This window comes from Haliotis cracherodii, unplaced genomic scaffold, assembly GCF_022045235.1.
Source record: "Haliotis cracherodii isolate W230 unplaced genomic scaffold, xgHalCrac1.p SCAF_4, whole genome shotgun sequence".
NCBI lineage: Eukaryota > Metazoa > Mollusca > Gastropoda > Lepetellida > Haliotidae > Haliotis > Haliotis cracherodii.
The window spans coordinates 45,829,440-45,973,618 of record NW_027266297.1 but is presented as its reverse complement, the minus strand read 5'-3'; the positions used below and the strand labels follow the sequence as shown (position 1 = coordinate 45,973,618).

The window sequence follows — 144,179 nt, the reverse complement described above, 5'->3', positions numbered from 1 at the left end:
AGAACATGCAAGAGCGGAACCGTAAAATATTGTAAAGTAAATTTCAGCATACACATTTGTCATGTATCCAATATGAAAATGACACATTTATGCGGAAAAAAGATGTTGCAGCTTATTGTCAATTCTGGAATTGTTGAATGATTTACTTTCTATATTTCCAGAACGTTCCTTTGATGGTCAGTGCTAGGAGCACAATGACCAGATACAAATTGGCTGTTACCTGTACCTTATTACACCTGACAGGTTGCTTGCACCATTGGGTTTAAGAAGAATGTGAGTCAGGCCACCAGGCCACCAGGCCACCAGGCCACCAGTAAGTATATATTTGTACTGTAGAATAGATAAGTACAGCCATCCTACCATCCTGACACAATGGCATTCAATCATAACGACAGCACCGTCCTGTTTCTACCAACATGTCATCCATGCTTTCATGTCTTACCATCTCGTCACCTTTTGTCCTCGAGCCAAGACGTCATTCTGTCATGACACCTTATGTTTGCCTTTCCGGTATCCTGCCATGATGTAATCCAACTTGAGTAACCCTACGTGTGTTGTCATGGGCTTAACCTGCCATGATGTAATCCAACTTGAGTAATCTAACGTGTGTTGTCATGGGCTTAACCTGCTATGATGTAATCCAACTTGAGTAATCTAACGTGTGTTGTCATGGGCTTAACCTGCCATGATGTAATCCAACTTGTGTAATTCAACTTGAGTAATCTAACGTGTGTTGTCATGGGTTTAACCTGCCATGATGTAATCCAACTTGAGTAATCCAACATGAGTAACCCAACGTGTGTTGTCATGGGCTTAACCTGCCATGATGTAATCCAACTTGAGTAATCCAACATGAGTAACCCAACGTGTGTTGTCATGGGTTTAACCTGCCATGATGTAATCCAACTTGTGTAATCCAACTTGAGTAATCTAACGTGTGTTGTCATGGGTTTAACCTGCCATGTTGTAATCCAACTCGAGTAATCCAACTTGAGTAACCCAACGTGTGTTGTCATGGGCTTAACCTGCTATGATGTAATCCAACTTGAGTAATCTAACGTGTGTTGTCATGGGCTTAACCTGCCATGATGTAATCCAACTTGTGTAATCCAACTTGAATAACCCAACGTGTGTTGTCATGGGTTTAACCTGCCATGATGTAATCCAACTTGAGTAATCCAACATGAGTAAACCCAACGTGTGTTGTCATGGGTTTAACCTGCCAGGAGGTAATCCTGTCGTGTCATCCTGCCACATCGACTTGGATGTTTGAGAACGTGTGAACAGGAGAGAGTAAACCCACAGCCAAAAATGTTGTACTACAATTGCTTGTAAATAATCGCATGTGGACTAGGCAAATCTTAGGACTGGCGCATGAGCAAGCGCCTACATATACGCCATAATGGCAACTGACTACATGCTGAGTGAGAAGACCCGACCCCCTCTAGCCGTCTCGTTCGACAAGCCTTGGACACTGTGGTATTCACCAGACCCGACCCCCACTAGCCGTCTCGTTCGACAAGCCTTGGACACAGTGTATTCACCAGACCCGACCCCCACTAGCCGTCTCGTTCGACAAGCCTTGGACACAGTGGTATTCACCAGACCCGACCCCTCTAGCCGTCTCGTTCGACAAGCCTTGGATACTGTGGGATTCACCAGACCCGACCCCTCTAGCCGTCTCGTTCGACAAGCCTTGGATACTGTGGGATTCACCAGACCCGACCCCTCTAGCCGTCTCGTTCGACAAGCCTTGGATACTGTGGGATTCACCAGGAATCCCTTTCGATTGTTTGAGAATGAAGTTGATATAATGGAGTTACACGGAGTAGATATTTGAACGTGTCTTTGTAATGGCTAGTGCGTTTTACAAAAGGTTTAATTTATGTGATCACTGTGCGTACAATGATTCGCCTTGTACCTGTTTAACAAGGAATATTGGGATCGCGTAACTGCTTGAAGTTCTCACATTTGTGAAAATATATCACTGTGGTCAATAAAAGAATAAGATTTGACAAAACCGCCACTATAAATACATACAGTATCAATATAGTCTACTTATACTTGAAACGCAGCATAAACAGATTCTAATTAAGGGCATTACCACCCATGTTACCATGAAATTAAGACTATCCGCCGATCTCAATTAAAGAACTTAACTCTTTTCTGAGACATGTCGCTTTAAAAACACGATAGTTTAATTTTACTTATCAAATATATAAAATTAAATAGATATTTGTGATATCAACTTCACCTATCGAGCCAAGTACATACTTACTGCAGAGGCATGCAGTAAAACATGCTAATGCACGTGCATCGATCCCATGGTTCTGAAAGCGGTGATACTTTCAAGGGGTATGGTGTTCCTGTATTGAGTTCGCTTTATCTAGCTGAATAGAAATGGCTGTCGGAAGGGCCCAGATTTTAGAAAGTCAGTAGTTGTAGTATGTTCATATGCACGTCCTCTTAGGATGGTTGAGTATGGTTGATCATTTACTAAATTGTGTGCCCACCTTTTGCATGTTATATATAGTGATCGAAAAAACCCACGTGGGCCCACATATATAGATAGCGAATTTTCTATTAACATGCCATTATAATAACCATTTTCTAAAATGTGGGCCACTCATGGTGATAAAAAAAGGTGGGCATCCATTTGTAAATCATGAAGCTTTATTAGGATGGCATAGTGCTTTGAATATTTTTTTGAAATATGAACCGCCTTTTTGTCCGACATGTTAGGCCAGCATATTTTTTATTTTATATGGATATCAAGCAACATTTACTATTTTGGGTATGTTCTATTGATGGGAACTGTCAATGAACAATGTCACCAGCTGGTCATGCCATTAGATAACATGGTTTTGAAAATATTTTCACAAAGCACGTAACCTGTTTTGAGAGGCAATAGCGCTGCGGTTTCCAATATGACACGTTACCGTAAACTTTAAAATGGCCGGACATGTGAACAGGGACGTCATACCTCAACTTGGATGGAACTCGGAGTTGAGGCAAACCAATGACCGATGACATCAAACATCTTAGGGAACTTGTTCGATAAGAGGAATAACTCATAAATGATATCTGTTGGGGTTTCTCCACATAGATACAACCAGTTCCAATTAAATTACAAGTCAGTCAATAGGACGTAATACATATTATGTACAAGTGCGTTTCGTTTCGAAAGTGGAACCACCTTGCACTTTCGATTAGGCAAGCAGAGTTAGCTCCCTTCTCGAACCAGCGACAGCGCGGTTGCTGTCTCTTTAGTATACAACACTCGTGTACATCGCAGACATGTATGTGTATGTTCACTATATCACATTTGTAAAACACCCAGGCATATTTGTTTACAATGTTGGTTACTTCAGTACAAGCCAATGAAACACGCTGTCAATAAAGAGGAGGTCTGCCAGAAGCGTGGTGGTACGCACTAGCCAGTCACAAGTCTCGATGTTTCTGACAATGCAGAAACCGTTAATCGAATTGTCCAATGAGAAAGTGGGGAACTGTAGGTGTGCCAGTGTGTGGACGACATCTCACAGTCGATGTTTACGTCTTGGCAAGCTGTCGGGCGTGTTTCGATCGTCTAAGGACAAGAGGGAAGGAACAATATGAGCGTGCATGTTATGCGCACAAGATCTGTCGTTAGATCAATGATATTAAGTGAAGAAACTCCTTGCATATATCGCAGTTCAAGAACGCACGCACGCGTCCCATCACAGTGAATCATAGCACCGACCATTGCTCATTGAGACTATAAGCTCATACGTTCTAGATTTCCAGAATAGGATATTCTAACTGTTGACATTTCATTTCGTTCGTGACATGAGGACAGTATTTAAGAAATAAACGACGAGCTGGGATTGCTTATCGTACAATATGGAGAATAAACAGATTTCGGAATGATATGTTAAATCACCTGTAGTGGAAATGTCGTCTTGTTGTGTTTTGAGGGGCAAAACTAAAGAATACACGACATTCAGTGAAATGTATCTCTCCTGTAACCTACTAGACCTGTGTTTCAGCTGAAGTTTTCAATCACGTTGCATCGGATGGGTCTCAGTCGTGCACAGCACACGGCGCCTCCGCCACTCATGCGATCGGTGGCACAGACGACAGCTGCACGTGCACGGTGGCTAATGGTGTGAGCAGCTCATCATGCACGAGCATGTAGACACGACATCACGTGACACTGCTCCATTGTAGCGCGTAACACGTAAACAGTCGTAATAAAATTGAAGACATAATCGGCCCTTGTTTGTAATCAATGCACAAAGAGAGAGTTAATCAAGATTGCTCACAATAGTTGGTGATGTTCAGTCACCTAAGTACAGAGGGCGATGTTGGGTCACCTCAGTACAGTGGGCGATGTTGAGTCACCTCAGTACAGAGGGCGATGTTCAGTCACCTCAGTACAGTGGGCGATGTTGAGTCACCTCAGTACAGAGGGCGATGTTCAGTCACCTCAGTACAGTGGGCGATGTTGAGTCACCTCAGTACAGAGGGCGATGTTCAGTCACCTCAGCACAGTGGGCGATGTTGAGTCACCTCAGTACAGAGAGCAATGTTCAGTTACCTCAGTACAGCGGCCAATGTTCCGTCACCTCAGTACAGCGGCCAATGTTCAGTCACCTCAGTACAGTGGGCAATGTTCAGTCACCTCAGTACAGAGAGCAATGTTCAGTCACCTCAGTACAGCGGCCAATGTTCAGTCACCTCAGTACAGCGGCCAATGTTCAGTCACCTCAGTACAGAGAGCGATGTTCAGTCACCTCAGTACAGTGGGCGATGTTCAGTTACCTCAGTACAGAGGGCAATGTTCCGTCACCTCAGTACAGCGGCCAGTGTTCAGTCACCTCAGTACAGAGAGCGATGTTGAGTCACCTCAGTACAGTGGGCGATGTTCCGTCACCTCAGTACAGCGGCCAATGTTCAGTCACCTCATGATCAGTACAGCGGCCAATGTTCAGTCACCTCAGTACAGTGGGCAATGTTCAGTCACCTCAGTACAGCGGCCAATGTTGAGTCACCTCATGATCAGTACAGCGGGCAATGTTCAGTCACCTCAGTACAGAGAGCGATGTTCAGTCACCTCAGTACAGAGAGCATTGTTCAGTCACCTCAGTACAGTGGGCGATGTTCAGTCATCTCAGTACATCCCAATAGACTCGAAGGCGTATTCTAAAGTGCATTTTAATCAACCAGAAAGCCGTTATTCTGTCACATTAGTTGTCACTTTGGCCGTGACCTGGTCATATACTAGTATTGGACATCCAGTTTATTAGCCATCACGCGGCACGTTTGATTGGCACGTACTCTCGTACTGTATTGTACCAGTGACAGACGCACACAACATGATTAGTACTCTGACCTTCTCACCACAGACACAGTATCGACAGTTCGTGCGACAAAGATGTCCATAACAATTAAGATCCATATCCCAGGTAAATGTCGCCACACCTGTAGTCGATTAGACGGTTCATTGCATGAGAATAGTGTTTACTAGTATTTACTTACCTTAATGACACCATCAAACGAAATATATGAAACTATTACAATCGTGTAGATTTGACTTATTTTGATGGCGTGGAATTTTACATCAGAGATAATATACTAATGTCATTAGTGTGGCTTTTCATAACAATCATCTCACACGATCCCCACGTTTATGATATATGCAGTTATTACTGCAATCAAGTTCAAGGGACCGGAATTAGTTATTGTGTCTGTGTAGCTATTGATATGTTATTGTGTATTTATAACGTTACAACTTTGAATATCCGTTTTGTTCAACGCATAGAACCTTTCAAAATTCTTTTTAAATGAACTGTAATTAGAACGGACGACTTGTCAAATGCTTCTGATGTGTTCTTATCAACCGAAATGTTACAGAACTTGTATGTATGCTTACTGTTGGTATCTACAGAGCTTATGTTTATATACTGTTATTCAAAGAACTTATGTATACTTGATGCTGGTATCTACAGAGCTTAAGTTTATATACTGTTATTCAAAGAACTTATGTATACTTGATCCTGGTATCTACAGAGCTTATGTTTATATACTGATATTCAAAGAACTTATGTATACTTCATGCTGTTATCTACAGAGCTTTATTTACTGTTATTCAAAGAACTTATGTATACTTGATGCTGGTATCTACAGAGTTTATGATTATATACTGTTATTCAAAGAACTTATGTATACTTGATGCTGGTATCTACAGAGCTTATGTTTATATACTGTTATTAAAAAAACGTATGTATACTTGATGCTGGTTCCTACCGAGCTTATGTTAATATACTGTTATTCAAAGATCGTATATATACTTGATGCTGGTATCTACAGAGCTTATGTTTATATACTGTTATTCAAAGAACTTATGTATACTTGATCCTGGTATCTACAGAGCTCATGCTTATATACTGTTATTCAAAGAACTTATGTATACTTGATGCTGGTATCTACAGAGTTTATGTTTATATACTTTTATTCAAAGATCGTATATATACTTGATGCTGGTATCTACAGAGTTTATGTTTATATACTGTTATTCAAAGAACTTATGTATACTTGATGCTGGTATCTACAGAGCTTATGTTTATATACTGTTATTAAAAAAACGTATGTATACTTGATGCTGGTTCCTACCGAGCTTATGTTAATATACTGTTATTCAAAGATCGTATATATACTTGATGCTGGTATCTACAGAGCTTATGTTTATATACTGTTATTCAAAGAACTTATGTAAACTTGATGCTGGTATCTACAGAGCTCATGCTTATATACTGTTATTCAAAGAACTTATGTATACTTGATGCTGGTATCTACAGAGTTTATGTTTATATACTTTTATTCAAAGATCGTATATATACTTGATGCTGGTATCTACAGAGCTTATGTTTATATACTGTTATTAAAAAAACGTATGTATACTTGATGCTGGTATCCTCAGAGCTTATGTTTATATACTGTTATTCAAAGATCGTATATATACTTGATGCTGGTGGGGCCACGGGTGGCCCAGTCGTCTTAGGCGCCGCGATTCGCTGTGCAGAGTCGCGTCCCTTGGGCACGCCAGAAACCTATGATTGTGGGTTCGAATCCCGGTACGCCCCGATTATGTTTCTAGGTTAGTCAGCACCATACCCGTGCTCGTGGGTTTCACCGAAGTGGTAAACGTCTGAGACCTGCATCACTTCGGGCTGTCCTCCCACATTAAGCTGACATGCCGTGATATAACTGGAATACTGCTAAAAGCGGCGTTAAACCCAACTCACTCACTCACTCACTTGATGCTGGTATCTACAGAGTTTATGTTTATATACTGTTATTCAAAGAACTTATGTATACTTGATGCTGGTATCTACATAGCTTATGTTTATATACTGTTATTCAAAGAACTTATGTATACTTGCTGTTGGTATCTACAGAGCTTATGTTTACTAACTGTTGGTATCTACAGAACTTATATACTGTTATTAACAGAACTTATCTTTCAGGAGCAATGATCTCAAGTATAAAGACAGAGCTCAAGGAGTCCTTCTTACTTCCATTATTACATAAAAGCAGTTCTAATCCATGTCATCTCCGCCTTCACACTTGTAATGATTGGTCCTGACCCAGACTTTGGCTTAACTATGTCCTCATAGGTGCTACAGTTCACATATGACGGGACGGTAGGGTATCCGAGTGCTGATTGTGTTCGCTCGCCACGCCGAAGTCTCGGGTTCGATTCTCCATATGGGCTAAATGTGTGAAGCCCATTTCTGGTGTCCTCCGACGTGATATTGCTTGCTTATTGCTAAAAGCGTCTTGAAGCCATACTCACACACGGGAGTTTCCCCTCGTGTTCCTGGTAACTACGACAGTCAACCGGAGACGTTGAACGTATATCACCCCACTCCACACACACACATACAAACACACACGAGCGCGCGCACGCACACACTCTGCAGTCTTTTGGAATGGACCAACACAGTCGTGTGTAGGGGTGACTTATATTATCTGGACAACACACACACATAGAACACTAGGATGACGTCACAAGAAATATATTTGTTAAACTAAACACGCTTACTGAGACGTGTCTCCAGTAGTCTGTTATGTGATTATAAACTGAAGGTGGTTGGTTCTACCACATGTCAGGTATTCCCTTGACTACTTTTAATTACCAGAACGGGATATGTATGAACATGGTATCGATGGATCAAGTAAAACTGTAAGCAATGAAATGTGTCACATTGAAATAATCAATATATAGTGGCAGGCAGTAAACTGATCAAGGCAGCCAGAATACCAGACTAACGCTTGGTCTCTGAAAATGCATAATGGAAACAAATAATTTCATTTCATTTGATAAGGGCTGCTTCAAGAGACACAGTAAGTCATCCAGTATGTCCCCTCAGTCTCTCAAGTATGTCCACGTGTGTCTCCAGTATGCCCCCTGTGTGTCCCCAGAATGTCTCCAGCATGTCCCCCCAATCTCTCCAGTATGTCCACGTGTGTCTCCAGTATGTCCCCTGTGTGTCCCCGGAATGTCTTCAGCATGTCCCCTCAATCTCTCAAGTATGTCCCCTTGTGTCTCTAGTATGTCCCCTGAATATGTCCCCTGAATGTTCCCCGATTGTACCCAGTATGCCCCCCGTGTGCCTCCAGTATGTCCCCCGTATATCCCCAGCATGTCTCATGTGTGTCTCCAGTATGTCCCCTGTATGTCTTCATGATGTCCCATGTATGTCTCCAGTATGTCCCCTGTATGTCTCCAGTATGTCCCTGTATGTCTACAGGATGTCCCCTGTGTGTCTCCAGTATGTCCCCTGTATGTCTCCAGTATGTCCCCTGTATGTCTCCAGTATGTCCCTGTATGTCTACAGGATGTCCCTGTATGTCTCCAGGATGTCCCCTGTATGTCTCCAGTATGTCCCCTGTATGTCTCCAGTATGTCCCCTGTATGTCTCCAGTATGTCCCATGTGTGTCTCCAGGATGTCCCCTATATGTCTTCGGGATGACCCATGTATGTCTCCAGTATGTCTACTGTATGTCTCCAGTATGTCCCATACATGTCCCCAGTATGTCCCCTGTATGTCTTCAGTATGTCCCCTGTATGTCTCCAGGATGCCCCCTGTATGTCTCCAGTATGTCCCATGTATGTCTCCAGTATGTCCCCTGTATGTCTCCAGTATGTCCCCTGTGTGTCTTCAGTATGTCCCCTGTATGTCTCCAGTATGTCCCCTGTATGTCTCCAGTATGTCCCCTGTGTGTCTCCGGTATATCCCCTGTGTGTCTCCAGTATGTCCCCGTAGGGCTCTAGTTTGTCCCTTTTTGTCTTCCCAGAGCCCTTCGTATGTCTCCGATGTCCCCACCGAATACCCACTGCCACCACCTATGCAAGATGTCATCTGAAGGTCAGTAGCCCTAATAAACAGTCCTTAGATTTTAACACAAAGTCTGACGGCTGATAAATTACTGCTATTCAGTTTCATATTTAATATTCCCGTCACCTGTTACCTATTCCTGATATATATTGTGACCCGTCCGTGCTGTGGTCACTTTTGCGTCAAGAACCGTTTCAGTAAGTATTTTAATTTGTTTGTTTGCGTATTTTTTCCTTTTTCTTACAATCAAATGTTGAAATGCTTATGTAGTTAACAGTCATACTAGCAAAAACGCATCAGTCAAATCAGAGGATCGTCTTGATTTCTTTCAAAATAATCAGGGAAAACAATGCGCGAAAACAAACTACATAAATGAACTCATGGATGTCTGTGTGAATGTTTAAAAAACTGTTTATTTATTGCAGACATTCACCATGGTTCGAGTATTGCTGGCGGGCTGCGTTATCGCCGTATGTCTTGCATATTGTGTCTCTCATGTGGTCAAGAGAGGTAACAATCCACATGATCCACATATTCCACACTACCTGCTCTATTCTCTCTCCCATTCTGCCTCTCATGTCGCCATTTAGTCTGGTATATGCTGTCTCCCAAGTACATATACTCGCCAGTGATCTGCTTTATTTGTCCCTCATGTCCATATACTCTCTACTGAGCTGAAATATTCTGTCTCTCATGTCCATAGACTCTCCACTGAGCTGGTATATTCTGTCTCTCATGTCCATATACTCTCTACTGAGCTGGTATATTCTGTCTCTCATGTCCATATACTCTCTACTGAGCTGGTATATTCTGTCTCTCATGTCCATATACTCTCCACTGAGCTGGTATATTCTGTCGCTCATGTCCATATACTCTCCACTGAGCTGGTATATTCTGTCTCTCATGTCCATATACTCTCTACTGAGCTGGTATATTCTGTCTCTCATGTCCATATACTCTCTACTGAGCTGCTATATTCTGTCTCTCATGTCCATATACTCTCCACTGAGCTGGTATATTCTGTCTCTCATGTCCATATACTCTCTACTGAGCTGGTATATTCTGTCTCTCATGTCCATATACTCTCTACTGAGCTGGTATATTCTGTCTCTCATGTCCATATACTCTCCACTGAGCTGGTATATTCTGTCTCTCATGTCCATATACTCTCTACTGAGCTGGTATATTCTGTCTCTCATGTCCATATACTCTCCAGTGTTCAGGGTTTTACTTCACGCGATTGTATGTCTACCCATTAACAAGTGCTTCATGACGATCACATCCACCTATTTCCATGTTGACAGATATGGGCATGGGAACAGCTGACGATGGGGATGCTCCCAGTGGAGGTGATGAAGGTGGTGCAAGCGGCGATGTCAACTGCCTCGACAGTGGCTGTGAGTACAAAATGACGAGTCGGTAAAGCAAAACGATGAAATACCTACACACTGGAGTATTCTTCACTGTCAGGGGAATCACTTTTGAAGTCAAACCTACTTTTTAATAAACATTTTAAATAGATTACCCGATAATACGTTGACAAATGTGTGGACTTAGTATTCATTCTTCATACCGTGTTTCAGCGTGTCCTGGTGTTGGCGGGGTCGGGTGTGTGGCCCTTGGCGACAGTGTCGACCTGAATGCATGTACACAGATGACGTGTACAGTCGTCAATAACGTCTACGGGCTCCGAGCTGATACAATCCGTATGTTACTCCATTTTCCTTTCGGATTTATATTTTTCAGTTATGTCATGGCATGTCAACATAACCTACTGTGATGCATGTCGTGCGCGTTTACCACTGTAATGAAACCCATGTACACGGATATGGTGCTGACAGACTCACAGTGCACGTTTACCACTGTAGTGAAACCCATGTGCACGGGTATGGTGCTGACAGACACATAGTGCACGTTTACCACTGTAGTTAAACCCATGTGCACGGGTATGGTGCTGACAGACACATAGTGCACGTTTACCACTGTAGTTAAACCCATGTGCACGGGTATGGTGCTGACAGACTCACAGTGCACGTTTACCACTGTAGTTAAACCCATGTGCACGGGTATGGTGCTGACAGACACATAGTGCACGTTTACCACTGTAGTGAAACCCATGTACACGGGTATGGTGCTGACTGACACACAGTGCACGTTTACCACTGTAGTGAAACCCATTGCCCGGGTATGGTGCTGACAGACACATAGTGCACGTTTACCACTGTAGTGAAACCCATCTTCACGGGTATGGTGCTGACTGACACACAGTGCACGTTTACCACTGTAGTGAAACCCATTGCCCGGGTATGGTGCTGACAGACACATAGTGCACGTTTACCACTGTAGTGAAATCCATGTACACGGGAATGGTGCTGACAGACACATAGTGAACGTTTACCACTGTAGTGAAACCCATATGCCCGGGTATGGTGCTGACTGACACACAGTGCACGTTTACCACTGTAGTGAATCCCATTGCCCGGGTATGGTGCTGACAGACACACATTGCACGTTTACCACTGTAGTGAATCCCATTGCCCGGGTATGGTGCTGACTGACACACAGTGCACGTTTACCACTGTAGTGAATCCCATTGCCCGGGTATGGTGCTGACAGACACACATTGCACGTTTACCACTGTAGTGAATCCCATTGCCCGGGTATGGTGCTGACAGACACATAGTGCACGTTTACCACTGTAGTGAATCCCATATGCCCGGGTATGGTGCTGACAGACACACAGTGCACGTTTACCACTGTAGTGAATCCCATTGCCCGGGTATGGTGCTGACAGACACATATTGCACGTTTACCACTGTAGTGAATCCCATTGCCCGGGTATGGTGCTGACAGACACACATTGCACGTTTACCACTGTAGTGAAACCCATATGCCCGGGTATGGAGCTGACAGACACATCTCGCATGTTTACCACTGTAGTGACACCCATTGTCCGGGTATGGTGCTGACAGACACATAGTGCACGTTTATCACTGTAGTGAAACCCATTGTCCGGGTATGTTGCTGACAGACTAACAGTGCACGTTTACCGCTGTTGTGAAACCCATTGCCCGGGTATGGTGCTGACAGACACACATTGCACGTTTCTCACTGTAGTGAAACCCATTGCCCGGGTATGGTGCTGACAGACACATAGTGCACGTTTACCACTGTAGTGAAACCCATTGCCCGGGTAGGGTGCTGACAGACACACAGTGCACGTTTACCACTGTAGTGAAACCCATTGCCCGGGTATGGTGCTGACAGACACATAGTGCACGTTTACCACTTTTGTGAAACACATATGTCTGTCTGAAACCTTTTATAATCTGTTGGTTATCTTCAATATAATTACTTTGGTTCAATAAAGAGGGACTCCATTGCACAAACCTAACATGCGGCTACGTACTTGCAGAATGTGCATATGGTGGCAAGTGTTATGAAGGAGGTGCCCCTTTAACACTGGGTAGCTGTGACTACACCTGTTCCATCAGCGGTGTGATCGGCTTCACGCCAAATGACCCTGGTAAGTTCACCTGTTCCATAAGCGGTGTGATTCGGCTTCACGCCAAATGACCCTGGTAAGTTCACCTGTTCCATCAGCGGTGTGATCGGCTTCACACCAAATGACCCTGGTAAGTTCTCCTGTTCCATCAGCGGTGTGATCGGCTTCACGCCAAATGACCCAGGTAAGTTCACATGTTCCATCAACGGTGTGATCGGCTTCACGCCAAATGACCCAGGTAAGTTCTCCTGTTCCATCAGCGGTGTGATCGGCTTCACGCCAAATGACCCAGGTAAGTTCACCTGTTCCATCAGCGGTGTGATCGGCTTCACGCCAAATGACCCAGGTAAGTTCTCCTGTTCCATCAGCGGTGTGATCGGCTTCACGCCAAATGACCCAGGTAAGTTCACCTGTTCCATCAACGGTGTGATCGGCTTCACGCCAAATGACCCTGGTAAGTTCTCCTGTTCCATCAGCGGTGTGATCGACTTCACGCCAAATGACCCTGGTAAGTTCTCCTGTTCCATCAGTGGTGTGATCGACTTCACGCCAAATGACCCAGGTAAGTTCACCTGTTCCATCAGCGGTGTGATCGGCTTCACGCCAAATGACCCAGGTAAGTTGACCTGTTCCATCAGCGGTGTGATCGACTTCACGCCAAATGACCCTGGTAAGTTCACCTGTTCCATCAGCGGTGTGATCGACTTCACGCCAAATGACCCAGGTAAGTTCACCTGTTCCATCAGTGGTGTGATCGGCTTCACGCCAAAAGACCCTGGCAAGTTCACCTGTTCCATCAGCGGTGTGATCGGCTTCACGCCAAATGACCCAGGTAATTTCACCTGTTCCATCAGCGGTGTGATCGGCTTCACGCCAAATGACCCAGGTAAGTTGACCTGTTCCATCAGCGGTGTGATCGGCTTCACGCCAAATGACCCAGGTAAGTTCACCTGTTCCATCAGCGGTGTGATTCGGCTTCATGCCAAATGACCCAGGTCAGTTGACCTGTTCCATCAGCGGTGTGATCGGCTTCACGCCAAATGACCCAGGTCAGTTGACCTGTTCACCTCAACGTGAATGCTAGATACCGACTTAATACGTGCATGAGCGTTGACGATGGCACACATGCAATATAAATATCCATCTATGTATTTGCCCATACCTCACAAACACTTATATTTTCAATGATACCATCAGCGTGATCGGTCCAACCGGAAATAGCCGTAATGACGAAGGCCTGGGTCACTACCCACTGGCCTCGGAACAATTGGAAGACCGCTCAAGTAGATGAAACATTTCTGTCCGTCAATGATGTACTATTTAACACACTGGACGTTTACCTTTACTTGTAGACTCAATAGTGACATGATGCAAGAACTTTGAATAGCTTTTGAAAAAATACCAAATCAAAAACAATCATCCGTAAATCTGTTTGAAACAAATTAATTTTGCTCATTTGAGAGACTGATGTTAGCTATAAGACCTCGCAAGCAACTTCATAAATACACATATAGTGCATCTCTAATGAAACGAAACTTCTTGTTAATACATTTTTGTCGCCCTTCCCATCGTCCATCACGGATCAACAATTATTATCTTATTTTGTGCAAAGGATCTTTCCGTGGATCTTACCCTGAACACCATTGGTGGGGGAGATGGCCCTGAAAAGAAATGAGCCACAATTGTGCAGTGTCCTGAAGTCAGACCTATGATCTTGGTTTGGAATCCCATATTCTACCTGATTATATTGTAGTTTGACAGAACCGCACCAAAGTGGTAAACGTCTAAGACCTGCATCTCTACGAAAGGCCCTCATATAATTGAAATACCTATCAAAGCGACGTAAAACCATACCGTTCTCTCTAAAAACAACTAAACCTGTTTATTATGTAAAGTAATGTTGTCAATGTTTTACTGAAGTCCAGTCGCCATGATGAAGGAAGGAATGTTCTATTACCTTTGTTCTACTACTCCTGATGTCGGTGTGCTTGAAAGCAATGTCTATTTAAATTACTTGTTCATTCATTTATCTGCTGAATGTATATTTTTTGTATATGTTTTAGATTGCTAGACACGCCGCTTCGCTCCAGCTCGGTAACGAAGAATTCATACCAGAGATTAAAGCAATTAAATATGCAATCTGTTTTTAAAGAGTTTTGTTTTCATTTGTAGAAAATGTAACACTGATCTAGCAATGGCTTAACGGAGGCTACTACATCCAGTAGGTTAATACACACGTGTGGGGTGACCTATCGGGATCAGGTCGTACAATACGCGACGTGCCTCAATGTGTGTCATCGTGCAACGACGACGTGCATCGTTCGTTCTACGACTTATAACCCACTGCGTCTCTTGGTCGTGCTTGTTCAGCGGGTTGAATCCCATATTTACCCTGATTGTGATCTATCGGTACCATAAAATGATTCATAAGTAAATATCTACGGCCAGCGTCACTTTTGTCTGACCTCTACATCAAACGTACACATGAAATACTGTCCAAGCACCGGGATACAAAACCAACAACTGTCGTCATACATATCATTCTCTCCAGGTGAAGAATTTGCACAGTGAAATCTATTATACTATCAGATACAGAATATTTTAAGAATTTATTCATTTAGGATAATCTATATATTTATATTAGGTTGACATGAGTAAGTGAATGTTAATTAACGCCGCAGCCTACAATAGTCCAGCTATGTCACGCCGGTCTGTAATACTGGAGTGTAGATGGCACACAGGTCTTGCTGACACACCATCAGCTATGTAACAGAAACCTGACCAACTAATTCTCTTCAGTCGACACCTGCCACATAACATGACTTGCATGGACAACTTAGTCTTCTCCGGCATCCCCGGATTTGAGTTACTGTGGTATAATCTCTAAAATCTCTTTATTTTGCTTCAGCTTTATTTTCATGAGTGAGACAATATGTGAGACAATGAGTGAGGCAATATGTGAGACAATAAGTGAGGCAATATGTGAGACATTAAGTGAGGCAGTAAGTGAGACAATGAGTGAGGCAGTAAGTGAGACAATAAGTGAGGCAATATATGAGACAATGAGTGAGGCAGTAAGTGAGACAATATGTGAGACAATGAGTGAGGCAGGAAGTGAGACAATAAGTGAGGCAATGAGTGAGACAAAGTGAGGCAGTAAGTGAGACAATAAGTGAGACAGTGAGTGAGGAAGTAAGTGAGACAATGAGTGAGGCAATATGTGAGACAATGAGTGAGGCAGTAAGTGAGACAATAAGTGAGAGAATGAGTGAGGCAGTAAGTGAGACAATAAGTGAGGCAATGAGTGAGGCAGTAAGTGAGACAATAAGTGAGGCAATGAGTGAGACAAAGTGAGGCAGTAAGTGAGACAATAAGTGAGACAATGAGTGAGGAAGTAAGTGAGACAATGAGTGAGGCAATGAGTGACGCAGTAAGTGAGACAATGAGTGAGGAAGTAAGTGAGACAATGAGTGAGACAATGAGTGAGGAAGTAAGTGAGACAATGAGTGAGGCAATATGTGAGACAATGAGTGAGGCAGTAAGTGAGACAATAAGTGAGGCAATATGTGAGACAATGAGTGAGGCAGTAAGTGAGACAATAAGTGAGTACAATGAGTGAGGCAATATGTGAGACAATGCGTGAGGCAGTAAGTGAGACGATAAGTGAGGCAATATGTGAGACAATGGGTGAGGCAATATGTGAGACAATGAGTGAGGCAGTAAGTGAGACAATATGTGAGACTATATGTGAGCCAATGCTTACTACCGCCGCCCTATAGCAACAACAATCCCAACTACTCAATCTCTAATTGTTGAGTGGAGGGAGTGTAGAACCTCTTTAAAACAATCAGCCTTATCCGTTGCTCAGATGCATATTCGATATATTATCTGCACTGATGAAATTGTTATAATCTGAGTTTGTACATACAAAGTCCCACAGCATTACCCATTATAGCATCCATAGAGTGTGTAATATTACGTTTGAAGATCAAAGACTGGGTGTAGAATTATTCATTGTCAATGTACACACAGTAGTTAGTGTTATTCCTTAGAAAATACATAAAAGGCGTTTTTGCCGATGAAGTAATCATTACAAAGGCAATCTTGAGGCGGTCTATTGATTGTGAAAGTACATGGAACGTGTAATACTCAAAGGGGGAACAGATGAATGGTGAGTGAGTGAGTCGGGTTTAAACACCACTTCGAAAAGAAGGTCAATAATGCCGTGTCAGCTGAAAGTGTGAAGACAGCACGTAGTAGTCGAGTCTCAGACGTACACCACTTTTGTGAAACTACGAACACATGTATTGTGTGGAGAGGAGTCCGCAATGTGACTGCTGTTTACTAACAAATCTGGTGCTGACAAACCAACTATCATAACCAGGGTGAATGTGTTTCTGGAACCTATAATTGTCAGCATCTGCCGACACCTCAGGGACGCAATTCTGCGCAGTGAATTGCGGCCTTGGTTGACTGGGCCACTCGTGCCCGACTGAACGTGTTTCACTAATGCAAGGGTGTATTCATGAGTATAAACCTACTGATCCTCTTTTCAATTGTCTCTCCTTATGAATCAATCAGCCAAAGATAATAACCTCAAATTCCAATCGGGACCTAGAGCTATCACAGATGTGTGTCCTGCCTATCTGTTCAGGTATTACCACGTAGGTGACGACACCTGTTACAATTTATGGGCCTTCAACGACGTGAAATATGCATTGTATTGTATTGTAATGTATTGTATTGTAATGTGTCATGGTATAGTGCCCTATGCGTGTTACACGCGTGCCTCTTCTCATCTTTCGAAATTTCACCAGGAATTCACAATTGACACACTTTCGTAAGTATTGTTTATATGTTTTGTCATAATTTTTTTGAATAATCCATTGTGAAATAATCCAACGATGACAGTCGTAGTTTTCATAAGTTGAAATGCCCACGCGTTGAATAATCAATAAGACGTACACAGTTGAAGACTCTTTAGTGATGGTTGTAGACATTTCGGAAGCGCTCTCCATCTAAACATAGGTCACAATGTGGACGTACCTCGCATGTGACGCTAGCTGGCAGTGGATGAGGTCATTGTGTTCCATTCGAATTACTGGGAAATAGTGAAACATTCGTCAATATGAAACATTTCAAATATCATACATCGTCTATGATACCGAATAATGAAAAAACTGATGAATTAACATAAATATGGGGTGAATACAAGCCTAGAATGTGTCCATTTTGAATCCATCGAACTGCCTCACAAACGCCTGTGTGTTTTCCCGTTTTCCCAACAGTGTGCAGAGCCATGTGATCTAGATCTTACCTTGGCCACGTTGAATAGTCATGTGTAATACACGTGGTGCTTTTGTGTTGAAGAAAATATAATAATGTACAGTCCGTCTGGCTCCAAATAAGAACGATGAATTGCAAAATATCTCAAAATCGGGAATGGTGTATTAAATATCAATATCAATCAGTTGTTTAAGAAACTATTATGCTGTAATGTGTTCAAGTTGACATCTTGAAAGGGGCGGTCGGGTAGCCAAGTAGTTAAAACGTTTGCTCGTCACGCCGAAGGCCCGGGTTCGATTCCCGACATGGGAACTATATGTGAAGCCCATTTCTGGTGTCCCCCGCCGTGAAATTGCTGGAATATTACAAAAAGCGGCGTAAAACCATACGCACTCACTCACTGACATCTTGCACGAAAGGTGGCACAACAGTTGGAGGAACAGCGCAAATACGTACCGCACGTGCTACATAACTATACAGTGAATGACAGCATAAGGGGTGTCGTCTCGTGATAATTTCTTCACGCAATCTGACTGCGTGTCAGCTTAATGTGGGAGGAAAACCCGAAGTGATGCAGATCTCCAACGTTTACCACTTTGGGTGAATCGACGAGTCGGGTATGGTGCTGACAAACCTAGAAACATGATCAGGGCGAATCGGGATTCGAACCCACAATCACAGGTTTCTGGCATGCCCAGGGGACGCAACTCTGCATAGCGAATTGAGCCACATGGCGCCCCCTATTTACTACCAGAATTCAATTAGCAACACGCGGACGTGTCATTGGGATTATGTATACTCGCACGCAAAAGAAACGCAAGTGGTTTTAAGCTAATAGGTAACAAACACGGAACCATAAATTGATACGAGTTTTAGCATGTTGTGAAGCCTGATGGTGTTATCAATATTTTTGGTCGTATTTGGGAAGCCCCGAGTAAATACGCAACATAAGAAACGAATCGCCAAAACGCACCATGTCAATGAATATGTGGGTATCATGCACCCATTTCTCGCGAAATCGAAAATGCACGAACTGTCACGAACTGTAGTGGGTATAAAACTGTGGCCGATTCTTGGACCTACCACTCCTTGGTCAACAATGCCACGCCTAACTCAAATTCAGAGAAACCAGGCCATCGGACGTTTGGAAGTTGGAGAGCCTGTCCAAGATGTTGCCCCTCATTTCAACGTTAACATAACCACAATTTACCGTCTCCTGCATCGATACAATGCTACATAGACCACAGATGACCTTCCTCGAAGCGGTCGTCATAGGGTCACCACACCTAGACAAGATCGGCAGATCACCCGTCAACACCAGCGACATCCGATCCTAACTGCAAGTGAAAGTGCTCGACAGACCATAGGAACACATTAGCCGGGACGCTGTGATCCGACGTCTCCGTTCCTACAACCTCAGATGTCGCTGACCAGCACGTCGTCCTGTTCTCCAACCACGGCATCGACAAGCACGACTTCAGTGGGCACATGGTCATCGCAATTGGCGTCATCGTGAGTGGAGGCGTGTCATCTTCTCTGATGAAAGTCGCTTTTGTGTCTCCCATGCAGACGAAAGAGTCAGAATTTGGCGGCGTCGAGGTGATCGTTTCGCTGACAGAAACGTTGTGGAAAGGGATCCATGGGGTGGACCTAGCGTCATGATATGGGCAGGGATTGGACTTAATGCGAGACTTGGACCTATGTGCTTTCTGAATGTTGGTCAAGGTCGGGGACACGGCGTCACTGCTCAGCGGTATATCGACGAAGTGATCAGACCCCACGTCGTTCCATTTTTTGCACAACATCAACAAATCATTTTCCAGCAGGACAAAGCTCGTCCCCATGTTGTCAGAGCTACCATGGCTTTTCTGCAACAACACAACATCCGTGTTCTACTGTGGCCAGCCCTCAGCCCTGATCTGAACCCCATCGAACACTTGTGGGATGAGGTTCAAATGCGTCTGTGCCCAGTCCCTACAACTGCCGATGAACTACGCACAGCTGCTCTGGATGTGTGTAGGAGGATCCGTAGGGCCTTCACAAATCGTCTGATCCACTCAATGTACAGGAGATGTGTGGCAGTGATCAATGCTAATGGTGGTCACACCAGGTATTGACTGACATTTTGGGTATTGACCCGAAACTGTGTAAGCCCTTAACATTTGAAAAAAAAACAATTATGTCATCTGCCTTTTAATCTATTAAACTGTCTTCAGTATTTTTTTTTGTTAATCTTGCCCTATTAGTATTTCTTGTCTTTAATGTTGAAAATAAATAACATGTATACTGCCCACTCGACTTGCGTTTCTTTTGCGTGTGAGTATACATGTCACAGTCTTTATTGCACAAACACTGACCGCCTCCGTGATCAAGAGGTAGAGCGCTGGTCGGAGAGCGGAAGGTCCGGGGCTCGATCCATGGCTGCGTCATACAAAAACACGTTACAAGAGGCTATTTGCTGTTACCCTGTCTGGTGCTCGGCAAGGGGCATGCACGTCGCTATATAAGTGCAATAATCTTGAACTCGACGTTAAACCCCATATCACCTCACCTCACTATTATTACTGTATTACTTCTTGGGTAGAAGTTGTAACCTGAGTACTGTAACTTGTCTTGACAGGACCATGTTAATGCATGTTTTCTTCATTTGAAACAGAAACCATTTATGGCTACGAGCCTCCAGGCAGTGTGCGCGCTCGCCTTGAGTCTCGCTTTCGTCGGCACGAGTGTGATCAAGAGAGGTGCGTGTCAACCCACTTTTTCACTCACTATCCTTTCGCCGAAACAAATATTCAATACTTACTCTTTTATTTCTACAATTCAAAGCATCATAGGCAGTGTAACTTCAACCATCGTTCATCTTCACTATTAAACACAGTTAACGTCAATCAGTTCATCGCAGTCGTAGAATACTTAACACTGGACGTTAGCAGTTATCTCATATCAGAGAGTCACATGTTCTAAACCTTTCTATTTATACAGACACTGCATGTGCAGCCAGTCACTGTAAGTATACGTATGTGGCGGTAAATAACTGTAAGTGCAGTAATAAGAATATGCAAGTACAGATCGTGTGCAGTAGGTGAAATTAATTACACGAACCATTAGTAAACATATGGACAGAAGTAGGGCAGCGAGTGACAGCAAGTAAAGGGCCAAGGCTGAGAGTAAATGTAAGTACAGGACTTAGGCAATAGGTAAAGGTAAGTAAACGAACCAAGAGTTCATACTCGTATGTACAAAAGAAGTTTGGCGTGTGACTGTAAGTACAGGACTCGGACAGAGAGTGACTGTAAGTACAGGACTCGGACAGAGAGTGACTGTAAGTACAGGACTCGGGCAGCGAGTGACTGTAAGTACAGGACTTGGACAGCGAGTGACTGTAAGTACAGGACTTGGACAGCGAGTGACTGAAAGTACAGGACTCGGTCAGCGAGTGACTGAAAGTACAGGACTCGGGTAGCGAGTGACTGAAAGTACAGGACTCGGGCAGCGAGTGTCTGTAAGTACAGGACTCGGGTAGCGAGTGACTGAAAGTACAGGACTTGGACAGCGAGTGTCTGTAAGTACAGGACTCGGGCATCGAGTGACTGAAAGTACAGGACTCGGGTAGCGAGTGACTGAAAGTACAGGACTCGGGCAGCGAGTGACTGTAAGTACAGGACTTGGACAGCGAGTTACTGTAAGTACAGGACTCGGGTAGCGAGTGACTGTAAGTACAGGACTCGGGTAGCGAGTTACTGTAAGTACAGGACTCGGGCAGCGAGTGACTGAAAGTACAGGACTCGGGTAGCGAGTGACTGAAAGTACAGGACTCGGGCAGCGAGTGTCTGTAAGTACAGGATTCGGGCAGCGAGTGACTGAAAGTACAGGACTCGGGCAGCGAGTGTCTGTAAGTACAGGACTCGGGCAGCGAGTGACTGAAAGTACAGGACTCGGGCAGCGAGTGTCTGTAAGTATAGCACTCGGGCATCGAGTGGCTGTAACTACAGGATTCGGGCAGCGAGTTACTGCAAGTACAGGACTTGGACAGCGAGTGATTGTAAGTACAGGACTCGGGCAGCGAGTTACTGTAAGTACAGGACTCGGACAGCGAGTGACTGCAAGTACAGGACTCGTGCAGCGAGTGACTGTAAGTACAGGACCAAGGCAGTGAATAAATGTAAGTAATATTTCCTGCAGCGATGAATAATTGCAGATCAGTATGGATGAAAACATCTGTATGTAAATGACTTGGGCAATGAGTTCATGTAAGTACAGGATATGGAGACAAATTTAAAGGTTAGTACTTGACTACAGTGTTATAGTAACCGTAGGTAAAGGACAAGGAGTAAATGTAATACATGCCTGTGGAAGTGAGTAGCTGTAAATATTAGAGTCAGAACTATTTCTACATCACAAGAAATCTCTCTTAAAAGCAGAGTCCATTGTATGATTCTAAATGTGAGAGTATAAACAGATTATTGGAATAACTGATTTTTAAATAGAATAATTGCAATTATTTTATGGCAATTAAAGCGTATTCCTAATCGCCTTATTCGAGGGCTGGTCAAAAAGTTCTAAGCCTAACAAACAAAACTAACAATCGTGAAAGTGGTTTTAATTTTATTTTTCAAACTAATCTCCCTGCTTTTCAATACACTTCTCATATCGATAGTGAAGTTTTTCGATTCCAGTCAGGAGGAAGTATTCTGAAGCCACCCGAAAAACCCATTCACGGCAGCTTTGAGGTTATCCACGAAGGTGTTCTTTCAGGTTAGGAAACAGGTGGAAATAACTTGGTGCCCGGTCTGGCGAGTATGAAGGGTGAGGAACCTCTTCGAACCCACATTGTCGTACAGCAGCCTTTGCAAGTTGAGAGGCATTGTCATAAAATAGTAGAACTCCAGCAGTCAGCATTCCTCGACACTTTTCTTTGATAGAAACTCTCAGGCGAAGAAGCAAATCGGCATAGTAGGCACCGGCAATCGTCTTTTGACTTTCTAAGTGATTAACAAGGATCACAGCGTTTGAATCCCAGAATACAGTGGCCATAACCTTATTCACTGATCTTGAAGTATTGAATTTCCTTGGTGCCAGGGGAGTGGAATGGTGCCATTCCATGGATTGACGTTTTGACTCGGGATCACCCGTTCCTAATCTCTCTTTTAATTGACGAAATCGTCCTCAATTAGCTCAAAACTTCTCTGGCAATGTCAGTTCTTTTTTCCTTAAGATCAAAACTTTGGCACCCAACGAGCGTATATCTTATTCATCAGTAAATGTTCATGAACAATAGTTCCAATGGCTCAACGGCTTAGACCTGTGTCTTCCTCAAGTTCAGCAATGGTAATACGTCTCTCTGACATTGTAAGTTTTTTCTATCTCCTTGGTCATCATCAAGGCTTGTTCTCCCAGACCTAAACATAGCTGCCCAACGTTTAACAGTGGAAAAGCTGGGACACTTGTCCACATACACTTGTGATATGCGGTCATGAATTTCTTTGGGAGTACTTTTCTCTACATTCAGAAACTTGATGACTGCTCGGTACCCGTTCCAGTCCATTTCTGTATCCATTTGGACCCCTATCACGTTCAACTGGCTCTCACCAATATACGAACGGCCTCAACAGACCAACCTGCACCTGCATTAAAATTACTCAAACAATGTACTACTTTGACTAGTTCACTTTGTTATGGCCAAGAGTGAAAAGTTAGACAGACTTTGAACTTTTTGACCAGCCCTCGTATTAATAGATCACTGTAAAATGCGTTGACTGTTTTGTACATGTAGTGTTTTGACCACTTTACTCCACAGCCTGCCCTAAGCCCGGGGGTGGATGTGTGCCTCTGAATGAGACCTACGAACTAAGCCACTGCTCCAAGCTGACTTGCACTGTGGAGTCAAGCGTCTATTGGCTGCGCGGCACCATGGGTATGTTACATAGAAATGTATAGCTTGTTTCAATTTCTGTATTTGTACATATTATCACATGTCGAAATATGACAATTATTCTGTGATATACAGCTTCTTGTCTCTTTTCAATGCAAATACAAAACTGTACCTGTAAAATCACTGAAGCCTTATGTAATATTGATTCACTTTGAGCTTACATGCAGTATACAATTCATCCATGTTGTTTATTTGAACTAAGTTGCTGACATTTTACATTGTACATCTCTGTTGAAGGATGTGCCATCTCCAATGGAAACTGCGTGAACGTGGGCCAGGTATATTCATTCAACGCCTGTACAAATGTGACCTGCACGTTCTCCAACTCATCTCTCATATTCAAAGGCACTTATAGTACGTTCTTATGCCCGTCATATCAAACATGTCAGAAGTAATATTGTCATTTCCGAATAATAAGATCAATGGTCTTGTATGCCAGTTAACATTTCTTCTATCAAAATCGACCCTATTTTCAGACTGTGCCCATGGTGACCCACTCTCGTGCTATGGAGAAGGTACCAATATGACCATTGAAGGCTGTAAGCACAGATGTGTATTCAGTGGAAACACCATCGGCTTCATGAAAGTAAATTCCAGTAAGTCGTCGTGGTAATTCTCTGTAGATCTGAAATGTCACAAATGTCTTTCATTTCTCGCTTTCCTACTTTGTAGATTGTATTGAATGTGTAAAATCAGTCAATGTTTCAAACGACTGAAATTTCCCTTTGATAATTTACAAAACGCCAAAATATTTAAGTCATTTTACACTTATTTTCCCGTCCGATTGACTAAAAGTTATTTAGAAGTTCAAAAGGGCTTAAAAACATCACAGCGGACTAATCATGCTATGGTAAGAAGCCAAACAAATCATAACGTATACATTGACCCGTTTTCCTAAAATCCTATCATTTTCAATCACTGGATGATGAAATATTGCATTAAAATGTTTGGAATGTGTTATCATGATATAACAAATGAAAAAATAATTGTAAAATGAGAGAAATGTTTTGGCGTTTTGTAAATAGCCCAAGTGAAAAGTCATTTTCCACATTGACTGTAACATGTACACGCCTGGAAAAAAGGTGAAGCTCAAACCTTTCCTTATTTCTTGAAAATATTAACAAATGACCTCATTACGATAAATGTCTAAGGTGCCACCAATGTCTGATGAAAAGGAACAGTGTGTGTTCCCCCAAATGCTGCTGGGGGCGTCATACGATGTCTGACAGAGGAAGCAGTTGAATTGGTTGTCAAATAACTATTACAAATTAGCTGTAAAACGTATAGAGTTATAGATAATGGATATCGGTTTCTGTATTTCACTGTGTATATGTTACATTGTGTGCTGTCATATATGTTATATGGACTTTGATAGTAAGTGGTGCCTTTTGAGTGAATGTACCACTTGTGGCTTCCCTACACAAGGGGTATATCGTGTTGTGTTATATTTCCAGATTGTGAGTAAGCCACACACAGACTGCAGGTGCAGTCAGTAACCAAGGCAGTTTGTTGGAAGAACAGCAATAAACTTATGTACTGGAACTCTCAATATATTTTTGTTCTTTATGAATCTCCCCCGTGGTCTAATGGTTGAGCGTCCGCCCAGAGAGCGAAAAGTCGGGGATTCGAACCCCTTAAAAGATGGTACTTATTGTTGCCCGGCATTAAGGGAATAGACTAAGGATTGATCGGCTCGTACGTCGCTTTATAAGTGCAATCTTGAACCCGACGCTAAGCCTCATTTCACCTCACCTCCTCTTTTCTTTATGTGGTGTGGTGTTTTTTTTTTGTCTGCGTGGCCTTGGTCTTGCACAGACTCGAGTGTTCATCTAACCCGAGCCTCTCCGTCACTGTTAGTAGCTATTTCCTCCTCTGGCAAAGAAAAAAATCAATTTCAAGTTTCATCTATTTGATATTGTCCGAATTGTTGTCAAATCACCAAGATTTTTAATCAAATATTCTCAACTGGTTCCTTCCCATCTTCATAGGGTAAGAGTATAATCTGTCCATTACATAAATCTGGTGATAAATCAAATACAGACAACTGCAAAGGAATATCTCTTATAGTTACTTTATGCAAGGATTTTACATCTATCCTAAACAGCAGATTACAGCAATGGTGTAACACCAATAACATCCTCAGTGAAGCTCAGGCTGGTTTTAGACCTGACTATTCTACTATTGACCCCATGTTTACATTACAAGCTATTACAAGAAAATATTCTGGCAAAAAGAAGGGAAGATTCTACTGCCTCTTTATTGATTTTTCGAAAGCTTTCGACACTGTAAAACATGATGTTCTGTTAGATTCAATAAAGAAAGTAGGTATATCGGGTCCCATTTATAATGTCCTATTTTCCATGTACAGTGGTTTATCAGCCTGTGTAAGATCAGCCAAAGGTTTATCTCAAGTGTTTCCATGTAATGTAGGTACTCGCCAAGGTTGTGTCTTAAGCCCACAAATGTTCTTAATTTTTATTAATAAGTTGTCCACAGTATTTGAAGAATTAGGTGGTAAAGGTATTCATATTTCTCCTGATATAGATAATTTATGTGCTCTTTTTTTGCTGATGATGTTTCTGCTCTCTCAGATAGTGGTGCCCAGCTTCAAAAGAAAATTAATGCTTTGGAAATATTTTGTTATAAAACAGGCATGCAAATTAACTTTAAAAAAACAAAAGTAATTGTATTTAGGCAAGGTGGCCATCTTCGCAGTTATGAAAAGTGGTTTTATCATGGTGAACCTATTGAAACTGTTTCAAGCTATAGATATCTTGGCTTAATGTTTACACCTAAGCTTGTATGGAGTAAGGCACAAACTACTCTAGCATCCCAAGCCACCAGAGCAATTTTAGCCATTAACTCTTTTCAAAGGAAATTTGGTAATTTCACTTGTACAGATCTGTCCAAGGTTTTTGACTCTATGGTCAACCCCATCTTAACCTATGGCTCTGAAATTGGGGATATTTGCTATTGTAAAAAAATCGAATCTGTCCAAATCGCCTATTGTAAGCATTATTTAAAAGTAAACAAATCAACCTGCTCACATATGGTTTAAGGGGAATGTGGGAGGTTTCCTTTACAACTCACTTACATGACTAAAGTAATTAAATATTGGTGCAGGCTCTTACATCTACAACCCCACAGATTACCTTCCCAATGCTTTTTAATGCTTAAATCTTTAGATGATGTTAGACGGGTAACTTGGGCGACTTAAGTTAGAAATATTTTATTCCGATTTGGGTTTGGTTTTGTATGGCTCAATCAAGAGGTGGGTGACTCTAAAGCTTTTATTCTCCATTTAAAGCAAAGGCTCAAAGATAATTTACAGCAATTCTGGAGTGCTTCTGTAAACTCTTCTCCAAGATGTGATCTTTATAAGCATTTTAAATCCATGTTAAATGTTGAAAGGTACTTGTCATGTCCACTCCCTACCCATTTAAGAATTGCTTTTACTAAATTCAGATGTTCAAATTTTAAAATAGCTTTAGAAACTGGCAGATATAGTAAAACAGACCGTTCACTCAGATTCTGTAACTATTGTAGTAGTAAGGGAGTTAATGTCATTGAGGATGAATTCCATGTACTCTTTAATTGTAATTTATATTCTGCCCTAAGACAAAAATACCTTGTTAATCTTCCTATGCCTACTCATTACAGTAATTCTCATGTAATGAATATTCTTAGCAATAATAATGAGCAAACATTATTTCTAGTTTGTAAATTCTTATATTATGCTCACAAAATAATGTCTGTATTTTGGGCCATTGGCCTTTTACTGAATAAACATGTCTGTCTGTCTGTCTGTCTGTCTGAATTGTCATCAATACAGTAAACTACGTTTATAACGAACATGCTTATAACGAACTGATGTATATAACGAACTATTTCTTGGCCCAGTCCATTTGCTGTATATATGTTGTACATATGCTTATAACGAACAACGTATATAATGAATTACAATTAGTGAATAAAATTCAACAAAAATTGAATGGGTTGTCACGGAAAGTCACAAGACATGAAGTACAACAAGCATTGCGTTACGCTATTTCAAAAATATTACACCTACACCACATCTGCATACAAGAAAATTCTGATCAGAAAGTGTCGTCGGGTTACCTGGGTCACGTGTTTGCATCACCCCACCCTCCTGGTAGTCTGCCCTTTGCTGTATGTCTCGTTTTGGGTTGAAAACGTAATTTCACGAGCTCGAGGTTTTATATTTTCAACGGAAACCGAGGAGGCATGTATTATCCAACTAATGAACCGTCAAAATGCAAGAAATACAAAAGAAATCGACATACCTAATAGTGAAACAATACAGTGTATCGCGGTATAAAAGGAACTCGCTAAAAGCGTGCGAGAGAAAATACACGTGCAGTATGTACCAGCTGGAGTCATGACTTGATAATTTGAACAACTTCCTCGATAGTTCTGTGAACAGTGGGTAACAAAACTTAACACGATATGGTGAGGTTGCTGCGATTCACGTCATGGAATTTTCATGGAAAACATGTGACTTTTAACCAATCATCGAACACAAATGTGTTCACACCAAGAGGCAAGTTTATGTAACGCAAATTGTAAAACCTAGGTATTACAATTGAAAAGTTAAAACTCAAAATCGGTTTGTAGGTGACCCATTTCAAAACCTCGGTTTGAAACAGAACCTTGAAGAAAAACTTGGATTTGGAAGATGAACTGGTTACTAGGTTTTCCCGAGGTTGTCAGGAACCCAATGCTTTATAGGGTAATACATTCATAGGTTTATAAATGTTTATAGTGTCTGTTTTGCTTTTGAGTGAGTGAATATTGCCGCATTTAGCAACTTTCCAGCAATATCACGACGAGGAACACCACGATCGCTTTAACCACAAGACAACGGTGAAGTCCTGGGAGCCTAACTGTGCGCTACAAACAAGGTCCCAGTGACAAATGAATGTCAATATTCCTACTACACCACGGTATCCTTCAGTACGATTCTTGGTGGGGAATAATAGTGGTGGATATCATGAGCAACGTTAACGGCCCAAACAGTCGGTGAGGTCACACACTGTGATCACTAAATCCTCATTAGTCTTACGACACACCTGTGTTACTGGACACTTGCTCACACGTTGATCAAATCATGAAATAAAATAAAATACTGACCCACATATTGATAAAATTTCAATATATCAGTATATTAAACACAGACCCACACATGGATGAATACAGACTTTATAATTTTATTCTTTGAAGTTCTTCCTTCTCAGTACCTCCCCAGTATGAATTTCCTTCTGATATACTCCTTTTGAAGTTCAATCCTATGCAAATTTACGGTTTTTTATGAAACCCACATGTCAGCTTTTGCCCCAATGCCATTCGTAATGAGTCCAGATAGTAAAACTGGAAGAGTTTTGCAAATCATCGTCACATACAAGTAAATTAACCGAAAGACACTGATACTATAACACCTGTTACGCGTTGATTGCATTTGGGAGTCGGACACATGTAGGCTCCATTAATTTGTAGGTTTCTCATTCGATACCCTCTCATCTGCTACCAGCGTGCCTGTATATAATCCGGCGTACCACCTCTCCCGTCATTTCGCTTACATTCGGCATCGAAGCACTTCTGTAAGTATAAGATTCTCTTGTGTATTTATGATTTCTAATTTCAATTTTTACAGGTTTAGCTTGTTACCTACCACACCATTGGAAGTTACTGTGTTTATTCCTTTGAAACAGAACGTCGCCATGGCTATGGTACTTTGTTCAGTCGGCCTCCTCGTCCTGTTCTTGACGTGTATATCCACTCAAGTGGTTCAGAAAGGTGCGTGTGCATACTTCCCTCCACATTCTTTTCTCGCCAGTGACACCTCGATTAACATTAAAAAACTGGTATTGCACATATTAACTGATCAGAGAAACATTGCGTGTAAAAGGTCATGGATAACGAACTGTCATGCGTTGGAAACCTGTCCAGACTCTCCCTCCTGCCCAGATGTGATCATTTCTATAACGACGAGACATTATGCTTATGTTCTGAAGTGGAGCATTGATTCATCACAGTTCAAGGAAGTTGTATATCTGTTATCTATTCTATTTTACAGTGGAGGACTGTGCAGCAAGTAGTTGTAAGTACAGCACTAGTGTTGCACTCGATGCTTCTGAAGTTCCAAAGTAATCGTCACTACTAGGGGTGGTTAATTGCTATGTGTCGAGAACAATTCACATTCTAAACCACACCAGGCACCAAGATATGAAACGATATCCAATTCCCAAATACATGGAGCCAAGGTTGCAAAATAAATTCTTTATTTCCCTAATAAATTAGCTGAACTGAAGAACATAAACCAAAGTATGAAGAATATTTTGTTCGTAACTCGTCGTGATACAGATACAAGCTATCACAGCATTCTTCTGATGACATTTGACCTTTGTATCTATTGTGTCAAATGTCCGGCAGCCGAGTCTTTTGTTGCATGGATACTTGTGATGTTAGATCGATTAATAAATCTAAAAACACTGGCATCAACATTTTATATTATTTGAAACGGACCAAACAATCTAGAAATTCTTTTATTATTCTGCTATTAAAGTGTTTACTCACTGAACAAAACATAACACGTATACATCACCACTGAAGCCAACAGAATGGCATTGAAATATTTGTTTTGAATAAAATTGGAAATTTGAATATAGTGGATAAGGTCGGCCTTTTTCAAATCTAAAATGGACGACCAAGGACTGTGATCAATGGATTTCATTAACGTTGTTGTACAGAGTTGGATGAACAAATAAAACTTCTGTTAAAAAACCCAGCAAAAGTACAAACTGCCTATTACAATCATGACGGTATTTTAACTTGACTTGAGATTACTCAAACGCTTTTTTAATATATCTTGTATGTTCGAACACCGTTTACTTGTCATACACGAACGTCTTCGACATTTATATACAACTTAACAGTGAAACATATTCCGGACGTTTCGCCGTGCCGGTGATTCGTATATCAATACATTCGTTAATCCGTCCAAATCTGCTGCACGGATTATCGAGGTTTCACTGTGAGGGTGTATATGGATCTACCCGTAATTGCCTTATATTGTCTGCAGCCTGTCCTGCACCGGGTGGTGGATGTGTTGCCCTTGGTGATACCTTCATCCTGAACTCCTGTACCACCCTCACCTGCACAGTGGAGAACAATATCTATGGTCTCCGGGGTACAATGAGTAAGTGTACTTGGTAGATTGAGCTGTGTTTAAGTCCTTAATATCAAAGTCTGCTGAGGACTAATAGTAGGACTCAGGTGCAAGTATTACCTCTCTGAAAACGAGTGCAATACACTCATTCTATTTCCTTCTATTTTTGAGAAACATAATTTACATTAAATGAACATAATATCTTCTCTTATAACATGTTAACATCACTTGTGCCAAATTATTGAATTTATTTCACGAATCGTCGGCCCTCGTATCGATTAAGTTTGATACAGATTAAGTGTCACGGGAAGAGGTCCTGTCTGCCTCTCTGTGTTGTATAACGTGTGACTGGAAGTGGTCCTCTCTGTCTCCCTGTATTGTATAACGTGTGACGGGAAGTGATCCTCTCTGTCTCTCTGTGTTGTATAACGTGTGACTGGAAGTGGTGCTCTCTGTCTCTCTGTGTTGTATAACGTGTGACTGGAAGTGGTGCTCTCTGTCTCCCTGTATTGTATAACGTGTGACGGGAAGTGATCCTCTCTGTCTCTCTGTGTTGTATAACGTGTGACTTGAAGTGGTGCTCTCTGTCTCTCTGTGTTGTATAACGTGTGACTTGAAGTGGTGCTCTCTGTCTCTCTGTGTTGTATAACGTGTGACGGGAAGTGGTGCTCTCTGTCTCTCTGTGTTGTATAACGTGTGACTGGAAGTGGTCCTCTGTGTCTCCCTGTGTTGTATAACGTGTGACTTGAAGTGGTGCTCTCTGTCTTTCTGTGTTGTATAACGTGTGACCTGAAGTGGTCCTCTCTGTCTCTCTGTGTTGTATAACGTGTGACGGGAAGTGGTGCTCTCTGTCTCTCTGTGTTGTATAACGTGTGACTGGAAGTGGTCCTCTGTGTCTCCCTGTGTTGTATAACGTGTGACTTGAAGTGGTGCTCTCTGTCTTTCTGTGTTGTATAACGTGTGACCTGAAGTGGTCCTCTCTGTCTCCCTGTGTTGTATAACGTGTGACGGGAAGTGGTGCTCTCTGTCTCTCTGTGTTGTATAACGTGTGACTGGAAGTGGTGCTCTCTGTCTCTCTGTATTGTATAACGTGTGACTGGAAGTGGTGCTCTCTGTCTCTCTGTGTTGTATAACGTGTGACCTGAAGTGGTCCTCTCTGTCTCTCTGTGTTGTATAACGTGTGACTGGAAGTGATCCTCTCTGTCTCTCTGTGTTGTATAACGTGTGACGGGAAGTGGCCCTCTCTGTCTCTCTGTGTTGTATAACGTGTGACGGGAAGTGGTGCTCTCTGTCTCTCTGTGTTGTATAACGTGTGACTTGAAGTGGTACTCTCCGTCTCCCTGTGTTGTATAACGTGTGACTGGAAGTGGTGCTCTCTGTCTCTCTGTGTTGTATAACGTGTGACTACAAGTCCTATCTTCCCCTCTATACAATAAGATGTCATTTATGTCTCTCTGTGCTGTAGGACGTCTACCTGCAAGTGGTCTCATCTGTCCCTCTATACTATAAGATGTGTAATTACAAGTGGTTCTGTATGTCTCTTTGTGCTGTAGGATGTGTAATTAATTACAAGTGGTCCTGTATGTCTCTCTATACTATAAGATGTGTAATTAAAAATGGTCCTGTATGTCCCTCTATACAATAAGATGTGTAATTACAAGTTGTTCTGTATGTCCCTCTATACAATAAGATATGTAATTACAAGTGGTTCTATATGTCCCTCTATACTATAAGATGTGTAATTACAAGTTGTTCTGTATGTCCCTCTATACTATAAGATGTGTAATTACAAGTGGTTCTGTATGTCCCTCTATACTATAAGATGTGTAATTACAAGTTGTTCTGTATGTCCCTCTATACAATAAGATATGTAATTACAAGTGGTTCTATATGTCCCTCTATACTATAAGATGTGTAATTACAAGTTGTTCTGTATGTCCCTCTATACAATAAGATGTGTAATTACAAGTGGTTCTGTATGTCCCTCTATACAATAAGATGTGTAATTACAAGTTGTTCTGTATGTCCCTCTATACTATAAGATGTGTAATTACAAGTGGTTCTGTATGTCCCTCTATACTATAAGATGTGTAATTACAAGTTGTTCTGTATGTCCCTCTATACAATAAGATATGTAATTACAAGTGGTTCTATATGTCCCTCTATACTATAAGATGTGTAATTACAAGTTGTTCTGTATGTCCCTCTATACAATAAGATGTGTAATTACAAGTGGTTCTGTATGTCCCTCTATACAATAAGATGTGTAATTACAAGTTGTTCTGTATGTCCCTCTATACTATAAGATGTGTAATTACAAGTGGTTCTGTATGTCCCTCTATACTATAAGATGTGTAATTACAAGTTGTTCTGTATGTCCCTCTATACTATAAGATATGTAATTACAAGTTGTTCTGTATGTCTCTCTATACAATAAGATGTGTAATTACAAGTTGTTCTGTATGTCCCTCTATACAATAAGATGTGTAATTACAAGTGGTCCTGTATGTCCCTCTATACTATAAGATGTGTAATTACAAGTTGTTCTGTATGTCCCTCTATACAATAAGATATGTAATTACAAGTGGTTCTATATGTCCCTCTATACTATAAGATGTGTAATTACAAGTTGTTCTGTATGTCCCTCTATACAATAAGATGTGTAATTACAAGTGGTCCTGTATGTCCCTCTATACTATAAGATGTGTAATTACAAGTTGTTCTGTATGTCCCTCTATACTATAAGATGTGTAATTACAAGTGGTTCTATATGTCCCTCTATACTATAAGATGTGTAATTACAAGTGGTCCTGTATGTCTCTCTATACTATAAGATATGTAATTACAAGTGGTTCTGTATGTCCCTCTATACTATAAGATGTGTAATTACAAGTGGTCCTGTATGTCCCTCCATACTATAAGATGTGTAATTACAAATGGTCCTGTATGTCCCTCTATACAATAAGATGTGTAATGGCAAGTGGTCCTGTATGTCTCTTTGTGCTGTAGGATGTGTAATTAATTACAAGTGGTCCTGTATGTCCCTCTATACTACAAGATGTGTAATTACAAATGGTCCCGTATGTCCCTCTATACTATAAGATGTGTAATTACAAGTGGTCCTGTATGTCTCTCTGTTGCTGTAGGATGTGTGACTGGAAGTGGAGACTGTAAAGAAGTGGGTGAAACATACGACTTCAATACATGTACAACTCTCACCTGCACATTTTCGAAAAATTACCTCAGGTTCACGGGCGATTACAGTAAGTATTTTAAAATCATACTCGTTCGTCTGAATGCAAGTTGTTGATCACAGATATGTTGATAATTCACGTCGAAGCATTGAAAATGCTTAACTTCATTTTGTATAGATATATGCCAATGACGCCAAATGTCTTTTCAATTGAATGTCGTCAAAGAAAAATGTCGTCTATCGTCTCAGCATGTATGTCTTCACACTGTCTCCATGGCGTCCAGTAGGTAAGATTATATCATGTTTTCTAAAACTTCTGGCCATGGTCTTTTCCCATCCAGTTTACCAGTTTTAACCTTCAAGAAAAGATCATTATCGTATATCTTATTTTCAGAATGTGCCCATGGTGCCGACTGTTACGAGGGGGGCTCCAAGAAGCTCTTTGGGAACTGTCAGTATTCATGTTCTGTCACTGGCCCCATCGGCTTCGTCAAGGATGACGCAGGTAAGTGTTTACTATATGAACCCTTACCTATCATCGACAATGTATAAATAAATGTATAACCGAATCAGATATTTCAGCTGTAGATATCCCCTACCTCAGTCCACCCTGAATGTATAACTGAATCAGATATTTCAGCTGTAGATATCCCTTACCTCAGTCTATCCTGAATGAATAACTTAATCAGATATTTCAGCTGTAGATATCCCCTACCACAGTCTATCCTGAATGTATAACTGAATCAGATATTTCAGCTTTAGATATCCCCTACCACAGTCTATCCTGAAAGTATAACTGAATCAGATATTTCAGCTTTAGATATCCCCTACCACAGTCTATCCTGAAAGTATAACTGAATCAGATATTTCAGCTTTAGATATCCCCTACCACAGACTATCCTGAATGTATAACCGAATCAGATATTTCAGCTGTAGATATCCCTTACCTCAGTCTATCCTGAATGTATAACTTAATCAGATATTTCAGCTGTAGATATCCCCTACCACAGTCTATCCTGAATGTATAACTGAATCAGATATTTCAGCTTTAGATATCCCCTACCACAGTCTATCCTGAATGTATAACTTAATCAGATATTTCAGCTGTAGATATCCCCTACCACAGTCTATCCTGAAAGTATAACTGAATCAGATATTTCAGCTTTAGATATCCCCTACCACAGTCTATCCTGAAAGTATAACTGAATCAGATATTTCAGCTGTAGATATCCCCTACCACAGACTATCCTGAATGTATAACTGAATCAGATATTTCAGCTTTAGATATCCCCTACCACAGTCTATCCTGAAAGTATAACTGAATCAGATATTTCAGCTGTAGATATCCCCTACCACAGACTATCCTGAAAGTATAACTGAATCAGAAGTTGTAGCTGTAGATATCCCCTACCCCAGTCTATCCTGAATGTATAACTGAATCAGATATTTCAGCTGTAGATATCCCCTACCACAGTCTATCCTGAATGTATAACTGAATCAGATATTTCAGCTGTAGATATCCCCTACCACAGTCTATCCTGAATGTATAACTGAATCAGATATTTCAGCTGTGGAGATCCCTAACCGCAGTCCACCTTGAATGTATTATAAGAAATATAACAGCCCTGTGAAAATCTAATACAATTCCTGTAAAATATCCAGCACCAGGAAACAACATTGTGTTTTGCCAATCTTGCGATAAAATCTGTATCTTTTAACCACGATAGGTTCCTGTGGAGGATTTCGTTTTGCGAATGTACATGTGATTGTAGACGTATACTGGCTGTCGGGAGGCGATATTGGGGGTGCAATTCTAAAGAGTCATCTACATCATCCACAGGAAATGCTAACCATCTTACACCAGATACATAAATTAAGTATTGACATTTCATGACAAAGACTTTAGTGCTGACACACACAATATCACTTTCAGTAGCAGCTGGTTGATCCTTGGTCCGTAGATGTATGGCTAAATCAAGAGTTTATGGTTCAAATATTCTTTCGATGCTCCATAGATATTTTTCTATTTTGATTCCAAAACTGCCAATTACTTAATACAGCGTATTTTACAGATTTCATCAAAAACCATATAATTATATTTCACCCCGTTACAAGTATATGTCATTTTCTGACGACAGTATGATGATCACAATATGTTTTATATCAAAACCTGAAGGAACTTAATGTTACCACATTTCTTGCAAACGGTTGAGTAGAGGCAAAATGACTGAGGCTGAGATGAGCAGTGTTAATCACGAAGAACGTTAGACAGAACCTGACACAGAACATCTATATGCAACCTAGCCAATAACGTCAAATTGCTGTCAGGAAGCGACACAGAATAGCCTTATGAATTAATATAAACACGAAAGTAAGAGGGATTAACAAGTGTTAAATTGTTGGACAATGTTCACGATTACATTTACCCTGTAATTTCTCTATGTTATTTATGTTTGAGGGGACCTGATGTTTCTAGCAGTTTGAATTATGTCACATGTGTTGTTACACAGTAAATACTCTTTTGAGAGCTCTTCCGACAAACAGGAGCCTTCTTTCAGTCCCTTGTCCGAGAATTGACCAAATGGGAAAGACTTACCAACAACACGTATCATGGTCAAAAATGTGTTGAGGTACACAAACTATGACGTTTCTCTGGTGTATAGGTATGTCAGAATATTGTTCAATACAGTCTATGGAAAGTATTGATATACTAAACAGTGAGTTATGGTTTAGTTCAGCTTCAGCAATATTTCAGCCATAAGGCACAAGACAGTTGTTGAAACCCAAATAGATGTAAACTCAACATCAAAATTATCTGACACACGTCACAATACACATTTAACGTATTTTGTTTAATTGATCAAAAGCTATACTCAATCACGCAAATATTCTTATCCATGATTGAATCTATTAAAACATATTAGCTTTAACGTAACTTGGAGGCTGCTGGAGGTTCAGTTGGTATCAGTTGACATGTGTAAACATTGGTCAACCAAAGGAAATGTCATACGTTGGTCACCAGGAAACCGTCTTGAGTGTTCGAATTACTCACTAACGCTGACTTATGTCTGTCCTACCGTTATACATCCTCTCACTCACTGTGACGGTTTTTGTGCTGCTTTTATGTATTAATGTGGTTTTTTTCAGACTGCGAATAGAACGTGAGACCAGTCAGCTTCAAGTCATTTTCACTTAACTAATGTAATAAACTGTCAGATGTTTCTCGTAATCTGTTCGTTTTCTTCTGTGTTTTCTTCTGTTTTCTTGTTCTCGGTTTAGTGGTGGTCACACATTGACGTACTTACCATTGTGTCTCCCCGTGCCATACACAAGCGCCCCATATCAAACATATTCTACAATTGCTATTCTACAACACCATGACGCTATGGACAACCAGGTGTTTTTGTCGCCCACACAATCATCATTCATCCAAATGAATATCGCTGCTGATCAACCAACAATCTGACATCTTGGGACTTTCAGGAGTGCACAGGAACATAACATGCCTTGGCTTAAAGAGTGAAGATATTGTTCAGTAAAGCACCATAACTTGACTTAACCTTCCATAGGACAGATGTATAAGAGTGCTATTATGTATCTGTAAAGCACCATGGCATGTCTTGGCCTGCATGCAGAGATTAAATACTGACTTCTATAGGTTCTTGGGGGAATGAAAGTAAAAAACAGTGTAGTCACTGTGCAACCCAGAGTAGCAATACAGTATTGTACTCCTTACAAAATAGCAGGCAACAAACTAGAAATTATTACACATATAATATTATTTTCAAGCTAGGTGTGTTTGAGCGCTCCCCGCCATATATTTGTACAGTGAAAGCTTCAGTCACTTTTGGGATGTTAAGGTGTATGCATTTCAGTTTGTTTTGAGAGGTGTAATTTCGTTGATAAATTGTCCACAAACTTTTTTCAGTTGTTTCTGTTTCTGTGAGAAGTATATCTATTATCACATTTATCAATATATATATATGGTGTAAGTGAAGCACTCATTTCAAATCACACTGATTACATATTTTTGTCAGTAGGGCAGGTGTAAGATAGTGGCGATTGTCAGATACAAATACATACAAAATTCACCGGCAAGAATAACATATTGCCATGTGCAGATTGTCAGGGACATGTTAGGGACATGTAATGTCAAACGTATTTTCAGGGGCAGATATTACATAGGACATTTAGACATATGCCGTGAAAACGTTTCGCAATCGTTGACAGATTAAAATGTCTCTTTCAGTTTAATATTTAAGTTTTTACTTCAAACGGATAGTTTCCACAATGCACACCCAGCTGTAACGTATTCCGCCACCAACATTGTCGGGGTCTGTGTGATGACGCAGTGTCTATTAGGCAGTAGGAATTGGTGGGAAGGTGGAAGGTCGGCAAACGAGTATTCAAATAATAAGACGGTATTTCTATCGTATTTCTATAAGGGCCCATTAAGATCCATATACCCCCTATCCCTGGTATATTTCAGAATATACGCAACATAAATCAATTGATTTTGAGAATCTGTTGATCTACTGATCTACATTCTTGCGTAACAGTTTCCACGTATAGGCCTCAGCACTCAGTCGGTCATCCTTTTCCATGTCGTTTGATAAAGACTGTCTTCAGGTGGATTGACATTACGTATACGTACGCGCAGGTAAAAAAAATGCCACGGATACGGTATGCCCTGTTTGCCTCTAAAGTTCACTGTTTTCTGTTCAGGTAGCCTCGAGAAGTGATCACCTGATTAACGTTGATTGATGGCACACTTTGGTATAAGTGTGAAGCTAACACTGTGTGACACAACGTAATATGGCTGAATGCTGCTAACAAGCGGGCTTAAGCATCTCGCAATCGTCCACAAATCAAAATGTATTTTGAAGTTTAATGTTTAAGAAACTTTACTCACAAGGATGGTTACCACAAACTACACCATATCGTAACGTATTCCGCGACCACATGTACCCACAATGTCGGGGTCTGTATGATGACACAGTGTCTGTGAGACAGAAGCGATCCAGGAATTGGTTGGAAGGTGGAAGGTCGGCACTTGGCAATACACACGAGTATTTAATAACAAGAAGGTATTTCTATAGTATTTTCATAAGCACCCATAAGCATCCCTGGAATATAACGATGATAATAATAATAACTCCATTTAACTCCACTGTGTGGTAGGTCAAAGCGCATTATCCGTCAATCTCATACTAAAACTAGACACAGCCAAAATTGTGGTAAACGATTATATTATGGAGGCATTTCAAGATAATTTCTGTTCCGCAGCCATATCCAAAATTATGATCGATCACTAAATTGTCATTACAGATGTGACTTAGCAATGTCAATGCTTTATTAGCGTCCGATAAAGAGGCGATACAAGGTGAAAAGCCAGCCGCTTTGAGGGCCAACTCAAGTTTTAATGATCACCTCACCTGTTACCGACTACATGTATATAAGGACGCCCCTCAATGTGTACCTGCACTTGGCTGTAAGACTCGAACTTAGACGCACATTTGTAAGTACGGTATGTCTCGTATTTTATATGTACACAGTGTATATTTTACATTGTGTGTGTGTGTGTGTGTGTGTGTGTGTGTGTGTGTGTGTGTGTGTGTGTGTGTGTGTGTGTGTGTGTGTGTGTGTGTGTGTGTGTGTGTGTGTGTGTGTGTGTGTGTGTGTGTGTGTGTTTCAGAAAGGGCAATGTCAGATATGGGCCTGATTTGGCACACATGATCTGTATGATATATTAAATGAGCAGGACTTTTAGCAATTCTCACATGAGAATAGACTTTGATCATTTCACCAACTGCATGTTATGGACTAATAACAAATAATATAGATAGATAGATAGATGTTTGGATTTTCTCATGACGTTAAAAACGATACGCCTTTTCCCTCATTTTAGCCATTCCTGTGTACTTGAAGATGTCAGAGGTCAAATGCTTGCACGTGTAAGAAAGAAAAAGACCAGTTTTCAACCATTTTAACATGTCTGATAATTTTCATAACACTTTTTTTAATAATTTGACATGTCTATTTGGACAGAAAGGGACCTAATCCTACCTGGTCCATTCTGAGAATCGACTTTTAAACATAGCTATTTCTTAAACATTGATACTGAATTTCAGCTTCTTCAGTTTGATACCGTATTCGAATAAAGAATTATTTTGCTCTCGTTCGTTTCATATGGAAGTTTAGACAGTGTGTAAGTCACATCATGATAAGGCGTAACTTGTCACGTGAAAACGGGATCATGACGATTTATTTATTTATCTGTTCATTTATTTGCCCAAGTTACTCAATCTATTCAAATGGATGTTTATGAAGATTTCGTTTAAATGTTGGCGCAAAACTTTCTTATATTAATATCAATATTATTACTATAACCTTATATTTTCAAGAAGTTATATTTTAGTGAGGTTTTAACATTCGTGAATTATTGAACAGTTTACTGTAATTAGCAATGACACATTTTGTTTCGTAGTTTCACCTCTGACATGATGGTCAGTTCCTGGAAGTCATCGATCAAGAAGAAACCGTCTTTGCTGACTTTGTGTTTATTGTTTCTAGAAGGTCGATATGGCTCGATTCCTCCTCGCAACCTGTGTTCTCGCCGTGTGCCTGGCATACACCATCGCTATGGGACATGGAGGTGAGATCTATTAGCTACTTAACATTGCACTTCCCTCTATTTCGTGTCAACTTTGACTCCACCATTGACGTCTGTGATATCATTCCCCGTCCCATGAAGCATGAGCCGACCTGTCTGTGATATCATTCCCCCTCACATGAAGTATCAGCCTACCTGTGTCATATCACTCCCCGTCACATGAAGCATCAGCCTACCTGTGTCATATCATTCCCCGTCACATGAAGAATCAGCCTACCTGTCTATTCTACCATGACTTTGATGAATGCTTGATTCTGATTGGTTAAAAAGAGGTTTCCTTTTTGCTACGGAAACCCCTTTCAAATATATTAAGCCTTTTCATAAACAAGAAGCCTACATATCGATTCATAGAAAATGGCTACCGATGGATTACCCCATATGAACTGTAAAACATATCTTTATTTCCTCTTATACACGCTGGGTCTCTAATACCAGCCAGGTCCCTAATACACGCCGAGTCAAGGGCTCTCGCGAAATTAACAGACGGCGTAGCGTCAAATAGAGGAAATACGGTAGTTTGATATCGGATGTTTGTGGCGTTCTAGGCCGCAACACTGACTGCTTCGATGATGACATTAATAGATTTAACGAAGGCATATCTTTTGAATACAAATGTAATGTTTATGAAACTGTTAGAGAAATTTCTATGGTGACCAGAATCGTAACAATTTCAGCTATTTCCTCAAACAACCGACAATGAAAGTAAAATATAACATTATAAAAATTGTTTGAAAAACTTTATTCATGACAACATGTTGTTTACAAACCTTTTTCTGACCGATATTCGTTGCCATCTCCGTCAACCACCACCGTTAGAATTTGGCAGGAGGGGATTTCAAAGTCCATCAGAAAACACTTTCTTTCGAAAGTCCACGAAAACAATGTCCCAACTGAAGTGACAGCTTATCAAACTTGTTGGAATTCATTTTAGAACACGCACAATTAAGAAAATCATACACGATCCACTATTTCTGGGACACAAATGTCTAAGTTCTGTCACTATTTGGCTTTGGATCCGTGAAATCTTGAAATTAATAGGTCACACCATGCAGATTCCTCGTTTCAAAATATCAAATCTCATTAAATCAGATCTTAGTTCTCGCTACCGCTAAACAAAGTTCTGAGGATATCCCATTACGGGTCACGTCAGACCGACTTTGCGCGAACTTTGACTGACCAATGGAATGACCAATGAGAAGGCAGCTTTCTTTTGCTTTACGGCACAATTTTCAAATTGGCGACTACGCTTCGAAAAATATTTTGACAAATTCCCGATTACAAATTTGAAACCTGAAAAAAACACATTCTGGAATGACTAATAGATGGTCTAGATTGAAAGGATTCAGTCGTTAAACCCGTAACTATCGTTCGGAATACACCATGTTAAAGTTTTCGAGATTGCATGATTAGAAATCACATTCCGACTGTCACTTTCATAATCTGGTAAGCAACGCATTGGTTGGTCGGATGAAAGGTCGTTCTGACGTGACCCCTAATGGGATGTCTTCAGATCTTTGTTTAGCTGTAGTGAGAACTAAGGTCTGATTTTAATGAGATTGCAAAATATCAGGCTCGTCTGCAGCCTAAAAAGCGGCAGTTCAGTCATACTCAGTCACCTTGGTAATCATATGGATGTACCAGCAGGCTCGATCAATCCCAGATAATCTACCTGTTAATGTTGAACCACATCATAGATTGAGGTTGTCATCTTGCTTCATTCTATAACACGTTACGGAGAATGTAACCACAGATTGTCAGCCATTGACAGCTGTGAGGTGTGAGTAACTGAGATGTAGGTCAAGTTCTGCCACATCCAAGTTCGGGGTGGAGAGGCATTTATTTTAATTATATTATTGTTCACTGGGGGTAATTGCCAACTAACTAATAACACTTACACATGTTAAATGTATACTAGAATATAATTTCTTAAAGTTTGCTGTAGAAATATATTCGTTCAGCATTTTGAAACCTTTTTTCTATTACCCTTCATCCCTGCAATAGAAATGATGGCATGTTCGATTTCCAAGAAATGACCTCTCGCACAAATTTCCGAGAAATGACAGTCCACAGTGTACATTAGTGTACAACAGTTTGGTAGAAATTAAAACATCTCTCTTTGGACTAAGTTTGGAGTGTTATTTGTCAACATCTTTTGAAAAACTATGTGTTTTAAATACTTATTATGAACTACTCACGACTATGGTGTTTTTAATCTTGAACTTTAGTAATAATTGTTACATATATACTTACCTGTGACCTCTTTTCGGAATGTTCTAAGATTGTGGACCTGTGCACCTGTGTTATTACGCGTTGCAAGAGAGCGCCGTTTTCATAGCGTTGTTGCCGTCATGGGAGAATGGAGATAAACCTACTGTGCTTTGAAATTGGATGTAGTCTACATCAAAATTCAAAACACAGGTTTATCTCCTAATTATATCATATGTTTGTCAGTGCGGATCTGCAGACTGTATCTATGTAGCGGGTGAGGGTCATTTGTAATCAGTGCAACATGGACTTTGTTCACAGGTGATGCCGCGCCTGCTGCTGGTGGTGATGGTGACTGCGCATCCAGTCAATGTGAGTACAATTCTCAACACGTTGAGGGAGTGTCCCTCGGAGATGAGTTTGCTGTTAAAGAATAAAGTCATTATATTCTCCCCTAAAACAAAAACATATCTCAAAGTTTGTGAACTTTACCAAAGATCCTCTCTTTTCTGACCTTCGTAATAAGAAAATGATGATAAACCACACACTCGCAAAATCACAGTTCCAATATAGATATTCTACTGAGTGTCGAGATTTAGCCTTGATGGGTGACCTCACTCACCACAACTCGCGTGTGATCACTTGGCTCATTTTCCCACTCTCCTTTGACCTATGCTTGTGTAGAGGGCCGACTTAGGAGGTTGGCGCTGTATGCCCTACAGATAGCTGAATGAATGTCACCGTACCCCTGATGTTGCTCATGCTGTCAACCACTGGATCATAAGCAGACCGTCGTGATGTAGATTAAACGTTCTGCAGGAATAATTGTTCAACGTCTCGTTGCTTCCCTCATGCGATGTAAATGTTTACCCCATGGACAGCTCCAGCACCAATGGGGCAGGCCACGCTCAGCTGGAAGTGAGATTTATGGTTACTGTAATATTAATCGTGATATTCCATGACGTAGTTCAGATCGCCGTTGCAACTTTAAGAGATATGTAATCTATGGTTTCAGCATGCCCCAAACCTGGGGGTGGATGTGTAGCACTTGGAGGAACCTTTGAACTCAACGCCTGCACCACACTGACATGCTCCGTGGAGGGTAACGTCTACGGGCTCCGTGGACCGACCAGTAAGTTCATCAGTCCAAGATATGCAGGCCCGGTGTTACTCGGAAACGGGGATAAGAACATGGAATGTAGACCTGTTAGAAGAGGTGTTGTTTTGGTGTAACACCATTTATCCTTACTGACAGAGAGTATAAAGTATCACCCTCTGAATAGTATCACTCTCTTTACATTATGTAAATCATGGAATCTAAAAGCGAATTTATTGTACATAGAAATATATTATGTGGACTACGGTACACGATATAGTAAATATGCTGTCATTTAAGGAGCGAGCTGATGACACCAGATAATATGCGCTGATTATTTCTATGTATACATTTATACTGTCAAAGAATAAATGAATTTAACATGCACTTTATGTGATACAACTGTAATAACAAGTACTAGTCGGACCTACTGTCTGAGGATTTCTCTTCACTCAACAAACATCTCAATTGCATGTCCGTTATAGAATCTAATTAGCTGCTTGAACAAAATATACAAGTAACGTCATTACCTCATAATGGAAGATGACACGTGCTTGTCACGTCACAACTGGCCCTGGCCAGCGTCAAGTTAAGATCCTGAAATCCGATAGCGATGTAAATACCCAAAATAGGTAAAAATAACCTGCTAACTTAATGACAAATGCTTTAGAAATTCCGTCTCGTGGTATACAAGCTATTCCAGATCCTAAAACCCCGACAACCCGCTAGTGACACATGTAATGCGTCATTTATTCGGTCGATTTATAAACAAGCCAAACACATGTAAGACTCGATAAATATAGATCAATATCTGAAGATATTATGTTGATTGTATGTATGTGGTTATTTATAATTCAGCTCCCCAATGGTTCATGGAGTGAATATAAACCAATATTTTCAGAATGTGCCCATGGAGAGGAATGTTTCGAAGGAGGTGCCAAGAAAACCTTTGGGAACTGTGGGTATACGTGCTCAGTGTCTGGCACCATTGGTTTCACCAAAGATGACTCAGGTAAGTTTTAGAGTCTATAACTTTAAACAAAATACCATCATAAAATGTTTTCTCTTCAACACAGCCTAAAACCACGTGGTCCTCTCCCTCACAGTCCTAGCGAGTACCCTGAATGTGTTATACAACATGTTCCTCTCCCACACAGCTCTAGAGTGTACCCTGAATGTGTAATACAACGTGTTTCTCTCACACACAGCTCTAAAGTGTACCTGAATGTTTAATACCACGTGTTCCTCTACCACACAGCCGTTCAGTGTACCTAAATGTGTAATGCCACGTGTTCCTCTCCTTCAAAGCCCCAGAGTGTACCCTGAGTGTGTAATACCACGTGTTTCTCTCCCACACAGCTCTAAAGTGTACCTGAATGTGTAATACCACGTGTTCCTCTCCTTCAAAGCCCCAGAGTGTACCCTGAATGTGTAATACCACGTGTTTCGCTCCCACACAGCTCTAAAGTGTACCTGAATGTGTAATACCACGTGTTCCTCTCCTTCAAAGCGCCAGAGTGTACCCTGAATGTGTAATACCACTTGTTTCTCTCCCACACTGTCCCCGAGTGTACCTGGATGTGTAATTCAACGTATTTCTCTCCCACACAGTCCTTGAGTGTACCTGAATGTGTAATACCACGTGTTCCTCTCCCACACAGTCCTTGAGTGTACCTGAATGTGTAATACCACGTGTTCCTCTCCCACACAGCCCTTGCGTGTACCTGAATGTGTAATACCACGTGTTCCTCTCCCACGCAGTCCTTGAGTGTACCTGAATGTGTAATACCACGTGTTCCTCTCCCACGCAGTCCTTGAGTGTACCTGAATGTGTAATACCACGTGTTCCTCTCCCACAGAGCCCTTGCGTGTACCTGAATGTGTAATACCACGTGTTCCTCTCCCATGCAGTCCTTGAGTGTACCTGAATGTGTAATACCACGTGTTCCTCTCCCACACAGCCCTTGAGTGTACCTGAATGTGTAATACCACGTGTTCCTCTCCCACGCAGTCCTTGAGTGTACCTGAATGTGTAATACCACGTGTTCCTCTCCCACACAGTCCTTGAGTGTACCTGAATGTGTAAAACCACGTGTTCCTCTCCCACACAGCCCTTGAGTGTACCTGAATGTGTAATACCACGTGTTCCTCTCCCATGCAGTCCTTGAGTGTACCTGAATGTGTAATACCACGTGTTCCTCTCCCACACAGCCCTTGAGTGTACCTGAATGTGTAATACCACGTGTTCCTCTCCCCCGTAATCCTTGAGTGTACCTGAATGTGTAATACCACGTGTTCCTCTCCTACACAGCCCTTGAGTGTACCTGAATGTGTAATACCTCGGGTTCCTCTCCCACACAGTCCTTGAGTGTACCTGAATGTGTAATACCACGTGTTCCTCTCCCACACAGTCCTTGAGTGTACCTGAATGTGTAATACCACGTGTTCCTCTCCCACACAGCCCTTGAGTGTACCTGAATGTGTAATACCACGTGTTCCTCTCCCACGCAGTCCTTGAGTGTACCTGAATGTGTAATACCACGTGTTCCTCTCCCACACAGCCCTTGAGTGTACCTGAATGTGTAATACCACGTGTTCCTCTCCCACACCGCCCTTCAGTGTACCTGAATGTGTAATACCACGTGTTCCTCTCCCACACCGCCCTTCAGTGTACCTGAATGTTTTAAACCGCTTGTTCCTCTCCCACAAAGCCCTTGAGTGTACCCGAATGTTTATACCACGTGTTCCTCTCCTACACAGCCCTTGAGTGTACCTGAATGTGTAATACAACGTGTTCCTCTCCCACACCGCCCTTCAGTGTACCTGAATGTGTAATACCACGTGTTCCTCTCCCACGCAGTCCTTGAGTGTACCTGAATGTGTAATACCACGTGTTCCTCTCCCACAGAGCCCTTGAGTGTACCTGAATGTGTAATACCACGTGTTCCTCTCCCACACCGCCCTTCAGTGTACCTGAATGTGTAATACCACGTGTTCCTCTCCCACGCAGTCCTTGAGTGTACCTGAATGTGTAATACCACGTGTTCCTCTCCCACACAGCCCTTGAGTGTACCTGAATGTGTAATACCACGTGTTCCTCTCCCACGCAGTCCTTGAGTGTACCTGAATGTGTAATACCACGTGTTCCTCTCCCACACAGCCCTTCAGTGTACCCGAATGTGTAATACCACGTGTTCCTCTCCTACACAGCCCTTGAGTGTACCTGAATGTGTAATACCACGTGTTCCTCTCCCACACAGCCCTTCAGTGTACCTGAATGTGTAATACCACGTGTTCCTCTCCCACGCAGTCCTTGAGTGTACCTGAATGTGTAATACCACGTGTTTCTCTCCCACACAGTCCTTGAGTGTACCTGAATGTGTAAAACCACGTGTTCCTCTCCCACGCAGTCCTTGAGTGTACCTGAATGTGTAATACCACGTGTTCCTCTCCCACACAGCCCTTCAGTGTACCTGAATGTGTAATACCACGTGTTCCTCTCCCACGCAGTCCTTGAGTGTACCTGAATGTGCAATACCACGTGTTCCTCTCCCACGCAGTCCTAAAGTGTACCTGAATGTTTTAAACCGCTTGTTCCTCTCCCACACAGCCCTTGAGTGTACCCGAATGTTTATACCACGTGTTCCTCTCCTACACAGCCCTTGAGTGTACCTGAATGTGTAATACCACGTGTTCCTCTTTCACACAGCCCTTGAGTGTACCTGAATGTGTAATACCATGTGTTCCTCTCCCACACAGCCCTTGAGTGTACCTGAATGTGTAATACCACGTGTTCCTCTCCCACGCAGTCCTAAAGTGTACCTGAATGTGTAATACCACGTGTTCCTCTCCCACACTGTCTTTGAGTGTACCTCCCAATGCCCGGCCCCTTATTAGTTTAAAATGCAAAGCCACTTCCACTTCTACCTCCATCTGGACATTATTTTATAGTTATATGTGTATCAACATCCAATTGTAAATTTCTTCTTTTTTTTCCAGCTTGTGAATAGACCATATGCACGTGTTGCACGACCAGACAGCGACGAAGTCATTGTGAGGTTACTCCGATAGATCGTGGAACTCAGCAATAAATCTAAAACACATATCCTGAATCTTTCTTGTTTTGTTTTATGCTGAGAGCGACAACTCTAGTATGAAAGTGGGGAATACTCGATTCTGATTGGTCAATCAGAAGTTTCAAATCACAATAATTCTCTGACTGAAACAGCTGATTTGACGGCCTCATAACCGAGAAGAACAATTTTCTCAATCATTTTCGGTATCAATCACTTCGTAATGTACAATAAATAGGTTACAGAAAGCACAGTTTCGCTTGCTACAGTATAAAATTGTGTGTGAGTTAGTTTAGATTGATCTGGACTTGCCTAGGCTTTTAGAATATATGGACTTTATTAACCGAGTGTATATATATATATTCCACAGTCACGGCGCAGGAGTGACAACAAAGATACTAATAAACTTCCCACATACCTGAACACGGATCCATTCGCTAACATTACAGCTGTTACTCCTCGTGAACGTTGAGGAATTGGGAACATGTTTCCATTGTCAATTTGTTTGGTTTCAAATTTGAGAGTCTTGTCACCTGTTGCCAGTTTACTCCTATATAAGCCCTCGTGACACTCCTCGTGGCATTTGGTGGATTAGAAGCAGTTACGTAAGTATTAGACTTATGTTTCCATTCTAATGTGTAGACTACAGTCATTTCATCATTACCCAGCGCAACACTTTCACTACGTTCAAACTGGTATAATCAGATGAATGTATATATGAATCAGTCATCAGTTTTCAATAACTTCACTTTATTATACATCTACAGAGAACAAAAATAGATATCTGCTTCGTTCAAGTACGATTTTTAAATTAAAAAAATTAGCACGCTGACTTGAAAACAATTTGGATTTGTTTAGTTTAAGGGCGGGAGCTTTCGCGTTGCTGTGTCTGTGGAAGCGTGACTCGCGAAAATGATGCACTTCAGAATATACGCGTAACAGTTTCCACGTATAGGCCTCAGCACTCAGTCGGTCATCCTTTTCCATGTCGTTTGATAAAGACTGTCTTCAGGGGGATTGACGTTACGTACGTGCAGGTGAAAAAAATGCCACGGATACAGTATGACCTTTTTGCCTCACAAGTTCACTGATTTCTGTTCAGGTAGCCTCGAGATCGAAGTGGTCACCTGCCTAACGTTGATTGATGGCACACTTTGGTATAAGTGTGAAGCTAACACTGTGTGACACAACGTAATGTGGCTGAATGCTGCTAACAGTCTTTTGCAGTTTAATGTTTAAAATTTTACTTAAAAAGGATAGTAACCACAATGCACACCATGTCGTAACTTATTCCGCCGCCACATGTACCCACAATGTCGGGGTCTGTGTGATGCCACAATGTCAATTGGACAGAAGCGGTTGGAGGTGGAAGGTCGGTACTTGACAAAACGCACGAGAATTTAATAACTTGAATGTATTTTTATTCTTTATTATAAGGACCCATACAGATCCATACACCTCCCATCCCTGGATGAGAATAATAGTAAGTCCATTTCTTAGGCGCTGTTTTCTATTTACAATGCGGTTGCACAATTCGTCAGTCCCACTTAGAAATCACTGATATTTAACCCGAACGTGGCCACAATTGGCAATTATTAGAAACCTTCATTTGCTCAAGTATAGATTACATGTATGGAGGCATTTCAAGATCATTTCTAAATTTCGCAGCCATATTAAAGTTATGCATTTCGTCGATCTCTTAATTCTCACTTTGGCTTCATTGACGTCTGATAAAGAAGTGACACAAGTTCATGTTAGGCCTAGACGCTTTTGGAGCCACTTTAAGACTTACTGATCACATCACCTGTTACCGACTACATCTATATAAGGACGGCCCTCAATGTGCACCTGCACTTGGCTGTAAGACGCACATTTGTAAGTTCGGTATGTCTCGTATGTTATATGTATATAGTGTCTGTTTTAAATGTGTGTGTGTTTCAGAAAGGACAATGTATGATAAGTGCCTACCCAAATTTGGAACACATGATCTCTATAATTTAAAAAATGAGCTCAACTTATAGAAATTGTCATGTAAAATATCAAATATGTTCATATGCATGAGAGCAGACATAAATCATTTCACCAACTGCATGTTATGGACTAATAACAACTAACAAATGTATAGATTAAACTCAACTGTGTCAACAATACTTTTATCAGGAAACATTTTTTCTACATTTGAACATCAGCAAGTCTTTGACCCAAGCTGATGTAGATGCAGACACACGAACTTCATCATGTTTGGATTTTCTCATGACGTTAAAAACAATCCGCCTTTACCCTCAATTTAGCCATTCCCATGTACTTGAATATGTCAGAGGTCAAAAGCCTGCAAGTGTAAGAAAGAAAAAAAGGCCACTAGTCAACGATTTAAACATGTCTGATAATTTTCCTAACATTTTATTCATAATTTGACATGTCTATTTGGACAGAAAGGGACCTAATCCCACCTGGTCCATTCTGAGAATCGATATAACCTTTTAAACATATAGCTATTTCTTAAACATTGATACTGAATTTCAGCTTCTTCAATTTGATACCGTACTTGAATAAAGAGTTGAGAAGCGTGCGTTTTATGTGGAGGTCAGAGAAGTGTGCAAGTCACCGCACAATAAGGCGTGACTTGTCACGTGAAAAGGGCATCATGATAATTTATTTATTTATTCGTTTATTTGCCCAAGTTACTTGAGAAATAATAACCCATAAAGTCAATCTGTGCAAATGGGTGTTCGAGATGATTTCGTTCAAATGTTAGGGCAAAACTTACAACTTCATCTAATATTTTCAAGAAGCTAAATTATAGTGAACTGTAATATAGCAATTACACATTTTGTGTCGTAGTTTCACCTCTGACATGATGGTCAGTTCCTGGAAGTCATCGATCAAGAAGAAACCATCTTTGCTGACTTTGTGTTTATTTTTTCTAGAAGGTCGATATGGCTCGATTCCTCCTCGCAACCTGTGTTCTCGCCGTGTGCCTGGCATACACCATCGCTATGGGACATGGAGGTGAGATCAGAAGACAACATAACAGTGCACTTCCCTCGACTTCGTGTCAACATTGACTCCACCACTGACTCAAGTGCAGGCCTACGATATCATTCGCCGTCAAATGAAGTATCAGGCTACATGTTTTTGATATCATTCCCCGTCACATGAAGTATTAGCTTACCTGTCTGTTAAAACATTACCAGTCACAAGAAGTATCATACTATACATATCTGTCTGGAGGACCATTCCCCGTCACATAAAGTATCAGTCGCCCTCTCTGGGATATCATCCCCCGTAGCTTGAAATACTACATTACCTGTCTGTGATATCATTCCCCGTCACATGAAGTACCAGTCTACAGGTCTGTGATATCATCATCCCCCGTAACTTGAAATACTACCTTACCTGTCTGTGATATCATTCCCCGTCACATATAGTATCATACTATACATATCTGTCTGTAACATCATTCCCGGTCACATGAGGTACCAGTCAACCTGTCTGTGATATCATCCCCGTAGCTTAAAATACTACCTTACTTGTCTGTTATATCATTCCCCGTCACATGAAGTATTAGCTTACCTGTCTGTGATATCATTCCCCGTCACATGAAGTATAAGCCTATCTGTCTGTAATATCATTCCCCGTCGCAAAAAAGTATCAGCCTACCTGTCTGTGATATTCCTCGTCACATAAAGTATTTTCCTACATATACCTGTCCGTGATATCATTCCCCGTCACATGAAATATTTGTCTACCTGTCTGTGATATCATTCCCCGTCACATGAAGTATAAGTCTACATAACCCCTCCTGATATCATTCCTCGTCACATGATGTATTAGCCTACCTGTCAGTAATATCATTCCCCGTCACATGAAGTATTAGTCTACATACCTTGTCTGTGATATCATTCCCCGTCACATGAAGTATTAGTCTACATAACCCTGTATGTGTATCTTTCCCCGTCACATGAAGTATTAGTCTACCTGTCTGTAATATCATTCCCAGTCACATGAAGTATCAGCCTACGTGTCTGTGATATTCTTCATCACGTAAAGTATTAGCCTACAAATACCTGTCTGTGATATCATTGCCCGTCACATGAAGTATTAGTCTACATAACCCCGCCTGATATCATTCCCCGTCACATCAAGTATAAGTCTACATACCCTGTCTGTGATATCATTCCCCGTCACATGAAGTATTAGTCTACATAACCCCGCCTGATATCATTCCCCGTCACATCAAGTATTAGTTTACATACCCTGTCTGTGATATCATTCCCCGTCACATGAAGTATTAGTCTACATAACCCCGCCTGATATCATTCCCCGTCACATGAAGCATCAGTCAATCTGTCTATTATATCATATGTTTGTCAGTGCGGGTCTGCAGACTGTATCTAAATAGCGGGTGAGGATCATTTGTAATCAGTGCAACATGGACTTTGTTCACAGGTGATGCCGCGCCTGCTGCTGGTGGTGATGGTAACTGCGCATCCAGTCAATGTGAGTACAATTCTCAACACGTTGAGGGAGTGTCCCTCGGAGATGAGTTTGCTGTTAAAGAATGATGTCATTATATTCTCCCCTAAAACAAAAAAATATCTCAAAGTTTGTGAACTTTACCAAAGATCCTCTCTTTTCTGACCTTCGTAATAAGAAAATGATGATAAACCACACACTCGCAAAATCACAGTTCCAATATAGATATTCTATTGAGTGTCGAGATTTAGCCTTGATGGGTGACCTCACTCACCACAACTCGCGTGTGATCACTTGGCTCATTTTCCCACTCTCCTTTGACCTATGCTTGTGTAGAGGGCCGACTTAGGAGGTTGGCGCTGTATGCCCTACAGATAGCTGAATGAATGTCACCGTACCCCTGATGTTGCTCATGCTGTCAACCACTCGATCATAAGCAGACCGTCGTGATGTAGATTAAACATTCTGCAGGAATAATTGTTCAACGTCTCGTTGCTTCCTAACTAAAACTCCCTCATGCGATGTAAATGTTTACCCCATGGACAGCTCCAGCACCAATGGGGCAGGCCACGCTCAGCTGGAAGTGAGATTTATGGTTACTGTAATATTAATCGTGATATTCCATGACGTAGTTCAGATCGCCGCTGCTACTTTAAGAGATATGTAATCTATGGTTTCAGCATGCCCCAAACCTGGGGGTGGATGTGTAGCACTTGGAGAAACCTTTGAACTCAACCCCTGCACCACACTGACATGCTCCGTGGAGGGTAACGTCTACGGGCTCCGTGGACCGACCAGTAAGTTCATCAGTCCAAGATATGCAGGCCCGGTGTTACTCGGAAACGGGGATAAGAACATGGAATGTAGACCTGTTAGAAGATTTATTTATGGAACACCATTTATCCTTACTGATAGAAAGTATATTGAATCGCAAAAGAAAGTAACATTGCATTAAAAGTTGTCATTTAAATATCTGGGTAATTTTTGTCAAAGTTTCTAAAATTTAACATTACCATGTCCGGAAAAATGAAATTTGATGATAAAAAACAAAGCAGATGACAATAAAACCCGATCGCCCAAACGCATCACGGCAACGGTCATGGTAATCCGATGCACATGCAAATTGAAATGCACATGCGTTCTCCCATTTCTTGCCCTATAAAAATCCACCCAGATCGGATAACATTCATTCGTTATTGAACTGCTACCACAAGCCAAGATTGACAAGAAATTAGCGACCCCAAGCCCTTGGACGATTGCAAGCTGGACAAACCGCCCGGCAAGTAGCCAATGCATTTCAAGTCCACGTAAGGACCATATACAGACTCCAGCAACGGTACCAGACCACCAACACTACAGATGACCGACCACGTAGTGGAAGACAAAGGGTTACTACCCGACGTCAGGATCGTCAGATCGTGCGATAGCATCTTCATGATAGCTTTGTTACTGCAGCGGAAACTGCTCGACAGACCATGGGGACACATTAGCGACACATTAGTGCGGACACCGTGCGTCAACGATTGACGAGCAGACACCTCCACTGTCACAGTCCACACCGAGGACCCCTTCTGACACCACCATCGCCGGGGCCGTCTTCAGTGGGCAACACAGCACCAGCATTAGCGCCACCAGCAGTGGAGAAGAGTTCTCTTCTCAGACGAGATCCATTACTGTATCTGAACAGCAGATGGCAAAGAGAGAGAGAGAGAGAGAGAGAGAGAGAGAGAGAGAGAGAGAGAGTCTGGCGATGCCGTTGGGAACGTTATTCGGATGTTTGTGTTGTTGAGAGAGACTCGTAGGGTGGTCCGAGCATCATGGTGTGGAATGGAATTGGTCTTGCACAGAGGGTCGGCCCTGTGGTCTTTCAGAACATCGGTCCAGGGTGAGGCAATGGTGTCACAGCAGCTCGGTACATTGATCAAGTCTTGAGACCACACGTCAAACCTCATTTGACACGTCGCCGCCACCACGAATTTCAGCATTACAACGCCCGTGCCCACACTGGGAGAGCAACAAGAGACTGCAGAATAGCATCAGAACCATGCAGTGGCCTGCCCTCAGTCCCGATTTAAGTCCCATTGATCACCTGTGGGACGAGATTCAAAGACGGCTGAATGACGTCCGACCAAGGCCGACAACTGCAGCTGAACTGCGTCAGGCGTTCCTCGGAGTGTGGGCTCAAGTGCCTATGGCCTTCATCAACCGCCTCATCCATTCCATGTATCGACGTTGCACGGCAGTCATCAATGCACATGGCGACACACGAGATCCTGACTTGTGATGCCATTTTCTCAGAGACTAGTGTTGTGTTTCCCTTTAAGAGCATTTGGCACTTTAATTTCAACCCTGGTGATTTGCCAAGTTTCATCTTTTTAATATGTCTCAAAGTATGTTTACAGTGTTTGGACACGAAAGGTTTCTCATATATCTATCCATGGTGACGTTTCTTTTGCGGTTCAGGATATAAAGTATCACCCTCTGGATAGTATCACTCTCTTTAGAAGTTTAGAAACATTATGTAAATCATGGAAATCTAAGAGAGAATTTATTGTACATAGAAATATATTATGTGGACTACGATACACGATATAGTAAATATGTTGTCATTTAAGGAGCGAGCTGATGACACCAGATAATATGCGCTGATTATTTCTATGTATACATTTATACTGTCAAAGAATACATGAATTTAACATGCACTTTATGTGATACAACTGTAATAACAAGCACTAGTCGGACCTACTGTCTGAGGATTTCTCTTCACTCAACAAACATCTCAATTACATGTTCGTTAAAGAAGCTAATTAGCTGCTTGGACAGTCAACGTCTTGCACAAAACATACAAGTTTGGCGGCTGGCCCATATACCAAAACGTCATAATGGAAGATGGCACGTGCTTGTCACGTCACAACTGGCCCTGTCCAGCGTCAAGTTAAGATCGATTTATTAACAAGCCAAACACATGTAAGACTCGATAAATATAGATCAATATCTGAAGATATTATGTTGATTGTATTTATATGGTTATTTATAATTCAGCTCCTCAATGGTTCATGGAGTGAATATAAACCAATATTTTCAGAATGTTCCTTTGGAGAGGAATGTTTCGAAGGAGGTGCCAAGAAAACCTTTGGGAAGTGTGGGTATACGTGCTCAGTGTCTGGCACCATTGGTTTCATCAAAGATGACCCAGGTAAGTTTCAAAGTCTATAACTTTAAACGAAATACCATCATAAAATAGTTTTCTCTTCCACACAGCCTAAGAGCGTATCTGAATGTGTAATACCACGTGTTCCTCTCCCACACAGCCAAGGAGTGTATCTGAATGTGTAATACCACGTGTTCCTCTACAACAGAGCTCTAGGGTGTATCTGAATGTGTAATACCACGTGTTCCTCTCCCACACAGCCAAGGAGTGTATCTGAATGTGTAATACCACGTGTTCCTCTACAACAGAGCTATAGGGTGTATCTGAATGTGTAATACCACGTGTTCCTCTACAACAGAGCTATAGGGTGTATCTGAATGTGTAATACCACGTGTTCCTCTACAACAGAGCTATAGGGTGTATCTGAATGTGTAATACCACGTGTTCCTCTACAACAGAGCTCTAGGGTGTACCTGAATGTGTAAAATCGCATGTTCCTCTCCCACACAGTCCTTGAGTGTACCTGGATGTGTAAGACCACTGGTCCCTCACCTCGCTCGCCCTCATCCCAATCCCCGGTTCCGTATTAGTTTAAAATGCAAAGCGACTTTTACTTCTATCTCCATTTGGACATTATTCTATTGTTATATGGACATCACATCCAATTGTAAACTTCTTCTCTTTTCTTCCAGCCTGTTAATAGACCATATGCACGTGTTGCACGACCAGATAGCGACGAAGTCATTGTGACGTCACTTTGATGGATCCTGGAACTCAGCAATAAATCTAAAACTCACATCTCGCCAATCTTTGTTGTTTTGTTTTATGCTGAGAGCAACAACTCTTGTATGAAAGTGGGGAATACTCGATTATGATTGGTCAATCAGAAGTTTCAAATCACAATAACCCTTTGACTGAAACAGCTGTATTATAAGGGCCCATACAGATCCATACACCTCCTATCCCTGGATGATAATAAAAATAAGACCATTTCTTAGGCGCTTTTTTCTATTTACAATGCGGTTGCACAATTCGCCAGTCCCACTTAGAAATCATTAATCTTTAACCCGAACGTTGCCACAATTGGCAATTATTAGAAACCTTCATTTGTTCAAGTATAGATTACATGTATGGAGGCATTTCAAGATCATTTCTAAATTTCGCAGCCATACTAAAGTTATGCATTTCGTCGATCCCTTAATTCTCACTTTGGCTTCATTGACGTCTGATAAAGAAGTGACACAAGTTCATGTTAGGCCTAGACGCTTTTGGAGCCACTTTAAGACTTACTGATCACATCACCTGTTACCGACTACATCTATATAAGGACGGCCCTCAATGTGCACCTGCACTTGGCTGTAAGACTCGAACTTAGACGCACATTTGTAAGTTCGGTATGTCCCGTATGTTATATATATATAGTGTCTGTTTTAAATGTGTGTGTGTGTATGTACCCTCTGTGCAAGACAAATGATCTGTATAATTTAAAAAATGAGCACAACTTTGGCCATTGTCATGAAAAATATCAGATATGTTCATATGCATGAGAATAGACTTAGATCATCTCACCAACTGCATGTTTTGGACTAATAACAGCTAACAAATGTATATATTAATCTCAACTGTGACAACAATACTTTTATCAGGAAACATTTTTTCAACATTTGAACATTAGCAAGCCTTTTACACAAGCTGATGAAGATGCAGGCACACGGACTTCATCATGTTTGGATTTTCTCATGACGTTAAAACAATACGTCTTTTCCTCATTTTAGCCATTCCTATGTACTTGAATATGTCAGAGGCCAAAAGCTTCCAAGTGTAAGAAAGTAAAAAGACCAGTTGTAAACCATTAAAACATGTCTGATAATTTTCATAACATTTTATTCATAATTTGACATGTCTATTTGGACAGAAAGGGTCATCATGTACCTGTATGTGATATCACTCCCCGCCACATAAAGCATCAGCCTACCTGTCTGTGATATCATTCCCCGTCACATGAATTATCATCCTGTCTGTCTGTGATATCACTCTCCGTCACATCAAGCATCATCCTACCTGTCTGTGGTATCACTCTCCGTCACATGAAGTATCACCCTACCTGTCTGTGATATCACTACCCGTCACATGAAGTATCAGTCTACCTGTCTCTGATATCACTCTCCGTCACATGACGTATCAGCCTACCTGTCTGTGATATCACTCCCCGTCACATGAAGTATCACCCTACCAGTCTGTGATATCATTCGCCGTTACATGAAGTATCAGTCTACCTGTCTGTGATATCACTCCCAGTCACATGAAGATTCAGTCTACTTGTCTGTGATGTCACTCCCCGTCACATGAAGAATTAGTCTACCTGTCTGTGATATCATTCTCCGTCACATGAAGTATCAGTCTACCTGTCTGTGCTATCATTCCCTGCCACATGAAGTATCGTCCTACCTGTCTGTAATATCCCTCCCCGTCACATGAAGCATCACCCTACCTGTCTGTGATATCATTCGCCGTTACATGAAGTATCAGTCTACCTGTCTGTGATATCACTCCCAGTCACATGAAGAATTAGTCTACCTGTCTGTGATATCACTCTCCGTCACATGAAGTATCAGTCTACCTGTCTGTGATATCATTCGCCGTCACATGAAGTATCAGTCTACCTGTCTGTGATATCACTCTCCGTCACATGCAGTATCAGTCTACCTGTCTGTAATATCACTCCCCATCACATGAACACATGAAGTATCAGTCTACCTGTCTGTGATATTATTCCTCGTCACATGAAGTATTAGTCTACCTGTCTGATATATCACTCCCCGTCACATGAAGTATCACTCTACCTGTCTGTTACATCACTCCCCGTCACACGAAGTATCAGTCTACCTGTCTGTGATATCACTCTCCGTCACATGAAGTATCAGTCTACCTGTCTCTGATATTATTCCCCGTCACATGAAGTATCAGTCTACCTGTCTGTGGTATCATTCCCCGCCACATGAAGTATCAGTCTGCCTGTCTGTGATATTATTCCACGCCACATGAAGTATTAGTCTACCTGTCTGATATATCACTCCCCGTCACATGAAGTATCACTCTACCTGTCTGTTACATCACTCCCCGTCACACGAAGTATCAGTCTACCTGTCTGTGATATCACTCTCCGTCACATGAAGTATCAGTCTACCTGTCTCTGATATTATTCCCCGTCACATGAAGTATCAGTCTACCTGTCTGTGATATCATTCGCCGTTACATGAAGTTTCAGCCTACTTGTCTGTGGTATCATTCCCCGCCACATGAAGTATCAGTCTGCCTGTCTGTGATATTATTCCACGCCACATGAAGTATTAGTCTACCTGTCTGTGATATCACTCTCCGCCACATGAAGTATCAGTCTACCTGTCTGTGATATCACTCCCCGTCACATGAAGTATCAGTCTACCTGTCTGTGATATTATTCCCCGTCACATGAAGTATCACTCTACCTGTCTGTGATATCACTCTCCGTCACATTAAGTATCAGCCTACCTGTCTGTGATATCATTCGCCGTTACATGAAGTATCAGCATACTTGTTTGTGATATTATTCCCCGCCACATGAAGTATCAGTCTACCTGTCTGTGATATCACTCTCTGTCACATGAAGTATCAGTCTACCTGTCTGTGATATTATTCCCCGTCACATGAAGTATCAGTCTACCTGTCTGTGATATCACTACCCGTCACATGAAGTATCACTCTACCTGTCTGTGATATCATTCGCCGTTACATGAAGTATCAGTCTACCTGTCTGTGATATTATTCCCTGTCACATGAAGTATTAGTCTACATGTCTGTGATATCACTCTCCGTCACATGAAGTATCAGCCTACCTGTCTGTGATAACATTCGCTGTTACATTAGGTATCATCCTACCTGTCTGTGATATCACTCTCCGTCACATGAAGTATCAGCCTACCTGTCTGTGATATCACTCCCCGTCACATGAAGTATCAGTCTACCTGTCTGTGATATCACTCTCCGTCACATGAAGAATCAGTCTACCTGTCTGTGATATCACTCCCCGTCACATGAAGTATCAGTCTACCTGTCTGGGATAGCATTCCCCGTCACTTGAAGTATCAGCCTACCTGTCTGTGATATATTTCCCAGTCACATGAAGTATCAACCAATCTGTCTGATATAATTCCCTGTCACGGGAAATATTATTCTACCTGTCTGTGATATGATTCCCCGTTATAAGTAGTATCAGCCTACTGTGATACCATTACCTCTGACATGAAGCATCAGTCTACATATACCTGTCTGTGATATATTACCCGTGACATGAAGTATCAGCCTTCTGACTGATATTCCCCGCCACAGGACCTTTCAGCCTACCTGTGTTTGACAAAATTCCCCGTCACATGAAGTATCAGTCTACCTGTCTGAGATATCACTCCCTGTCACATGAAGTATCAGCCTACCTGTCTGATATTATTCCCCGTCACATGAAGTATGAGTCTACCTGTCTGAGATATTATTCCCCGTCACATGAAGTATCAGCCTACCTGTCTGATATTATTCCCCGTCACATGAAGTATCAGTCTACCTGTCTGAGATATTATTCCCCGTCACATGAAGTATCAGCCTACCTGTCTGATATTATTCCCCGTCACATGAAGTATCAGTCTACCTGTCTGAGATATTATTCCCCGTCACATGAAGTATTAGTCTACCTGTCTGTAATATCATCCCCCGTCACATGAAGTATCAGCCTACCTGTCTATGATATCATTCCCTGGGAATGAGGCATTTCGTATTCCCCGTTAAATAAACAAGTCAAAAAGATCATGTCGGATATTTAATAAGACAAAAGACAGAAACACAAACCTTCCTTGAAAAACTGAATAAATTCCCCCCAAATGACATGTTTCTGTATATTCAAGAAAGTGAATAGTTGACCACTTTCTATTCTGAACAACAAAAGTTCCTGTGACATTGAATGAGATTTAATGCAAAGTTATGTTTTTTACCAAATCTGAAACAATTTCGGTTTGCAACAGATGAAAGACTCCTGTAAGTGTTCAAATGGTTTAATTTGCCATATTGACTTCAGAAAATGCGTGATTTCATATTAAAAAAAAACATGAACATGCCAAAACGTCAATTTACAAATCAATAGCGTGTGTGTCCACCTCTGGTTGCGATGCAAGCAACACATCTTCGTCTCATGGAATGGACCAGGCGTCTCACAAGGTTCTGTGGGATATCTGTCCATATCTGCTGGAGCAAGTTCATGGAGTGTCTGTGGAACACCTGGTTGACGTCGAAGGCGCCGATCCATCTCATCCCATATGTGCTCGATTGGTGACACAATGATTTCAGATTGGGTAAAAAAACATGACTTTGCATTAAATCTTATGCAATGTCTAAGGAACTTTTGTTGTTCAGTATATAATACCATCAGTTCCTCTCAAAAATAGCCATGGAGTTTACCCTGAATGTGTAATACCATGTGTTCCTCTCCCTGACTAGCCTAGAGTGTACCCTGAGTGTGTAATACTACGTGTTCTTATTCCACACTGCTCTAGAGTGTACTAGGATGTGTAACGCCACGTGTTCCTCTTCCACACTGCCCTAAAGTGTACCCTGAATGTGTAATACCACGTGTTTCTCTCCCACACTGCCCTTGAGCGTACCTGAATGTGTAATACCACATGTTCCTCTTCCACCACAGCTCTAGAGTTAACCTTTGATGTGTAATACCACGTGTTTCTCTCCCACACTGCCCTTTAGTGTACCTGAATGTGAATACCACGTGTTCCTCTTCCACACAGCTCTAAAGTTAACCCTGAATTTGTAATACCACCTGTTTCTCTCCCACACTGCCCTTTAGTGTACCTGAATGTGTAATACCACGCGTTCCTCTTCCATACAGCTCTAGAGTTAACCCTGAATTTGTAGAACCACGTGTTCCTCTTCCACACAGCTCTAGAGCGTACCTGGATGTGAAATAACACGTGTTCCTCTTCCACACAGCTCTAGAGTTAACCCTGAATTTGTAATACCACGTGTTCATCTTCCACACAGCTCTAGAGTTAACCCTGAATGTGTAATACCACGTGTTCCTCTTCAACACAGCTCTAGAGTTAACCCTGAATAAGTAATACCACATGTTCCTCTTCCACACAGCTCTAGAGTTAACCCTGAATTTGTAATACCACGTGTTCCTCTTCCACACAGCTCTAGAGTTTTTAACCCTGAATGTGTAATACCACGTGTTCCTCTTCCACACAGCTCTGGGGGCACGGGTGGCCCAGTCGTCTAAGGCGCCGCGATTCGCTGTGCAGAGTTGCGTCCCTTGGGCATGCCAGAAACCTATGATTGTGGGTTCGAATCCCGGTTCACCCCGATTATGTTTCTAGGTTTGTCAGCACCATACCCGTGCTCGTGGGTTTCACCGAAGTGGTAAACGTCTGACACCTGCATCACTTCGGGCTTTCCTCCCACATTAAGCTGACACGCCGCGATATAACTGGAATACTGTTAAAAGCGGCGTTAAACCCAACTCACTCACTCACTCACTCCACACAGCTCTAGAGTTAACCCTGGATGTGTAATACCACGTGTTCCTCTTCCACACAGCCCTTGAGTTAACCCTGGATGTGTAATACCATGTGTTCCTCTTCCACACAGCCCTAGAGTTAACCCTGGATGTGTAATACCACGTGTTCCTCTCCCACACAGTCCTAAAGTGTACCAGGATGTGTAATACCACGTGTTCCTCTTCCACACAACCCTAGAGTTAACCCTGGATATGTAATACCACGTGTTCCTCTCCCACACAGCTCTAGAGTTAACCCTTGATATGTAATACCACGTGTTCCTCTTCCACACAGCTCTAGAGTTAACCCTTGATGTGTAATACCACGTGTTTCTCTCCCACACTGCCCTTTAATGTACCTGAATGTGTAATACCACGGGTTCCTCTTCCACACAGCTCTAGAGTTAACCCTGAATTTTTAATACAACCTGTTCCTAAATGTTCCTTCCTGATCATTTAGTTATCATTTTATTGTTACACACACCAACATTCAATTATACAATTGTCTTCTTCTTCTTCTCCAGCGTGTCCATAGACCATATGCACGTGTTGCACGACCAGTTAGCGACGAAGTCATTGCGACGTCATTTTGATAGATCGTGAAACTCAACAATAAATATAAAAGAAACACATTTCCTGTGGTTTCTTCCTGAGAGCAACGTCAAACAAAAGTTCTGCTATTAATTTGGGAAATATTCGATTCTGATTAGGTCAATCAGAGGATTCAAATCACAATAACCACTTCTGACTGGCAATTCTGGTGCAGGTAAAATACGAGTTTTGTTTCTTTGTTTGTTGTTTAATGCCGCCCTCAGCAATATTCCAGCTATATGGCGGCTAAAATACGAGTAAGTTGGTCTGCAACTTAGTTCATCTTCTATGTTCCTAGTTGTGGGACATCCGTTGTATTTTCGACAACTCCTTCTGACGTGTATTGTTTAGAGCTTGGATCACATAAAAAGTCTCAAGTGTCGGTCATACTGGAACGTTACATACTACCCCAGCATAATGCTTACTGCTATCCGTCATCTACTCATCGCAGTTAAGTACTGCTTACTGCTATCCGGCGTTACTCATCGCAGCTAAGTACTGCTTTTCCGCTATCCGACATCTACTGGTCGCAGCTATGTGCTGCTTACTGCTATCCGACATCTACTGATCGCAGCTATGCACTGCTGAATGGCTGATAGCTGAATACTGATAGCTGAACCATGACTACGAGTCCCTCTGTAGTAACGTTCTCATGGAATCCGAAACTGACATTTTGTCAAAGTAATGAACCTGTAAAGTTATGAAACCTTTCTCTAACTGTCGCTTAGTTTTAAAATTAGTGACAGCGATCGAGGCAATGAATTCACACTCTCGTGTTTACAGGTTCATAATTTTGACAAAATATGTTTTAAATCGAAATATTTGGTGTACGTGAAAATAAATGGTTAAGAAACTAGTGGTAAAACACATTCTGTAATGTGAAATATGTCCCAGCTTTGAAGGTAAGTGCTAAAATCAGCCTCTGCTCTGTTAAGAACGTTAATGTAGAGGGAGGTGTAGCTTTGGATCAGCGACCAGTATATATCGGAAATTAAAAGTGACCAGTTTATATCGGATATTAAAAGCGACCAGTATATATCGGATATTAAAAGCAACCAATATATATAGGATATTAAAAGCGACCAGTAGATATCGGATATTAAAAGCAACCAGTATATACAGGATATTAAAAGCGACCAGTTTATATCAGATATTAAAAGCGACCAGTTTATATTGGATATTAAAAGCGACCAGTTTATATCGGATATTAAAAGCAACCAGTATATATCGGATATTAAAAGCGACCAGTAGATATAAGATATTAAAAGCGACCAGTTTATATCGGATATTAAAAGCGACCAGTTTATATCGGATATTAAAAGCGACCAGTAGATATAAGATATTAAAAGCGACCAATTTATATCGGATATTAAAAGCGACCAGTTTATATCGGATATTAAAAGCGACCAGTTTATATCGGATATTAAAAGCGACCAGTAGATATAAGATATTAAAAGCGACCAGTTTATATCGGATATTAAAAGCGACCAGTTTATATCGGATATTAAAAGCGACCAGTAGATATAAGATATTAAAAGCGACCAGTTTATATCGGATATTAAAAGCGACCAGTATATATAGGATATTAAAAGCGACCAGTAGATATCGGATATTAAAAGCAACCAGTATATACAGGATATTAAAAGCGACCAGTTTATATCGGATATTAAAAGCGAAGAGTATATATCGGATATTAAAAGCGACCAGTTTATATCGGTTATTAAAAGCGACCAGTATATATCGGATATTAAAAGCGACCAGTTTATATCGGATATTAAAAGCGATCAGTAAATATCGGACATTGAAAGCGGAGAAGTACATAGCTACATGTACGATTTCGCAGCGAGTTGGACCACCGAAGAAGATAGGTTTCTGGCACGCCTAGTGGACGTAATACTGCAATATGTGGCACTTTAGACAACTGGGCCACCCGCGTTCCTGCACTGACAGAATACATGCAGTAAAAAGATAGGGTATGCAGATGGTAACACCACATACATGAAGTGTATCTATATGAGTACTGAATATAGCAAAACTAACGTTTCTTAGCAGTCAAACTACTCTACTTTTCCAGACTTTCCGCGTCCATCGACCCAGAAGCAAAAAAACAAATAATCTTTTCACTATCCACTTATCAAATCTGCGCAAATCCTCTAGAAATATCCCATCAACAAGAGGTAAGTTTAATCACATTTCATGTTGCTTGCCCCTTCAACAATGCAGGATTGCAACCAATTCGTTGTAAACTGTCTAGTCTAAATTATTAACTGCAAAGTTAACACAAATGAAATCGAGATATAATATGTTTGTGCTCAAATGCTCCCGGTGAATAGCATCAGTGATTCTATCTATCGGCGAAATTAGACTATTAGGAACGAATATTTGTGTTTATTTTTTAATTTATTTTAAGCTATGATTTCATAAATAACCCTTACATGCCCATGTGGCTCGTGGTTAGTAGGGCTCGTCTGTTCTGTTTGTGAAAACCTGTTTTTCATATAAGAGGAAGAGTAGAGAAGAATAGTAGAAGAGTAAGAAAAAAATAATGATCGATGAGTGCGAGATAGGTTTAATCACACGTTATCAACTTACTCAACGATAGATTCGTCGTCCACGTGTCCCATTAGGAGTTTAATCACATATATAATTTTCTATTTCTGTTTGTTTCATAATGTTTAGGGGCGGTGGGACAGCCTACTGGTTAAAGCCTTTCGCTCGTCAAGACGAAGACCCGGGTTGGATTCCCCACATGGATACAATGTGTGAAGCCCATTTGTTCCTGCTTGAAAGTTGCACATTCTGTTGTCAACTGTTGCTTCAAAGCATCTGCATAAGTGTTCACTTGTTCTGGAGTTTTCAAATTCTGTTCCCATTCTGGACTGATGTAGTTTAGATTTGAACTGTTCTTTATCTGAAACAGTTTATATACAAGAAACGAATGCTGTTGTTTTGTTTTTGTAGGGTTTTTTCTTTATTAAAAGTATAGAGCGCAGATCATAAAGTCAAGATAACACATAGCCCCAAGCAGCGAAATAGGGCTCCAAATGTCATATCTGACATATTCATTATGACTTCCGCTTTCAGAAAACACATTTCTACTGAAATTCATCTGTAACAGAAATTTCCAAGACCTGCAACAAAGTTATTAGTACTTCCAGATAGAATCTTGTCACTTCCGGCTGGCTACTGCAGCTGAATTTTAAACCTGGAAATACTATGATTGTTAAAGACAAAGTAATTTGTCTATTACCGACATGTTTACAATGTGTGAAGCCCATTTCTGGTGTCCGCCGCCGTGATAATGCTGGAATATTGCTAAAAGCGGCGTAAAACCATACCCACTCACTCACTCAAATCAGAAAGTCGCATGGCTTCATCTTACTTGATGACAAGTTCGGATTTTGCCACTTCTTGTTGTATAACTCTTACAGCAGTAGACATTCCAGCCAAAAGTCCATTATGACCGTACATGTCCAATAAAAGGCCCGTGCGTGAGGAGGTTCCCTGCCCCACACAGAAGCACATGTGATACATGTGGCGTCACTTTGGGCAAGTGACTTTGTTCGGAATGTGCCTCTGTTCAGCCCGCAGTGAATGGTAACCCGGTAGGATGATATGGTTGTTAACCTCCCAGCGTCTAACAGGAAGCTTGGGTTGTATACTCCCCAGGGAGATGAGAATGATTCTTGAGTGAACACTGATCCAGTGACCGGGGTAATAATATAAGTTGTAGCAGGATCACGAGGGGTACTTGGGGTGCGTCCCGCGTTAGGTTTTATACCCTATGTACCCCGGTTGATCCTGCTACAACGAATGTATTTTATAGACATGTTTAAATATGACATGGTACATTAAATCAAATAAATTCCAAATTGATAGAAAACAGCTGCTCGATTGATTGACATCCATTGGCTTGGAAAAGGCTTTGAAGCGGGGTATAAAGGATTTATTCTATCTCTCAGAAAAGCGGGTTACAGAAAAGAATTTTATCAAGATCACGTGGACCAATCAGATCTTATTATTCTGACATGGAGGTATGATAATAGCGCTTTGACCATGCCCCTGAGTGGCGTGGAAATAGGCGCAATATAAATGGCCTAGTAGTAGTAGTAGTAGTAGTAGTAGTAGTAGTAGTAGTAGTAGTAGTAGTAGTAGTGGTAGTAACAGTAGTTTCCTCCGCAAAGATGGTTGCTATCGGGGCCCAACCCCAAATTTACTTATAGAAATCAATCTTGGAATAAACCTATATAACAGAAATCAAATATATATTCATCAACTGTAAAATAATAAGGTATCGGCCTATCATACAAACCATTTCAGTCACCGCAGTTTGAAAGAAACAACTGTTTACCCTCATCTGTCAGAAACTTGGGCATATCAACTTTATAATTAAAAGAGACAAAACCCATTCCATATTATAAGAATCTCTCCTAAAAGCCTAGTCGATTGTAAGATTCCAACTATATCAAGAACATCTGTTTATGAATCACTATCAAACGGGAAAGGGTGAGCGTGTCCTTCCCCACAAAGGCAAGTCAATTGTTTATCTGAAAAAACACGGGAATATGTTGTACAAGTCAAAATAGGAAATTGCATCAGGCATAATTCTTGTCACTGATGTGTCAGATTTGGAAAAGTCTACCACGTGTCTACCATTAAACTTTTTGAAAGCTATACTGAGGCCTTGCATGTTGTAACACTGTTGATCAACAACTTCTGAGCAAGAGTATATGCATATGACGCTCTTTGAAGCTCGAGTGTACCTCAATAGCTGTGAAAGGTAGACACCAAGGACTGGAGTTGCAGGGATATTGCTATACATGAAGGAAAAGTTGACTTTTGGAAAGTTGAAGTAACCCCTCTTGTCATACAGTCTTGCAGAAATTGTTTTGTCACACTGAATCTTTATGCATAGATCTAAGTATGAAACAGATGAATCGGTCTCTGACTGGTCTCCTTTATTTCTAGTTCAAGTGCGTAAATCAGTGGAAGGGAAATGACTATTTCATTGTTATTGAACGATATCAGATCATCGATATACCTGAAGCTTAAGTTAAACTTCTTGGCCAAATGACTTTGCCAATCTGAGCAGAAATTTCTATTAATATGCATTAGGAAACAATAATCAGCAAAATTTAGCATACTTGGTGCTCATGGGGAGGACTAATTTTGGCCTAAATGTCTTACCCCTAAATTTTGTATAGATGTTATCAATTTCATCCCACGTTATAGCATATATATTTCAAGGAATTTCTTCTTGCAAAACCATCAACAAGAACAAACGTTTATGAATGAATATATTATGTAGCATTTCCGTAGACGATTGAGCGAATGAAGGTTTAACGCCGCAGTCAGCAATATTCCAGCTGTATTACGGCCGAACTGATTGAAAGGTTGGCTCCACGTCAGACCGATAACATCCAATCAGCCAAGTCATCGCCAATGAAGTCTGGATCCTCTTTATTCGGTTCTGAAGACACGTCTGGCTTACTCGCGAAGTGACTTTTTCTTGCCGGAGTCCCTACTTGGAGGCGCGTAGTGAACATGTATGTATAATAAACCGTTATGAAAGACGAGTGTCATGACGATTGCATGGAGTTTGACTCTCATAATACCTTAGATCAACTTCAATCACAAAGTACCTGAGATCAGAATAGGTCCCACAGTACCTTAGATCAGCTTTAATCACACAGTACTTTAGATCAGCTATAATCACACAGTACCTTAGATTAGCTTTAATCACACAGTACCTTAGATCAACTTTAATCACACAGTACCTTAGATCAGCTTTAATCACACAGTACCTTAGATCAGCTCTTATCACACAGTACCTTAGATTATCTTTAATCACACAGTACCTTAGATCAACTTTAATCACACAGTACCTTAGATCATCTTTAATCACACAGTACCTTAGATCAGCTTTAATCACACAGTACTTTAGATCAGCTATAATCACACAGTACTTTAGATCAGCTATAATCACACAGTACCTTAGATCAGCTTTAATCACACAGTACCTTAGATCAGCTATAATCACACATGTACAGTACCTTAGATCAGCTCTTATCACACAGTACCTTAGATTAGCTTTAATCACGCAGTAGCTGAGATCAACTTTAATCACACAGTACCTTAGATCAGCTTAAATCATACAGTACCTCAGATCAGCTGTAATCACACAACCTACTTATCAATTTAAAGACACTGTCCCTTAGATCACCTTTAATCACACAGTACCTGAGATCAGCTTTAATAAGAGTACCTAAGATCAGCTTTAATAACAGTACCTGAGATCAGCGTAAAGCACGGAGTATGTTAGAACAGCTTTAATCACACAGTACCTTAGATCAGCTTAAATCACACAGTACCTTAGATCAGCTGTTATCACGCAGTACCATAGAGTAGCTTTAATCACATAGTACTTTAGATCATCTTTAATCACACAGTACTTTAGATCAGTTCTTATCACACATTACCTTAGATTAGCTTTAATCACACAGTACCTTAGAACAGCTGTTATCACGCAGTACCATAGAGTAGCTTTAATCACATAGTACTTTAGATCATCTTTAATCACACAGTACCTTAGATCAGCGCTTATCACACAGTACCTTAGATTAGCTTTAATCATGCAGTACATGACATCAGCTTTAATCACACTGTACCTGAGATCATACTTTCCCAAAAAAATGCTACCACAAATCATGTACTGAATAATGTTATCCCTGTCATCTACCTCTGAAAAGGTACAATTTCCTCTATTTGAATATGGCAAAACAAATCCTGCAAGAAACTGGACTGCATTCCTTGTGGATATCACAAGCTGTACCAGATGTCCAGTGAGTCAAACAACAAGTGAAAATAGTGTTAACAGATCAGTATAAACAATCTTGGCAAGCTTATATTCAAAATTCCTCTAAGGCAGATAATTATAAACTATTCAAAAGCGAACCCACTTTAGAACCATATCTTTTAATTCTCCCACAAACTCTACGCATTTGGCTAACGCGTTTTAGAACAACAAATCACAAGTTGCCGATGGAAATAGGAAGATGGCACGGAATACCACGTATAAACAGATATTGTACTCTATGTAATGCCGCTGTTGGCGACGAATTTCATTTTTTATTAAGCTGTAATGAATTACTCAACCTTAGAACAACCCTATTACCAGACTATTTTTGTTAGTATCCAACTGCGCATAAATACAACTACTTAATGAATTGTAATTTCAAACCTCTTCTTACAAAGTTATGTAAATATATAAAGAATGATGGACTCGCACTGCTACAATGAGTGATCTACATGCCACTACATATCAAGATAGTACCCTAATATATATTTATTTACGCAGGTATGTATGCAGATATGATGTATATATTGTATAATGTATGTATATATAATGCATATTATATTGTAACTCCAAATTGCTTTTATTGTGCTACATTCGTTGTACAATTGTATTATACTTCGTTATGTATGTTCCTTATACCACTATTGTATGTTTTTGAGAATAAATTCTGTTCTGTTCTGTTCAGATTACATAGCACATGTACCTTAGATCAGCATAAATCACACAATACCTTAATTGTGAGTACCATACGGAAAGTGATCTGTGATTACATTTAAGTCCAATTCAGTTCTCTATTTGGAATATGAATATTTACCATATGTCTCCGGGGTTCTTCTTAGGTTACTTGCCTTTGTATGAGTTTGTGGCGGGTGCCCCCGGTGGGGTAGGATACGCTCATCTTTTCGCGAACACCTGGTATCATCCCAATTTTGTAGTGATTCATAAATATCCGCTCATGACATAGTCGGAATCGTACAATCGACTTTAGCAGAAATTTGAAATGGTTTTGCCGACGTTTATAACAGTTTCATATTCGTTATTTCACTTATTGATTTATTACACGTAGTTATAAGGTATTCGAATTGCACGTGTCTCAGGGGAATATGGGTTAGAATTTGTCACGTGCTGGTCGCAAGAGGCGACTAACAGGTTGGCGCGGTAAGGATCTTTGACATGGTTAATTACGATTCATCGTACCCTGGCAGCGTGTATAGTTGCTCATAATATCAATCACAGGTTTGTCTTGACCAGAATCTCTCTGGACGTAAGGTGAGTATTTTTCCGCACATGTTCAGTGCTTTGAAATTCACAAAGTGTACATTTGGGGAAAAAAACATTCTTTTCATCACAGTAGTCGTGATTTTCTTAGCTCACCAAAACAAAACAATATTATCAACTCAATCGTAAGATTGATAATTTTGGCCGTAAATTCAATGTCAGGGACAACATTTTGCATATTATTTTTTATTTCTCAAAATGTATTTTACACAGTAAAGTAATGATACATATTATAAGGTGAAATGTATGAATCTAATGCACATATCACAACGCTAGGGTCGTTTTACTATCACCTTTGTACATGCAGAATCATATTCACAAGCATAACACAGAAAGGGCTCAAGCGAGTCTGTTGTAAAACATTTCAACCGTACTGGACTGTTTTTTCTGACAGAAGCAGGAACAGTTTTTGAACCCAATATACACGAGTCCAAGTATGTGAACAAACAATGCCCTTTATAGAAGCTGACTATGTGTTATATCCTGGTGTTGAACCTGTGACTCGTCTGTGGATGAAGATGTCTATACTGCGTTGCTGGAGTAGATCTGTAACTCCCAGCCTCGATCTTGTCAAGTTGATGGCTGCAGTTGTCCACCATGGTGGTTCTGGTGGCAAAGGAATGCTCGAACTCCCTCTTCCTGTTCCTTGTTCGGAAGCAACACAGTATGGCATGTTTGAAACTCTTTCTGAAGTTCTTCGACATGAAACCATACACCACAGGGTTGGTGCAGCTGTTCATATACGACATGAGGAAGAAGGCCTGCCTCATAGGTTTGAGGTAGCCGATGTGGAGCTGGGGCAGTACCCCCGTGGACACCAGGAGATTGTTGATTAGGATAGGCCCCCAGCAGATGATAAACAGCACAACCACGACAATCAACATCTGAATCACCTGAAACACAAACAACAAATGTCATGACGATGGAGAATCAAATGTTCAAATTCAAACATAATTAAACAAAGAATTATGGTTCATTGGTAATGTTTGTTTCGGTAGCGTTCTCTAAGTTGTGTGGACAACATTGAGTGAGTGTGTGAGCCATGTGAGGAATATATCACAAAGTCATATTTCGTACTCCTCTCTTGTTTTCTGGGTTACTATTTGTTCGATTTAACCGCTATTTTTAGTTGAGTGGTAAACTACATATTGTTACACAAGCGGGTGTCATAAGCCCGCTTTGAACGGTATCACAATTATACCACGGCGTGTCAGCAGGTTTTATAGGTATACCAACTTGGACAAATGCAGGTTTATGTGGAATGCCACTATGTAAAATTATTTTGGACACAACTAGAGAACTATCTTAATAATATTTTACCTATTGAAATTAAATTTGATAAAATCCTGATAATATTGGTCATCATTGACAAAACCTCTAAATTAATTAAACATATTATAATTTCAAGATATATCTGTACTTCTTATATTAACACTAATCTCTTTCACCAAAAGTATAAAACATTTATCTGGTTGAAAAAGTCTTGGGGGAAATAATAAAACAATGAAATCTTTTCTTTTTATATGGTCTGATCTATGTTACCTACATAGCTAAAACTTAACGGGTTTCAAGAAGTATCTTAAACATGGTGACTATTAAAATGTATTATTACTGCTTGCATCCTCACGGTATAGCCTTTGTTTTCTTAAACAATGACATGTAATTATATATAATGAAATACACCCTTTAATTAAGACATGATGTATCTATTGACATGAAAACAAAATCACTCGGAGAAACCCACGAGTTCGGGCAAAAATCATTATCAGGTGGAACCTGGTACTCAACCAACTCAAGGGATTCTTGCACGCAAACGGCGCAAATGTGTACTACTTGTTGGGACGCCTTACCCGACCTTGTCAATGAGCCACATGTTCGGAAAAGTGTGCAGAGACAATTGAACTTTGTAAAGTATTACGTCATATATAAAATTTAGATAACGTTTAATAATATTCATGTTAACTTGTCAAGTATATCTCTTTTTGTATTTGAGACAGTAGATCAGTACATGGACAAGAAACCTGAAACAACATTTATGAATCTTATTAATTTGTTTTAATATAATTTCGTCTTACAGTCATATAACAGCTGCAATTACAAAATAACTCAAAACAAAAAGACGACTGATTGTCCCTTTTGTGGAATTACAATCGTCTTTATAGATGATTTAACCGACAACCGCTTTAATTTCAGATCTGATAACCTCGAAAGTAAAGGGTACATGGCAGACCTAGCATTTCTCATTATGCATTTTTCCATTGCAAAATACAATAATCCATCTAATTTTGAATGATTAAATCCCCTTTTGATGTCCAAAACAAATCATTATTCTTGGCAAACTTATGGTTTAAGGCGCATAATAAAATACTTCAAAACCGTTAATGATGATAATTATTCCGTGACAAAACGAGGCAGAATTTTTCTAAACATGACTACTTGTCCTCCAGGTAATTCCAGATTACGCCACATAAAGTATTTGATTTGCTCTAGTTTGGCTGAGTAATGAGGTAGTGATTTTCCAGAAGAAGTCGCGACAAGTCATGCGCTTGCATCAACGTCCTTGAATTGTCCCTTGCAATCAATGGAAGATTAACGACCAGACTTCTATCAGCTATCCTATACTGACTCTAAGAGTCTGCACTTTTCTCATAAAGTTAGACCGGAAACCTTCATGTCTCTTGCATGACAACTTGATCCGACAACAACTACCTCACTCTCACTTCTAACAAGTCATCAACTTTGGGTTGAATCACGAAATAAGCATCAGCTGCGTTTTCAGTTAAATTGGCATACGTTTTAAGGAGCGAGAATGTCGACCTAGACCGGCATCCAATCAAAGTCTCTGGGGTTAAATGAAGAAGAACCAGTCAGATTAGATCTCCCGGAGAGGAAGCCAATATTTGTTGCATTAACACATTACGTACTCTTTGAAAGCTTAAACAGACAGCTTCTGACACGTGAGATATGGTAAGTAAACAGGCTCCTTGAAGTTGAGGATTCAAGATTCCTCTGAACTAAGATCTAGTTCATAACGAAACATCCTCAAGATGCTCATCCCGCAACACAAGCTTACTACTTGTCCAGCCTTCAGAACTCTTATGGTGGCATCGCAATAATAGTTTGATGTTTAACGTGAATATATACTGAACCGCAAAAGAAACGTCACCCAAAGTAACATTGCATGAAAAGTTATCATTTAAATATCTGGGTAATTTATGTCAAAGTTTCTAAAATTTAACATTATCTTGTCCGGAAGAATGACATTTGATGATAAAAAACAAATCAGATGACAATAAAACCGATCGCCCAATCGCATCACGGTAACCCGTGCAAATTGAAATGCACATGCGTTCCCCCATTTCTTGCCCTATAAAAATCCATCCAGATTGGATAACATTCATTCGTTATTGAACTGCTACCACATGCCAAGATTGACAAGAAATCAGCGACACCAAGCCCTTGGACGATTGCAAGCTGGACAAACCGCCCGGCAAGAAGCCAATGCATTTCATGTCCACGTAAAGACCATATACAGGCTCCAGCAACGGTACCAGACCACCAACACTACAGATGACCGACCACATAGTGGAATACCAAGGGTCACCGTCCGACGTCAGGATCGTCAGATCGTGTTACAGCATCTGCAGGATTGCTTTGTTACTGCTGCGGAAACTGCTCGACAGACCATGGGGACACACCAGCGACACATTAGTGCGGACACCGTGCGTCGACGATTGACGAGCAGACACCTCCACTGTCGCAGGCCACATCGAGGACCCATTCTGACACCACCATCGCCGGGCCCGTCTTCAGTGGGCAACACAGCGCCACCATTAGTGGAGAAGAGTTCTCTTTTCAGACGAGAGCCGTTACTGTATCTGAACAGCAGATGGCAGAGAGAGAGAGAGAGTATGGCGACGCCGTGGTGAACGTTATTCGGATGCTTGTGTTGTTGAGAAAGACTCGTGGGGTGGTCCGAGCATAATGGTGTGGGGTGGAATTGGTCTTGCACAGAGGGTTGGCCCTGTGGTCTTCCAGAACATCGGTCCAGGGTGAAGCAATGGTGTCACAGCAGCTCGGTACATTGATCAAGTCTTGAGACCACACGCCATACCACATTTGGCACGTCGCCGCAACCGTGTGTTTCAGCATGACAACGCCCGTGCCCACACTGGGAGAGTAACAAGGGACTTCCTCCTGCAGAACATTTCACTAGATACTTGTTGAACTACGTAAAAGTTGCTACGTTACCGAATATTTCTTGAGCATCTGTTTAAAGGTTTTTTTACAATGGGACATAAAGCGCCCAACCTTGCCAGTAACATATATCAGAGTGTGGAGTAAACACACCCAAATGTCCTTTCATAAAACACGATTGTGCATATTTACAGCATTTGTATGCCATTACCGACTTCCACACAAGAACGAGGATGTCACCACAGCCCACAGATAAAGTGGTTTTCTGAAGGTCTGAAAATGGATTATTGCTTTGGAATATTGAATAAGAAATGTGCATTGAGAAAACGGCACTAACTTTACATTTATCTTCATCCAGTCGCGACTTCTTTTCCCTTGGTTCTTTAAACACCTGGTTGGGATGTCTGTATATGGGAGCAACACATCCGCTTGTCTGGCGGACCATTGGCGTTCTTTCATGTGATGTGTGACTGCCGCCTCTGAAATACACTTGCAAGTTAGTTATCTGCAAGGAAAGCCCGTTGACGCTATGAAAACGCATGTTACACTAACAAATACGGGGTTTGTAATTGGCCACATGTGTAAATTTATCTGTAGGGTGAGTGAGTAAGGTCGTAACATGACATGAAAGTCTTTTTGCACAAGAATGGTCTGTCAGTTCGGGGCGACCTGAGATCTGAGTAGTCCTTAACACTTCAAGGGGGCATAGGTGGCCTATTTGTCTGAGAGCTGTGGCCCTTAGCATGGCAGAAACCTATGATCGATGGTTCGAATCCAGATTCGCCCCGATTATTTTCTAGGTTTGTAAGCACCATACGTATATACCCGTGCACGTGGGTTTCACCAAAATGTTAAACGCCTAAGACCTGTATCACCTCTGGCTTTTCCCCCACATTAAGATGACACGAAGTGATATAACTGGAATATTGTTCACTCACTCCTGCACGTGTATGTTTCTGTAACTATTACTGTATTGTGATTAATAAATATTTCTTAGTTCAATTCGTTTCGATCTATCAAATATGTTTCTCTCTTGAATTGGCAATATCTTGTGTAAAATGGAAACCCTCCCATTTGCCCTGTAATTATGTCAATGGTTGGACCAAAGTGCTTACTTAGATGTGTTTGGTTGGTCCCTAGAAGTGCCAGTTACAAATGTCAAGATTCTATACTAAATTCAGCTTCAAAGAAAAACACCATTAACACAGTATTTATATGCGCTGATCGAAAACAATACATCATACAACATGCGGACAATGTTCATCCAAACCGTTCTTCCGAGACATCGTATCACAATTTAATATCATTAAGACCGATGGTGGCGACATGTGGGTCAATAGACACCCAGTAACGAAACAAAATTCGTCTTTGAGTGTTTATGGTAAAACACCTCCAACATTTATGGAGCATTTATGTCTTGTGGGGATCCATTGTAGCAGTACAAATGTGTTATATTCTCCGAGACAAGAGTTTTAGAAGGTAGGTTTCCCATGTACGGTTCCGCCGTTAACATTGATTTCTTAAACTTTGTGAATTACCTATTTTCTGTAGACTTCAGAATTTCTCTCTGGGTTTTCTGTGTGTAAAGTTGTTTGAACCAGTTACAGAAATGTTACTTCGAACTTAGTTCCTTATTCAGACAGACATTAACACAGATGGCACTGTGTGTTAAACACGATACTGTATAATGCTTCACGCCCACCGGTGTGACACCTTGTTTCAAGTAGGATTCAGTATGTGGCATACTTCCTAAATATATCAAATATCGGATACTCTACGTGATCCGTTGGCAAAGAACCGAATATTATAGATCATTTCAAGAGCTCTCCCTCTTGCAGTAATCGTCATTATTAGAGATCACCATGAGTGGTCACGTTGCGTGACCGTCATGGTACGTTGTATGTGTTTTATGCTGTTCGACAATGTGTATATTTATTTTACCAACTGCGTTATTCATCCTGAGTTCATGACAGTGGATAGTTTACCAGTAGACAAGACGCCCGGTCCAACCCCCACTGTCTCTTCCTTCGGTTTAAAACCCAAACGTGGATGAATTCCCTCGCTTACTCCATGCATTTTTATGATTCAGATGTCACACGACGCCTTGTGTAGAAACAGGAAAAGGTCCGAATAAACATGGTTCAACCATGTAAGGAGTTTTTGAAGTGTCTGCTCTTGTTGCAATATTAATAAGGCCTAACTGATAACCTCACCAAGGCCGAATTCGAGTACCGACTTAAACTGAGAAGTAAAAATACATGTAATTAGGAGTGATGACCGCAAAGAATAAATGTCCACACGAAGTTCTGAACTGATCACACACGCACAGACGCACACATATTTCCAAAGACGTTTTTGCACGTAACCAATTGACCAAGTCAAGTTGTCCAGGTTGTCAACGAAGAGGACAACATGACTACATCATAAGAATGAGTAAATATCGCAATAGTGTTTTGTGTTGTCTATGTATCGTTCTCATCACCAGTTATATTTTTTCCATCAACGATTAAATCGTATGTAGTTCATTGATACCAAGTATAAATTTTCACCCTTAAAATTATCGCGTTGCCATTACATGGGGTATTACGTTCTTTCTCAATTTATTATCTTTTGCAATATGAATATACTACATTCATAGTACTGTATATATCAATAGGAGTAGCACTATCAGTATATGTACACGGCTACAAGTCACTGTGATCCTATGTATTTGTACACTTTCACATGGTCCACCATCCTTCTTAGAAGAACTTTGGCTCTGGAGGGACAGCCATGATTATTTTACTTTCAGATGGCGTAGAAGTGAAGTCTTGTACCATGCAAAATAACCAAAAACAAACATTGGCCTGTGTTGAATATTATTGAAGCAGGACAGTTCCAAGAATGATATTACAGAGAGTCATGAGTGCCTGTTTGTACTTCACTGACTTGTTTAAAATAACAGGCTTGGCAAATATTTGAGACGGCCACCACCACATTAGCATGCACTATGCATTATTACAAACTGATTTTCAACCGGGTTGACTTAACATGCCACGCTTAAACAGATGATCAAGACGAACACGATTTTGCAGAACCAACCTTTTAAAATAGTCATGAAACATTAACTTCGATCGCATTTTATGTTGTATGAGAAAGAATGTCAATCTTTCGTCAGTGATCACATGTAGGTCATCTGACATTTCTTCTATCCGTGAAAAATAGCGTTGTGAACACATGAACTGGTATCACGGGCCTGAATAGCAGACTGTGACATAACATTTGAGGCACATTAACACCACCCCCAGGGGGAATTATACCTTCAGACGTGTCTAAGTTGGCAAATCTTTACGGGTTAGACACATGTTGCGGTCCGTGCTCTCTTATCTTACAGGGACAACAGACGAGGCTGAAAACCTCCATACCCGTAACTTGAGCCTGGCATGTAAATAATCATATGTGACTTGGATCTGCTGCCACAACCTATCATGTATATTAAACGTATGTTTAAATAATTCCTTGTCAGGAATCTATGAGATAGGATTAGCGGCAAGGATTACCTCACAGCAGGAAACATTAATCATTGGAAGAGGACTCATTTTTGAAAGGAGTTTATTTAAAGGAGCATAGCTTCCTCTCGTGATCACGTCTGAGATTGCAGACGTGATTTGAACCGCTGGGGATGACGTCACATACAGTGCATCTCCTTCGGGGTAGTCAAACAACGTTGGAAACATTAAATATTTGCTTTACGTGTCATCTTATTTCAAATTCAGCGTTTTGAAAGCACTGTGAAGTCTCATGTTGCAGTCTCATGTCTTTGTTTGAAATATTATCACAGCTGTTAATTGGCTTTTCTGTTTTGTTTTGTGGGTTTTGTTGTTGTTGTTGTTGTTGTTGTTGTTGTTTGTTGTTGTTGTTGTTGTATAACGCCACACTCAGCACTATTCGACGGCGGTCCGTAAATGATCGAGTCTGGACCAGACAATCCAGTGTTTGGCATTATGATCATCTATCAAGCGGGATACGATGACATGCATCAACCAAATCAGCGAGTCTGGACACCCGATCCCGTTAGTTACATTTTTAGACGTTTCAAGACTTTGGAATGATAACCAAGTGCGAAGATATAGACAATAATTTACGAGTGACGAGGAATTTAGCATTATCTGTCCCGAGTGAATTAAAATTGTAGGTCCCGAGCCTTTACGAGGGACAGATAATCCGGCATTCCTCGTCACTCGTAAATTATTGTTTTCTTACCCATCGTCACGTTTTAAAATAAGAAGCTAAAAGGACAAGAAACAGTTTACTCTTATAACAGAGGCGAAGCCGCATTTCATAATATTCATACGCGTGTGAAACGGCATCGAATTCGTGGAATTTTTACCTGATCACACACAGTCTACACTCAACACTAAGATTCCGGGAATACGGAATACGGAAAGAGTTAGTTTGAGCGGTATTAAGTCTTCGACAATTTAAGCATTATAATACATTTTAGCGAAAAATATAGTTTGATTTCATGTTTAATAGTCCAACAATGAATAAAAAGTGACTTGGCATTATTGTTTATACAAAATATAAACACGTGAAGTTCAAACTGCTTGCCAGTTTCTCTCGGTCGACATGGCCGTCAGTCACCTCAAAGTCACTAGCTCTCGTGACTACGAAAAGAGAACCAAAACCTTTGTCCGTCTGCACATGCTCAACAACATCAAACTGTGTAAACTGATTCTACAACAAGTATGGTTTACTTAACAGACTCTTTCAAGCGAGCATATGCCTTACATTTTAAAACAACAGTAAATATTTCAAAAAGGAACATTGGAATGTGACGTGGCCTTGACCTTAAACTGATAGATCTCGGCCAAAGTGTTTATGCAGCATTTTCACGAAAGTTAAACGTAAATGTCCATAAATCAAGCACACTGGAGCAAGAGTCCGAAGAAATGTCGCCTATGCGCCGACGTTTGGGGGCATTGGATACATCGTCCGACTCAGCAGGTTTGCACATATTTACGTTGAATACGCCGCCATGGATCGGGACAGAAAACAGACAGTGGATCATGTCCGTCGTCGCGGATTTTTGTACCGAGTCGGATACAGGAACAATATGCGAATTGGAAGATCGTTCAACGATTCGGATGCCACTGATTGACATATAGGCCTAGCAGAATCCGAAAGTGGTTTGACGGGGACACTGCTGCACTGATTTTGGACAAAATGTTGGAGATACTACGGTGTTTCGTGAATATGTGTTTATAGAATGCATATTTTTGTGCCCAGACACTTGCATTGGTGGGCGGGAACGCCCTTCCTGGACAGTGATTGTATCATGTGTTTCCTAGCGTTGTGATTACCCTACCAACTGGTTTGTCGGATGAAAGGTTGGCTTTGGAAGTCATGTTTTTCGTTAGTGCACCAAGTTTGTTTTCCCCAAATGGCTGCCTTTTGAACCAGGATTTGCCAGATTTGGGACACCCTCTAGTGTTTATTGCGAGATAGAATGGATCTTCCCTCCCCGAAAAATTGCTGGGCCTCAAGTCGCGGAACACCTTATACACGTTGACTGGACAATATGAGGGGCCGTCGGGTTAGGGCCAAGCCCTGGGTGTCACAGCACGAACAACCGTGGAGTCTTCTCCGGTTCTGGTTTTGGATTGCCGTTCAACATACTCGATAAACTCATGATTATCAGAGTCTCCTTTCAACTGAAAATCCCCCCAAGACATTCTTCTGTGTGAAGTTATTGACCGTAGACCGCTAAAAATCGTATTGTTCCATCACAGAGTGTTTAATATATAGCGAACAACAAAAGTTCTTGTGACATTGAAAAAGATTTAATGCAAAGAAATGTTTTTTTCCAAATCTGTAACAATTTCGGTTTGCAACAGATAAATGACTCCTGTAAGTGTTCAAATGGTTTAATTTGCCAAACTGACTTCAGAAAATGCGTGATTTCATTTAAAAAAACCATGAACATGCCAAAATGTCAAGTTACAATTCAATAGCGTGTGTGTCAACCTCTGGATGCGATGCAAGCTCCATATCTGCTGGAGCATGTTTCGAAGTTCCTGGAGTGTCTGTGGAACACGTGGTTGACGTCGAAGGCGCCGATCCATCTCATCCCACATGTGCCCGATTGGTGAGAGATCGGGGGAGTGAGCCGGCCAGGGGATGACAGTCTCTGACTGCATTCGTCTGTTGCGAACGTGGCCATAAACACCAAATGTTTTTTCTGTGGACGTTAAATTGTCTTGCAACATCACGTTGACTCGATCTTGCTTCAGCCATACCAATGGCTCGCAGACGCTCATTTTCGGACAGGCGTGGCATTTAGTAATTTTGAATAATTGCGTAATTTTGTTGTTTGTCTGAGTGGTTGTTGTCAGCACGATGCTAAACAATGCATATGGAATCCCGCTAACGCACATGTTTTTATACTCATTCATGGGTAGCGAAATGCATGGGGCTTGCATAAAAGTCAACTTTTGCATGGAATGCATGCTTTTCTGTAGCAGTTGCGTTTTTGTGACTTGATTCCATACAGGTACTACAATATTTAAAACCAAACTTTACTTGTTTGAAAAATACACTAAAATATAGGTGTCACAGGAACTTTTATTGTTGAGTATAGATTCAGGTGTATTCGTGCCAAGCTGGCCTGCATCTTGGAGTGGTTTTATTTCACTATTGGAAATAGCTTCTGCTCCGTAAGGTAGGCTACCCTTTCCCTGTTTTTTCAGTGATTTTGTTTTTGACTTGATGACACCCCTCAGTTTGGAAAATTTAATTAAATCGGGAAGTGAGAAGCCATAATCTTTGCGTTTTAAGTGACGATCTAAACTGCCCCTGAATCCAATGAGTGAGCCTGCTTCGTATTCGGTAAGTGACGATCTAAACTGCCCCTGAATCCAATGAGTGAGCCTGCCTCGTACTCGGAACCATCCTGTTTCCTAACGTCAATGAAAAACATGATCGTGTTACGTTCAGTGGGAGGGATAACTTCAATTGGGCGTGGTCATTAAGCTTTTCTTGTTGTTGTTTTTATAGTGTTTGCATTTTCATTTTCTGCCAGAAATTTGTCAGTGTCGCCATCATGTACATCAACAAATCTTTCTGCTTGTTTTGGAACATCAGGGATGTTATTCGGGCCGTCCAAGAAATCATTATCCATCAAATCATCCAAAAATGATTGATTTAGACCAAAATGTTGTTGCAGACCTTGAGTTTCACGAATCACGCGCAGTCTATAACGAGGGACTTGTCGCTCACCCATGTCAGTTTTCACAACAAAGACGTTGAAACTGTTCAGTGGCTGTATTATGTTCACTACTCTTCCAAACAATTTTCCGTCAATCTTCACAAGATCGTTCACTTTTATCGGGGACAACAATGTATAGCAGACTTTATTCAATCAAATCTAATCTACAAATCTTAAGTAGTTTTTATGTTCCGAGTATTCAATTATCGCAAACAACATGTGTGAACGATGTTTCATTTGAATGAATAAAAATTATAGTTTTTAGAACGCTTTGTGTTGTAAATGACAAGTCTTGTATGGCAGAGATGTGTTTGTGGGAAAAGATGAATGAACATGATAAATGGGAAAATGTAGTTCCGGCAATGCGTCATTAACCAATGAAATTACAGGCTTTCTAAAAAAAGCCAATCGGCATTAAGCTACTGTTGTAACCTCCCTAAGCATCTCCGTTCCCATATGGGTAGTACATGTATCATACTAGCAGAAAAAGAGTAACTGTGTTTCATATAAAGTGATGTAAATGTTATGGTATTTAAAATAACATAATATTTGGTCTTACGTCTCATCAAAGTTTCATCATAACAACTTAATTGACAAAACTCATACCTGGAAACTAAAGAATTATATCTCACGTTGCCAAATTCGTCACATCCTAATGAGATCAACGTAAGTCTTGCGAGACAGAGGACAAGGCAGGACACGATGTGGTTAAACACTTTGACAAATGTCCTGGTCTGGGGCAGTGTAAAATGGATATAACGAGGTGATGGTGGAGAAAGATAATCAAACTAGTAAATCGCCCAACACTATTCTTACTGTATGTACCGAACGATATGGTTATGGTTTTAAAATGACAATTTTAAAGCACCAACAATGAAGGACAACCCAATATCGAAATATCAATCATTCTTGAGCCCTAACTCCATTGTCCCTTAGTTTGTCATTTCCCCGATACAATTGAACCACTTATCATCAAGTAAAGCTATTGTATTTGCCAAATTCAGGAATTGTCTTTGATATAATAGGTAAATGCTCGTATAATCTTCGGAGTCTAGAACATGGTACTATATTGATGTTATAAAATATTCTGAAAACTCGTTGGCGTTGAACATTGCCCTTACTCTAAGTCACTAGTTTCTCTGACCCAGGTTCTAATAAATATAGGTCGCCATGATACAGCTGCAGTATTGCTGACATAAACAACATTCAATCACAGCACGGATGGTCAAATCCTTAAAAATCACCAAAAGACGTTAAAAGATGGTACATGTTGTTACCCTGTCTGGCGCTCGGCATTAAGGGGCTTAAACAAGGACTGGTCGGCTCGGAGTCAGTATACTGTGTCTGAGTGGGGTATTCATGTTAAACTGCGGCATGGTATCTCAGTGAGATAGCACTATAAATCTGCATCAGTCCGGACTAGTACAAGCAGCCACACACAAAGCCCTGAAACATTCTAAGGAAGAATATAATCTTCGCTGGAGAAAGGACTTACGTTGACGAGCACCTCACCATTACGATAAGCAGCTGTTACTGCTGTCGTCTGATCCGTCACAGGAATAGCAGGGGAATTCCCATAACACAGTGGCACTGCTCGAAGACCCTGCATGTCGGTGATTAGCCAAACTAGAGTGATATAGTCCAAGTACACATACCGGACAACTCCTGGCTTGGTACTTGATTACACAGTTTAATTATAGTGGCCCGGGGCGACGGCCAAGGCTGTGTGCTTCCTAGCATATCCTGGAAGTATTCAATCTTGCAACAGAAAGAGGTTGTTTCTAGTTTAGATCACAGGCTCGGCTATGAAATTGAAACTGTGATGTGAATCCGTTAAGGACGGTTTTTTCTCCCTTGAAACGAAAGCTGTAGAGATGGGACTTGTTTGTGAGTGACGAACGACTTAATGTGTTTCTTGATTAGTACAATAAAATATTCTATATTGAAGGCGAGTCAGGCTCGGTTCCTTTTTTACAGCGTTTAATCAGGTTTCTGGTCTTAAGTGCAGTGCATAAAGTGTTACATTATTCAGATATGTCTGGCCATGATGTTGAAGTAACATTAATCACCATGAGTGTCAGATCTATGCAATGCAGATGCTTTAGTATACAAGGGGACATGTTCATTACAAGAAAGATTGTCACCCGAAATGCACTGTCTGTCAATAATCTTCACGTCCTAGATTTTTTTAATTTATTTCCATAGTTTCGAGTTAAACGGTTGAAATACCGTCTTTCAGAGGCATTTGGAAGTTGGAGTACAAACTTAGGATATGGTATTTAGATGGACTACTACTTTATTACACCTAGGAGCGACGTACCGGTGTCGGTACATCACCGTTATCAAGCAAGAGATAAACAGAGTATAGTGATGAGGTGAGGTGAAATTGGTTTTAAAGTCGCGTCCAAGATTATTGCACTTATAAAGCGACGTGCATGTACGTGTGTGTGTTTGTGTGGCTGCTTGTACCAGCCCGGACTGATGCCGATTGATAGTGCTAGTCCACTGAGATACCATGCCGCAGTTGAACATGAATACCCCACTCAGACACAGTATACTGACTCCGAGCCGACCAGTCCTTGTTTTAGCCCCTTAATGCCGAGCGCCAGACAGTGTAACAACAAGTACCATCTTTTAACGTCTTTTGGTATGACGCGGTCGGGGATCGAACCCCGGACCTTCCGCTCTCCGGGCGGACGCTCTACCACTAGACCACGGAGGCGGTCAAAGAGAGTATGGGGGTATAAGGTAGAGTTTATGCAGTTGAATAGATTTGGGTGTGGCTACAGTAGAGTGGAGAAGTCTGTTTCGTGCACAAAGGATGAAATAAGATAAAAGGTCCTAGCAGGTCCATACTCTAGATCTGTACTTCACTTGCTTGATAATGGTGTTATAACATACACTTAAATTATCACATGTTCCAGGACAATGTATATGTACATATCAAGTCGGTTCATCTGATGATGCATTTTAGAGAACGTTTCATTGGAATTCATTGATAAGCATTTGTGTTACATGTTGTAGCTGTACATGTGTATAAGTGCATTTAATAGTAGAAAGGACACGAAAAGCGAAGCTCGATAATGTCTAATACACAATGGAAACCTGTTTCGTTATCTGTCTGTCGGTTTCAACCACGAAGTTTCGGCTGCTCGGCTGTCAGACGTCAAACAATGGTTTGGTTGTGTTATGTGTTTCACAGTGCTTCTGTGAGACGTGATTTCCATTTAAGAAACATCGAAACTATTATATGAAACATTTACATAAAACATTTACATGAAACTATTACATGGGAAGAACCCGTGGGGATCCTCCTGAGTCAGAATAAGTCCCTTGTAACCGAGGCCGACTAATGGGGATCAGTGGGTTATAATGTGTGACCTTGGAGTATGAGACTCTGACCTCACTGAATGATTATCAGTTGGTCTCATTGTTTGACCTAGTTGAATGTGTGACGTGGCGGGATGAGTATCAGTTGGTCACAATGTGTGACCTTGCTAACATCTTGCTTAATCGGCATCAATCATTGAAAATGCTGTCAACCCCAGGTCACCATGATAAAGCATGTTTATTGCGACGTAAAAACCTTTAATTGAAAGTTCAATTTTACTTTCTTTACACTGTTAACCTATTTCAGGAGTGTAAGTTCAAGTTATGTGGACGACGCTGGCGACAAGTCCACTTAAGGCGAATTAGAAGAAGAACTTTTCCGAAAAGAGAGCGAGGGCCACAACATTCTATCCCTAATATTATTACACCAGATCTGTACAAGATTACAAGACATAATTCTGCTCCTGCCGTAATCATCGGTTCAGCCCTATCAGCCACCTGACCCGCTCGTAAATCTTGGCTGCAATGTCTTTCTACTTCGACTTCAAATTCAGTACCAAGGCTTTTTTGGCGAAATTGGACAGAATACGTATTAGTGATGATTGGAATGACCAAAATCTCTGTTAAAGCGCGAGAAAGGCCACTCACATATGACAGAACTGTTCTGCTGTCGATATATTGGCAACATGTAATGCCATCAGTGTTAGTTGGTGTCGGATAGAGTATTAATGTGGGAATGAGGAAAAGGGTAGAGATGTGGACACACAACTACAGCTGATGCCTAAGGGATCAAGGAATACTGTCAGATTGTACTCGTGTAATTCTATATCTACTTTAGTATGATTAACTTTAACGACATGTTCGTTGAATGTGCAGCACTCATCGTGTGTACCCCCAGCACATGTAGAAAAATCCATTCCGATAAGTTAGATTATCCATAGTAATTGTCTCCAAACAGATCAGATCCTTTGAAATGAGGAGAGGGGAAATAAGGTTTAACTTCCCGCTCAATTATTGTACTTATAAAGCGACGTGCATGCACGTATGTGTGTGTGAGAGAGGGAGAGAAAGAGAGAGAGAAAAAGAGAGAGTTGGTGTTTTTACGTGCGATTACGAGGGAGAGATTTTATAGTGCTAGCCCACTGGTACAGAGATACCATGCTGCAGTTTAACATGAATACCCCACTCAGACACATGTACAGTATACTGACTCCGAGCCGACCAGACCTTGTTTTAGCCCCTTAATGTTAGCGCCAGACAGGGTAACGTCAAGTACCCATCTTTTAACGTCTTTTGGTCACTGAACTGAGAATGCGAATACATACAAGTTAATCCATAAAACGAACAGTCAAAGAATCGGGCAACATCAGCAACCATCGTCCATGTGTTCACCTCCAGATGTAACCATAATAGGGGGGGGGGGGGGGGGATAATACCGCAACCTTTTGTCTACTCAGAGGTACCTGGACAAATATTTGCCACACAGTCTGCGACAAGAGACCATTCAGACAAAAGTTTTACTACTGTAGGTTAAAACCTCCACCAACTGGTTAACAGTTGAACATAGAACACGTTTCCAAAGCCGTCACCCTCTCTGTCTGGAGTATTGTTGCCCATGTCAGTAATTGAAGTACACAGTACGTGCCTCCGCCTACACACATACCCAGACCAAATCCAAGTTGAAAGATGAGGAGATTGAGGGAGACTTGGGCTGTAGGTAATTATAACCGTCAGCGATGAGACGGGGTTCAGTGATTGCTTGATAATTACAAACCACTTCATATATCCAGACAGTGGTATGTAATTACTTATACACATCCTAGAATAGGGATTCGGGGCCCTCGCAGCCACAAAGCCTCTAAAGAAATCGTTTGTCAAGCATATTTGTACACCTGATAAACATAGTCAATATATGATCAGCTCATATTTCCTCAAGGGATATTTGGGATAAGGATATTATAAGGTAAGGTTTGAAACGTCGCGTGGTCTTTCTTGTCGAGGTCCTTAACGTTGATCTGGTAAGTTGGTGTATTTTGCATGTATACGGGTTTGATTCTCACTCACTCACTCACCCAACCACCACTCACTCACTCACTCACTCACTCACTCACTCACTCACCCACTCACTCACTCACTCACTCACTCACTCACTCACTTGTCAGCTTCAAATACAGTAACAAATCGAAAACTAATTCACATAGGTTTAGGTAATTGATAAAACAAATAGTAAGTCCAATGTGTAGAAAATCATTTCTACCTATCGGCGGTAACAAACCACATACAATCACCCCGCAAAGTTGCAGACATCAGAGCTATTTATAGGTGTCAAAAATATCAGGCATAAACTGCACCCTGTTTTTCGAATCCATAAATGAATCAGTTTACAAATTGTCATTAAGATTGAGACTGCCGGTCTTCACGACTGACTGGAGAGTGTGTGCAACTTACTGCGTAACCCCGAGGGCCAGTCTGGTGCCTGACACACGCGACAACTCGCAGCAGATCCCCGTGTAGGCGACCACCATCACCAGTACTGGTACCACGAAGATAATGACGAACATGTAGGACTCAAACAAGATGGCCAGACTCGGGTCACCATACTTCTTGACACACCAGTAGGCTTTCCGTACCCCTCCCACTTCCTGGTGGGTCTGTGAACATCAAACAGCGGCATGAACATTCAGCTGGGAGCAGACATCTCATTAGGAACAACAGGAGGCAGTCAGAACAATACGACAATCCTAAACTGCATTTGCCAGATTTGAACTTCTTTATTGTCAGCAGGAATCTAATATAACGAAAAATCATTCATAACTTAGTTTCTTCATGAATAGATCAGTATTCTAACAAACTTGTTCACTGAATTTGTTGCCGCAGCTTTTTTTATAACGAGATATTAATGTTTTTTGGTGTTTTAATAAGTTCTGGAACATTTAGCTCAATTCTTAAACCAGAAATTGTTTTCATCATTGTTCTTCTTTGGAAATGATGATATATTTGGTTTAACTATGCAAAGCGTAACTACGAAGTAACTGACGTACGACGCATGTGTACTTTTAACATAACTATGGATTGTATAAGTATAAGATGCTAGCACGTTATTGTGGTGACATCCCTCATCCAAATAATTCAAAACCTTGATATCGGTGACGACATTTTACTGTTATATAACAATAAACTCACCTGTATAACTAAAACTGGGGTAGCCATGGAGAAAGACACAACCCAAGTGAAGAAAATGACAACACGTGCGTGTGCACTCGTGCAGATATATTTTGCTCTCAGGGGCATCAATATTGCAATAAACCTGAAATAAGAAACGATTGCAAATTCAATATTTCCAGTAAGTCTTCAAGAAACAGCTTCCTCCATCGAAATGTTATACGTTCAATACACAGATATGAGAAAACATTTGAAAACATCCGCCAGCCAAGGGTCTCATTGCAAATGCTAACCTGAATCAATATTGTGAATGAAGCAGCGACGTCAGTGCAAGTAAAGTTCCTTATCTAATTTCAGAGATTGTATTATTTTTGCTGTACGACATATCATACTGCAAAGTTCATACTTATTGAAATTGGTTCCACTGCTTTACGCAGAGCATAATTAATTTGCGAAATTATTTTTTTGATATTTTCTGACATAACATAAAAGTAGGCTCCGAAGGAGATTTATGGCACTTTTCATGTCACCCTTCTTTTATGTCGAATTGGAATGTGCCCCGTATCGGCAATTACAAAGTTTCAATGTAAAAGATGAGATTTATTTTGTTTGTTTGTTGTTCAACGCCGCACTCCGCAACGTTGTAGCTACAAGGCGGCCTTCTGTAAATAATCCAGTCTGGGCCAGACAGTACTAGATCAGTTATTGATATTGTGAACAACGACGACACGTAATGATCGAGCCTGATCACCCGATTCATGAGGTGGACTTGTACGACCAGCATAATGTGCTGTGGATTCATTCTAACCTGGAGTACCCACGGGGCCTATGTAGAAGATGACATGTCACGTGTGAGTATTAGAATACCAAGATTACTGACATGCATGTAACCTTTTCTATGAGAAAAGCACAACATTTCTTAACATGTAAAATATTATTCTCGTAAGATACAATAACTTATACAAGTCTTCCATGAAATCCTGCCTTTATTTGAATCCGCAGTCAGCAATATTCCAACTGCATCAGAGCGGCCAGGAAACAATCAACAAACCAACATTCAATTGTTTTATAGATTTTTGTTTGTTTGTTTGTTTAACGCCTCGTTCAGCAATATTCCAGCTGTATTACGGCGGTCTGTAAGTAATCGAGTCTGGACCAGACAATCCATTGATTGATATCATGAGCATCGATTGTTTCATAGATAGACAGACTGAAAGGTTTATTCTCCTATCACTCCCATACAATCCTTAGGAATATAAATTTTAATACATAATATATGCAGTGTATAGAGATTCTCTCACTGTGTTATGACAGATCTAAAAGTCAATAAAAGTTTACATAAACTAAAATAAGCAAAATACATAAAAGATAAAATAGCATTAACTATTTAAAATATGTTTTCTGAGCTATAGAAGTAAAAAGCAGATTTTGGCAGTGTAATATACATTATGTTTAAAAAAATACAATTAAGTTCTATTTCTATACAAGATTTAACGCAGACCATCATACAAAGTGCAATGTAACAATACATGTAACAAATGTATACCGAAAACTTGTCTGTACGTCACTGTGATTTCCTTGACTACAACTGATCAATTGTCACTGGTTGTATACCGGAAGCCTGTCTGTACGTCACGGTGATTTTCTTGGCTACACCTGATCAATTGTCACTAGTTGTATATCGAAAGCCTGCCTGTACGTCACGGTGATCGCCTGTACTACACCTGATCAATTGTCACTGGTTGTATACCGAAAGCCTGCCTGTACGTCACGGTGATCGCCTGTACTACACCTGATCAATTGTCACTGGTTGTATATCGAAAGCCTGCCTGTACGTCACGGTGATCGCCTGTACTACACCTGATCAATTGTCACTGGTTGTATACCGAAAGCCTGCCTGTACGTCACGGTGATCGCCTGTACTACACCTGATCAATTGTCACTGGTTGTATACCGAAAGCCTGCCTGTACGTCACGGTGATCGCCTGTACTACACCTGATCAATTGTCACTGGTTATATACCGAAAGCCTGCCTGTACGTTACGGTGATCGCCTGTACCACACCTGATCAATTGTCACTGGTTGTATACCGAAAGCCTGCCTGTACGTCACGTTGATTGCCTGTACCACACCTGATCAATTGTCACTGGTTGTATATCGAAAGCCTGTCTGTACGTCACGGTGATCGCCTGTACTACACCTGATCAATTGTCACTGGTTGTATAACGAAAGCCTGCCTGTACGTCACGGTGATCGCCTGTACTACACCTGATCAATTGTCACTGGTTGTATACCGAAAGCCTGCCTGTACGTCACGGTGATCGCCTGTACTACACCTGATCAATTGTCACTGGTTGTATACCGAAAGCCTGCCTGTACGTCACGGTGATCGCCTGTACTACACCTGATCAATTGTCACTGGTTGTATACCGAAAGCCTGCCTGTACGTCACGGTGATCGCCTGTACTACACCTGATCAATTGTCACTGGTTGTATACCGAAAGCCTGCCTGTACGTCACGGTGATCGCCTGTACTACACCTGATCAATTGTCACTGGTTGTATACCGAAAGCCTGCCTGTACGTCACGGTGATCGCCTGTACTACACCTGATCAATTGTCACTGGTTGTATACCGAAAGCCTGCCTGTACGTCACGGTGATCGCCTGTACTACACAAGATCAATTGTCACTGGTTGTATACCGAAAGCCTGTCTGTACGTCATAGTGATCTCACTGACTACATCGTACTAAATATTACTTCTTGCATACTCAAAACGGGTATATGTACCATTTGAGAAGTGTAACATAAATTGATAACATTTATCAAACGAACTGTATGACGAACTTGGGCTTAGTTACACCTGACTATCACGAAACGTATAAAGTCCTACTCATCTAAAACATTTAGTCCATGAAAAAACCGATGACATTAATCTACAGTGTTGGATAAGTGCAATAGATAAGTCTTTAAAAGGCACAATGTATAGTGTCATAAAAACTCATTGTCAAAATTGAGAATATCACTTGAATAGCGTTTTGGCGAGTCCTCCTTCAGTTTAGAACTTGTAACCACAAGCTGGAGACAATAGCTTTAATTACACCGAAAGAAGGTGTCTACTCTGCAAACTCTCTGACATGTGAAGAATTATATTATTTGTTTATTTGTCCATCTTAAGAAAACGAAAGAAAACAATTTCACACAGATTTTACATTACTCCCAATATGTTTAAAATGAACTTACTTTTCAATAATCCACGACTAGGAACATTGAGAAAATTGTCCAAATTTTGTCAAACTAGTTTTTCATTCATTAAACTGCTCAAATAATTTTCTCTCTATTTAATTGCATATATATTGTTGCTTCGATCTATCTGTATATATATATGCATTCCTGTTCGGCAAAAAGTTCTGGATTTAATCTATTCTTATATGTTGTATGTAAATGTGAATGTAAAATATGAAGTTCAGTTCTTAGTTCGGTTAAGTTTAGTCTCCTTGACTTACACATGTCCGTGTCTAGGAAATCTCCCTGACGACAGTGTATCAACTGTCACTGTTTAGATAACAAGTACATGTCGGTGTACGTCATGGTAATCACCCTGACGACAGTGGATCAACTGTCACTGTTTAGATAACAAGTACATGTCGGTGTACGTCATGGTAATCACCCTGACGACAGTGGATCAACTGTCACTGTTTAGATAACAAGTACATGTCGGTGTACGTCTAGGAAATCACCCTAACGACAGTGTATCAATTGTCACTGTTTAGATAACAAGTACATGTGGGTGTACGTCATGGTAATCACCCTGACGACAGTGTATCAACTGTCACTGTTTAGATAACAAGTACATGTCGGTGTACGTCATGGTAATCACCCTGACGACAGTGGATCAACTGTCACTGTTTAGATAACAAGTACATGTCGGTGTACGTCTAGGAAATCACCCTGACGACAGTGTATCAACTGTCACTGTTTAGATAACAAGTACATGTCGGTGTACGTCATGGTAATCACCCTGACGACAGTGTATCAACTGTCACTGTTTAGATAACAAGTACATGTCGGTGTACGTCTAGGAAATCACCCTAACGACAGTGTATCAACTGTCACTGTTTAGATAACAAGTACATGTTGGTGTACGTCTAGGAAATCACCCGAACGACAGTGTATCAACTGTCACTGTTTAGATAACAAGTACATGTCGGTGTACGTCATGGTAATCACCCTGACGACAGTGTATCAACTGTCACTGTTTAGATAACAAGTACATGTCGGTGTACGTCTAGGAAATCACCCTAACGACAGTGTATCAACTGTCACTGTTTAGATAACAAGTACATGTCGGTGTACGTCTAGGAAATCACCCTAACGACAGTGGATCAACTGTCACTGTTTAGATAACAAGTACATGTCGGTGTACGTCTTGGTAATCACCCTGACGACAGTGTATCAACTGTCACTGTTTAGATAACAAGTACATGTCGGTGTACGTCATGGAAATCACCCTGACGACAGTGTATCAACTGTCACTGTTTAGATAGCAAGTACATGTCGGTGTCTAGGAAATCTCCCTGACGACAGTGTATCAACTGTCACTGTTTAGATAACAAGTACATGTCGGTGTACGTCATGGAAATCACCCTGACGACAGTGTATCAACTGTCACTGTTTAGATAGCAAGTACATGTCGGTGTCTAGGAAATCACCCTGACGACAGTGGATCAACTGTCACTGTTTAGATAACAAGTACATGTCGGTGTCTAGGAAATCACCCTGACGACAGTGTATCAACTGTCACTGTTTAGATAACAAGTACATGTCGGTGTCTAGGAAATCACCCTGACGACAGTGTATCAACTGTCACTGTTTAGATAACAAGTACATGTCGGTGTCTAGGAAATCACCCTGACGACAGTGGATCAACTGTCACTGTTTAGATAACAAGTACATGTCGGTGTACGTCATGGTAATCACCCTGACGACAGTGGATCAACTGTCACTGTTTAGATAACAAGTACATGTCGGTGTCTAGGAAATCACCCTAACGACAGTGGATCAACTGTCACTGTTTAGATAACAAGTACATGTCGGTGTCTAGGAAATCACCCTGACGACAGTGGATCAACTGTCACTGTTTAGATAACAAGTACATGTCGGTGTTTAGGAAATCACCCTGACGACAGTGGATCAACTGTCACTGTTTAGATAACAAGTACATGTCGGTGTCTAGGAAATCACCCTAACGACAGTGGATCAACTGTCACTGTTTAGATAACAAGTACATGTCGGTGTACGTCATGGTAATCACCCTGACGACAGTGGATCAACTGTCACTGTTTAGATAACAAGTACATGTCGGTGTACGTCTTGGTAATCACCCTGACGACAGTGTATCAACTGTCACTGTTTAGATAACAAGTACATGTCGGTGTACGTCATGGTAATCACCCTGACGACAGTGTATCAACTGTCACTGTTTAGATAACAAGTACATGTCGGTGTCTAGGAAATCACCCTGACGACAGTGGATCAACTGTCACTGTTTAGATAACAAGTACATGTCGGTGTACGTCATGGTAATCACCCTGACGACAGTGGATCAACTGTCACTGTTTAGATAACAAGTACATGTCGGTGTACGTCATGGTTATCACCCTGACGACAGTGTATCAACTGTCACTGTTTAGATAACAAGTACATGTCGGTGTACGTCATGGTAATCACCCTGACGACAGTGGATCAACTGTCACTGTTTAGATAACAAGTACATGTCGGTGTACTTCATGGTAATCACCCTGACGACAGTGGATCAACTGTCACTGTTTAGATAACAAGTACACGTCGGTGTACGTCATGGTAATCTCCTTCTGGATCAACTGTCACTGTTTAGATAACAAGTACACGTCGGTGTACGTCATGGTAATCTCCTTCTGTAGGTGTGAGGTGAGGTGGAATGGGGTTTAACGTCGCGTCCAAGATTATTGCACTTACATAGCGACGTGCATGCACGTGTGTGTGTGTGTGTGTGTGTGTGTGTGTGTGTGTGTGTGTGTGTGTGTGTGTGTGTGTGTGTGTGTGTGTGTGTGTGTGTGTGTGTGTGTGTGTGTGTGTGTGTGTGTGTGTGTGTGTGTGTGTGTGTGTGTGTGTGTGTGTGTGTGGCTGCTTGTACAAGTCCGGCATCACAAGTACCATCTTTAAACGTCTTTGGGTATGACGCGGTCGGGGATCGAACCCCGGACCTTCCGCTCTCCGGGCGGACGCTCTACCACTAAACCGAGGATGTGGTCTCCTTCTGGAACAACGGTCAATGCTTACATAACAAATACATGTCACTGTACGTCATGGTAATCTCCTTCTAGATCAACTGTCACTGCTTAGATAACAAATACACGTCGGTGTACGTCATGGTAATCTCCTTCTGGATCAACGGTCACTGCTTAGATAACAAATACATGTCGGTGTACGTCATGGTAATCTCCTTCTGGATCAACGGACACTGCTTAGATAACAAATACATGTCGGTGTACGTCATGGTAATCTCCTTCTTGATCAACTGTCACTGCTTAGATAACAAATACATGTCGGTGTACGTCATGGTAATCTCCCTCATGATCAACTGTCACTGCTTAGATAACAAATACATGTCGGTGTACGTCATGGTAATCTCCTTCTGGATCAACGGTCACTGCTTAGGTAACAAATACATGTCGGTGTACGTCATGGTAATCTCCTTCTTGATCAACTTCACAGCTTAGATAACAAATACATGTCGGTGTACGTCATGGTAATCTCCTTCTGGATCAACGGTCACAGTTTAGATAACAAATACATATCGGTGTACGTCATGATAATCTCCTTGACGACACCGGATCAACTGTCACTGTTTAGATAACAAATACATGTCGGTGTACGTCATGGTAATCTCCTTCTGGATCAACTGTCTCTAGTCATAAACTCAAAACGTTCTCGTGAACGTCATGCTAATCACATTGATTACACCATATTTTTTGTCACTTATTGTATGTTTAAAAGCAATTAATACCTTCATACGGTTGATCTAACTTGGAGTTAAATCAATGTTGCCTTATTGTTATTCCCTACACATTTTACCACCTCGGCAAATAGCCAATGTTCATTAATGATGTAGTGTTGAAACCCTCTTCATCATGGCCCATTATAAATCATGAGACATGACGAAGCTGTCTTGCTTTGTTTAAATACTCTGGATGTGATGTCAAAAAAATCTCATCGCGGATACTAATAACTGACAAAATTATAGCAAATATCGATAGTAAAGCATCACAGTGAACGACGGCTGTCATTTATATTTGACGATCGGCTTCGAAATGAAGAAAATATCAATTGAACTGTCACTCAATGTCATTCGAATGTGTTATGATTTGTTTTACATGGTCAATTAAAACTTAAGGCACCGTCCATTTGACATTTATTCTGATACTTTGGAGGCGGAGGGAACAGGGATGTAATCCAAAAAATAAATTGTCCCCGAAACCTCTTTGAAAAATAGAGAAAGTTCAGGCTCATAATTTTTAATATAAAATATCTGATTTTGTAGCTGTATCTGAAAAATGTATCTAATCTCGATATCAAATCCCGGTCCCTTAATATGCTAAGAATATCTGAATTGACAGAATACGTTCACATCACATCGAGTTTTCAAGTGAGACTCGCAGAGCTGTTGCTTCGCCTTCTCGTCTCCCTCGCTCTACAAACTGGACCTTCTGGTAAATAAAATTTCCCATAAAACACTACATGTTACCTTTTACGCACATTTTCCATTATGCGAATATCATGTATCTGGTGGACTGTCCATCCTATATCGATCTTAAGGTAAGGCAATATAAAACGTTGTTCACGCACAGAGAAAGGTAACACAATATGACACATCTGTGCTTCGTGATCTGCAAAAGTCACGCTCAGAACCAGGTCAAGATGACATTACATTGTGTTTTAGCCTTCTCGTTGTAATGTCAAATGTTAATTTGCTGTGTTGATATTTTTATCGTTTTATCTTCGTGCCTGTATCTACTAACCTTCTTTATGGGCACATCGTGTCTTCCTCATTGTCGAGTAAATTGATTATGTTGCCTTTGTAACAACGCAGTTACTGGCACGTGGAACACGGACTTATATAAAGCAGTGTGTACAGAATCATGGCTGACTTCAGGAATAAACAAATGCAATTATCAGGACGTTAACGACACGTCATTACGCTTTCAAATAAATTTCCTGTAACGTAAACTGTACATGGCCGCGGTGAACAGACAAATTCCGTGATTAATTTATTTCATGCCTAGCCAAACGCATGTCTTCAAGATCCGTTTTCAAAACCACGCTAATTGGCTTTCGCTGTAGAGATTGCCTTGCAAGCAACTGTTTACTGCGACAGCTTAAAGTGTATAAACTACAAATATGTATGTTGAAAGAAATCTTTATTGAAGAAATATTTAATGAAGAAATGTTTATTGAAGAAGGACAATGAAAATGCCACCTTCATTCCAGTAGAGTCAGATGGACCAAATTCAATACTTAACACTACCTTCGTTTACAAACTCAGTGAGTACATAGACATAGAAACTGCGACTGGTGTGGGGTGGGAGTAATTCAGAATAAATCTAGAAAATAAACGATGAAAAAAGTGTGGTGTAAGTTGTGTTCTTTACAGAGGAGAAGTTATGCGGCAATTTCTGACATCATCTACTACCGGAAATACCGGAAAGCGAACATTACTTTTCTTACGACTATGGACAGATTATGTTTTTCATAGTAAGTAATTACAGTTACCAGCTACCGCAGCCAACATACCATTGGGACGATGGACGCACAGGAATACAATTAGATGTCAGACGCACAGTATCAAACATACATCAGGGACGTTAAACCCACATCACGTATTATTCCATACAATAAAGAAGATAAAACATACATGAAAAATAAAGCACAATGCGTATTATTGCAAACCCCTTGGATATACCAGCAAAATCTTGTAAATTAAAAATATTTCAAATTATTGGATATTGTAGGGAACCGTCCTGGAAGAAAACTGAATGACACTTCTCTGGGGTGATATAAATGATGAGTGCATGTCACTCGACCACGAGGATGCGTATACCTATACTCCCACACTGAGAAATACAACTTCACACACAACGCTGTACCCGCCTTTGTACACAGTGTCACAACTCACCACGATACATTGACAAGCACAGAATTTTGGTGTTTACCTTTCGATGCTCATGACAGTAAGGGTCATGACGGAGCAGATCATGGACACCGTCTGCATGTAGTGGACGAACTTGCACAGGAAGGCGCCAAATGACCACGTGAATGTAAAGAAGGCAGCGCACTGGAAGAGAAACATTCATCAAGAATGATGATCGCCAATACATGGAGCTGTAGAGATCTTATTGTGAGAGCTAATGAGTATACCGGGGAATGTTGAGAACTAAGTGGTGTTTTAATAAGTGGTAAGCCCCTAGCTATAAAGCGGTTGGGACAAATTTAAATTTAGTGTGGTAGACGTGCGGAGGATGGCTGCAGTCAAGGTTGACAAAAGGAAAACGTCTCCGACAGTCAACACTCAACACATACTTCACGTACGAGTCACAGATATTTCAAATTGATTTCCGAAAGGTTAGCCAATTATGCGACATTCGAACTTTTTGTCCTTAATACCTTCATGTTTTATTTCAGTGAAACGCTGGTCGTGACAGAACCGTCGCGATTGAGAGGCTCCACGCCCTCAAGCCGAGTACACTGGTCCCGGCGTTCAAAGAGATTTCTCTTTGTTCCCTTTTTTCAAGACAAAATAGGTTTTAACATAAGCTTTTTTGTAGCTTATTTAACGCATCTGACTCTTCTTTAAGAAACCGAAAACTTAACGGTTTTCATAAACAATGATAAAGAGGAGCTTGCAATCTCATTTAAATCAGATCTTAGTCTTCGCTACCGCTAAACAAAGATCTGAGGACATCCCATTACGGGTCACGTCAGAACGACCTTTCGCGAAATTTGACCGACCAATGAAATGACTGACAAGAAATCGACATTGGCCAATCAGAAAGCAACTTTCTCGAGCTTTACGACACTAGTTTCAAACTTGCGACTACGCTTCGAAACACATTTTGACGTCTACTCGATTAAAAAATTTAAAACTGATAAGAAGAACATTCCGGAATGGCTTATAGATGGCCTAGATTGTATGGATATAATCATAAAACCCGTAACTGTCGTTCTGAATATCCCGTGTTAAATATATCGTGGTTCCATGATTAGAAAACACATTCCGAGTGTCACTTTCATGATCTGGTATGCGACGCTCTTATTGGTTGGATGAAAGGTCGCTCTGACGTGACCTGTAATGGGATGTCCTCAGACCTTTGTTTATCAATAGCGAGAACCCAGATCTGGTTTTAATGAGACAAATATAGTAGATTATGTTATCTAAAATCGCCTCCCACGGAGATGCGTGAAATTACATTTCTTATTGCCTACTTTCATGTTTGTATGTTCAACACAGACCTAAAGTCGAGTATCGATTGGATGACTTTCTTCAGGATCGTTCCAGTATAAGGGTTTTATCGGCTTGTGTTGTAGCACTAATTTGCTGAAATGCTAGTAACTAAGAAGTTCATTAGGAACTGGTGTACCGTGTATATGTGTCAATGTTTTCACGACGTACTTGTCACATTTTAGATTCCCTCAATTACACAAATACTGTTCATGAATGATATCCTTATTCCGTTTACATGTTTTGACATACAGAACATAAATTGCAAGTCAACCACCAAAAACATAAGTTACGGAAGTTCGTAGTATTTAAAGCCCTTCCAGAAAAGGAAATGTCCTTCTTTGATCACTAAATAAATAAAAAAAAATGTTCTATAAATGAAATACAGATTATATACCAGTTCATCGTTCTCGAAAATAGAAAATAAACAAAATGCCGAGGCGTATTATTAAATCACTTAAAACAAGTTCCTCATACGTTTTATCATGTTTTGGAATGACAATGTTAAACATGAGACTGCCTCGGCGTCTGTGCATGGAGCCGCCGTGTTAGCAATGTGACCCTTGCTGGTGCCATAACCAGTCCAAACCAATCAAAGTAATATCGTGGTCTAGTGCTCCGTACCATTCGGCGTTATGGCCTGTTGTTAATATACATTAGCGGACAATTGGTGAGCTTTGCCGGGTCAGTTGACGGACAAACGATAAGTGAAATGCCTGCAGTTTGTTGGCCCTGTTCCTTTGACAGCTACAACTAACCCACTACGGGAGAGTCTGTGTTTAACGTTCGAGAAAATATTATTATGTGGTTGCGAATGGAGCTGATGATAACTGCTGAATCAACCTCTTAAAACCAATTGGTAATACTGGAACATTCGCTGATTGTTTTGTAGACTGATGAACATATGGTATGCAATCATGCGTATGCAGATACTGACTGTTAGGCATTTCGTATAACGTTGATGTGATCTGTAAATACTGCAAACGTTGTATCAGAATAGCCTACATTGAACAAAACACAATGAACGTTTTATACAGATGCAATCACTGCTTTAATTGGTTAATATATTGCCTCGCACTTTGATGTTATGATAATGTGTGGAAACAGAAAAATAAATCGTATGTAATTCCTGATTTAGAATCCACTCAGAACATCTGACTAAAAACTATTCATCTGCAGAGTATGTGTTTTTGACATGATAGATTGGAATACACATGCTGTGGTCAATATCGGATTTAAATACGCACTGAAGGACTTGGAACAGCTGGAGGTTTGTTTTAAACAGAGAATTTGATGAAACCATGATGCCGACATGAAAAGATCACACTATAAGGTTGTTTTCGTAGATGGCGCCACCATCCGTACCACTGAGCAACCCACCTCATCAAATATGTCAAAAGTACCAAAGAACATGAACAAGCAATAACATCAGGTCGCTGGTCTGGCTGGAGACCCAACAGGGGCCACTGGACAGTTTAGCACTGCTCCGTGTACATACTGACTTGATGTAGCTGTGTCACCTAAAGATGTCGGGTGTGTTGTTGGAAGTAACATTTTTATATATAGTGAGTGAGTGAGTTTGGTTTTATGCCGCTTTTAGCAATATTCCAGCAATATCACGACGGGGGACACCAGAAATGGGCTTCACACGTTGTACCCATGTCGGGAATCGAACCCGGGTCTTCGGCGTGACGAGCGAACGCTTTAACCACTAGGCTACCCGACCGCCCCTTTTTATATATAAGGTATTGATAGATACTTTGCTTTGGCTTTGAAATAGCACTTTTGTATCGTTTGTCTTGTTTTAAAAAGTGTAATTCGTTCTCGCACAGTTTGGATTAAACATTATTTTAGTGAAATCCGTTCACTAGTATTTGTTTATCTTCTTGATGAAAACAACAGAATCAACGTTTGATGTTTTGTCGTTTGCTTTGTGAGGTTTGCTCTGGACAGTTGAACCGGTTTAATGTTTCCTAACTATATGTTGGCTTGCTGTGCACAAACACAATAATTGGAAAGCGGAAGTCACACAAACACATCAACGTCTATGTGCGACACCTAGGCATGTCCTGACAATACGTTTTAGGCAGTGTTTCGATGGGGTTTGAATGTCGGTTCAATATTATGGTTTGGGCGCACGCTCTTCGTGTTTCTGCCAACTGAAGACCCAATAATCATGTGCAAAGTTGCTGTTATGGATATAGCAAGTAAACGTTAACAATCAATAAGTGGGCATTTAACACCCCTAAAGCCTTAAATTAGAACTCAAAAACACATACCAACATACATAAAGCATTATCGATACCAAAATTGACATTTAAGAGATCCTAAATTCTTAAACATGACTTTAAAAACACATACCAACATACAATGCTATCAAGCTTTGTACATTTTAATATGATGACAGACGTCCCTTCCCATTCGTTAAACTTCAGAGCATTGAGTACGTGTCTCCTATCCTGTTAACCTTTGTAACCATCTGATTCTAACTGATTGGAGGCCGACCATTGTGCCAGACCATTGTTGAATAAGGTCTCTTTCGAAGATTTCAATTGGACTTCGGATTAACCTTGTATTAATTTGTTATGTCTGTATTCGCCAAACAATATAACAAGTAAAGTTGTTGGTTTTTTTTATGAATATCTTAAAGCAAAAGCAATATCTGCAACGAGGAATAACTATTTTCAGTTACAGCACTAACGTAGTCAATGATGTCTACCGCATTTAAGCCGAGCTAGGATTGATATGGCTTTACTCAGCATGATAGCGATCTTAATGTAGGTCTGTCTGAATGCGTCTCGTCCTCAGTCTGTAGCCCAAGTTCATCTTGGGTATACAGTTCATATTACATGTCAGAAACCAAAGGAAAGACTCAGTCGTTAATCGAAGCTGTCTGTTTCATGTGGAATTCGTTGACCCCTAAAACATACTCCATGAGTTTGATGCCTGGAGTTTTCCCAAATCACTTATTACTCGAAGTTACTTGTAGTTTATATTTAATTTGCGTGATAAATTGAATCATTCGACTCTTTCCGAGACCTAATTACACCTCACTATCACTGGATACTGTTTGGGTAGAAAGAGAAAACTCCATATTGTTCCTCAGCGAAATCCAACAAAAGAAACACCCAAAATATCTGAAAGGCCCGCCAGATGAGCTGTGTGTGCCCGGAAGTGGTTTTCATGCCCCGGCGTGTCGTCTCCCAATCCCAATGTATCTTGTGCCAGTGTCGCCGGGAGGCAAGCAAGCTCCCTGTATTCACCTAGTGTGGAAGGACTGGTGGTTTAAAATGATGTTGTGCATTGTGCAAATCCACAACCTGATAGAACAACTACTCGAGATTGTTTTTCAATTTAAATCTGCAAAATAATTTTTCTCGGGGTAAGGATAAAGTTCTCGGGTTTTAGCACACGTGTCAACACCAAGGAGAACAATACCCCATAAGAGCGATGTGATGAAAGATAAAGAGATAAGTATGGTGGCATGGTATATGGTAAGTATATGGTAAGTATATGGTGGTGATTAAGCCCTTTACACATGTATGTATGTATGTATGTATGTATGTATGTATGTATGTATGTATGTATGTATGTATGTATGTATGTATGTATGTATGTATGTATAGATATAGATAGATAGATATGTATGTATGTATGTATGTATGTATGTATGTATGTATGTGTGTGTGTGTGTGCGTGTGTGCGTGTGCGTGTGCGTGTGTGTGTGTGTGTGACCCTACTTCCACATCTGCGCAATATAACGTATATTTTCTTGTCTTATCCTGGTGTGTCAGAAACTTAATGAATAGAAATGACATGGTTATAGATTCCTTATCTCTGGATTTACAGATAACCCCAAGGGTAGTAAATTGAACACTAGGGCTTAGATAGACGAGTATGAATCTGGCCTTGACATGGAATCGACGTCCTTCCTCGATGCCATCGGATTCTTATGACATCATGATAGAAGTTACCTCATACCTATATGATGTCTTGACCATGATACAGCAACGGAATTGTACCATTGTGCAATGCATTACACGATATGACACAGATCAGAGAACCGTTAATTTTTACGTCCTACAGATATTATGATACCCTTCTGTGCCATTTGAAAGATGCCAGGGAAACGTATAAGCTATCTATATGACGCTAATGAAATCTATACGGTGAGGCGGCATTACTTCAGATGTATCTCACTGTCGCCTTCCATATGCATATGCTTCCAGCTATGTCATGTTGAGAGACGTGGTAATTAGGGACTGTAGGAAGACTGGAAACATATAAACAGATAATAGCCTAGTTAATTTAGTCCAGATAAAAAAACAGAAATGGATGAATGCGTAAGAGGTATTAATTGTGAACACCCCGGCCCCCATTACACTGCCATGGCTAAATGACAGGTGTCAAAGTGGAGTCATTAGAGGCATTGTTGCCTCGCCTATGTGGTAGAACCGGGGCCCAGCAGACTCCTTGACGCCTTCTACAGAAGAAGAAGAAGAAGAATATTTTATTATAGTGTCACCCGCTGTACATATAAAATGACAAGGCAAGAATGTAAAAATTCAGCGGCCGGCCAAAATGGCCTTCGAGACACTAAAAGACTCATAGAAACAATATTTTATATGTGTACACACCACATTTAATAGTAATTATAAAAATAACATTCATATTATTATCCCCCATACAAACATCCTATATACACACAACCACATCCATTCCCACATCCAGGCCTTCACTCTCAGCAGCTTACGCAAACCACGCAAACACACCCGCTCATTCAGACACATCCCAACCCTCATTCACATCCGAACCCTCGCCCAAACCCTCACCGTCACACATTACCCCCACACACACCCTGTTTCTTAAACACACCCTCACCTGTATCCATTCCCACATCCACACCAACTCCCTCATCCGCACCACCAACCACGTCCTCACTCGCATCCACATCCCTCCAAAAAAGAATCACCAACCACGCACAAAGACACCAACAAAGAACACACACACACACACACACACACACACACGCACACGCGCGCACGCACGCACACACACACACACACACACACACACACACACACACACACACACACACACACACACACACACACAATCAAACCCGACAACGTGAAACAACAAGCACACAGCACATCACAACCAACAGCAACTCCACACATCCCTACAACACAGCACAACCCCACGGCCATCACAACCAACAGCACCTCCACACATCAACCCTACAACACAGCACAACCCCACGGCCATCACAACCAACAGCACCTCCACACAACCCTACAACACAGCACAACCCCACGGGCCATCACAACCAACAGAACCTCCACACATCCTTACAACACAGCACAACCCCACGGGCCATCACAACCAACAGCACCTCAACACATCCCTACAACACAGCACAACCCCACGGGCCATCACAGCCAACAGCACCTCCACACATCAGCCCTACAACACAGCACAACCCCACGGGCCATCACAACCAACAGCAACTCCACACATCCTTACAACACAGCACAACCCCACGGCCATCACAACCAACAGCAACTCCACACATCCCTACAACACAGCACAACCCCACGGCCATCACAACCAACAGCACCTCCACACATCCCTACAACACAGCACAACCCCACGGGCCATCACAACCAACAGCACCTCAACACATCCCTACAACACAGCACAACCCCACGGTCATCACAACCAACAGCACCTCCACACAACCCTACAACACAGCACAACCCCACGGGCCATCACAACCAACAGAACCTCCACACATCAACCCTACAACACAGCACAACCCAACGGGCCATCACAACCAACAGCACCTCCACACATCCTTACAACACAGCACAACCCCACGGGCCATCACAACCAACAGCACCTCAACACATCCCTACAACACAGCACAACCCCACGGGCCATCACAACCAACAGAACCTCCACACATCAACCCTACAACACAGCACAACCCAACGGGCCATCACAACCAACAGAACCTCCACACATCCCTACAACACAGCACAACCCCACGGCCATCACAACCAACAGCACCTCCACACATCAACCCTACAACACAGCACAACCCCACGGCCATCACAACCAACAGCACCTCCACACAACCCTACAACACAGCACAACCCCACGGGCCATCACAACCAACAGAACCTCCACACATCCTTACAACACAGCACAACCCCACGGGCCATCACAACCAACAGCACCTCAACACATCCCTACAACACAGCACAACCCCACGGGCCATCACAGCCAACAGCACCTCCACACATCAGCCCTACAACACAGCACAACCCCACGGGCCATCACAACCAACAGCAACTCCACACATCCTTACAACACAGCACAACCCCACGGCCATCACAACCAACAGCAACTCCACACATCCCTACAACACAGCACAACCCCACGGCCATCACAACCAACAGCACCTCCACACATCCCTACAACACAGCACAACCCCACGGGCCATCACAACCAACAGCACCTCAACACATCCCTACAACACAGCACAACCCCACGGTCATCACAACCAACAGCACCTCCACACAACCCTACAACACAGCACAACCCCACGGGCCATCACAACCAACAGAACCTCCACACATCAACCCTACAACACAGCACAACCCAACGGGCCATCACAACCAACAGCACCTCCACACATCCTTACAACACAGCACAACCCCACGGGCCATCACAACCAACAGCACCTCAACACATCCCTACAACACAGCACAACCCCACGGGCCATCACAACCAACAGAACCTCCACACATCAACCCTACAACACAGCACAACCCAACGGGCCATCACAACCAACAGAACCTCCACACATCAACCCTACAACACAGCAAAACATGATAGATGATAAGAATTATCACACGCACACAACTTCCCAGTTTATTGCTTTATTTCATATTTTCTTCTCCGAAACATTGAGCAAGTGGTTTAACCAGATCGTCGCACTGCATTAAAAATACGGTTTGGTATTACTTTCTGCCAAAGATTAAGTCTTAGATCTCTATAATAGTCACACGTTACCAAAAGGTGAACTACATCTTCAACAGTTTGACAGTTACATAAATTACAGACGCGTTCAGAAACAGGGGTTTCCCGGCGTGTATAAAGTTCCACAGCGGAGTTTAGCTAAAGTGCTTCGTCGTGATCTATCCAGAATATGGCGTACATAAAATGAAACATTCAGTGTATTTTTAAGCAATTTAAACGTTATAAGCTTATTACCTATAGTATGGCCAGTGTTATTCCAAAGTCCACGAAACCAGTTTTCTCTATCAAGCTCTATCAATTTTGGAAATCTATATTACCAATATTATACAGATCCAAAAATGGTAGATCCAAAGAACCAAACATTCTTACAACTCTTCTGTCCCAGGACTTTCGGTTTGACAGAGACCAATTTCTGATTCGAGCTATAATTGCCTGCGGGGGAGCTGAATTCAACTTCTTCCAGAAACGCACAACTACTACAGAGATGGTGTTTCGCTACCATAATCAGCTACTGATGACGGACACGCTTCAGGCTGCAATATGTCCAACTTATTGAGTTATGGCATCTAGTATGAACATATTGTAAGTGGGCGTACGTACAATAACGTCCATTCCAAGGCGATAATAGATAATAAACAGGAAAGGATATCTGGAAATGTTTCTAAAGAAGCAATCAACTTACATGGTCAATATTAGATAACGAAATGAAAATACTTTGTTTACCTAAATAGACGTTTCAGCTCATGGTATTCACGGGATCGTAATGTGTTAATTCTGAAAATATTTGTCTTCTGAAAATAATCTTGAGAAGTCTCCTATTAATTATATCAGTGCATTAAAGTTAATGTGACAGTTACGTTCTTCCAACAACGGTTTTCCTGGAAGAAAATTGAGGTCAATCAATTATCATCAATATCCTCTTTTCAATAACAATTTCTTTTTCTGGAGAAGAAATGTAAAAAGTAAATAGGCAGCGTTGTTTTCCTATCCGATGGGCCAGTGAAATAATCTTGTTTTGGCGGATGACAAAGAACTGATGTGCTACACGCGACAAGCAAACGTTTAATCATTTTTCCACATTGACATTGGAGGATGATCCAATTTGATTCGTTAATTTTGCTAAATTTGAAGTGGCTAATGATTTTAGGGCCGCTTCACATCTCGCAGGAATAAGATGTTAGATCAACAACTGTTATTCGATTGTCGCATGCTAGGTTTGAGGCTAAGTAAGTAATAAAGATCAAATGCCACAAAAGTCTGCAAAGCTTGCCATCATATAGCACAGGGTCATCGGCCGCCACATTTGCGCAAGTACTAGGCTATCCTGCAGAATGTTGATCAAGCTAGGGACTATATTACAAGTAGAACTGTTGCTGTCGCTGTCCCGTATTTCCACATCATCAACATCCATGTTTAATGTTTCATAGACAATCCAGACTGGAATGTCAGATTATGTCCATTTATTATTTCAAGTTGGTAACGGCAGTGTGTTATCAACAACTACTTTCGCGACTGAAGTTTTCGCAACTACATTTCTCGCAGGGCCTGATCTAGGTCATCGTTGATTCTATTTGAATGTTGGGGTGTTGGACTGTTATTGATCTCTCCATATAAAAACTAGATCCATTTATCATTTGAATTGTATGTTATTTCCCAGAATTTTTGTACTACAAGTACATTTGATGTCAACTCAAAGACCTAAAAACTGTTCAGCTATCTTGTCTCAAGGATTCCTCCCCTGACGATGGGCTGTACTTTTGCGATTCCAGGAAAAGGAAGTCAACCCTATTCCGACCGCATCACTGCACTGAATTCGAAGTCCGTTTTTAAAAGCGCGTTCTAGTAATGGTAGAATGGCGATAAACCTGTTCAGTTTTCAATTTTGGACTGGTTCGTCGTTGATTAAACGGATCAAAGTTTTTTAACATTCAAAACAGAACAGGTTCTCTTCTAAATGTATGCATTTTTGACAAGTGGTGGCTGACGGGTTGAAACGTTACTATTTTTACGTGAGTCCTAAAGAATTCTACCCCTCTGCCTGACAGTGTGATGAATATAATTTTACTGATACCTAGATAGACATAATATCTGACTGGTTTCTTGACCATTGCACAAAATCGGTGTATCTCTTCCTGTTTCTTCTGCAGCAAACATTTTTATCTCCAAACTTTGAGCAAACATAAACCTTTGCATAAGCAGATCTCATTTGAAGTACTGGTGGCTTTCGCGATAACTTTGAGATTAAGTTGGCATCTGTAACCAGCGAGCTCAAAGTGTATACTGCCTTCAGATTCTCTCAAGTCGTGTAGACAAAATTAGAATGAGGACAATTGACAATGATTTCCAGCACGACATTTATAGTGTGATTACTAATTAGAAACCTCATAGAAAGACCCCGAGAAAAGGGCAATAAAACTACAACGAAATATGAGACTTCTCACAAAAATTGAAAGGTTCATACTCTGAGGAATAGATTAGCTGAATACTGTCTGGGGCCAACAAGGAGTAAATATCCTGGAATAGTGATTATCACTGTCGAAACAGAAACTAATTAAATGGTTTGGTGTTTTGAGTGAGTGAGTTGGGGTTAACGCCGCTTTCAACAGTATTCCAGTAAGTGTAATAAGGGAGGAAAGCCCGAAGTAATGCAGGTCTCAGACGTTTAACACTTTGGTGAAACCCACGAGCACGGGTATGGTGCTGACAAACCTAGAAACATAATCGGGGCGAACTGGGATTCGAACCCACAATCATAGGTTTCTGGCGTACCCAAGGGACGCAACTCTGCACAGCGAATCGCGGCGCCTTAGACGACTGGGCCACCTGTGCCCACATAAAATCATCAATGAAAGGCAGTTTTAGGAATCATTATAAGAGTGAAGATTTAGAAATAACTAGATACATGTACTGTAGGAGATCGGATGGCTGACGACAAGGGAAACGACAACTTTGACTTAAAAACATATGTGATTATATGTGAACACCTCAGTATAATGGGAGATGTGATTAACGAATGTCTGAAGACATCAGCGTGCTATGGTCAGCATATTAACACTACGGTTGAAATAGAAATGTCCATTTCAGAAAGGGCTAAAAGCTGATAAGGGGTGCAACGAAAAAGTGCATGTTGACAATAAAATCTTTTGACAAATAAAAAGCATTTAATCCAGACTGTTTCAGCAGAAACAGTAACGATGGCTCACTTCATAATGCCCCGGGCTTGGGCAGATAAAGCGGAACTCAAACAGATTTTGAATCATGTATATAATCTTATACATGTATGGAGCAGCATTGATGGAAACAATGCATCCCCTTTACATTGTAACATGGGGGCTCCAGGATTTGGCATCCACATTTCACAACGTTTGAGGTAAACTCGAACATATTCTTTCTACGAAGTTTTCAAAGAGCTTCATACGACTCTTGCTCAAAAGTTGCTTGATAAAGGTTACAACATGCAAGGCCTCGGCAAAGCTTTATAAAACGTTTTATGGCATGTGGAGGAAATGTACACATTTGTGACAAAATATGTTTATTTCAAGTGAACAATTGACGTGCCTTTGCATGTGTTTGTGACGGGTGCACCCGGTGGGACAGAATAAGCTTACATGGTATCCTCTCTATTTGATAGTGATTCATATAAACCCGCGTATGTTATCGTCGGAATAGTACAATGGAATCTACATTTACATTTCTCATACTTATGGAAAACATTTTGTCGCTTTTATTTATTACAGCCAGGCTTACAGATGTGTGTCAATAGGAATTATATATGTAAGAAATTCATATTCAGATTTGTAACTCGGACATTCAAAGTTTTTTAGTTTCAAACAATTGTAAAGTAAACTGCAGACAGTCATGTTATAGGAGAGACTGGTGGTCTCGTCGACTGGCATCACAACACGCTGTTTATTTCATTCCACTTGAAAGTGCATTGCAGGGAACACTCCTCGTGTTATTATTTCTTCAAACTCTTCAAAAGTCCACAAAACACATTTACGCTTCTTGTAATTACGACCCGCATCGATTCATGTGTATTTTGGGACTTTTCTAGTTTTACTCGTGACATGTTGAAAACGATAAACAGTTCAGAAAAAGATGGACTTAATCTTTTAGATAAGGAATTTACAATCACGTCTGCTCAACTGATATCGAAGCTGACACTTTAAAGCATCGCACCTGAACATGAAGTTACATTCTAGCATTGCCGTGAAGAATGCAGGATTCCCATTGGTCAAAATACGATTAAAATCATGTCCTTTCACACAAAAACAAGACTATAAAAACGGCTGTCGATAAGATATTACAGTGGTGTTGTATACGTTCGATAGCAGAACAATAGCTTGTCACTTGAAACATAATGAAATCTATTTCAGAACACACTCAATAAAGTAAAGTACAAACTAACCACGGAGACAGAGCCACACAACCACCGGTTCAGACTCTCTCGTGTGCCGGCTCCTCTTCGGTCAAAAGCGATTGTATTCACCACGACAGTCAAGCGTCAGAGTGGTTCCGTTGAAAATAAGGTTGTTCCTGTAGGTTCATTTTCCATCGGTAGCATGAGGTTTATGGTGAACATAATTGTAGATCGGGGTATTCCTCTGGGTTCATGTAAGTTGTAAACAGCACTGTCATCGTGAACAACTGTTTTGGCAGTCACTGACAGTGGCGAGTAATGGCAGTAGGTAAAGTTCAGCCAAGTGGAAGTTCGGGGTGGAGAGAAAGTCATTTCTGAATATGTATAACTGTTACTGGCAAGTTCTTTTAAACCAACAGTTACATAACTACAACTTCAAAATAACTGAAACTCTGTGCTTTAAGAATTGTTTTGAGACATTATATCAGTTCAGCGTTATTGTCAGTTCAGTTCAGTTCAGGTTATTGTTAAAAAGACCCACCAACGGTGGTACATGAGAAAAAAATATAATATGAATTCATATACAGTAATAATATAAAGATGACGGGTAATGTGTAAATGCATATAAAGATTAAAGGTAACACTGAAATATGACAAAGTTAAAGTGACAAGAATCTCATATACGTTTTTTAACACCTTCATCATTTCTAAAGATGGTATTGATTGATTCAGACATGTTTTCATATATTTTACTCAAATGCGGGATAAACTTATTTTTTCAATTTATACATATTAGGCCATTCGGATTTTTAGGTATGTGCATAGACCATCACTGGAGAAGAGCGTCACATCTGAATAGGTAATGAACTCGTCACCAACCGCGGGAGAACTACAAAAATTACACAAACTTTCCACTCTTGGCTCAATGTCATTAATAAAAAGTGAAAACAAAAGTGACGAGAGATTACTCCAATGTTATATGGGAAGAATGAGGGTATTAGATTATGTAGGAAAACGGTGGATTTTATGTTTAGGTGAATGTTCTTTACTCAGTTCAGAAATTTACCATATACACCATAGATTAGCAATTTATACCATAGACCAGTCCTCAACACAGTGTCAAACGCTTTTTGCAAAATCAAAAAAGACGCAATATCGTTTTATTTGTTTTAAAATTTCCCTAATTGTATGTGAAACAAATACATTGTCACTTGTGGAGAAACCCTTTTCTGAATTCTGTTTGGGCTGGAGTTAAAATATTATTTATTCTACAGATTTAGTAAGCCTCGCATAAACGCTACTTGTGGAACAGTTTGCCGTAACAGCTGAGAATTATTATAGGTCTATACTATACTAGGTTGGTTCTTCACCCTTTTGCTTATATGTCGGTTGGATTATACCAGGATTATGTCAGGATTATGTCAGGATTATTTTCGGATTTAGTCATATCACATTTATTTCGTAGCTTCCAATATTCTTTTGGTGAATGTTTATCAAGGTCACGAATCTCTTTCATTTTGATATTGTCTTATGCATGTGTCCATATTTTTATATGCTCTTGACATAGGATGATAGTGCGTTCTATTTGATATCTATTTGATATTTCTCTATCCTGTCACCTCTGCAATGGAGGAATCCAGGCATTGCAAATATGCAACATGTTGCGATGAAATTAAAAGTGTATCTATGGAGGGTTATTTCATCAATTCATTTCGAAAACCATATATTTTGTTACCATTATTTTGAACCAGTCAAACATGTATGTAATTAATCTTGAACTTCAGTAAATTGCGGCACGTTTGCCACAACCTATGACCACATTCTCGGCACGTTCTGAGATAGGCTGATCTATTTGCCTAAGTGGGAGTGGGCGTTCCAAGAGAGCACCGTATTTAAAGCTCTTTAATTTGGTCGTCATGGTAGAACGGAAATAGGTTGTCCCAATTCTTATGTGACACAACATTCGGTGACTTGAACAAGGAGGACAAAATGATAATAATCTGCAGTGTAATTTAATATCAAGTTGTATATTGCATACATAGGTAACGCTAATCATTGTCGTTTATAATACAAAACATTTTATGTAAATTGTACCAATCATCAATGATCTTGCCTTTGACAGAGGGGCAACATCCAGTGATGTTGAAATAAAAACGTTAAACCAAATCATTCTAATAGTAATATTTCACCACTATATCATAACTCTTCGTGCAATTTGTACAGGCATTTTAATGGCTTTTCTGCGTTTCCCATCAAAGCATCCTTTGTGTCCGCACATACAGTGACAAAACCCTTCCATAATCATAAGAAATCTCCCCCAAATCAGAGTGTGAATCGCTATCAATTAGTGATGATACTACGTGTTCGCGAAAACATGAGCACTCGTCACAAACACATGCAAAGACAAGTCAAAAGTTCACACGGGAACATATGGTACAAGTCAAAATATAGATATGCATCAGACATCATTTTTGCTGCTGATCCCCCAAATTTCGAAATACCATCCACATGTCTACAATAAAAAAAAATGATTTTTTGTCCTGGGGCATGGAATGTTATAACTGTAATGTAACGACACGTATCTCAAAGTTGTAAAATGTAGACCCCCAAGGTTGGAGCTGATGGAATATTGCCAGATATGCTAGTAAAGGAAAAGTTGACTTTTTGAAAAAGGATGAAGATTCATCAATCTTGTCATCAAGTCTTGAGAAGTATTATAGTTCTGTCACTATCTTTAATGTAGAGATACATATGAAACAGATAAGACCGTTTCACTTGTCTCTTTTATGGCGAGTTCAGGCAAGTAAATCAGAGTAATGCCTCAGCTTAAGTTAAACTTCTTGGCCCAAATCCTTTGTTTTGATTTGCCAATCCGAGCAGAACAACTCAATGATTTCGTCAGGAAATTTGTCTGTGTCGCATGTTTCATTCGCAGTTGTCCTTATCCGTCGGTACGCTTTACAAATGAAAAACTGTTGCTTCATCATAATCATCCAACACGAGTTTTTATTCCCACCAAAGTTTGGAGTACGTGCATCTGTTTATCGAACTATAGCCATACCGCCTAAGATCAACGATAACTTTTAATCACAGTTTTTCACCAAAGAAGACATGTGCCGAGCCGTTAAGAAAATTGAGAAGAAACTATCCAAGTTTGACAGGTTTTCTCCGAATAGGAAGGCAATAGCGACTGTTACCCTGTCTACTGTACTGTACAGTCCTGTGGTTACCCTTCCAACTCAGGACCGCCTCAGTGGCCTTGTGGTAGAGCGTCCGCCCGGAGAACGGAAGGTCCGAGGTTCGATCCCCGGCCGCGTCATACCAAAAGACGTTAAAAGATGGTATTTGTTGTTACCCTTTCTGGCGCTCGGCATTAAGGGGCTAAAACAAGGACTGGTCGGCTCGGAGTCAGTCTGAGTGGGGTATTCATGTTAAACTACGGCATGGTATCTCAGTGGGCTAGCACTATAAATCGGCATCAGTCGGGACTAGTACAAGCAGCCACACAAACACACACACGTACATGCACGTCGCTATATAAGTGCAATAATCTTGGACGCGACGTTAAACCCCATTCCACCACCACCACCACCTTCCAGCTCAGCATGCCATGTCCCAGCGGCCCTTTCGTACAGAGCAGGCACGTGCTACACGTGCGTATTTTCGTCACATTGGAGGAGACATTGCCCGCTCGTCGCATCACAGCCAGTCAGTCGTGCTCTCAACAAGACCAACAAAACAGATTGAGCAAGGTAAATCAGATATTGAACGCACTGATGATTACTACGAATACTAGCAGGTTGATGCTGAAATCAGAGTTAGAGGACGTTTGAGACTTTGTAGCAACTTTTCGAAGGAAATAGGATCTCCTGACTTTGTGCTAGATACTATATACGCATTTATTCCGCGCCTTTGTCAATGGAACTGAAAAATAACAAATCAGCCCTTAATCACCATGAATTAGTATGTGATCAATACAAGATTTGCTCAGAAAAGACTTTATTGTTGAATGTACTGATAGACCACATGTTATGAATCCCCTTCCTGTCTGTGTTCCTGTCGGGGAAAGAAAAGACTTTTTTATTAGATTAGAAGGTAAGTTAGCGGTCCGGAATATTTCGTCAGTTTCAGGTCAGAAAATAGCAATGAAGCCAGTTATAGGTTCTGTCAGTCAACACATGACGAGGGCATCGTCTATTGATGTGTTACAGGCAAGGTCTTGGCATGAGAGGATCTATTTACCACCTACTAGTTATGAACAACTTAGGTTCTGGTTGTCAAACATTTCAGTGTATAACTCGGAGTCCTTGTTTGCTGATAGTTCTCCTACTAGGATAGCTTATAGTGTCGCTAGTGACAGGGGCTATAGAGGATATTGTCTTCATTCAGTGGTAGTGTTTCTCATGCACATTGGTCAGTTAGTGAAATACAGATGAGCTCCACATGGAGGGAGCTCAGAGCTATTGTCATAGTACTTAGTAGCTTTCTCGTCTTTTGTTTTAGGATTCCAAACAGTGAAATAGTTTTCAGGCAACCAAAACTTTGTTTCAGTTGTGCAGAAAGGAAGTATGAAAGTTCAGCTTCAGTTAATAGCTCTAGAAATTTTCCAGATGTGCCTCCAGTCTAGTATTCAGTTGCACAAGGAATGGATTCCTCGCTGCCACAATGATAGGGCAGATTATCTAAGCATATTATACGACACTGATGATTCGAGCATTGCAGATTATGCGTTAAATGGATAGATGATAAATGGGGTCCTCATTCTGTTGACAGATTAGCATCTTACTACAATAATAAAGCTGTATGATTTGATTCTCGTCATTGGAACCAAGATTGTGAAACAGTGGACACGTTTACTGTTGACTGGAGTGGTGAAATGAACTAGATTGTTCTCCCGGTGTATTTGGTAGGGAGAGTGTTGATGCACATGAGTAAGTGCAAGGCCAGAGGCACATTGGTAGTGCCTAGATGGTATTCAGCTAGTTTTTGGCCTTTCCTGTGTCCAAATGCAAGTCATATTTCGCAAGTCAAAGATTTGGTCTGGTTACCTATATGCAAAGAAGCGTATGTCCAGGGCCGTTGTGGAGGTGGCATATTTGGTGTTAAAGATTTGAAGTTTCCATGTTAGCTTTGTTTATAGATTATTCTGGATGATTTGATTCATAGCATGTTGTCTTTGTTTCAGGTTCATGAATGTTACAATATGTGTATGGTGATGTCATATCCACTCTGCCAGAGAGGTTGAGATAAATCCACTGAATGAGCTCTGAAGTGAAGCAAGCTCTGCTTCAACATCTAAATCTTATGGTTATGGTTTCAGCCGATTACAGCTTTGGGCTGAATCTCACGGTTTATCATTTACTATTCCAGTGGTACCTTTGCATTGTGCCCTTTATCTATTATCATTGATACAAAGCTGTGACAGTATATCTCCAGCTTTGAATGCAGTTTGCAGCTTAAGATATGCCCCTGTTATTGTTCGACTCACTAGCCCAACTGAGATTACTCTGGTACAAATTGTATTGGAAGCTGGCAAAACAAAAGGAGACTTGCTAATTCTGTGTGTAAGAAAGAGCCAATGACTGCATCTCACATAAAGGATATGGTTAACTCTTCTAAGTGGAAATCAAGTTTAAAAGGGATTTTTGCATTCCGGTGAGTTGCTTCATGTCACCAGATGTGATATATAATTTTATAATCAGTATATGTCTGTCTTTATTGGCAATATCCAAAACTGATGTTTACCGAGATGGTCCATCGGTTGTCATGGCTGCAACATTGTCTGACATGTGTCCTGTTTAACACATGAAGTGGTATCATGAATTAGCTGAAATAACTGCAGTTTCAAATGAGTATATATTCAGATCACTTTCGATGTCAAAAAGCATGTGTGTGTTGAAAAGAGAAAATAAGCCCAAATGTTATACAAGGTTTAGAAGTGTTTTTGACTGCAATGTCACCCGTCGTACCAGATGTTTCGAAATATGGCCTCCACAGTTTGAGATCTGGAGGAGCTACAGCAGCAGTCAATAATGGCATTCCAGATAGACTTTTTAAGCGACAAGGGCGCTGGCGCAGTGAGAAAGCCAAGGATGGCTTTGTGAAAGATGTTTAAATCAGACTCAGTGTGTCGAAGTCGTTAGGACTATCGGTGATTGATTGGTGTGTTTAATACAATAAAACGGTGATGCAGCTAACAATTGCCCTTTCTTTGTTTCTCGGCTAGTACCGCAGGGGACGTACAGTGTGTGTCTGTTTGTGTCTGGTTTGTGGGTAGGGGAAGAGAAATGAAATTTCTTTCGTTTGAATGGAATGAATTAGAATGAAAGTGATTTCTCTTCATGCGCAAACAAGATACAAAAGGGAGGATCTGATGTGTAGAGGGCGCTTGAATGGAGTATATGAGTGACGTCATAGCGCGGGTAGTTCAACCTCGCCTGCGGTCTAGCCATGAAGCAAACAGCTTTAATTTCAGAAGTTGGTGACGGGGCGTTGCGGGAAAGGCTACAGTAGGATACAACGTCACTGTGGCGTCAGAGCAAGGAAGCTCAGATGGTTATCGGTTGAACCCAGAGGGGTTCGTGGAGGAATAAAATAGTGAATACGATGTGTATGGTGTAGACAATTAAAGGCCTTTAGCTTGAACCGCAGGGGACGTTCAGTGTGTGTTTGTTTTTTGCGTCTGGTTTGTGAGTAGGGGAAAATTAAAGGAATTAGATCTAGGTCAAACAAAACACATGTCTTAGATGCATCCATGGGTCGTAAAAAGTATTTGACGTGAGTATCCTTTGTGTTGTACTCATCATCATAGGGGCGTCACGCTCTCGTTATCCATATAGCCAGAAAAACAAAGGCGTTGATTTAAGAATTGTATTCACAAAGAAATAAAATGATAAGTTTAGGGTTAGGGCCATAAAGCAGCACCTTCTCAAATATCACTTACATACACATACATCTGAGCGAGATAACAGGGAGGTGCAGACAGAAACAGGAGGGAAGATATACTCAGATAAAAAGATAATATATAAACATCATAGGATACACGGGTGGCCAAGTGATTTAACCGAAATTAAGAGTTTCGTCCGTCATCCATGTCAGGATCCGGTGGTCGTGGGTTTGGATGCAAGATTCGCCCTGATAAGGATATTGGTTTCTTTACGTCCCCATTGGTTTCAGCGAAGTGGTAACTATTTGCCTAAAACTTTAATTTAGTGGCTTCCTCCCACGTACCGCTGTCAAGTCGTCATGTAACTTTCAAAGGGGGTCATGAAAACCCACACGTTCCGGAGGAGGACCGTGAAAAAGGGGGTTTGGTTATTCATATCTAAAACATCATGTGATATTCCTCACAGATTACTTCTTCGAGTCATTTGGCAAAGCCAAGAATCAGAAAAGCAAAGTTGTAGTTTTACAAGCTCAGTATGACATCGTACGGCGTGTCAGTTTGGAATGTCAGACAGGAGAAAGCGGAACAACTCATAGAATCAGTAAATCCCCAGGAAACACTGCTGGATGTTCATCTTCCTCTGCATGACAGACACTCGAATAGGAATTCTCCTGGAGCCTTGACATTTTTCATCGTTGACGTTTAAAGTACATTAAGATTACCAAACTGTGGCATAACATCATTAAGCTATAGCCAGGACGACCTTGCTGGTGAAAACCGTTCACAGATCATAAAGACTACAATATCGCCTCTGTGGTCTAGTGGCAGTTCGATCATCGGCTGCGTCATACCAAAAGACGTTAAAGGATGGTACGTGTTGTTTCTATGTCTGGCTCTCGGCATTAATGGGCTAAAGCAAGGACTGGTTGTCCTGGGGTGAGTATACTGTGTCTGAGTGGGGTGTTCATGTTAAACTGCGGCATGGTATCTCAGTGGGCTAGCACTATAACATTGGGATTAGTCCGGACTAGTACAAGTAGCCACACTCATATATAAGTACAACAATCTTGAACGCGGCGTTAAACCTCATTTCACCTCACCTTGATCCCCACAGATTCAATATAGTACCTTCCTGTTTCATCACATGGCAACACTGACAACTTTCTGTATTGTCTACTCTGTTTACTTTGCTCTGTTCGGTAATTGCCATGTGACCACAGGTTTCACTTTATGCATCGGGGATATTTAAAAATGCACGAGTAGATTGTTACTATGACAACCGAGTTTTCTTCAATATATACATGGGGTGGTAGAAACCATTACTATTAGTTTCATAAGTGGTTCCTGTCGTTTCATTTGATGCCTTTGTGATGGACATGTCATGTGTTATGATAAATATTGAATTTGTTCAACATACACAGAGGATCATTAATGTATCATGTTAGATTATTGTATATTACAATAGGTGACGATGAACCGTTAAAACATAAACCCTTACCAAGTCTGAGAACGTCGCCAAAAGTAACGGAGCAATATGCTTTGATGTGACTGAAACAGTTGCTGACTGTGACGTGACTGGAACAGTTGTTGACTGTGATGTGACTGATACAGTTGTTGACTGTGATGTTACTGAAACAGTTGCTGACTGTGATGTGACTGAAACAGTTGCTGACTGTGATGTGACTGGAACAGTTGTTGACTGTGATGTGACTGAAACAGTTGTTGACTGTGATGTGACTGATACAGTTGTTGACTGTGATGTTACGGAAACAGTTGCTGACTGTGATGTGTCTGAAACAGTTGCTGACTGTGATGTGACTGAAACAGTTGTTGACTGTGATGTGACTGAAACAGTTGTTGACTGTGATGTGACTGAAACAGTTGCTGACTGTGATGTGACTGAAACAGTTGTTGGCTGTGATGTGACTGAAACAGTTGCTGACTGTGATGTGACTGAAACAGTTGCTGACTGTGATGTGACTGAAACAGTTGCTGACTGTGATGTGACTGAAACAGTTGCTGACTGTGATGTGACTGAAACAGTTGTTGACTGTGATGTGAAATGCCCATAAGGCAGATACTTGTATTGTAAAAAGACATGAATTAAGGATTGAAGTCGTATTTGTTGATGTTCATCAGCTGGTGCAGATAGTGATGCGTGAGAAGCGTTTCATGGTACATTTGCTCACGTGTGGCACTGTCTTCGTGAGCTGATAATCGTCAACAATTACAACTTCAATCCTTATATTGACAGATGCATAAATAATAACAAAACATTTCATTTAAACACCAAACATGAATTAATTAAAGCGAACTATATTAACGCTGAGGCTTGAATTTGTTCGTGACGTGATTCGTCAATGGGAGTTACGTCTCTTGGTTTACAGAATGACGGATAGAGCAATGTCATTCGTTTGAAATAAAATTTGTACACAGTAAAACTGGAATTGGAGAGAAATCCAGCCCAAGTTGATGGACAAAATGGATTAATATGAACGTTCCGTGAATTTTGGGGGTGTATTTGAGTGATGCCAAGGCTATATGAGCTGCTAATGACAGGGATCACCACTTGAAGCAGCGCGGTTGGATTTCCCGATGCACGATTCCCGATTCACTGTAACTTCGAATGGATGCTTCATTTCGGTGATCCGACATATAAATGATATACTGTCTGGCTTCAAAGCCCCTATCGTTCGTAGCCTGAATTATTTTAAGACATTTGAGGAATTCCCCAAAAGTAGTTTTGCATCTCTCTGCTCAATTGATGTCCTAATCAGACTACAAACTGACGTTCATCGAGAGAGGAGCGACAGTTAGCTTGGTAGTGTTTATCAAGGCAAGATCGCCCTTTACTGTCAATATTACAAGTTATGCGGTGAATGAATACAAAAATGAATCCATTGTGACCACAGTTTGGGGGATGGGGACAGTTGTTCAGTTATCGATCAAACATCAAGACTGAAATCAGCGCATGAAACTCCCTTGAATGTTTCCTTTAAAACTTGTCAGTCAATATCGTTAATGCAAACCACGGGCATCAATGCAAACACCAACTCGACGACGGACTGAAGATGTGTGACGTCTGATCACAAGAAATGGGATTCGACGACATTCTTCTTGCTACCTGATCCTATTTAGAGGGGTGACCTGGTCGTGCTCTTATCTGACGGTCAAAGTCATCCCACAGGTGTCTATAGGTGATAATTCTGGTGATTGTGCTGGCCAAGGCAAGGAGACATTGTGTGGGGCCTTGTATGACCTTGCTGAAACAGGGTCCGGGGAGTCCGACAGTACAACAGGGTGAAGTAATTGGTCGATGTAAAGCTGTTCAGTGATGTTTACTTCCAACATCACCAAATCTGACTACACGTAGCTTCACGTGTCAGCGTTACGTCTCGTATTGGTTTGTAAGCTCTGATACTGTACAAAAATGATTGTCGTAGCTGATGATGCCACCGTGATAATACGATGTCTGAGATGGGGCATACGTATGTAGTGTCTTTCTGGGTGGTCGTTACATGAGGTCTGCCACGCCTAGGCCGCCTAGTCTGCCTGTAACAGGTCATGCCCCTGGCGACTGTCAATCGGCTTCATCAAAATTCCTTGCGATACTTGGTGTATCATACCAACTTCTTGTTCTCTCATACCCATATTCTTGCAGGTGTGAGTACAAACATGTCGACTTGAAGACAACTGTACACTGAGCCTTTGATTCACATGGTGTTGTTAGAAAGTTTTTCTGTTACATACAAATGCTTCATTTTACTGCTATTTCCATTATTCTATTACATAACCATCTACATCTGTACAGCTATTGGTTTAGTGAACAGTGAGAAAATATTAACATTCTATCCATAGGTTGGAATGGAAATGAGACGTATGAAGAAAAAATCTCAAACCCTTCAAAGAAACAAACAACATGACTCCCCCAATATCAAATTGTCCTCCCCTAAGCATGAGTTTTATTAATCTCAATCAAATATCCATATCACTATCAAATAGCTCGTTGTTTTGAAGATCATAATGAAACATGATTTGACAATAAATATGCACATCTAAGGTATTGTATTTAGACAATATTTATAGAATTATTCTCGAACACATCACATCACCATTGGTTGTCTCGCGAAGCAGTTCATAATTAAGACTTCATCTTCTATTTCGGAAGAAACGTTCTCAGTGCCCGGTCGGGGATGACAAACTGAAATTGACCACCAAGGTGTTTATAGCCTCATCGGCTGACCATCGAACAATGGTCATCAACAATATCGTTTACAAAGTTGTTGTAAATACGCTTCCCAGACGCCATATCGTCAACTCGGCATGAGCCCACGGCTAATTGTCCCGAGACCACCCTTGTGTTCCTGTTGTTACAAGGTGGACAAGGTGACTTTGCCTTTCATCAAGAGAATACAAAGATTGCCGTAATTGGTTTTTTTCTCTTTATCGAAAATGTCCCTGTTATAAATCAGACTTTGACAGACAGTGGAAGGTCAATTTCCTTGCAGTCAAATACAGATCTCCCAATAGAGCGGTCCTCCGACGACACCGCATTGTGCATATTATATAGAAAGGGAAATTCAATATGGTAATTATGCGATTTTTACATGTACACGGGTATATTCATATTTCTTTTTATGTCCACGGTGGGGATCGTGTGCATCTGGGATCCGATATTTTTTAACTCAAAAGATCATATTTAACATGCTGACCCAATAGAATTTCATGATAAAAGTGCGGCATGAGAACTGGACCATTTTGTAAGACTAGTCACTTGGGATTTCGTCGGATGAAGAATATTAAACACGATTTGTATCAGTTAATTTATAGTGAACAAATGTTAACTATCGTCTTTAACGCTACAAACAATTTGAGAAACAATAAAGTATTTTTTTATTATCTTTGCCACGTTCTTCTATTTGCGAGGTATGCTAATACAACGTGATCTGTAAACATCTTATGTGATAGGGCCACTGCAGGCACACTGAATATCAGAAACCGCATGCCTGCCGAGGGTAAGAAATATCAAGATACTTGTTCACACCGCCTGCCGGGAGGAGGTAAATATGTTGGGATGGCCAAGTGGGTAATTACAACAGTGCCAGGGGAATGGGAATGTCCGTCAAGACACGTCTATATCCAAACCACTGGGATGAGAAGCAAACGATGGTGTAGGTCACAGAGAGCACATGCGTTCTTCAACCAGTTATCTTCCACTTGAAGTGCAGGTCTATACCCACTGACATAATGGAGAAAGTCAATAATATTATGTGAATATCTCGCATGAAGCTATAAGCAAAACTGGATTCACAACTTTGGAAAGAAGACAACATTGGGTTTTTGTGTATGCCTGTCTGTTATGTGATGCCCCGAGGTGATTGGTTTTACTGTGGTGGCATGGTCAATATGGAAATGGTGGGGTGGTGGTATTCCAGTGGTATTAATCATCGGATCTAAATTTGGCAGATGGGTCAGATTGGTAAGGCCTATTTAGTCCATGATTTTTTTTTCGTTCCATGCGGCATAAAATATCTTATCCTCAGTCGCATTTTCCGTATTTTATGAACGTGTTTTGATACAGGTTCGTGGGGCCGTAGGTGCGTTGGGTCGTATGCTTTAAGCCAGCTTTTATATTCAGACACAACACTGAAATGTATATTTATGAACAGTTTGAATACAAACAACAAATAAGGACACAAGTTTGGTTCATATGAATACAAAATACACTGAGGGCCATACTAACTATAGTATCAGATTCTCCTCCACATTGCACCAAACATATGTGAGGCGAGGGACAATATAAATCAATGCAAAGGAATAACATGATAGATTATCCGCCGTGAAACTATGGTTCAAAGGGCAAAAGAGGTGTGAAAATTATATGAATGGACACCAGGTGTTTTAGAAAAAGGTAAGCATGTCATGCCCTACCGATAGCACCCGCCAGTCACATAAAAAAGTAAAAATATATAGCTTGACGCCGCACAGCAGTACAAAAGCCTTGCTACACACCTATAAGGGCAGCTGTGTACATTAACTGTTGAAGGTCGGGTAGTATTACGTGTACGTCACAAATTAAATGTGTAGGTACTTTGGGACAATAACGTTATGTAAGGTGGAGTGTTTGGTAGTGAGGCTGGCTGGGATAATGTATTATGTCCTGATAGTAAAATGTTGGTATCTGGTATGTTGTTGAATTGCAAAAATAAAATATCTTCGGAGTACAATTTAGGTGTCATGTGAAAGTAAGCACATCTCTCACCTTGACGGGGACACAGATGAGCACGAGCAGCAGGTCAGCTGAGGCAAGGCTGGTGAGGAAGGCGTTCGTGATGCTACGGAGACTCTTGTACCTGCACACAGCAAATATGACCAGGAAGTTGCCACATAGTCCAAACACCAAGGTAATGCTGTAAGCCAGGGATACTGGGATCAGCTCCTCCAGCGGCAGTGATGTCACCGCTACATCATAGTCGTAATCATAGTAGTCATTGATGTCGTAGGTATCGTTGACTTTACTAATCGCGTTGACATCAGTGTTGGTGTATTGTGTGCTTCCTACGCTGTGGGTGGGCCAGGTAAAACTATCCCCATCTAGGGGCTTCTCTGCTGTATTCTGCATGGCACATGGATCTTCTTCTCTCTGTGTTGATATCCAAGACACACGGGTAAGAATAACGTTAGAAAACAAAGACGTTCAATGAACAAACACGGTACAGAAATCCTGGGAACGTCACAAAGTTTCGAATGTTATAACTCCTGGAAAGTTCTCTCTGCTGACTGTTGGAAATGTGAGGGAATCAATATCTCCTGCAGTCAGTTACAGGGGACGGAGGAGCTGTGCACTAGGTGTTGTCACGGAGACTGGTACTAACAACACCGCCTCACTAGTTTTAAACGTTTCGTCATCACGTGGTCTGCCCACGGGTCACATGACCGGATAATGCCTTAAGAACTGTTCACATCAGGCTGAGGAAGAACTGGCCAATTTGTGAAGCAAGACTGATTGTCAGGGTAACTGGAACACAGAAGACCATTCCCAACCCCACACAGTCTTGGTAGAATGAACCAGCGGCGTGATTTCGTTTTAACTTCCTCTTTCTGCAATGCGTGTTAGTCTATGTAAATACGATGAAAGAAAAAACTCTCCAATACATCTAATTAATACATGATATTGGAAGAATTGTGTTATTTATTGGAGGATACCAAGGTATCCTTAGCGTTTATGAACGAGTGTTTTGTTTGATATCTTGATAAAGCTAGCTGGTCGTGTTGCATGTATCAGGCGATACAGGAGTATCCCTGAGGATATCTGTTTCAGTTCTTTTACACTTCCCATAATTAAACATGTTTCAGAGAGTGTTCACTAGACACTAATTTGGCCGATGTCTCTCCTGAAAATCATTTCTGGTGTCCCTCGCCGTAATATTGCTGGATATTGGTTATAGCAGCGTAAAACCTCACTCACTTACTCACTCACTCACTCACTCACTGGCACATATAATTGACACTTCCAATGGTTGTGTTTTATTCGTGACATTCAATTAGGATGTTGGTGATCTTTAGAAATTAGAATGTTTCCTTTAACGTTCTTCCCAAAACAAATGGTGCAACATGGAGTGGATATGCAATTCCAATGCTATAAATTTGTTTAATATCGTGTTTGCAAGTCGTGGCAACATTGTTGGCACATCACGTGTACTGTTTGGCCAAGAGACAGAAGTACCATAAAAGCGAGAAAATCATGAACCTCCGACACATAAAAATGTCTTTCATGGAAGATTTGAAGATTTGGTCTGTGTTTCTTCTTCCTCCGGTAAGGTTATTCAGCTCCTCACGCTGTCATTTCGCCTAATTGTGATGTTCTTAACATTTGGAAGCCATCTTGGAATGTCTGGTGATTCAAGTGTATTTCTTCTCATCATACACGTCAATAGGACCATCTCATGCTTGTGTCATCATGTGAACGATTCTTCTAGATGTTGCACTGTATCTACCCCACTGTAATAGTGGCTTCACGTTTCCCTATGGTTGATTCATTACCACGACATCTGAACATGTGGGGTGTCTAAGAACATTAAGGTCACATTGGTTACGATCCATCCCAACAATAAATTGTATGTACTACGCTGTTCGAAATTGCCGATTTAACGGGCAGATCAAGATGTCAGGAATGTAAGACCTAGTCTATTGATGGAGGTATCTTGTCATTGATAATTAATTGTAATCATTCGCATAGTCGCTGTAAAATTTTTGATGGAATTGGTGTTGGTGTTGGTGACGGTGTTGGTAATTGTATTGTTAAGATCAAAAGGATCATATTTTGTACCCCTACAAAAGCGTCAAGTTACATCAAATGTTTATTTATATCTTCTGATGAATACATCACTTCACAAGGCAAGCCAAAAGCATCAGACGAACAAACTTTATTTGGTGTTGCCTTCGCTGTAGATTTAGTTTACAAAACCCAATATTACATCGATACCTGACAACGCCTGGAGGCATTAAGTGCAGCTCTGACCTGTATTCAAAGTAAGTAAACATCTCACGGATCCAGAGGCCAGTTACACAAAGCAAGACATCGAGTTTGTTGGTCAGTGGTGAAATAGCAAATCAATTATGGTCATGTGATTTAGTATCAAGCGGCTGAATAACGCTGTGCCAGAAGAACTCATATGTCCATTCGTCACGTAATTTATGTGAACGAATCACGACGAACACAGTTTGTTATATAATCAAAAACATTTATCCCCCAACTTTATGTTGTATGTGTTATTGTCAACGTTTAAATTGATTTCCGTTTGTGCTGGTCACGTGATCAGTTGAATAAATCTATAACTAATTGATAAATGGGAATATCTATTTTAATAAAATAAAACATTATGTTCGTGCATTCCGATTTTTATTTTTTAAAAATATGTTCGAAAATCGAATACTTATTTACCATCATGTACATGTACATCATATGTATTTGTTAAGGTTTCCTGCGACACACAAACAGGCTTCACTACTGGATAGAGCGTCTGTCCGGAGAGCGGTAGGACGATGGTTCGATCCCAAGCTGCGTCATACCAAGACGTTCAAAGGCGGTACCCTCTAGTTTCCCTTGCATGAGAGGGATAAAACAAGGACTGGTCGGCGCGTAGTCAGTATACTCTGTCTGAGTGGGGTATACATGTTAAACTACAGAACTGTATCTCAGTTGGTTTACACTATAAAACCAGCATTAGTCTAGACTAGAATAAGCACGTACGCACGTACGTACACACGCACGTACATCCATGCATGCATGCACGTCGCTAGTAAATGCAACAACCTAAACGCGACGTTAAACTACATTTCCTCTCACCTCTTACGACATGTCATCGAGACAAAGCAAATGTACAGGAAAAATCTAATTGCTGGCATGTTCATCCCCACAGATTTTAAATATATTCTTTTACTACCTCGTGCATCCGGCAAGAATAAATACTGGAATTAAATTTAGTTTTTAAATTCTTAAGACATTCGATCAGTCTCTTTTCTCGAAGATAAGGCCAGCCTACGTAACAGTGTTCTATGATAGTTTCTCTAGCCTCACAAATCTATATGTCGTCGAAGGTAAATGTATGTTTGTTCAGCGAAAATCTGACCCAGAGCTGTCGAGGACGGTCCATATACACACTGTCGAAATACAAAACTTTCTGTTATGGATTTTGGTTCTGAAAATGCTTTCCTGGGTCGTGAAGACAAGTTATGCTTTAGAGACACCTTGTCCTGCGGTTTCTGCATACAGCGTCGGTATTTCGAGGGAGCTATTCAACAACATTATCACCAGGACCGGAGGCTTAGCACGACAATTAAGATCGATTGAAATTTGGTTATCCAGCTTCGTCGTTCGAAAATGTCAATAAAATGTTGTTGTTTCTTGTCGCATATACTTGCAGAATCACGATAAGATTGACTACTCTACCAACACGAGATGGTCTTCTGCTTGGTATTTCTTCTTCAAAAGTTTATCAACACAGTTTCTTTTTATTGAACAAAAATCCCTGCCAGATATTCTGTCAATGTTCCTTTTACTACAAGTTTGTCTCCGACAAAATGGAATCAGGACATTGAAATATGGCTGATTTCATTTATTCAGTCAAGATCGCCAGGATCAATATGGCAAGCAGTCCTTCATGGAATACTTTTTTCAACGTATAATACAATATATTGATATTTATCAAATAAACTCGATCAGATCTAGTAAAATATGAATCGTACACCAGTATCAGGTGAAACATTGACAGTTGGGCAGGTCTTCAGCAACCCATGCTTGCCGTAAAAGGTGACTGTGCTTGTCGTAAAAGGCGACGAATGTGGATCGGGTGGTCAGGCTCTCTGACTTGGTTGATGCATGTCATCGTATCCCAATTGCGTGGATCGATGCTCATGATGTCAATCACTGGATTGTCTGATCCAGACTCGATTATTTACAGACCGCCGTCATATAGCTGGAATATTGCTGAATGCGGCGTTAAACAACAACCAACCAACAACAGTTGGGCCGTTAAATAAATACCATCGTATTTTATTTTCAAGAATTAAAAAATAAAACACTACCATGATTATGCATAAGTAAACAATATCTATATGTTGTATTGATATAGAAGATCGCTGTCTCCCTATGTACATATTTGACAATAATCTTAATATGTCATCCAGTACGTCTTATTATAATACAATCTACCCAAATCTATGGGTTGTTCTACATTTTGCTGCAATTCCCGTGTGCCCCCCTGGGCGCTGGTTTCAGCCTCCTCCAGCCTTCCCCAGTCAGTACAAGCTTTCTCGTGTGCAACACACAGCCGAAATACAGACTCTGCCATCACAATTAATTTGAACAAGTTTCAATTTGATGGAATCAATGACCACATCTGGTGTGGACTATAAACTCAAATATATTTTACACACACTCTTACTCTTTATCGAGACTGTGAGGTTTAAACTGAGGGTCAAATGTTTGGCGCGTTAATTCAAATCGTTTTATGCCTTAGCATATTCAAGAACGTTTTTTGTATTACAAACATATTTCATTGTCAGAAGACGCATTTTGCATCGAGTCAACGTATGTGAGGGGGTTGTCCATAAGTCTTAATCTCTCAACATGTACATTAATTGTTGCTAACTTATTCACATTGTTTACACCCATTTCTGTTTAATTATATGTATTTATCCTAATATAATGGGCACTTGAATGTATTTTGGGCCGATGACCTTTATACTGAGCAAAACTGTCTGTCTGTCAGTAACGACTGAACTCAATGTAGTTAGTCGGAGAATGAGTGAGTTGGGTTGACGCCGTTTATATATATCACGTAGTTATATCACGGCGTGTCAGCTTAATGTAAAGGAGGAAAACCCGACGTGATGCAGGCCTCAAACGTCCAACACTTAGTGAAACCCACGAGCACGGGTATGGTACTGATAAAACTAAAACACAATCGGGGCTAATCGGGATTCGAAGCCACATTCATAGGTTTATGGAGTGGCCAAGCGAGTTATGACGGCTTACACGACTGAGCCACCAGTGTCGAGTAACAGAATTGAAAAACTATGTCTATGTCGCAGTTCTTAGAAAGGCGCCTTCATCAAATAAAAAGACTCGAGGAAGAATATCCCCAGCGTATATAAGAATAGTTTTTCATTTAATGTCTATTCAAATGTGTAGAAACAAACCAAAATATCGTTTCCATAGTGACTTGAATTTCAAGATGTAAGTGAAAGGTGAGGAGGAATCATTACCATTACGGCTGGCTATATCTATGCACTTTTCGATATGGTCTGCATTGAAGCGGAGGGAATGAATGTATGCAGCACTAATCTCGTTTACTCACAACCACAAGGGGGGGGGGGGGGGGGGGGGGGGGGGGGGGGGGGGGGGGGGGGTGGGGTGGGGGGGGAGGGGGGGGGGGGGGGGGGTGTGGGGGGGGGGGGGGTGGGGCTTGTGGGGTGGCCGGCGCTACAAACCATGGGACTGGGAGGGGGAGTGAGGGTGTGGGGTTCTAATGAAATAAAAGATGGATATACGCAGAAAGCAGTGTGTGAACATGATTGGCTTTCTTAAGAATATAAATATGGTTGTTTAAGTAATGCACAGTTATATCCAACCTTCACTGAGATAAAAGATAAATGGACTTTTAATCTTAACACAACATTTTATGTGTTTGTCGATAACATAACACTTATTTGTTGATCATTTGGGGGATTTGTTCCCGATTACTATTTTCGGCATACTTAAACGGAAAGCAATTAGACGTATTGGTTGTGAAGCGTTAAACAATATACGGTCAATTATCAAAGATTCCAAATGGTCTTGGTAGATTCGGCCCATCACAACTGGTATGTACAGGTATATAATCTCCAGCTGAGAATAGACCAGTATTTACACAAGGCATTAGCCACCTCTGTGACCCCTTGACCTTTGTGCTAATAGCCCAACCCCCCCCCCCCCCCCCCCCTCCCCCCCCCACACACACACACACACGCACACACACACACCCCACCCCACCCCTGCATGTACATGCACTAGTACGCGACATTGACGTTAGACATACCTCCTCACCACGTCTGTGTAGCACTTAACTCTTGTCATTATAGCAACATCGCCCATGGACATAATAACAGTTCCTTATACTTCCTGCACAATAGGTGGAAATGGGAGTCTGAACACCAGGGCGAAATACCTGTCACGCTAAGTCCCAACACTGAGGACCCGGAACCACCTTGTGGTGAGTTTGAAAGGAATGCATGTCCAACTCGCTGCAGTGTCATTAGCCGGCCGTCCGCATGGTGGGCAACACAACACATACACGAATACAAATTGAAGACTACTTGAATTCTTATGGTTCTTGATGCTTTTTGGCGTAATAGTATTTGATTACAATGACAAGCAAATGTATTGATAAACATGGCGATCTTTTAGTACGATAGTCGTCATGTGATGCTTTTGACGCGAAAGAAATGTGCACTTCTGAACGTCGATTCAGTGACAAGTCTGCTTGATTATGTGTTCGACCAATCAGATTATGAACTCAAAATCATCAGCTGCTGTTTGTCGCTGAGCTCGTAGACCAAAGCAAGACTTTCATGATCAAAATAACGCGGAGAACACAATGGCAACAAAATTGCACAGATAAATAGAAAATTATAACTCAATCGAAAACACTCCTGCATGAAGGTTACTTTTATTGTCCACAGGGGATTGCTTATTGGCTTTCTCTATTTTCTTTTCGGGTTATTGTAATTAGTATCTTTTACAATATATTGCTAAGAATAATTTACAATGTTCAATTACAACGAAGTGAAATAACGATTATTCTGGTCCGTGTGATTTAATGCTGCAAGGCCGCGCAGTTAACGACATAGATACGAAACTGTTCCTTAATTGGTTCAGTTTATTTGCCCGTTATGACGAGAGTCCTCTAATGAAGGAGCTGTTTAAGAGCTACATTTCAGTGGGAGCCTAGGATTTCACAGTGTAGCCACACCAAGTATTCGGAAGGTTTGCATAATTTTCTGTTAGTTTGATGTCTCAGGAACTTTTTAAGGTTACTTCTCAGCCTTTTGTAATAGGTCAATGTTTGTAATAGGGGTCTGTGTTCACTTTCGTTCAGAAAAACAATCATGTTGGTATATCGTGGTATATCAAGGTAATAAATAACCTTCAACCTGAGTCCACAAAATGTAAGTTTTATTGATAATGTGGTATACATTTGGACTACGTATGACCATTAAGCAATTTTAGAAAGATTTTACAGTGGAGATTTAAGTGTAATTGTGCCGCGAGTGTTCAACATTGGCGGCATTGCGATAACAGTTACTGTAAGCATATGTTTACCCAGGATGAGTGGAGTAACATAGCTTATACATTGTAATCGTATACAGTAAACTACGGTTATAACGAACACGCTTATAACGAACTGACCTATATAACGAACTTACTTGTTAGCCCCGGCCATGTGTTGCATATATGCTGTATATATGCTTATAACGAACTACGGTATTACGAACTAAATGTGTGGTCCCCTCAGAGTTCGTTATAACCGTAGTTTACTGTATGCATAGGGAGTGAGTACAATTATAGTATAGACAACACCATGTAATGTCGAGATGGAGCTGTTTCAAAATAAAGGTCAAGGTAGGACGCATATGCTACACTGCCAACGCAAGGGATAACTTGGTATAGGCAACACTCCCGACATCAACATGGTATCGATTGATGTGTATAGAGCCAGAATCGGCTCTTTAATCCACCCGAGGGGAACTCGACAAGTGACGCTGCACAGAGACAGTGAGTACTCGCCATTCGTGACTGGGGCTGATGTCCATTTCACACCGCTCATTTGCACTACTGCACTTGCTGTACACCTCTCAGTATCCTTCGCCTTACTCAATCATTTCGAAATAATGAACTTTAACCGGTATTTGCCAAAAGAATATAACTCTTCTGTGTATCATGTGACGTCACTGCGATGGACTATAACCCAGTTTTGACAAATTTATAACGACGTTAAAACAAATCCGGTACCTATCTCTCTAGAAGAAGAGATATCTTGTCGGAGCTACGCGACGTCAAGTCGGAATTAAGTTCGCAAATTACATCTCTAAAAACTGAAGTGAACGCAATCAGCTCTAAATGTGGTCAACTTCAGGTAACAGTAACACCAATCAAATCTGATATTCACGACAGGAAACCTAATCATGACATTATGTATGCTAACATTGATGCTGTTACTAATAAAATTGAAACTGTCGTAGAACGTCTAAGATTGATGGCGATATGGACAAATTGGAATCATTTAGCAGACGTGATAATGGCACTCTCCATGGTGTACCCGAAGCAGAAGGGTGAGAAATCGATGGCTTGCAAGGAAACGGTGATGTCAATTTTTAATGAACACGTAACGGTTAAAACGTGGCAATCATCTGACAATAATTAAATTTTCGTTGTGTTCATTGAAATTCCTGTATTCTGATTAGCTGAATTGGTCACGCGTTATTGCATTCATTTCCCAATGAATGTATAAAATTAAGCCACGCCCACCGAGGCGCACTATTATTACTTCGGAATGTCGGGGAATCCCAATATTACAGTCGAGGGAATTCCCTTTCTGCTCACGTGTATCGTCATGCACAGGACATTTAGCGCCTTTAATGCATATTCACTGTCCAAACTACCCTTTGAAACTGAAGGGCCGAGAATGAATGAAACAGCAAACATGCATGCATGGCTCGCTCGCCTGTTTCTGTTTCTGCTTCTTGTTTCTTTCACTTTCATGTCTTCGGTTTCATTTCTAACTAGCATTTTTCCAAATGTGGTTTTACCGTAATTAGGGAAGTAATGTTTGAATCTGGCGGTAACTGACCATGTAATTTTGAAACAGCCGCCTTCTCCCCGGACATATTTCTTCCAGGTCGTTACAGTCTGACTTTTGCAGTTCTTTTCGCCTCTTGTCTTAATTGAAAGGTCCAATGAACATTGTTTTGATCCTGCCTCTCCGTTGATTGACTACGTAGGCGTGTCAAGTTATGTGCATAACTTAAACGATCACCTGATTCATGTCACGCCACAGTATGTATTCCTACACCTGGAATGTTTATCAATCTCGTCATTTTTTGTCTGTTTTGATATTTACAACTGTTTTGGTTAAACTATTGTACATAAAACATGTTTTATGTTGTCGAATTTAATTATAAGCATTGACTGTATTTTTTTCGGTCATTGTGGTATGAATCGAAAAACCAATGCGCAAAATTTTGTAAGAATCCGCTACGCGGATTCATACAGTTTGCACATTGGTTTTTCGATTCATACCTCAATCAACCGAAAAAATACACTGTCAATCCTTAATTATCCGTGCCCATCGCCTTGGAATAAGACGTCGAAATGCGGAGAAACCACGCCCTATAATTTACCGAGACTCGGATAATATATCACATGGATGTAATAGATCAGACACCGGTGACACGATCGATTTTATGAGCGCTGCTGTGAGTGAAGATGAGAAACTAACTTTCTTGTGTTGGAAGGTAAATGGATTGAGGCAAAGAGTGGATTACCAGCCACTTCATCTCTTACCTACGCAAATTCCAAATTGTGTGTCTTGTAGAAACTTTGTATATGATATGTCAGGCATTAAATGGTTAGATGGTTATGATGTCTTCTACAGCCCCGCAATTAAATTAACTGAGTATGGTCAACTGTCATTGATCTCAGGTGGCGTTTGCATATGTATCCAACATTCCATTAGTAAATTTTGCAGGTTAATAACACCAGATATCGACAATTTGTATGCATTAAAGTAGCAAAACAATTGGTCTCTGTTGACAGAAATTTAAATTTCATATATACTTATATCCCACCGTCGTGTTCGCCATATTATAACGATAGTAACACTAAATGTAACATTGAACTGCTTGATCAGTTCTTATGGAAACCTTTCAGACATTCGTGATTCTTACACAGTTATTTGTGGTGATATGAATGCACGTACAGGTGAACAAAACAACGAACTTGGTAACTTTGATGGTGCTTTGTTAAACACAACATTCCATTTAGTGAGGAGGAAGATCTACCTATTGATGATGGTAAATCCCATGACAGTGTGATAAACAGATTTGGGAATGATATTGTTAGAGATGTGATATTCATTCCAGCTATTTATTGTTAACGGCAGGGTATATAGAGACGCAGAAGGGGATTATACATATTGTGGTCACCGGGGCTATAGTTTGACTGATTGTTCTCCGGATCTTTTTCAATACATTAACATTTTCAACATATGTGATCGTATTGAGTTCGATCATATACCATTAGAATTGACATGTAAATTCCCAAACATGAACAACCAAAATGATAAGCCAACATCTGGTTGCTTCAAAGAAAAGATTGTATGGAATAAATCCATATAAACATAGAAAGATGTTTTTTCGATGGTAAATGTGTTAATGTTCTGAGCCATTATACATATCTTGGTGTAATGTTTACCCATAAAATGAACTTCAAAAGTGTCTCGCACTTAACATCACGTACAAAGATGGTCTTAATCAATGAAATGTCTGTCTCGCAGAAAGTAGGAGGTTTTACACCGAATATATTTTTTAAATTATGTGATGCCCAAATCCAACCACTCCTGTTATATGGATCAGAAGTATGGGGATTTCAGCCATACGATTGTCTAGAAAAGCTACAAGACCGCCTCCGTGGTCTTGTGGTAGAGCGTCCGCCCGGAGAGCGGAAGGTCCAGGGTTCGATCCCGGCCCGCGTCATACAAAAAGACGTTAAAAGATTGTACTTGTTGTTACCCTGTCTGGCGCTCGGCATTAAGGGGCTAAAACAAGGACTGGTCGGCTCGGAGTCAGTATACTGTGTCTGAGTGGGGTATTCGTGTTAAACTGCGGCATGGTATCTCAGTGAGCTAGCACTATAAATCGGCATCAGTCCGGACTAGTACAAGCAGCCACACACACACATACACGTGCATGCACGTCGCTATATAAGTGCAATAATCTTGGACGCGACGTTAAACCCAATTTCACCTCACCTCACCTAGAAAAGCTACATCTTTTAGCCTGTAAAAATTATTATCCGTTGGTCCATCAACACCCAGTTGTGTGGTCTCTGGCGAGTGTGGCAGATACCCGTTGAACAACAACTCCCAAATTAGATGATTTAAATAGTGGTGTATTATTCTTGGAATGCATGGACGCCGAATCACCAAATTTGCATATAATATGCTTGTACGTTAAGATGACATGGGCAAAGTAACATGGGCATCACATATTAGAAACCTTTTGTTTTCTCATGGCTACGGCTTTGTATGGTAAAACCAAACAATTGGTGATGTTAAACTCTTTTTGAAACAATTTTGTGAACAATCTATAAATAAGTTTTACCAGGAATGGCATTTCACTCTAGAAAACAGTTCAAGGTATGACTTGTATAGAACTTTTAAGAGTCTTATTCAACCGGACAAATATTTATTTACATTAACATCAAGAACCCTTCGACGTTCATTCATTCCATTAACGCTCGGATTGTTAGATCTCATAATAAATGAAGGAAGAAAAATGTCCACTGAAACGTCGAAGAGGTTGTGCCCATTATGTCATTCAGCTACAGAAAATGAAATTCATTTTACTTTTGTATGTCCTTATTATTGTACCTGCTTTTATTTCTCTTCTTTCTTCAAAAGATGATGTGGGTTTCAACTGAGCTCAGAAGATGACCGTGTAGATGTCCATAGGTTAACATCACATAAGTGGACTATCATTAACCGAGGCACATTATGCATACCAGTCTTTAACAAATAGGCAAACAGTACAATAACGCAATCTGAGTGTGTTTGTGTATCTCACTCTCGAGATGTGATGTCCCTGGATTCTGGCGTTAATTATTTATGAAGATGTAATAGTGCTGAATGCAGCGTTAAACATAAGTCGCTGATTCGCTCATACTAACGTTGCGCCACCTGTTCGTGAAAACCTCTCTGTAAGGGATCCTCATCTGACCACAACCTTGGGTCGCCAATGGTTTCGTGAAGGGCCAGTGAATTCATTTTATGTCATCATGATCGTAGTTAATGCAGGCGTTGTAGATATTATTAACAACACGTTCACATGTAAAGACAGACAACCTTTACATAGTGCAATTTCTTCAATAAAACGTTGTTAACTATCTTCAAGAACCATGAAAAGCTTCAACCGCCGCCGAATTTGACATCTAAGTGTTAACTCCTTAAAGTTGCTCACAAAAATAGTAAGACATAACTAATTTCGTGAGGGTAATTCATGTCTACTACTGCATACATATGTTCCTATATTGAGGCCATTCCTCAAGTGGTGACCTCGTTGGTGAAGTGTCAATAGAACTCTAGAATATACAAGAATGTTAACGCCACCGGCAACTTTGGAACTATCACATTTGGCCTCATTTCACAGAGCCAGGGCTACAATAAATGTATGTTATGTGTGAGAGTCACGGGAGTCGTAACGTTAATAACACTTTGGTGAACAGTTCCTGATACTGATAAGGATGTTGAACTAATTGAGATGCATGTGCCACCAACTGAGTATTAGTCGGTATTTACTGACTATCAATAACAGCAGTGGCCACAGGGCTTACATACCCTCCGTGGGTTGCATTATGTAGTAATAGTCAAGATCTTTCAAAAATAACAATGCTAAGAACACTTGCAAGACTCCACTCATTCAACACGTTGATATTTTGCATCATGGCGTATATAGCATGTGTCAAGTTGTGAGAGCGGCAAAAGTGGCCTCAGATTCCACATTGTGAACAAATATACCCTCGTGTGAGACTTTGGCACAGTACTAGTGTTGACATTGTTGGCCTTTCATTCCACAAGACATGGTCGGAATACTGAGAGCGTCTGTATGATCTAAGGGTTTTGGGGACCTTTTCAAAACGTTTCTTGATGGTGATCCTCGGCACATACTAAGATCTATCAAGAGGGTAATATCTACTACATATACAAATACACGATGTTTACATCAATATATGTATTCTTAACATAGCTGCTAATACACGCGTGGCGTTTGTGTCTTGAATAGAAGTCTACAGACAACAGGGTTTGTTTCATACAACCCAAAACTACAATTCATGGAATTCGTTGAACGACAATGGCTCACATGGAATGTCTCTGAAGTAAAAAAAATTATTTAGAAATGGTACGTTTGCCCGGTTTGATGGGTAAGTGTTATACCAGTACGCACTTGTATTTTGTTGTGGTATACATATCTGGGTTTTTTGGCCCATAACATCAATGATCTACTCAGGTTCTCAAGCGTCAAATGATGTCTTGATATCAAATCCTTTCTGGTGGGCCTTGTTTGGGGATCAACTTGTTTTAACTGTTTGTGGCTGCGCTCAAATTGTTTTTCACACCCATATTCCAATGAGATGCAAGATACAGTAGTCCTGTGCTTGTTGGTCCTACCCAGACATGTCTCTAAAGGGAATCGATACATCATTTTTTCATGGCCATTCTACTGCTTTTAGGTGAATGCTGTTCCTTCGTATAAGTAGGCTATCAAGAACGCTTTATCATGGCGCTCCAAGGATCATCAAAGCACAGAGTTATCGGATGTTACTGAGTACGCTACATCCGGATATGGTTAAAGAATTTATATTTGATAACTATTGATCGAAGCAATGCAAAGCGGCACGCCACAGCGAGTTCAAATTGACATAAACATCACCATATATACGAAGTTAAAACCATCATGATGGATATCGATAGTCATGTAATTGACATGAAGGGCATTTTTACTGAGTAGAATTACTTTACTGAAATACAACAACTATCGTAAGTATTTTATAGAATAGACGGCTGTGACTAAAAATGAATGAACAAATGGCTGTGTTGTACAAGTAGGCACACGTATCGATATGAAAGCACATGTATGCCTCAACAAGTGACGAAGGTCGCAGCACAAATGTTTTTATTAATTCATTGATACATGGCCATTTATGTAGCATGCACTCGAATTCGTAACGATAGATGAAAACGAATGATTTAAGTAGATAGATATAAATGAAGCAGTTTTCGTACTGGAGTTAAACATGAGAAGGCGCAGAAGGATATCGGGTTTGTTTTATAAGTTTCACTTTTAATGTAACATTAACCTACACACGAGTCTGTTCATCCAATCGTTTTCTTTGGACATACCCTTAATGATCAATAGTACAAGACCAATGTATTTTATATAAAATGCGTTCTAAAATGTATTCTGAAAACTGTTCTCGTTGAACGCAAAAAATACTGATTTGTAACTGGATCTAGGCACAATAAGTCTAGTTTGTTTGATCAGCTGTCATGGTACTCTAATTGGATGGTATTACTCGGGTAGGTAATTTACGTCTCCCCAGTCTGGAATTTCAACATTCAGAGAATAAAACATTGACATTGAGTCGACTGAGAAGTAAATCATGTCAGACCTGTCAGCGTATTTTTAGCTAACTGGAAATAGTTATATCCAACGTATTGATGTCGACATCCTTCATGTGACCTGTGCAAGGCTCATTTGTGTAAAGAGAAGGAGTAGGATGTAATAAGAAAGTTGGTTCAAAAGTTTAGATCATTTTGCTTGTTTGTGAATAATAAGTCCAAAGGTGTCTCTTAAAACAGGTGCCATGTGACCATTTACCCAAATAACTATTATTAATCATTGTGGACGTTGCCAACAAGTATCAAGACACTTTGCTATCTAAATTTTGACATTACCGATGTGTATGATTCACTGTAAAATATTTGATAATCTATATATGTAACAGATAACATCTATATTGTTGACCTGTATACTTTGGAACAATTGTTATGCACTAAAAAGCGTTAAACTTTTAAGAGTTATCTAAACCTGTCTAATTTGGATCATTACATTGGCGTTTGATCGTTCAATACTAAATGGACCCACATGAGTGACATCTGTGCCACACATAATGAAACGACCACGTCGCTGACCATTGGTTTTGGTAATTTATTCAGATGCACAAGAAAGCCCGTAATGGAAGCGTTGTGTGCCGTTTGAATAAGACGTATTTATCGAAAAGCAAAACGCGTTAATCGAAAAGATGTTCTTAAAGAGCTTTATTCTTTTACCTGAAAAGTCAGCCTATGTTGATATCAACATTTTCTACAAAACAGTACGAAAACACAAGTTGTTAAACTTGAATATGGCGATAAATGCGAGTCCACAATCGCTGGCATCTGTCAACTGTGGGGTCAATATTATCGTGAGTTTGCCCGGCCTCATCAGAGACTTTGACAGAACCTTCAGACAAGAAATTTCATCCAACGCTAACATAATAAGCAATAACAACCATCAATGATAGAAATGAGCTAACAGAATCTCATTTACTATCTCGGACGAAAAACAGGAGATGAAAGTTCTCAAAAGGAATAAATCGTCAGGCACAGATCACATGACCAATGAACACATTATTACAATAATTTGCTCATTTTTTCAGATGCACAAGGATGCATGTTAAGGAAGCGTTGTGTACCACAACGATTCCACTATATAATTCTCTTGACTTTCTTAGGTTATCTTTTGATGCCCTTGTTGATTATGTGCCGGAAATTATATTTTTGATTGATAGTAGATCTTTGAGACAAATTGTCTGAAACATTATAAGGACGTTTGTCAGTATAAAACTGTCCACGTATGTTAATCTATACAATTTTCAAAATTTGCATTAACAAATTTGAATTTAAATCAAATTGTAGAAACGTTAGTAATCTTCATCACTGAAATTAAGATGCAAATTGGTTTGAATGATGTTTACCATTTCCAGTTTCAAGTTCCATTGACATCATCAACTGTCATATATGACATCTGGAGACCATTTTGCAAAAGTGACATTTTAACTACGCATAACTAAGTACAATTATAAAACGTGAACTATGGGCCCATCTCTTTTCGAAACGTCACACACTCTGAATACGTAATACTAATCAACCTTTGCCATTTATATGGTATGCAAAATTAAGGGTATTTCTCTGATTATCAACCCTTAATCCAAGGGATACAACAGCAGAGATGCCAAGCAGATTGGAAAACTTCGAGAATATCACTGATATCATTACAGGGGTGACTAAAATGTTCTGAGCCTAAGTATGATTGACTGCGTTGATGCAGTTAGTCCATAGATATTTATGAACATCATCACCTCCGATGTCCAAACACTTCTGCTGGAGTGCCTGCCTGGATCCCACTGGTGTAGAAGGCTTCCTCCTGGTGATGTAAAGAGTCCTCCACAGCAGAAATGAAGTCATCATCATTTGTATAGGTGGAGGTGGTGGAATTGGGTTTAACGTCGCGTCCAAGATTATTGCACTTATATAGCGACGTGCATGTACGTGTGTGTGTTTGTGTGGCTGCTTGTACTATTCCGGACTGATGCCGATTTATAGTGCTAGCCCACTGAGATACCATACCGCAGTTTAACATGAATACCCCACTCAGACACAGTATACTGACTCCGAGCCGACCAGTCCTTGTTTTAACCCCTTAATGCCGAGCGCCAGACAGGGTAACAACAAATACCATCTTTTAACGTCTTTTGGTATGACGCGGCCGGGGATCGAACCCCAGACCTTCCGCTCTCCGGGCGGCATCATTTGTATAATGCTTTCCATACAGTTCTTTAATCATGTTTGGGAAGAGGTAGAAATCTAACGTGGTCAAATCTGGTGAATACGGGATATTTTCAATGAGTTCAAAGCTTCAATCATGCACTGTAGACAACAGCCCTGTGTATAGATGCATGTTCATGGTAAAACAACACTCCTTAAGTGAGTTTTCCACGCTTGACATTATTATGCAGTTGCCAAAGCAGATTAGCTGAATAATGGTTATTAATCCTGCCACCACTAGGATTCCTTTCGAATGCCAGAAAACCGACACCATCACCTTGCCAGCTAATGGAAAAAGAAGCCGTCAGATGTGTCCACTGTTTTGAACCTACGAGTCAACCATGGTTACAGATCGCTCAACAAGCTGGGTCTGATTCAAAACAACGTGAGCTGTCACTGGAGATGATGAATCTGGAGCGTTTCTCGTCATGACTCTTAAGCCTTGGAACCCAGCGTCCAGTTCATTCCCCAAAACTCTCAGGAGAGATGCCAACTGTATTGGTTATGTGATGGGTGGTAAGTCGATCACACTATGTCTGCATGTTGGATATACTCTTTCATCATCATGCATCAAATGCAGGGAGAGAGAGAGAGAGAGAGAGAAAGAGAGAGAGAGAGAGAGAGAGAGAGAGAGAGAGAGAGAGAGAGAGAGAGAGAGAGAGAGAGAGAGAGTTGGTGTTTTTACGTGCGCTTTCCGACTTAATGCGTATTTCGCCACACGGGCCTGCCAAGCCGATTAATGGTTTTACCGAGGAGGGTATGTCCGAAAAGAAAGGGTAACTTTAAGGCAACTGGGGGACTTTAGGGTTGCTTATTTAATTTTGGGGAAATTTGGAAGAATGCCGTGCTATAGGTTTGGGAACTAAAGGAGTTTGTGTGGGTTTTTTTGGGTGGGGGTTTAAGGGTTTTAGTGTGGTATGGAATTATTTTGTATACTGAACCGCAAAAAAACATCACCATTGATAGATGACAAACCTTATTTGTCCAAACACTGTAAACATACTTTGAGATATATTGAAAAGATAAAACTTGGCAAAACTCATCATCAAGGTTGAAATTAAAGCGTCAAATGTTCTTAAATTGAAACACAACACTAGTTTCTGAGAAAATGGCATCACAAGTCAGTATCTCGTTTGTCCGCCATGTGCATTGATAACTGCCGTGCAACGCCGATACATGGAATGGATGAGGCGGTTGATAAAGGCCATAGGCACTTTACCCCACACTCTGAGGAACGCCTGACGCAGTTCAGTTGCAGTTGTCGGCCTTGATGGGACGTCATTCAGCCGTCTTTGAATCTCGTCCCACAGGTGCTCAATGGGATTGAAATCGGGCAGGTCGTTTAGTGGGTTTAGAAGTGTTGCCAGAGACATTTGTTTGTTACAGTTTATTGTGTATTTGAGGGCTGGTCTGTGTTGTTGGTGGTGTGTGCAGTGTAATAGTGCGTGTTCAGGTGTTTCTATGTAGTTACAGTGAGGGCATTTACCTGTGTGGTGTTTTCTGATTCTGTGTAGGTGAGAGTTTAGTTTAGTGTGCCCTGTCTGTAATTTGATTATTGCCCTGTCGATTGTTTTGATTTATAAAGAACTTTGGGGGGGTTTAGTGGCTTTTGGAGCACCTGTTTCAGTTTACAGTTTGATTTCTGATATTGATTTTGTCACTTTTGGAGAATTCTACTCTTAGTGATACTTTTAAAGTTTGATGCTTATCTCTTCTAATTTTAGTGATGCTTTGGCTGCTTTATCGGCGTGCTCGTCACCAAACACGCCGACGTGTGCAGGGATCCATACCAGAAGTACTATTTCGTATTCTATTTAACTAGGTTGCGGACCTTGTTGGAGCTATTTAGTATCTGTTGAATTAATTTAGGTCAATTGTTTGTGTTTTTGTTTTAGATAGCTTGGAGTCCACTTAGTGAGTCAGTAAGGATTAGGATTTTTTGGTGTGTTTTTTTTATAATTTGGGGGTTATGTAGAGCCATCCCCATTAATTCGGCCGTGAACATTGATTGATTATTTGGAAGCCTATAGCATTTTGGGGTTTTTTTGTGGGTTGGTATACATAGATGCCGAATCATGTGTGTTTCGAAGCCGGGTCGGAGGACCCGTCTATATAGACGTGACACCAATTTGGCCATTTTTCGTGTATGTATGATAGTGTGATGGCTTTAGCGGTATTAGGGTAGGTTTCTTTATTTAGTTTGGACGAGAGTGTTGTGTCTATATTGGGGATTTGAAGTTTGGGAGTGAATATGTTATTTGGTTTTGAGTTAAGTCTTAAATCGTCTAAGTTGTGTATTCAGCAAACATTCGGCGTATCCCCTCTTACAATAAGCCTTGTCAATTAACACCTCCTTACGTCGCCGGATCTTACGTATATACATACACGTGGGACAATGACCTTGCCCCACGTTAATGAATACCTCTATCTATAAAACCTGACTGACATGTGTGCGAAATACGCTACAGTCGGAAAGCGCACGTTAAGTCTCCTATATCAGTCAGTCAGTCAGTCAGGGAGATAGGCAGGATCGACTCGTGTAAGTGGCAGAGCGGGTCTCCTGACCCGGGAACATTGGCCACCCGGTGTGCGTTCTGTCACGTTGTTATTAACATATACCCCTTCGACCTATTCCAACCCATTCACAATAAACATGGCTGCTGTCGTCATAAACTTCACACCTGACTTTTGTCTTCCGTTTCCACCCTGAGCTACCATCCGTGGGTCGAAACGTACGCTCTTGGACAGATGATGGAGA

The 144,179-nt window shown here is 40.9% G+C and overlaps 5 protein-coding genes across 6 annotated transcripts; 4 read left to right on the top strand and 1 right to left on the bottom strand.

The window, feature by feature from the left end:
* Window positions 1-17,622: 17,622 nt before the first annotated feature.
* On the top strand, window positions 17,623-25,728 carry LOC139479201 (uncharacterized). The gene is made up of 7 exons (XM_071262044.1): window positions 17,623-17,729; window positions 20,832-20,916; window positions 21,158-21,181; window positions 23,973-24,089; window positions 24,345-24,461; window positions 24,584-24,703; window positions 25,562-25,728. Exons 2-7 carry the CDS (start codon window positions 20,841-20,843, stop codon window positions 25,570-25,572), a joined length of 465 nt encoding a protein of 154 aa, XP_071118145.1. The 5' UTR covers window positions 17,623-17,729; window positions 20,832-20,840; the 3' UTR covers window positions 25,573-25,728.
* Window positions 25,729-29,845: 4,117 nt separating this feature from the next.
* Window positions 29,846-39,228, top strand: LOC139479445 (uncharacterized). Its single transcript, XM_071262295.1, has 6 exons — window positions 29,846-29,921; window positions 30,202-30,225; window positions 31,207-31,323; window positions 34,440-34,556; window positions 34,881-34,991; window positions 39,212-39,228. Exons 1-6 carry the CDS (start codon window positions 29,846-29,848, stop codon window positions 39,226-39,228), a joined length of 462 nt encoding a protein of 153 aa, XP_071118396.1.
* Window positions 39,229-39,898: 670 nt separating this feature from the next.
* On the top strand, window positions 39,899-48,565 carry LOC139478437 (uncharacterized). Its single transcript, XM_071260895.1, has 6 exons — window positions 39,899-40,004; window positions 41,060-41,141; window positions 43,686-43,736; window positions 44,380-44,496; window positions 45,362-45,472; window positions 48,460-48,565. The coding sequence occupies exons 1-6, from the start codon at window positions 39,909-39,911 to the stop codon at window positions 48,468-48,470; spliced, it is 468 nt and encodes a 155-aa protein (XP_071116996.1). The 5' UTR covers window positions 39,899-39,908; the 3' UTR covers window positions 48,471-48,565.
* A 472-nt stretch (window positions 48,566-49,037) lies between these two features.
* LOC139478438 (uncharacterized) lies at window positions 49,038-56,958 on the top strand. Of its 2 annotated transcripts, XM_071260896.1 has the most exons (7): window positions 49,090-49,138; window positions 49,971-50,016; window positions 51,461-51,542; window positions 52,983-53,033; window positions 53,690-53,806; window positions 56,095-56,205; window positions 56,853-56,958. In XM_071260896.1, the coding sequence occupies exons 2-7, from the start codon at window positions 50,005-50,007 to the stop codon at window positions 56,858-56,860; spliced, it is 381 nt and encodes a 126-aa protein (XP_071116997.1). In that variant the 5' UTR covers window positions 49,090-49,138; window positions 49,971-50,004; the 3' UTR covers window positions 56,861-56,958. The 2 variants fall into 2 exon arrangements, with proteins under 2 accessions (XP_071116998.1, XP_071116997.1); XM_071260897.1 differs by lacking the exon at window positions 49,971-50,016 and having other exon boundaries at window positions 49,038-49,138.
* Window positions 56,959-71,817: 14,859 nt separating this feature from the next.
* LOC139480091 (galanin receptor type 1-like) lies at window positions 71,818-124,977 on the bottom strand. Its single transcript, XM_071263103.1, has 6 exons — window positions 124,501-124,977; window positions 98,660-98,781; window positions 89,431-89,554; window positions 88,696-88,898; window positions 76,009-76,150; window positions 71,818-72,367 (listed from the first exon to the last, which is right to left on the bottom strand). The coding sequence occupies exons 1-6, from the start codon at window positions 124,858-124,860 to the stop codon at window positions 71,951-71,953; spliced, it is 1,368 nt and encodes a 455-aa protein (XP_071119204.1). The 5' UTR covers window positions 124,861-124,977; the 3' UTR covers window positions 71,818-71,950.
* Between the last annotated feature and the right edge of the window lie 19,202 nt (window positions 124,978-144,179).

Bases quoted from the DNA above. Each gene is read 5' to 3' on its own strand.
- LOC139479201 (XM_071262044.1), top strand. From the start codon at position 20,841: ATGGCTACGAGCCTCCAGGCAGTGTGCGCGCTCGCCTTGAGTCTCGCT. The intron at 24,090-24,344 runs GTATGTTACATA...TCTCTGTTGAAG, and splicing joins TTGGCTGCGCGGCACCATGG to GATGTGCCATCTCCAATGGA. The intron at 24,462-24,583 runs GTACGTTCTTAT...CCCTATTTTCAG, and splicing joins CATATTCAAAGGCACTTATA to ACTGTGCCCATGGTGACCCA.
- LOC139478437 (XM_071260895.1), top strand. From the start codon at position 39,909: ATGATCACCTCACCTGTTACCGACTACATGTATATAAGGACGCCCCTC. The intron at 40,005-41,059 runs GTAAGTACGGTA...TATTGTTTCTAG, and splicing joins TCGAACTTAGACGCACATTT to AAGGTCGATATGGCTCGATT. The intron at 44,497-45,361 runs GTAAGTTCATCA...CAATATTTTCAG, and splicing joins CGGGCTCCGTGGACCGACCA to AATGTGCCCATGGAGAGGAA.
- LOC139480091 (XM_071263103.1), bottom strand. From the start codon at position 124,860: ATGCAGAATACAGCAGAGAAGCCCCTAGATGGGGATAGTTTTACCTGG. The intron at 88,899-89,430 runs GTGAGTTTATTG...TGATGTTCACAG, and splicing joins CCCCAGTTTTAGTTATACAG to ACCCACCAGGAAGTGGGAGG. The intron at 76,151-88,695 runs GTAAGTTGCACA...AGTGTATTTCAG, and splicing joins CTGGCCCTCGGGGTTACGCA to AGGCGGCAGTCACACATCAC.
- LOC139478438 (XM_071260896.1), top strand. The intron at 51,543-52,982 runs GTGAGATCAGAA...CTTTGTTCACAG, and splicing joins CATCGCTATGGGACATGGAG to GTGATGCCGCGCCTGCTGCT. The intron at 53,807-56,094 runs GTAAGTTCATCA...CAATATTTTCAG, and splicing joins CGGGCTCCGTGGACCGACCA to AATGTTCCTTTGGAGAGGAA.
- LOC139479445 (XM_071262295.1), top strand. From the start codon at position 29,846: ATGGCTATGGTACTTTGTTCAGTCGGCCTCCTCGTCCTGTTCTTGACG. The intron at 29,922-30,201 runs GTGCGTGTGCAT...TCTATTTTACAG, and splicing joins CACTCAAGTGGTTCAGAAAG to TGGAGGACTGTGCAGCAAGT. The intron at 34,557-34,880 runs GTAAGTATTTTA...TCTTATTTTCAG, and splicing joins CAGGTTCACGGGCGATTACA to AATGTGCCCATGGTGCCGAC.